Source organism: Struthio camelus, chromosome 2, assembly GCF_040807025.1.
Source record: "Struthio camelus isolate bStrCam1 chromosome 2, bStrCam1.hap1, whole genome shotgun sequence".
NCBI lineage: Eukaryota > Metazoa > Chordata > Aves > Struthioniformes > Struthionidae > Struthio > Struthio camelus.
Window position 1 is genome coordinate 21,104,036 of NC_090943.1, and position 121,896 is coordinate 21,225,931.

Sequence of the window (121,896 nt, forward strand, 5' to 3'; positions counted from 1 at the left end):
GCCCGCGGAGCCAGCTCCCCGAGGATGCTGCGCTGTTCCCGAGGCAGCGAGGCAGAGGCGCGCACAGCACCCCCGCAGGCGCGCACGGCGGGCCGGCTCCGCGGGAAGCGCGGCTCCGCGCTGGCCCCTAGCGGGAAGAGCCAGTCACCTGGGCATGGCCTTACCCTGCTGCCCCCGAATTACCCCGCACGGTGCCCTTTCCAGATGCGCACCCATCTCTACCTGCGAAATACACCCCATCCATATGTATATCGTCTTGTTTCCACTACATTTGCTCGGGATCAGTTAGGAGGTGGAAAAACAGATATTCTAACTTTTTTGGCACCGCATGATAGGTGGAATTACGCGAGCAGCAATGAAGTCTAAAGTGAAGAATAAAACCACTGTTAGAGATGGCTGGGGAGGAGGTCCATATCCCACACACTGCCTTCTATTTCAGAGTCTTCCAAAGTGGTTTCAGGTTCATGTGCTATGGCAGAACAGTGAAACCTGATTTGTTGATGTTAAGGTAAAACCTCAGGTACCCTAAGAGATTTCTGTGAGGTTTACCATCTAGGCCTAAAATCTAGTTCTTATGCACACATTACCTGCATATTTTTTTAAAAGATATGAAAAAGTAAGCTGGAAGAGTTCGAGTTCCTCCTTCCAGCATGGAGACACCACCTAATTTTCTTACGTAAGTCTTCATCTCCACCCCACCAGTGGTTGGGCCTGCTTAAACCAGAGGTCTGGAGTCTGTAAAGGTCACAATAGGGCAAATACAGAGTATGACCTTTTCACAAGGTCAGAAAACCCACCAGCTCCTATTGTGATTCCCTGGTGGGCTGGGCTCTTTCAGAGATGCAATTTTTGATGCAGAAGGGAAGCAGAAGTCTTGTCCTGAGTTGGCCCGATATGTATGCAACAGATATTTTAGCTGAAAGGATAAACAAACCCTACTGCAATTCCCGATTTCATATACCACTTTAATTAATAGAAAAATACAGTATTTTCTCAGCCAATTTTATTATTAAAAATAAGAATTTAGAATTTATCCAACGCATAACGTTGGGAGATTGTTTGTTTCCTGCAAATACATTTTTACACTCCTGCTCTGCAGGTAAGGAGAGGACACGCTCATGGGAAGCTGCTGCGGTTAGCTGTGCAGCACTGTTTCACACCCAGACACCTGAGGGCAGGCAAATCTGCATGCTGCTAGACCCTGGAGCAAGCACGAAGCTTGTGGCTGACAGCCACTTCATGGAGAAGTCTAGAGGAGCCTTACACACCCCAGCGAGCAGCTCAGCAGTGGGTACCATACCCAGTATTATGAGGATAACTAGAGATGGGTTTTACCCTGCATCTCCCCCTAGACCACCCTAGACACCGGGACCGTCACTGAGGAAGGACAGGGCCGAATTTCTCAGGCCCCTTTGTTTCCCCAGGGCCAGGAAGGACACATCAGGCCTCACACTCCATTACCACCTCCCAGCTATGCCCTGCAGGAAACCTCTTATGCATTTACCTTCCTTTTTGGGTAACGCGAGCACCCCTACGCGCCGCAGCAGGTCTGAAGCGGCCCGCGGCCCCCTGCCCCTCAGGCAGGTGCCTGAGCCCGGGCTGCCCCGGGGGGCTCTGCAGGCAGCTGCCCTCAGAGCGGGCAGGGCCGGACAGGCCCGCGGGGAGGCGGAGTGGTGGGGCACCAACCACCGCAGGATGCCAGCCCCCGCGGGACCCAGCCGCAGCAGGATGCCATCCCGGGAGGGCGCTGTGCCGCTGCAGCCGCTGCCGAGAGCCGAGGGCGCCGGGCCCTTCCCCCGGCGCGGCGTGAGGCCCATAAATAACGCGGGCAGTGCGGCTCCCCCCTCCGCGCCGCTAATGGGGCGAGTGCGGCGCCGTGGGGGGGGTGGGGGGGCGGCGGCCCCACAAAGGCAGCGCGCTGGCGGCGGGGCGGCCCCGGGCCCCGCGCACGCCCGGCTCAGGAGGCACCTGCAGCCGGGGTCGGCCCGGCTGCGCGCCCTCCCCTCCGAGCTGGTACCTGGGCGCCCGGCTGGTAATGCACCATAAAGAGCCTCCTTTCAGGCTCTTTCAAGCCGAGATCGCGGAGGTCACCGTGTCTACAAACCCCCCTCTGTCGGCCGCTCGGGCCGGGGTGCCAGCGCGGCAAGCTGGAGAGCAGGCACAGCCCATGGGAATCCCAACACTTGTGCCGCTGGCGGGCGGGGGACGGAGGGAGGGCTCCCCCGGCCCGCCTTTCTCCCCCGCTCCCCCGCCCCAAGGAGCCGCTGAATGTAACAAATGAGCTGCAATCGATCTGCGGGCACGGAGGAAAATCAAATTATATGGTGCGGCTGGGCGGCCGCGGCCGGCAAGGTGTGGGCGAGCGGCGGGCGGGCGGCGCGGGGCGCAGCTGGACCGGGGCCGCTCGGCAGCGCTCCCGGCGGCGCGGCGCTGCCCGGCTCGCTGCCGCCGGGCGAGGGCTTTCCCTCGGCCCGGGCCCCGCCAGGGCACTCTGCTCGAAGCAGAAAGATTGCCAGCCCCAGCCCGAATGAACGCCAATTCATTCGCCGGCCCTACCCTTCTCCATCCCTCCCCCCCCCCCCCCCCACTGCATGGAGGGGCAACTCTGCTTGAACTGTGCTGCGAGGCAACAGGTCGCTGGCTACGAGGGACTCATGCAAGCCCCGAGGCGGTTCGTCCCCTCGGGGCAGCTCAGGCTGCCGGTGCTGCCCCGCCGTGAGACGCCCTGCAGCCGCCGACCCGGCTGCCGGCCCGCGGGCAGGTTGCGGGGCGGGCAGAGGCGTGACTCGCCGCCGCCGAGCAGCTCGGGCAAACGGGCACGGGGCGGGGGGGGGGTCCAGCCAGGTCGTTTCCGAGGCGGGGAAAGCACATCCCCTTCTGGTGCCGCTTCCCCGGCCCCGCACCGCCTGCCAGGCAGGGCAGTTAGGAGCTGGCGAACGAAGCAGCCTCGTCCCGGCTGCGGCCGGGCGGGTCGGGGGCGGCTGGGCACCCCCGGGACGCACCGACCGCCGGGGAGCCGCCGTGCCCCGGCGCCGCCGCGGCGGGAGAGTCTTCCCGAGAAACGAGCATCCGTGGGTCCACGGGCCGCCGGGCAAGGCAGCACCTGCCGAGGTCGTGAATAGAGCGGGTTCAACCAGCGAGCTCGTACCTGGGACCTTTTCTCAGCCCCAGACGGGCATGTGCGGATCGCGCCGGTCGTTCCGCTTGGGAAAAAACTCGCGCGAGCCCAGCGTCTGTCTGCGGCAAAGCTGCCGGCCGCGCCGTCCATGGGAATCTCGCCACTTGTGCAGCCCGCAGCCGGGAGGGGGCTGTGCTTCCTTTACAAAAAGAGACACAATTAAGCAAAATGCTCAATGAACATTATAAATGATGTGCAATCGCCTCGCAGATTGCTTAGCAAATCAAATTATATGGTTGCTCACGGATGATTTCCATGCGCTTTAAAACGCAAACAGGTACTTTCTGATTTTGTTTTTTGTTCTTAGCTTTTTTTTTTTTTAAGCAAAAAAGAAAAAAGTTCTCCAAACATTGCGGAGAAATGCCACACGCTGAAAGGCGGCTGTGTGAATATTCACGTTCTCCTTTGTTCACTCCTGAATTTCACAATAGCCTGGGGAGGGCACGTTCACTGCACTCTTGTAAATTTACCAATCCTTGACTAAAACCGCCAGGCACCTGCTTGGCAGAGCACAAAGCTGCCTACGTTTCCACTAACAATTTACTGTTTCATCAGCTTCTAAATTGGCCCGACAATAGAAGGGTTCAAAGCTAATATCATTTAAATCAACGGGGATAGCCGAGTTCAAGGACCACGAGCAAAAGCGCAGGCTGCGGAGGCAGGCACAGCCCTGCGGCTGCGGTCTGGCTTCTTTGTCGGCAGCGTTCAGGTGTGAGCGGGGCTGGCTGCGGCGGGCGGCCCCCCCCGGCCGGGAGGGCCGGCAACGTGGGCCGACCGGCAGCGTGGGCCGGCCGGCAGCGTGGGCAGCCTCCCGCCCGGCCCCGGCGCGGTGCCCCGCTGCAGGGCGGGCGCGGTGCCCTGGCGGGCCGGGGCAGGGAGCAGTGCTCGCCGTGCGGCCGTCCCCGTGTCGCTTTCACGGCGGCTTCGGTGCCTGGAAGCGCCCTCCCGCCGCGTGCGTGGGGCGGCGCGGTGGGAGACGCGGGCGCGGAAGCGAGTCCCGCCAGCGGTGAGCCGGCCGGAGCGCTGCTGCCGGGTGAGGCCGCGCAAGCCGAGCCCCGCCAACGGGCTCCTGAACGGGCGGTAGTGCCGCCGCCCCGAGGCCGCGCCGGCGGGCTGCGCGGGGGAGGACCGGCCCTCGGCGCCGCGGCCGCCCGGGCCACGCACCCCAGCCTGGCCTCGGCCCCGGCGGCCCGCGCCCGGGGGGCTCCCCGGGGCCGCGGAGGACGACGTGCACAGCGAGCCCTGCCGAGCATTTCACATCCTTCGCAGAGAGCGACAGTGGGACATCTCTTCCCGTTCCCCTTGTCGGGGATTTGTAAGTCAGCAGAAAGCAGTATTTAAAAAGCACATTTTGACAAGGAGTCTCTTACGTTCCAATTCGAGGAGGAGGGATGATTCCTTCATACCAGATCCTCACAACCCTCTACTCCCTCCTGGAGGATCACTCATTTGGAAAACTATAAAAAACTGTCGTCATGACTGCAGAAGGGTTTATAGACAACAAAGCAGGTGGCAATTGATAAAAATGTTAGATAACATTTTAAAAAATGATAATAAGGCTCCCTAGCATCAGCCGGAAGGAGGCTCTTTAATTTTTGATTCCTGACAATTTCTCATGAGTGAGAGCGCTGTCCCACTGGGATAATAGGGCATTTTTCCACTCCTGTAGACAACCATGTTACACTCTCCCTTCCATAAATATATCAAGCTCTAAATTATATAAAAATAAGAAGCTTTTCTTCTCATCACTTCTCTTCGTGTATTAGAGACTCCCCGTTTTCTTATTTCCTCCCTTTATTTATTCCTTCCTGGTTTATTCCCGTTTGTTCGTGTGCAAGTATTGTCCCATTAAAGATCTCTACCTCCATGTGATTTTCCCTTAGACTTAAATACAGTAGCAATGCTCCTTCTCAGCTCTCATTTTGCTAGGCTAGACAAAGTAAGTTCAGGATTAGACTCCCTGTTTCTTTATCCCTCAAGTCACCTTCCCCTAGCCTTTTCTCAGTATATGTTAATTTTCTGGAACAACTAGAATTGTAATTGTACACAGTCATCCAGGAGAGCACTCACAGCTCCTTGGAGAATGCTATTAACACCCGCCTATCTGCCAAAACCCTTCATTTGGTACTGTGAAGGTTATATTTACCCTTTTCATGGCCGTGTTCCTTCAATGGCTCATAATCACTTTGTCCTTAACTAGAACCCTAAGTGTTTTTCCTCCTCTGTCTGGCAAGGACTACTGATACCGCAGTCACAGTACACATTTGCACAGTATGTCACAAATACATGACTTTTTATTATTGCACTTCACGCCTTCTTTGTCATTCTGGTGTTCACAGTCCTTGGGCTGCTCCTGATGAGTTTTCAAGCCTCGTCAGTACCGAGATGCCCTTCCTACTCCTCTCGACAGCAGATATCCTACGTAGTTCTGAAATGGTTCACTAAAATTTCCCATTGAATCCATAAGAACAAAGACATGGCTATACTAGGCTCATGTATTTGAGGGATGGCATAGGTCCATCTAGTTCCCCCACTTGTTTGTGGCAGTGGACAAGAGCTCAGACTGCTTGTGCCAGAGGCTGTTTCTGTGCCTCTAATAGTTCTTGATAGATTTCTCTTCTCTTCTATGAATCTGTATAATGGTTTTTAGAACTCAAGCAGCAAGTAGTTTTATTAAAATTAGTATATACTATCAGTAAGACCTGAGTCAAGTGAATGATTACTGTCTTGGAAATAGGTGCAACACTTACAAATGCAGGTAAAACCAGGTGCAGAAAAGCAACCTAGATGTCTAAGTTGCTCAAAAATCTCTCCTCAGCTACTGTTTAATCCCAAAGGGTTTCTGCTGAGGAGACGTAGTACATAGTTCATGTTTTGCTGAACAGTCTTGGCTGTAATATGATGGGAAAAATACCCTGATGACTCTTAGTAAGGAAGGGCTTGCCTTGGGTGTTCAGTTCTAGGAAAGTATCTCCAGTGAAGATCCCCAGATCTCCATTTCCAAGTGCAGTTAACTTCTCCTCCCGCCCAGAGCCAGTTGTCTTACATTTGTTGGCTCCTTGCTGAGCTTGCTGGCTCAGTTCTGCACTGTTTGTTGATCACCTGCCTCTCACTATACCAGGAGCCTTGGGGTTGGTGCCCAGCACCTACAATTTAGGCATTGCAAAACCACATCTCTGCATCCATTTAGCCCTGAGCCTTTTATCTTTGTGGCTAATTATTAACCATGTCAGGGACATGAAAAACATCTATATAAGGAGATGCTGCAGTTTCTTTGGAACCTGTCCACATGAGTTGTACTGCTTTACCTCTCTTGGTACCTAGTCTCCTATGCTCACCTTCCTAGTAGACATGGGAGAATATTGTTCATTCTCCTCTAAAAGAACCTTTCTTACACTGAAGATTGTTGTCATATCTCCTCCGAATATCTCTTTGTGAAACTAAACAAATCTACTCCCCTTCAGTGTGCTCTTTTTTAAACCTCTTTTGTTGCTCCCTACTAATTTCCCCCAGTGTGCCTGTATTTTTCTTCAAGTGTGGCGTCCAGAACTGGACACTGTACTTCAGCTAAGCCGCACCAGTGCCAAGTAGAGCAGAATAATTACCTCAGTGTTCTACCCAAAACATTGCTGCCAATATATCCCCAAAAGAGATTTGTTTTTCTGCATAAGTTTGATCCAGTTTTATCTAATGTGTGGTTCACAATAGCCAGTCAATCCATTCCTGCAGTATTGCTGCCTTATCAGTTATTCTCCATTTTAAAACTGTACATTTGATTTTTCTTTTGTCCTAAGTCTGCGTTTTACACTTGTCTTTATTACAGTGCAGCTTATTGATTTCAGACAAAGTCTCCAATCTGTGAAGATCAATTTGAGTTCTGATTCTGTTCTCCAAAGCAACCTCTCCCAGCCTCTCCCAGCCAGTGCTATCAGGAGCTTTATTAACTACTCTGTTTTCCAGTAGCTAATCTACTGTTGAAAAGATTGAGATGAACTGGCGCCATGACAGATGCCTGCAGGACCCCAAAGCAGGAATGTCCAGCTTTGAGAGTGAGCCGCTGATAAGTGCTTCAGTGTGATTTCAATCATCGTGCACTCATTCTATGCTGATTTCATTTATCCAGTTTGGTTTACATGAAGAGTAAGGCTTTTGGCACTAACAAAGGTAACGTATATTTCACATCTATCCCCTTTATTCACTTGGCTAGTTAGTCCTTCAAATAAGGACACTGAATAATTTGAAGTGATATGTTCTCGATTAATCCATATCAATATGTTCTATTGCCTTATCACTTACGTACTTACAGATTGATTAATAATTGACTCTCATTATCATGGTTACGCTGATGGATTTGTAATTCCCAGGATCCTCTTTTTTGCTCTTTTTTTGAGCGTGTAAACACATGCTTCTGGCACAGATATCTTGTACAACCTCAAGCAAATCACTTAGGTTGGGACTCACTGCCTCTAACTTCAGCCAGTTGAAAGCTGAACGTTAGTTAGGAGACGGATTCAGTTCCTGGCACACAGATGTCTAGAGCCATATTAAGTGTGCATGAACAGTATCCAAGACATTTCTTGGGGTTCACAGACGTGATACAGGACTCATGAGACACCTGCATCTTTCCGGAAGCACAGCTGAGGCCTTAGGGAACACTTGAGAGCATCTCAAATGGGACAGGACATCTGTGTTTAGACAGCTGAATCCCTAAATGTAAGTTAGTCATTAACAGCCAAAGGAGAAGGTGGGTATAACAAACCGCCCTCAGGAAGAATCTTTCTTAAGATGGAGTCACTTGGCCTTTGGAGATGCCAGTCACTTTTCACTGGCAATAGAAGGAACCAAAATTTTTTACCTTCAATTTAAAGGCCTAATATTTAGGCAGCTACATGTTTTTCAAGGCATTCTGACATCTAAAGGTCTGGATACCTAAGTAGAGTTTTGAAGCATCTAGGAGCCTAGGTCCCAGACCGGCCCATGCTTGTTCTGTCTGACTGTTGGTACTACCTGAGGTGCCCAGGGTAGGAAGCTAATTATTCCAAAGCCTCCTAAAATCTGGAGTACTCTCACAAGGCACTTACAGCTCTCCAGTTACCAAGAGAAACTGCACCGATTAAACCTTAATTCGGGTGCTTCTGTTCAGCGAGAGGAATCTAAGCTTTTCTAGTTCAGTCCTATCTGTTAAGTACAGACAACAACCTTTCACTAACTCATAGTAGTTGTGAGGAAGACCGTATGAAAGCTTGTGACAGACAGCGACCCGTGGTTAGCAGAGCCGCATCTACACAAGACAGAAGGCTGTGATGCACCACTTTGTGCATAATGCAGTCCTGGAAGCTTATCTGGACTGCCCCCAGTCCTGAGCTGTATTAAGCCCTTCCCCTAGACTGGCAGACAGGAGATTGATGGCAGGACACGTCTAATGCAAAAAACACAAATGCAGTAATGTCAGAAAACATCAAGATCAAATCGCAGGACGATTGCTCCTTTTTTGGTACTGAAAAGTTCAAGATCTCTGCCAGACATAGCAAGTCCTAAAGGTAGATAAGCACTATAAATCCAAAGGTTTGGGCTGCATGCATGTTCATGCGTAAAGATATAAGTCTTTCTCATCAATTATAGCTAAACAAGTGAATGACAAACATACAGAACTGGCAATGAAGAGATAGCTGGAGAAAGTAATGTCCCCCTAGTCTGTGCCTGCATTTGCAAGCTGTTAGAAATTTGTAGGAACAATTCCATACCGGTAACATACAGGCTGCTGGATTTAATCCATGCCTCCATCAGCTTCCACAGCGATAAAGCCCACAAAGAGTTACCATATAATACATAAACGTGGATCCCAACGAGCTGCTGCAGTTTCCCGCCCCAGCATGAGGACTGAAGCCGAATTACCCTGGGCCACCTGTCCCGGCTCACCACTGCAATGTGCCGTGGAGGGATTTAGCCCTATTTGCTCTCTGCTGTCTGCCAGCGTTGTTGTTTGGGTGGGGCTGCACCTGTTCCCGGGCAGTGGGAATCCCTTAATTAACGCTTTAACACTGCCGAGCCGGGCAGCAAGAGCTGGCCCTGCACGGGCGCACAAAGCCTTGGGGGAGCGCGTGTGAATTCAGTGCCCTCTTTATGCCATGCCACCATTTGTTTCAAATCCTCTGCAGGACCTTGCGGCGCAGCTCCTGCATTCCCAGGGCTTCTGCCTGGTATTTCACACCCTGGATTTCCTTCTCTTCCAAGGGCAGAGGTGCTGCCTCCCTGTATTTCTAATTCTCGGGTCTGCCGTTATGAGAAGAGCCCTTGAGGGGCAATAATAGATTTCAAGGGGTACATTTGGTCACGGCACTGCCAGTGCTTTCCTGCCATCAAATGCAATTTGAGTTTAATTGGTGAACATATCCCCAGTGCTTTGAAGTTTAAGATTAGCAAAGGCAGCCTGAGCCATAAAATTGGATCCAAGTTATATATTCTACTGAAGGCTCAGAGACGTTGAATCTCTTTTCTCACTAATCCCAGTTACCTACTAAAACCCCTTATCCATATCCTCACCCTAGTGAGTTCCTCATTCCCTCCCCTGTCCTACGGCCCTCCCTGTTCTTGACACCAAGGCTCCCAGCGCCACCTCCTTTCACTAACCACCCCGCTCCCTCTTCTCCCTCCCCACTCAAGCCCTGCTTGTCCACATTTCAAGTCAAATGTTACTGTCTTCCAACCAAATGCCAGCAGACAAAGTACAGACAGCATGGTAGGTCTCTGCCTTTAACTCCAGAGGCCAATGCCATGGAGACCTTTGAAGATGAGAACATTAACTGCAAATAAATTTGTGCCTAGACTTTGTGCTTCTAGGCTTAAGTGTGCTGTGTTCAGATGGAAACTTTGGAATATATGGTTGTCAAACTCCGGTAAGCTTCTGTTAAGTGTGAACAGAGACATCCCAAAAATTCACAGCATGCCAGTTTATTCTAACCATCGTATTCAATTTACTCTTCTCCAGGATAGCTCCCCTCCTGCCAGTTACGGTGATATCTCATTTTGCTTTTAAGGTGAAGGGCAAAGGGGAGCCTACCAATTTGCAGGTGGTCAGCACAGTATCACATCACAATTGGGAGAACTTTAGCCATTTAGCTTTCAGTTACCTCCTTTGAGGTACTGAACCCAAAACCGCAAGCAGGATTTTGCAGCTGGTGCTGAAGTCTACAAAGCCCTGCGTATTTTCCCTAATGTTACAGGGCACAGTATGAGCAGCAGATTTGTGATGAACAGTTATTTAGTTGCGGGGAAAGAGAAGAATTCTGTTGCAAAAGATGAATTTGATCCAGGAAAAGCTACATGTGCCATGTTGTTGTCTCGGACGATAGCTCAAGAGAAGCAGTGACATTAGCACGCCGCCATGCAGCCGAGGTGGACGCAGCTCCCCACCCGCCCTGGCGTGGAGCATTTCTGTGCATTGTGCTTTTGCCCAGAGATTGCTCTGTCTGCGCAGTGCCTACGAGGGCTCGCACTGGCTCGCACTGGCCACCCTGTGGGAGGGGAGGCTGGTGTGGGCCCACTGGGATGCCCACGCGCCCAAGCCTCCCGTGGGACGCTGGCACGGAGCAGGCAGGCAGGGCCAGCCCTCCCTGCTGCTCTGGCAGAGCCACGGACGGCAACCGGGGCTCTCTGTGAATCCCCAAAACAGGTGTCGCCAGGAACACGTTTCACACAGTGTTTCAGCCCCCGTCAGTCGCGCCCTCTGATTTCGCACAGCCCTCTCCCCTTTGCTTTGCTGGTCGCCTTTCGGAAATGAGGCATTTCTCGTGGGTGGCAACATAGCTCCGCAGTGTCATTTTCCTCCCTGCGTGGGTAGCAGCACTGCTGCATCACGGTGGCGCAAGGCAGCGCAGAAGCGGAGAGGATCTGAGGACAGAGGCAGCGCCTTTCAAGGGACTAACTAGACAAGCCCGGAAAAAGGTGATGAACTTTGGGGCAAAAAACCCCTTATTTTGGTCGCTGAACATATAACAGCACCGGGTCTCATTTAAAAACGCTTGCCTCTTTACCAAACGTGACAAGAGCACCGGCAGGGTGCGGGGCCTCGCCTCGGCCCTGCTGCAAACCCGTTCTCTGCCGCCATCTTGTGGCGCAGCGCGGAAGGGCGGCGGCGGCCCGTCATGGCGGGCGGCGGCCCGTCATGGCGGGCGGCGCGTCATGGCGCCCTTCCCGCTGCTGCGCGCCTCGACCCGCACCCGCGCCCGCGCCGCCGCGCCGGGGCCGGGGCCGGGGCCGGGTCAGCCTTCGCCGAGGAAGCCGGCGCCCGGTCTGACAAGTGACAGGCGGTGCGACGTTATCGCCTGCTCAGCGTCCCTCGTGTCAGCGGCCACCACGGCCGGGAAAGCGAGCTTGAAGGGCGGCGCCGTGTACCGCCCGGCAGGGAGCTGCCCCCAGCCCGGCCGGTCTGCGGGGTGCTGCGGGAAGAAAGGAGAGCTCGCTATGACAAAACAGCGTGTTGAAATGAAGTGCTGTTGCGACTGTCACTAAAGCAGCCCTGAAATGCGTTGGAATTCGCTTCGTTGCTCTTGCTAATGGAAAAAGCAGGAGCTCAGCGCTTGCCGTTTGCTGTGCTGCTGCCTCAACTGCTTGCTGGTGTCCGAGGCCTGTGGAGGGATATAACCCACATTAACCCGCCCTTCAGTCACTCTTAGGCTGAAGACTCAAGCTGGTACCAGCCAGCCTCATCAGATGCTGCATACCGAGCCCCGCAGCGAGCAGCTCCCTGCGAGCAGCCTGACAAGGGCACTTGGCCGGTGCGGTGGGGAGCTCACCTCAGGCTGCCTGCTGCGGGTCGCGGCACCCGGACGCCTCGCTCCTCCCTTACTCCCAGCCACCGGCCGCCTCCAAACCACCCTGGCAGCCTGCAGGTGCGGCCCCCGCGTCCGTACCTTCTTTGAACCTGTTGTAATAGCCCTGAGGATAAACAAGGTTGAGAGCCAGCTGTAGTGAGCTGATATGACAAATGAGAGGTTCGGATATAAGACTGATAGCAATTAGATTGCCACCTGCTATCGCTTTAATCTGTGTCCCGGATTTTTAATTGTTAAGGGGGGGGGGGGGGCATTGGCACATGAATACATAAGGACTATCTTAAAACGTATAAAGCATTAGGATTGCATCCCAGTCATTACAAATAGGCCTGCACTGTTTTTTAGTGTTAGCCTCTACTGTGAATTTTGGTCTCATTTTTGAACAGTTTTGCCCTGAGGTTTTCGGGACTTTTGTGCTCGATACTTCCATCCGTGTTTTTTTTTTTTTTTTTTTTGCAAATGCAGATGATTTAATTTTAGGCTTGGACCGCTCTTTCCAGTTTGGCTTCCTGACAACCTTCTGCTGTCAAGTGGCCTACATTTATTTGCATTGTGTCTGATTTTCAGCAGGTCCCTATGCAAGGCCTACTCCTGGCTGTGACCCAGGTGAGCAGTCCTACTGCAGTCAGTTGATAATACTTTTCAGTAATTGGTACTTCCACCAGTTTGCACGGTCAGGGCTTGCTTCTTCTCCCCCCACCTTTGGATGTCTTTAATCTGTTTTCAACTCATGCTTCATCAAAAAAAGAATGCCAAGAATTTTGAAAGGTTTGGTATCAGGTTCCACAAAGGGATAAGAGTCGGAGAAACATGTTGATTTTGTTGGAAAGACACACAAAATAGACTATGATTTGCATAAGGAGCTCTGAGAGGGGGACAGAATGAGAGGTCAACGGAAGGGTTTTCATTGACTTCAAAGAGTATTGGATGAGATCCGCGTTGAGCATCTGCAACTTCCTTTGATGCAACAGCAAAATGTAGATAACAAGCCTCTCCTCTCTCTGCATGCCCTACTTAAGGCATTATGTGGAGAAAAACTGTGCGACTGGCAATAGCATATGCCACTCTTAGAAGAGAAAGCAGATCCATCTAATCTGTTTGGGAGAAGCTGTCTTTTCTAGGTGATCTAAGGTTGCAGCAGAGCTGAAAGCAAACATATCCTAGAGGTCACTGCAGAGCAGCCATGTGAGCTATAAAGATTATTCTGGAATATTAAAACAGATTTTTTTTAAAGCGTATTTTGAAGTAACCTTGAATAGTCACTGCCCATCTGTCTTCAAAAGCATCTGCCCTACCTCTGTAGAGCCAATCCCAAATCTGTAGTCCATTATCTTTCTCAACCGGAACAACACTTCCATCATACTCTACCGTCCGCTCTTCCACTCTATATTCCCACCTACTCCCTATACCAAGAGCACACCCCATGAGGTCTTCCTGCTGCAATAGCAGCCCAGCCTCATAATCCTGTCCCCGTCACATCTCCCCAGCACCCACAAGTTAAACCACCCACTATGCTCCCAACAAATATTTTCCTTTTTCTTTCTCCAGCCAGTATGACAGTTAGCTTCCTATCAGATAGCTTCCTGCAGCCACTACTGTGGTAACAGCAGGCTGGGAAGTCACTAGCACATCTAACCAAAACGGATCGGGGTAATTACCTGGAGGGAGGTATTCAATGGCTTAGCTAAATACCTCTGCATTGGCAGAATGGGGAAGTTTTACTGTGTGTCAGCTTTGGAGCAGTTCATGAGCTGTTCTAGGCAACATTTTTTTATTGGCAGTTTTTGCCTATTCTTGAGGCAGGAGCAAGAAGGTGCAATCTTGCAGAAGGAAACTAAATTGGGAATGGGTAATGGAAATAAGAATAGCAACAGGACCAAAATAGTAAGCCATCGTAAACATTTCTACAACCCTTTTCACCTGTGGATGTCAAATAATCTGCAAGAGCTGAAAAATTAAGCCTCTTAGCAGTGCTCATGAGTCAGAAATACACACAGTTTCTTTCACCTGTTGCTTAGCTGCTGTCATCCCTGAATTAGGACACAGAAGCTGTTCATTGCTCAGGGCATGACACCTAGCAATTTAGGGTGTGAGAGGCTAACTCAAACTGAAACTGTAAGACAAGGCAGCATTTAGAGACTAGCATTGGCCAGACCACAGCCTTACAAAAAGAGCCATGGATCTTTAACACCAAGTGGTCAGGCCCTCAGTTTGACGTCTTAGCTGATAAAACAGGAAAGGTGAAAGTAGGGGCAGAACCAATCTTTTAACAGCTGGCTGTAGGAGAAGACAAATTTGTAAACTGAAAGAGGGACAAAGAAAATAGATTTACCCCCTGCTTTTAATAGAGATTCATTCATAAAAGTAAAGCAAGGGCTACAAGGTCACAGAAAGTTATATGTGATCAGTTTTTGGAAAATGCCATTACAAACCAAGCCCAAAGGCAAAGGCTATTTGGACTATTGGAGAAGTGTCATGGAGGCTTTTTTTTTTTTTTTTTCCTTCTCTGGGGGCCTAAGGAAACTCTGGCTAGACATATTGTACATTACAAGGTTTAATGACCTTTGTTCATAATGGTCCCAAGCATGAATACCCAAGTGCATTAAGGAGAGGCCCAGGACTAAGAGGTAATGTAAAGCCTAAAATAGGGAGTGAAGATTTTCTGGATTGGGAATAGGGTCATTCCTCGGGCAGTGGTGTGTGAGGGTTCACTTTGCACCTGGTATACTGATTAACAGCACGGTCAAGCTCCTAAACTTCCCAGGCATGAACACCTGCTTCTAGCTCTGCTCAGATCTTAGCTCTTCACAAGGCTTTCTCCTTCAGTAATCCAAGAAAATGCACAAGCATCCTGTGGCTCTATCAGAACTGTCCCCAAGAGCCTCTTGCGTCAGTGAGGATTGATCTCAGCAGCTCCGTTCCTGAGAGCTCACTCTGAGCTCTCTAGCTGCCATCCTCTACAGGCGTTCAGTCTACCTGACCTCAGCTGTATACTGATGCTTCAGTGCTGACTCCTGGAGGGGAAAACACTGGAGCTCATTATCCCTCTTTGACTCCAGCACCTTCCTTCGTGCTGCCTTTGACCTTTTCCTACCAGTTATGCAAAATATTTTGTTATCCTTTCCTGTTCCTCTCCTATCATAAAACATCTTGCTCCATCTTCTGATCTTCCAAAAAATACACGTGGGAAAAAATGACCTGATTCTGGTCCACGTTCCTGCTCCCATACTTCAGTAACGCAGCAGGGCAGCTCAGTCTATTTACAGAACTAAGCCGGATACTGAAGCATCCCTGATGACTGTTTTTTTTTTTTTTCTTTTCTGATTTCTGTGGCTGCTTCTCTATCTCTGATCTCTATCCCTGACAGTTTTTCAGGAAGCCGCTTTGTAAATGCTGACAAACTGCATGTGCAAAGGCAGTGAGCTGGGTGACCGTGGCTCTGCCAAGCTCCCTAGAGCCTTCAGGCAAGATCCCCCCACTCCTCTCCAGCACGTGCAGGTAGCTGACAACTCAGATGTGGGTATGTGGCTGTGTGATCATCTCTCTGGCACCTAGGGAAGCAGGCTGAGTGTGTGGAAGTAAGAGAGTTCAGGCCCAAGGTGAGGGTGGGTACAGTCGAGCAAGCTAGAGCCAGGGGGGATATTACAAAGGGATTTCTGAGAAGGAAAGAGGAAGGAATCCACAGAGCAAAAAAAACCCCAAACAAACAAACATAAAAACAAACGAACAAAAACAAAAAAAGAGAAGACAGTACAAGAGAGCATAATAATGGGCATGGATTTCTCTTTCTTCTGCCATGTGGCAAGCTGCCAATCCCTTCCACACACATTCCTCAGCGCTGCTGAAACCAGTCCCCATGGACACACCTGCCTTGAGACAAATTCTTTCAGTCTTGAAAAAATCTGGGCACTTCTTCAATAAAGAGCTTTACTTTTAAACTACTTTGCCTTTGTGAATTTCGGCAGCAGCTCACACTTGGAGAGCTTTTGAGAACCCTTTCTGTAATCAGATTTCCCTGCCTTGCCCTGGGGGACTGTGGGTGAGCCACTTCCCACAGCTGTCCCTCAGCTTCCTACACTGTGACATGTGGCTCACCACTGCCTTAAAGGGCTGGGGCTAGGCATCATTTATGTGTAAAAAGCTGTGAAATCCATGAGGTTGATGGGTGCTGAGCATTACATTACATGCTGTGAGTGTCGCATTTCTGCAGCTCATCACTTGGGTAAAGCAGGAGGTGAAACAGGTGCAGGAGTTTGGTTTTAAAACACTTTGATGCCCAGTGCAAAAAGTTCTTAAGTGAATGGAATAAAAGGCAGTTCAGTCATGTAGTGGCAGGACTCATCCGTTCAACACAACAGGTCCAAGTCTGAAGACCAGAAAATACAAATACACTTGGGTGCATTAGCTACGCCCTCATCATACTATTCATTACCAGACAAAAACCCAAAACCCCATTTGAGACTTTTTCAGTTCCTTCTCAAGCACCACATGCATACTGCCTCCAAAACCAGGTCAGGTTGACGATGGTCTGGTATGGCAAAACCCTGCTTTTGCTTCAAGAAAAATCTTTTATTCTTGTTCTGACCAGAATTAGACTAGGTTTCAATAATCTTGAAAGAGAAACCTAATGATGGGGAGCGTGGTGCTCGAGAGAAAAGCCTCACTACAGTTCTGTGGACACACAGCCAAAGCAATGTACGTTAAGATTTCTGGTGGTGTTACTACGGGCTTATTCTCAGAAAGGGGGGTGAAGCTGCTGGTAGTACAAGAGTAACTTAACTTGTAGCTTCTCCCCTGATCTCTCTGTGCCCATGAAGAAGCTGTGCTGCCTCCCAAGTAAACAAACTCCTATCAGCGAGTTGCATTGTGCCACTTTCACCTACAGTTGTCTTGGAACGTAAAGAACATCAGTTCATTTTAGAGTGCGCGGCAATAGTCAGCACTGCCAGACAGCTGCCTATTTCCCAACCAAGCCTGTATTACTTTGCTCTGAAGAGGTCAAGTATTGCTCTTTGTGCACCAGCATTGTCCGAGTTGGCCTAGCTTTGGTTTTAATATCATAGCTAGAAAAGTGTGTGCTAATTTTACCCCCTCTCTTTTGATAATTAAACCCCTAAACCCTATTAAGTACCAACTAAAGGTTTAGAAAAAGTAAGGTGGGAAGATCTGGACACTATTAGGAGCCATGCAGAGTCTAATTTTGGCTTGGCTGGAAATTTATAGTCTTGAACAAGTCAAATTTTCCTTGTAAGTTTTTCCCCTGCTAAAATTCAGAATAACTGCTGGCCCTGTAGAGATCCTGTAAAGACTACGAAAAGCTTGAAATAGTTTATTTAAGATGTTAAAATCTCTTAGGAGTTGTGTAGAAATCTAAATTAGTATTAAAATAAGGTTATTTAAAAACACGATGAGAGAAAACAAAGTATTATCACTGAAACTAAATATTTAATGACATAGCAATGTTAAAAAGACTTTTCACAGGTAAAGGATGGAACATTAATTTACAATTGCCTGGCAGAACATTTTCAGCTCAGAGGAACAACTGCTCTGTATTTGCCACGGAGGAACAAAGTTACTGCAGGTACACGGAGGAACTCTTGTAGCCCGTAACACTCTTGAATAGTGGCGTCCATTATTATCAACATTTCATTATGATTCATTTCATATTATCATAATTTCATGAATTTCATGAATTCATGCTATTATAATGCCTTGGTCCTTTGGTTGGGATGTGTCCTACTGTGGTTGGTACCATAGACACAGAAGATAATGAAGTTTCCTGCCCCCCCAGAGCTTAAAATCAAAGCTCCTGAATGTCCAACAGTTTATGATACATGGGGATTGGACCATTAATGTCAACAGGCCTGTTTGTTTTCATAAAACTAGTCTGGGTAAATACATCTTCATGGGAGATAAGTTGAAATACACGATGAGAAGTGTCACATGCATACCCTAAACAGATAAATGAAACACAAAGTAAGAGTGAGACCATTATGGCAGGTATGATCAGAGTACACCAGTTGCTTAGATATGCTGTACATGCCTACTGACAGATGTAAATTTTAGGGAAGAGACTGGAAAGAATCAGGGTAAGTACATGCTCTTGCAGATTCTTAAATGAATCTCCTCTTTGATTTCAGCACAGGCCAAGATAAAACACAAAGGTATTTGAAGAAAAATTGCCCTTAGAAATTACAAAGGCGGAGATTACTGGCAGAGTGTAGGCCAGTATCTTAAGCATGTATGAGCCAATACACAGGGTGGGTCCAAGCTGTGACAGATCTTAAAAGTTGAAAACAGAAGTCTGAGCTGATATATGGAGAATAAAAAGCCAGTAGAGGAAGGCGGTCAAAGTAAAGACACAGATGACTTGCATTTTCATACCTGCAGATCTTGCCACAGCCTCAAAATTAATAAGTATCCTAATAATAATGCTCTGCTTGAGAGAAAATCATTTTGTACCCAAATGACCATGATCCTTCTCCCCCATCTTGCAAAAAGCAATAAAAACAAAGCTGTCAAATAGGCTATTTCATAAAGGACTACTGAAGAGTAACCCATCATTTTTTATAAGTGATAACAAGAAAAAGACAAATCAGTAAAGAGGCCCTTGCCTTATCCCCACCACCCTACTGGAGACTTCTGTCTGACCAGTCAAGCTCCGAGTATCTGGTGCAGCAGACAGCGTAACAGAGGAGCTAAAAATTGGCAAAAAAAAGCATCAGCCCAGCTAAATGAGGAAGTTTGTACCCACTTCCTCCACTCATGTCTGCCTTACCTACCACCTCCATTTACTTCTGCTAAATCCTGCATTATTTATTTGTATGGTTGTGTTTTAATAGAAAGGGGGCAAATGGCTGCCATCAATGGAGAAGGCTGGGAATGATAAGAGGCTTCTGTTGATTTTGCTTTTTTTATTCCAGATTGATTACTGGCCATGCTTACAAAGCAAAATTAGTGCCCCTATTCTTCTAATGATATATACACATCTGCATACCTGCAGACATCTAAGAATGCAGCACAAGCACCAGGATACTCAAATACCTCTCAGTACAGCTATTCCAAACTGCAGGATACACAGCCACACTGAAAGCTCACGTGCCATTACTCCAATTTTACACAGCCAGTGAAAACAAAACTTCCTCTTTTTCCTATTTTTATTTCAAAACAGTTTCCCTAAACAAAGTAAGATTGCTCTTGTTTGAGTGCCTGGTTTCTCTGGGCAGTACGGTTAAGCTTTATGTTGTTAGTTCAGGGACATGCCAGTATGCTGCAGGTCAGGTATTGTCCCTGAAGATACGGGTCTGTTTACATATTTATGTATCTGTAATTAACACTGGACAAGCTAAACCTGACACTTACAGGACTCTTTCCTCAGGCCATTCTGTATGAGCGAGCAGGCACCACTGCTTCTTTAGCTCAGTCAAATGTCCAGTTGGGTACCATGATGTTTATACATGTAGAATAAATGCTCTTTGCTCACAGAGCCCTCAGTCACAAGCTTGCCAGTTCACTGAAGACTGGTGTCCAACAACCATTTACATCCAAGGAATTAAACTGAGTGCAGTTTGAACACAAGTCTGTGTGTGGATATTTGTTTTTCAGCTCCACAGTCCATTTCCTTTGAACGGCATTCAGTCTCTTATCCTCAGAAGGTGTCACTGAGAGATCTGGACTGCATTGACAGATGTTTATTCTGGCAGTTCCCTTCCTACTTATGCTGTTCTAAAAGAGGGCACTTTTCTTCACAAAAAGGCTGTGCATGTCATAAAGAAAACTTAGGCAACTTGGGCACAGTTTAAAACCAGCCATTACCCTGGTGTAAACCTGGCCAGATTAAATCCAACTCCATGTTAACGAGTCACAGGACCCGGCCTGCTCCAGTTCAGGCTGAAGTTTGCAGAACTAGGAGCATTTCAGTTTGGTGTCCTAGCCAAAATGCATTGCACTCAGGCAGGCGTTGTCTTGCCTGTCAGCACCTTGCTGAATGCAGCAGCCCAACTGTGGCGTACTCAGTCACATGCTGGCCACTGTCCTTTCTGTGACAAACCTCTCCTGATGGGAGCACGGAGAAAACGGGAAGGTTTGCCTGACTGAACAATACCTGTAAGGACCCCTCAAAACCTTTCTAACAGCTGTGCAATAGAGCATCAAGGGAAGAAGCCCAACAGCCTGTGAATGAAATTAAAATCAGGGTGCAGGTTACATGAATTCAGAGCACATGAGGACTTAATCCTGCAAAGACTCTGGGGCCCAGAGACCTGAGCAAGGTGGGCACTCATATCCTGGCTGCAGGAAGCAGGCAATAGTGGCAGATGATGCAATGGCATCATGCGTGACAAAGCACAGAGTCAACAAGCAGCACACTATTTCCATTAGCACATCTGATGACACAACATGACTGTCACCATTTATGACACACATAAGAGCAGTAGCAGCAACTGTTTATTCATGCTGCTTCCTGCCTCTGATGGCCTTCATGCCATGCTGTTTGAGGTTGGCTGTGGCCATCACCGTATTGGTGTGATGTTTTTTCAAAGTTAGGAAATTGTACAGTTCTCCATTTGAAAGTACAGGAGAAAGAAACGCTGCAGACCTCCAAGACACACAGATTAAGAGCAAAAGTAAACTCAGTGCACTAAAAGTCCACTTTCTAAAGACATTGAACAGTTTTAAGACTAACTTAGGCCACAGAAGGTCAAGTAAATGAACACACCCTTTTTATTACTTAGGCAACCAGAAGAGGGAGAATGGAAACAGCCTGTTATAGGTGAAACCAAATGAGATGTTGCCTAGTAACTCTCAGCAGGGAAGCATTTAAACCCAGCCCATTTAGTGAAGCTGATGCTCTGGCTCAAAGATTATTTTATGTGAAAAAAAATCCAAAAGCAGGAAAGCTCAATTTAACACATGTATGATTTATTTTCCTGTTACAGTAAACCAGGGTGACAAAAGTATTCACAAACTTGTACAAGGAAGAACAAGCCAGGCACGTTTTCAACAAAAGGATCATTTTATTGAATATTTTTTAATGTTTTTACCCCCAAATACAGAAAACTTCACATTCATTTTTCCTTTCAGATTCTGAAGTACGCAAGTGATAACAGAAGGCTGGAGATATTACACAGATCGTTACATTGTTAGAGTAATATTTCTCTGACAGGAAGTTCGTGGAACAAACCCTACTTCAGCTCTCTATTGGACACGGAATCAAAGTCATTGATTTAAAAGAAAGACTCCATATCTCCACTGGTTCTGTTTCCTGGAATAGTTTTAGCTAGGCCCTACTTCAGAACTTTGCTTTTATGGGTTCACAGAAAAGTCACTGATGTGGCTAAATGTCTCTCACATCAGAGAGGAAAAAAAAAAAAAAAGAAAAAAGCTCTCAAACCTTATTTGGAGACTCCTGTTATTTTTGCTTTCCTTTAGGATATGATGAGCTCAATATATTGAAGTAAAAGCTCTGGCATGATCAGCAGCGTGTAACTGTCTTCCTGGGTGTCACAACTAGAATATCTTTTAACATTTTAAGTTCAGCATAGGCAAAGTCAGTTTCAGGAAAGCATTTCATTTCAACATTCTCAACGCAGTTAATGATGAGAGTTATGACTCTATCACACAGATTTTTTTAATTAAAAATACTGTAAACATCAACACTTACATCACACTAACCATGAAAAGGCAGACTGCCCAACATGCATCACGAAAATACACATTTGATCAACACTGACAATAGCTGGAAAGAAAACTGCAACAGCATAAGGAACTCAAATTTGAGTTCTATTTAACAATGTGATCGTTTTTCACAAGCTTGTTGTATGAATGGCAAAAGAAAGTTCTGTAGGCCACAAAAATCCATTTCTTACTGACTGGAGTCTGGTTTGAAATTTAATGAAACACTGTTGATACAGAATCTCTGCCCAGAAGGTGCAGGACCATCATCAAACACATGGCCTAGATGGGCGTCACACTGCAAGAGAAAGAACTGCCTTCAGCATTAGCCTCTCAGGCACACATCTCTCTCCAGACAACAGCATTGCATTTTCTGCAGTGTTGGTCCACTGTTAAGTTAAGGCTGACCACTGAAAGTGAAAGGGAAAGAGAGAGCAATCTCTCTCACCTTTCCTCATGGGCTATCAAACATACCCCAAAAGGACTTCTTTCAGAGGACAAACTTTAGGACCAGAATAAAACTCACAGGAAAAATGGTCAGTTCACAGATCTTAACAACAGGCCAATCTTCTAAGAATGACAGCTGAGCAGATATGGAGTGTGTCTAAAGATGCTTCTCTGCGAGATGGACATTTGAGTAGTGCTTTAAAAAAAATGACTGAAAAGGACTCGAAACATAAACCCATTAAGAGGTGGGTTAGTTTGAGAGTTCACTCAGTTTAGAGATCTGTATACTGTTAACTAAAAAAATGCTGTGAAGGCCTAAAAACATATATTTAGTTTAATATTTGTATCTGAACACCCGAAGGAGGTGGAGAGTATGGCTGAGTAACAGCACAGATAATGAAGACCTACACAAATAGCAGTGATGCTGTTACGCAGGAAGCATATAGAGCAGGAATGTTCAGGAGTGCATTCAAAGACATGGTATGAACTACACATGGGATATTATTGACTGGAGCTAGATCACGGAGTTAGCATACAATAAAGAGGTTAACACATTAGAAGATACACGGCAGATACATACTGCAGAAGACAACACATAGGAGAATGCACAATACAGTGCAAGGAACTGATGACATGTTTATAAAGGAGACCCACAGTTAGGATACGATTTGTGACGTTTAGGAACAACTCTACTCAATCTGGTCACCTGCACAGCATCAGGTTATGTGCTGTCCTGAATAAAGAAACTTGGATGATGAATCCAATGTTGAATTGCATGGGTAGGTGACTCCTTGGCAGAGGTAAGACTAGAAATACATTCTGGAGCAATTACTCGTGGCCAGGGCATAAATATCAGCCCCCAAACAAGCAGACAAGAGGAAGTCAAAATTTAGGCTTTCCCCCCACCCCCAATAGCTAACCTTTCCAATAGTAAGAACACATGAGCATTAGAACAGATTATCTAGTGAGGCTGTGGAGTCTCCGTCACTGGTATTTTAAGAATAGTTTAAGCAAACATTTAGTAGGACTGTATCAGGATGGGGCAGATGGGTGGACTAAATTTTGGAGCGCCTCCTATTGTTTGTTGTCACATACTGCAATTCACTTGAGGTCCTCTGAATAAATTTTCTGTCCAAATTCCAACCCTTGGCTATACTTAAACAAAGATGCTCTCCTCAGTCACATCAATTTCTTGATCCAAAACCACTGTCTACATTTGATACTTAGAGCTTTACTCATATACTTGATGCCAAGAAGTGAAACAAAATAATTGCAATGGAATCATAATTCTGACTACTATATTTGGGTGGATTCACTCATGGATACAAAGAAAATATATCTGTTAAGATTTGGATCCTTGGTGATCTTGGGCATCATCTCCAAAATAAACATACCTGTTTGCAGATGACTTCAGTCCTTGTGGATCCCAATGAGTTATCTAGTCGTCTCATGACATTGCTATTACTTTCATCTCTGCCACAAGTACCATAAGCTTCAGAAAACGAAGGCCATCCAGTCCCAGAATTGTACTTCTTTTCTGAACTATATGGGAAAGAGAGATGTTCTTGTTAATTAAGACCAAAGATGTAATAAAAACATCTGCTTTTAACAATAACATGGGCTTCTTTCTTCATCCCTATCTTGTACAACTTTTAATAATATTTGGCCCAACAGAAAATTTCTCACTGGCAAACTGTGCTGGAACCTGTTTTCCAAATGGAATTCCTGATGAGCCCACAATAGGAGCTTTTGCCTCATCATTTCTATTTCACTGACATTTCAGCATTTTATAGAGTGTGAAAAAAGGTCTTTCCAGTATCCAAGCACATTAGTAGCTGAGTTACATCCGTAAAGTTGCCGTTCAGAGCCTGACACAACACAGCAGAACCTCAGAGAGCAGAGTTTACAGGAAGAAACAAAATATAACATAAAACCAGGAGGAGTGTGGAGAATCATCAGGTTGGCCCACTGAGCCTGCTTCATGTATGATGATGGCTTCTGCTTGCAGGCTGCAAAGTGACGCAGTCATCAAAATAGTTTGGTAAATCAAACAGAGCTTTGCTCAAAACTTCAATCTGACAACACAGAGATCTACTTTTCCCAAGAGATAACCACAGCCACTAGATAAAAGACACTACAGACTCTCAGCTTCTGGGTACCTCCTGTTAATTAACAGGCTTACCAATCCAGTTTAGTTGCCTATTAAAACTTAGAGGGCATTGTAAGTTACGATCAGAGGATATTTCCAGGCTGCACCACACAGAAATGTAAAAATCTCTCTTCTTTAAAATTTTCATAGTGAGAAGTCCTCTTTTCTAGAAAACAGTGACTTACTGTTACTTTAAAGACAAGACATGAAGATAGACTTGCATACCAGTAAGTTCACATACCATTATGATAAATGGCCTGAAGAAAAAACACAACAGATTCCCTCAGATTTCCAATGTTTTAGCTTAAGTCCTTCGGTTTACAAAACCAATGCTCTTACTGGCACCTAGTGGTAGATGGAGACATCAACACCACTGATAGCCCCTTTTATAACAAAAAGTTATTACATGATCCAACATATAACTTGAAGCAAAACATTTAGTGAAGAGAACCATGTATACTTTGGTGGGATATTAACACAGTGGGGAAAAAAAAAAACTGAAAATCTTACTTGCAATACCTTTTAGAAAGACAAGACAAACAAGCTAGTCAAAAAGCTTAAAAACAAACGTAATACTCTAAACCAGACCAGTACTATAGATTTGGCACGCATTTAATAATTAATTGTATATGACTTTCTATGAGCAATATAACTGTGGAAATACAAGAGGAGCTGCAAACAACAGAATGTCCAAGGGATAATTTGCAGATGGGCTTTTGTCCAATCCATTAAGACACATTAGAAACGCTCTCCTACCTCTACCCCATACATAAAACTAGGAAGAAATAAGACACAGTAGAGAGGCAGGCCACAGCAAAGAAAATGCAGTTTGCAGATTCTCCATTTGCATAAGACAAGACCTGGGGAGCCAGTCCTATTTCTTTCCAGGCAAAGAGGGCTCTCCACCATCCATGCTATTGTGTCTACTGGGCACAGATTCCCAAGGAATAACCTGGGTGAACATAAATGTCCACATACCACTTCTGAACTTCCCTAACCTATATTTCTGTTATTTTACTTTAAGAACATTTCAATTTGAATTCTTCCTTTACTGACCCCAGGATCCTTCTCTTCATTCAAATACAGAGAAACCATATAAAAATCCTCTCTGAAATGCAACGGAGTTAACAAAAGTCTTTCTACTGTAACAGTGTGGGTTTTGCATCTGTCCCTGACTGACTCCGTCCCTTACATGCAGCTCACAACGCTCAGGTTTATTGGAGATGTTTTCCACTGCTAAAGAATCAATCTTTTGGGCTGTTAAACTAGCTCTCAGCAGAAATTGTTTCTGTGAGGTTTTACTAACAGGAATATCATTTAGATTCCCTAATAGAAACATTTTAGTACCCAAAAATATTGCTGTTCAAGATCATATTTGTCCTTTGAAGTATTTCACCACTTAATTTATGGATAGATGGACTTTCCCTAGACATATGTATTAGATTAGCCTTCGACACACCATTCCTCTTGCACATGTCATTTACTTTGATCCCTATTTCAGTCGTCCTGGATGGAATCCAGATAATTCTAAAAAGTGCTTTCTGCTGTATGAATCTCAGCTGTAGGTTTATGGTTTGCTGAATATTTGAGATTTCATTACAGTACACAATTTGCTATCTATAAAGGTTAGCTTTTTGTTCCATGTATTTTTAACCCTTTCAAATTAATATACCATAATAAATTATGGTATAAATATATAAACACACACGTATACTTAGAGAGAAAGGAGAAAATGCTCCATGCTTACCTGTAGCTAATGTTCTAATGCATTTGAAAAAAGAAAGAACATTTTTAATGCACTAGGAGATAAACATGATGAATGAATCTCTTATCAAATGCCTTTTTTTCTGATTGCTAATGTCCTTTATAACATAATGTATTCATGGAAAAAATATTTTCAGCCCATTTTTGAACATTTAATAATTTTCAATTTTCTTAATAGATTTTTTTATATAATGTTATTTTTCCCCTGTATCAATCTTTGATGTTTAGTATGATTTTACGCTTCAAACAAAAGTATGTATATTCTCCTACAGGAGGATACTGCAAAATGCAGCATGCATGATTATATTGTTATTTTGTCATTCGTTTAGTAGCTGAAGTAATCTTCTTCAGTTCAGTACTCATTGTCTTCATGTTGGCCTAACTATAGCTATGTCCAATACAAAGAATGCCTAAATTGAGGGAACATCAAGTCTTCCACAGCTTGGCAATTTAAAATTTCTCTAATTTATCTGAATTTCCAAGAGTTTTTTTTAGGTTTTGTATTTGTCTTCAGAGTATTCTGCAATGCCACACTACCTTCTGAAATTATTTTATTTAAAAATGCTTATTAACAAACCTCTACAGAAATACCTAACTTTAGGCAAGTGTTTTTGTAACATGGTTCTCCACACTTGACCAAAGGAAAATTGTCTATTTACAATTATCAGGCTCCAATTTCATCATCTAATTGCTTAGTTTGTGGTTTTTTTTTTTTTTTTTTTTAAATACAGACAATGCCCCTCTTACTCTCCATGTATATTGTTCTTCAGCTTCCCATTCAAAGTTCTGATCCATGATACATCCTTTAAAGCACTCACAGAAATGAGCATATTAGCCATATTCCATTGAACTCTGAGTTGGAAATACATAAAGGCTATTTTCTAGATCAAAAATATGAGGAACTGTCTTTTCTGATTCAGTTACAGAGAACAGAACACCATCTGCATATCCTACTCTGAGGCACTCTATTTCCTTTTACTTAGACTTTAATGAAGTTGCAAAATATATAGTATTGTAAAGAGCACAGCAGTTAATAGCACACTTTCACAAACAGGTTTTTAAAAGCACATATAACTGAAGAAGCAAAAAGTGGAATTTAATTTAGGGCACAAGAAAGAGGTGGGGGTGAAGAGGAGGTCTTAGCTCCAAATCAGCAGAGGACCCAGCAAATAAGAACATAATAGCAGCTATAGTAAGGCAGACCAGAGCACTCTCTAGCCCAGCATCCTGAACAACGGCAGATGACTATGGAAGAGTACAACACAGCAAACATACAGTGATACTCACCCATAAACACATATTTTGTGGCAGCCTGCGGCTTAGGGACCTCCTAAACAAGAGACTTATTATCAACCAAAAAGGAGACTGTGTGCAGCAGGAGAAAAATGCAGAATCACTAGTGTAACAACTGTCACTGGGTCACTGGAGACCCTTTTCTGCTCAAAAAAAAAAGGCTACCATGTGCCCGTACTGCCACAAGTATCTTGGAAGACTCCTACACAGCACATAGCACTCTGGAACCAAAAGACTGTATTTCTGACCTAAGCTTTCTATTCTTCTAAGGAAAAGAAATTGCACCTCCTGCCACAGTTATGGCATTTTAAGGATGCTGTGAAATCTAAAGGATGTTACCTGAACAGTGGGGCATCGCAGCACACGCAGTAGTATATTCCTGGTTCTGTGTTATTCAGATAGATTCCACTGAAAGGCTTTTAAAAAAACGGAAGAGAAAAGGGAAGTTAATAATGTAGGTCTTTAAAAGCTCACCATCTGGAACAAGCATGCAGGAATCAGATTCAAAACAGGAGAAAAAAAAAACATAAAAAGAAGGCTTCACAGGGGGGCTTTGAAGAACAAACATTAGCAGCCTAAAGAAATGTAGGGGAGGATGCCTTTGGATTAATAGTGAAAACTACCTCCCGCCCTCAGAAACCTTGAGACTAGTCAGATGCATAAATCATCCAAGTACTAGGGCTAGAGTCATGACCTCTCAGGAACTTGTGAAATGTGCAGGATCCCAGAGATCAAGTCTCTTATACAGAGTTCCACAACTTCAAAGTGCTCCGCAAAGGAACTCTCCTCTTGCCTGGATAGTCTGGAATTAAGATCCTTATTTTACAGATAAAGTTTTGGGCACAGCCCACATGGTTGTATCCCATGGTACGTATTCAACCTCACAGATCCCGATTCCTCGCTAGAGAACTCCAGTGCTCAACCCACAAAGTTACACGGCCTCAGTTAGAGAAGAAAAGAAAGCACGGGGACAAGGTGAGTAGGTGAGCTGGCACATGTGGCATAACTGGGCTCCTGAATATTATATGACTAATCTACATAAGGTTAAAAACAGAAAAAGGAGACTGGAAAGATACAGTCCTCTTCCTTTCCATTTAAAGGCCTTCATTATTCCTACAGAGAAGTCAAGAGTTGACTTGCTTAGGTTTTGAACTCTTTTTCTGGCAATAAAGTAATCGCAATAAAAAGGTGAAAAGAACGAAGAATGCCTTTTCATCTGCAAACCAGTCTGGGTCAGAACAAATTCCAGCCAGTTCCATACACTGAGCCTAGCTTTCATCCACAGGAAGGTAGGGGAAAAAAAATCTGTGAAACAATTGAGTGATGACAACTCCCCAAAGAAAGTTTTTCTCTGAACTTTCTCTGCCAGCAGAGAATGAGGATGGCTTAAACTTGGAAAGCATTAGCTCTTTTGCTTACCGGTTCAGTTCCTTTTTCTCTTGTAACATAGAATTGCTCTGGAGTCAATTTTTTTTTCCAGTCTGCAGCAACAGTTCTTTCAGCCTGTTTAGTCAGAGGGCCTGCATCTTCAATTGGATATAAAAATACAATGTGTATAATTTTTAACACTACTTTAACTTAGAATCTGTTCACCACCTTCCATTGTCGCTTTGATTCTCCCAAAGTTTCTATGGCTACAGGCAGAGCACAGTTGGGCAGTTTGGGGACATAAGAGTAAGGACTAGTTAAGTACTGCAATGCAAGACTTTGCATCTGCTTTCCAGTCTACACGCTACCAAAGGAGAGCTGCTCCTGCACACCACTTGCAAAGGCTCTGCAAGAAATTGTGTATTTACAATTGAAGGTACCATCTGCTCTCCAAGCTCAGCCTACTGCCGGCTCAGGAAAACTGCTGGCCTGCTGGTGTTCCTTCCTCATCCCTGTGTATCACTGAAGGGTTAGGGATGGTTTGCCTCTTGGAAACCCTCATAAACCAGAACTAGAGCTAACATAGATGTTAATACTCATTTATGGGCTATCAAAGACTAGCAGAACTTTCACCTGCCTCAGCCAAAATTGGTGGTAAGGAGGAGCATCGGCAGAAAGCAGCACCTACAGCCCAAGAGAAAAGTTAAGTGGGGGGACAGAGTAGAACAGCGTAAGTCACACATTGCAGTGCAAACGTCTGCTACTGCCTACTGAGTCTGTATATGCTGTGAAAGTGATTTTTGATCATATGGGCTTGGCCAACATAGCTGAAAAACAAGGAGAATGGAATATGCAGCTTCATTCCTTCTTAAGGGAATATATCAAAAAGTTTGAGGTGAAAAACAACTTCCACACTCATCTCCATCAACACAATCTAACCCTTGAAAAGAAAAATTCAGTTCCTTAATGAGGAACATCTGACTGGGCTTGTCTCTTACAAAGCAGAGATGATACTGGGGGAGAAAAAAAAAGCATTCTGAAAACGATAATGTCATCTCTACCAGTTACATAGATACACCTATCTCCCAAATTCCCTACAGAGATCAATTTTTCACACACTACCATCTAAAAGTAATGCTTCCTGCCCTTTTTAATTTGCTCGAAATCACATGGGGTACACAAAATGGGCCACGGACTGTGGCAGGCCATGACCTGGCTTTGATGACATATGGAGGTATCACTTCTAGTCACCTCTCCTGTTGCAGATTGGCTCCTATTCCCTTTCTCCGCCCTGCTCAGTACACCGCTTCCCTCTGCCCTTCCCATCCAGCGCTAGACACCTTCACCCCTTCCCACTTCCTCCACCCCAGTCCTCCATGTCATCTCACGTGCTGGGATTATCCTTGCCTCAGTGTGCTTTCTCCGCTCCTCCAGTATGCTTTCTTGTCCCAGGAGGAGACTTTGAACCCTCAAGTGCAACATCTTCTATTTGGAGAAATATGCGATCTATTCAATTTTAAAACAGGTATTGTTTAGATGATGAGAGGCTCAGATAGTGGTTAATGAGCTGAGCCTGGAACTGCAGCATACCAGTACTATATTCCCCTCAGCAACACAGCCTACCATCAGCATTTTATCCTGGGCCTCTACCCACCACAGCAGTTCCCATCAAATAAATACCAAGTGCTGTGCCTTAGTCCTTTCTGGCTCCACAGCCTGTGCCCATTACTACAGGCGGCCCAAGGCCACAGAACGAGGTCTGCAGCTCACGGGGCTGCTCTCTTCCACGGGGGCAGAGTACAGCTCGTGTCCGTCATGTAACCCAACATGCTATTACAAGGTGCTTGCAAACGCTAAGAGTGAAGTCAGAATTATTTCCTAGAATAGAAGCCCATGTCACATACCAGGCCCTCACTGTACTGAGCACTGAAGAAAGGACAGGATAGAGAGGAGCACACAGCCTGGCCGGTAGTTACCGCTGCTGAGGACGACAGTGTCTGTGCTTCAGTGGCAAGACCAGGCTCTGCCATTCCAGTTTACATCCACCAGCTTTTATTCTCTGATTCGGCTGGACCAGTCAAAATCCCACCCTTCGAGGCACCCCCCCCACTTCCCCCAGCTAAGAAAACGCTGGAAGGGTGGCAGATAACAGCAAAACACACGTGAGCACAGCACAGCACAGCCCTTCACCACCAGGACAGAGAGGAACAAGAGACCCGAGTCGCAAACCCCTGAAGGGCCAGGCCTGCTACGCAGCAGCAGCACGGAGCAGGGGGCTAACGTGCAGCTCAGCCGAGGGAGCGCACGCTGTGCACAGACACTGGATTTCTAGCTGCGCACGTACCCCGTTCTACGTCACTGCAGACAAATACAAACTTTTAAAACATCCTGGAGCCGCGAGGACAGACGCTGGGGCACGGACCCCCCTCACCCAGGCCAATCAGGGTGAAAAGGCGATCTCACAGGAGGAGACCGCCGAGACACCGCTACCCGTGTGCGGTCAGCGCTGTTTCTCCTGCCTGGCCAGCACCGGCCCGCAACCGGCGGCGGAGGCGACTGCCTGACCCACCCGGGAGCCCCCAGCGGCCGCCCGGCCCCGGCGCCACCTCCGAGCCCGCGCCCGGCCCGCTGCCGCCCTCCCCCCCACCCCCGCCGCGGCGGGGCGGCCGCGGGCTACCTGAGCGGCCGCCGGCAGGGCGGCCCCGGCTAGGCGGCAGCGGCGGGCGGCGGAGGCACCTCGCCAGCAGCGCGCGCAGCCCGCCGGCCGCCATGTCGCAGCGCCCCGCCCCACCGGCGGGGGAGGGGTGTCCCCGGCCCGCGGAGGCCGCGCCGCCGCGCGCAGGCGCAGAGAGCCGCCCGCGGCGAGTCCGCGCGGCTGCGGCCGGCTCGGGTGGCCGGGAGGCGGGCGGGCGGCCGAGGCGAGGCGGGCCGGGCCGGGCCTGCTCTGCCGGCCTGGCTGCCCTGCCTGGGCCTTAGGAGCTGGGCGGACCTGAGGTCCGTTTTATTGCAGTCACTCATGGTTAGAATCGTGGAGTACAGGCCTGAAATAAATGGGGGGAGTCACAGTTCCATCCGTCTGCCTCAAAGCGTGGTAATTCATTCAGGAGGAAAACTGTGGAGGCTCGGGGCTGCTCTAAGCGCAGGGTGATGCAGTACAAATCATACACAGTCTTTTTTTATACTGTGTCATTCATGCGGCCTTTTGGTTAAATCCTGAGCTGCAGATCTTTCCACTGATTTATGCTGCACCGCAAGAGCCACCCAGGATTTGGGCGTAGGTGCCCGATCCTGTGGTCCCTAATGCCCGGCAGCTGCTCTCCCGCTTTTGATTCTGTTTCAGGCTCATCACTTGCACCATTAACGCTTGCTTCCCACGTCACATAGCTCTTCCCTTCCCAGGTCTTCATCTGGGAAACAGTACCGTCAGGAGGACAGATCCGTACCGCAGCGGCGGTCTATTCCCAGTTAGTTGTTGCTCAATTAAAAAGACTTAACGGACCTAAGTAGTCATACTTCACTGTGCAAAGGTGATACGTAGCTAAATAGTCATGCTTTACTGTATAAAAATAGTGTATAAAGTGTCCAGTTACATGGTGATGAAGAATTTGCAGGTAGAGGAATTCTCAAGTTTGCACCAGGAAAGGAAACCAGGAAAGAAAGCCATTACAACTTGTCAGGTCCCTTGACTCTTCTGTCGTCGGAATATGAAAACATAAAACTCTGCTCTGTGTTCTGTTAAAGATAGCACTAAAATTAGCAGTGCACAGAGGGGGTCATAAAAAGACAAGCCTGGCAGATTTCAATCACTTCTCACTGAGAGACAAAGAGATCAGCTTAAAATTGAATTATCACTGCAGCCATAAGCCATAACACATACACTAATTTGTTCAAGGAAAAAAATCCTGTCAAGTCATTTACTTGCAGCCATTATAGATTGATTTTAAGGAAAATAACTCCAGTATTTGCACGCAAAAACACTTGCGTTCTTGCTTTCCTAAATGCGCATAGGTAGGCATTTCTCTCAGTGGTACTGATGGAGCATTTGCAAAGGTGATGTGCTACCTAAACATCTAATTGGCTACTTGTTTACACTGTGATTTGCAGTCACAGCTGATTTGGCTTTGCCTATAAATATGTCTCTAACATTACCTGTAATTCACTTTGGCAGTCTTAAAAGGTAGAACTAAATCCAAGTCATTTTCCCAGTTTAAACCTTAATGCTGTTGTCTTTATTTCTGATTGCTCTGTTTCTGATTTGGAATTAGTTAATCATTACTGAATGATATGGAAACAACTATTTTGATTGGATTTGAACTGTTTTGCATTGGATAACAAAGCTAATGACAGTGTTTAATAAAAAATAACATTCTTTTTAGGCTAATCCTTCTAGAGTAAAGTTTAAATCAAGGCTAGAAGACATTGTTATGTGTTCGGTCCTGTTCATACAAACCTTTATCATTGAACCCCCCTTCTTGCCTAAGATGGTAAGTTCAGTGACAGCTGAGGACGTCCAGCACATCATATTATCAGTGCCATGGCTGTAATCGAATCCTCCGCTCAGATTCATGAAGCCATGGGCGGAAAGACAGATAGCAGTAGGGCTCGTGCATGATCACATTCGCTGTCTGCAGCAGCAGGGGAGAGGGGGGCACACAGTTGATTAATGACTTTGTTCTATATAATAAAACATAGTGGAGTGAAGCCAGAGTACCGCAATAAAAATCCTGGAGATGCGATGCCCTGGAGTCTTTAGGACGACCGTTTCACATTGGCAGGAAGGCAGCGCTGCCGGACGGTAAGGAGAGGGCTCGTGGTGCTGGCAGAGGGCAGCAGTTATGTTCTGGGCAGAAGGACACAACTTTTCCATCTTCAACCATTTGAGGAAATGTAGACTGAAGACAGATCTTTCCCATATCCTCTGGTTTACCGCTATAGCTACGTCATGTAACAATAATTTAGCCATAGTTTAGGAGGGAACTGGAACATGTTAGCTGGCCTTTGGAGATGAGATACCCAGTTGGACGCTCCTCCAGTTCTGGCGAATGGCTTGGAGCTGAAAAGCTTTGGCCGGAGATGGAGCTCACTGCCACTAGCTCCGGTTTAACCACAGCAGTGAGGCATTTCCATGCTGTTGCTGGTCTTGTTCTCAGGCGGCATTTGTCCCTAAGGTAGATCAGGCAATCGATGGAGTTCTCCCTTAAGTCTGCTGGAAATGAAGGAGGGTAAGACAGAGTGATTAGTCCTGAAACTTGTATGTTTTAATGTAATTGACATTGATTTAACCGCTGTTTTTTTAAAGACAAAATTCAATAAAAAATGAACTGTCAATATCTTCCTTACAGCTTTCTGTCATTGGTACTATTCCAGAATGCAGCAATATCTCAGCAGTAGGAAATTAAACAGCAAAGATCAATTGCTTTGCCATCTTCCTCATGCTCTGGAGGAATAGTCCGGCATGCTGGCTGTGCAGAGCAGGGAAGGGAGAGGAGAAAGCGCTGGGTGCCTCAGCCTTGACTTCGTTGCTCTGTTGTCCAGTTTTCTGCAGGCTGCTCCTTGATTAAAATGATCACACTGGTATCGCAGACAAATCTGGTTCATGCCAACATCCGTGACCCACGTCTGAGGGCCTACACTCAACGCTCTGTTACGCTGCATGGCATGAAGATACTCACGTCTTAGCAAAATTGCTGTAGAATGCTATCATGGCAAAATGGCACCATTTCACACCTCTTTGGCTCACTAGTATTTTTGAAAGTGCCCAGAGTGCAGGTAAGTGGAGGCAGTGGAAGATGAGATGCTCCATTTTTCCGTCAGGCAGATTCTTCCCAGCAAAGGGCTGACCTGTAGTCCTCTGAACTGGCATGACAAGTCTTCCTGAAGCAGAAAACAAAACCCCTCAGTTGGAGGTATTCATTTTTCAGATCTTTAATGCTGAAAAACAAAATCATTGTCCTCTCATGCCTGTAATATTGCCTCCCATGGTTACAGCACATACCAAGCTTCGTAGCTAGGCAGAGAACAGGCCTGCATTTCTCCCCATAGACTGTTATAAAAGCCAATTAGGCTGTTACTTAATTTTCCTCTTTCTCCCCCCGCTCCCCCGGTGCACAAGAGGAAGCAGTTAAAAGTCTCCCCTAGCTACATTATGTAAATTTTAAAGTAAATTCTGTCTGAATTGTAATTCAGCTGGTTTATTGTTAAAATGTCATCTGACTTCAGCACACATACAAGCTGCATCCAGGGAAGGGTCACTCATCAAAAGCACAATGTCTTATTAAATATGTGTATATGGGGGGAGAAGCTCCTAAGCTTTTCCTGTAGTGTTACTTTGCACTGAAGCAGAAGCAGCAGCATGTGTGTAGGCGGGTGAAGGCGAGAGTAGGAGGGAAGCGGTCACGGTCCAAACTATTCTGCTAATATTTATTCGGGCTCTAACCATTTCCCAGCCCAGGCTCTGACTTGACTGACAGCTTTAGGGACAAGCAGAGCATCACATAATGCCTACGCTGGCAGATACTGAGCAGTCAGCCAGGAAGAGGTGAGGTGCGGAAATCAAATGAACCCTTTTCAAATTCAAACCACTGCTTAAGCAGCTTTTGTAAACAAAATCTCTCACCATTACTACATATGGAAAAATATTGAAATAGTAGTGTTTTTATTTCAGATGCATTTCTGTGTAACCAGTTTTCCTCTGCTCATTTTGTGATACCTAATGTATGTCCCTCTTATTGGAAGTTCCCATTGAAACTTATGGGAGCTCAGCATGTATGAATTTGGACTGGACCTGTCATATGCAGTGATAGTTTGTGCCCAGGTCCCCAGAGAAGGAAGAAGGGGGACCAGCATAGTGGTGAGTTCATCCACTCACCTTGGTAGGCAGGGTGTATCTGGCTAGCTCCATTTTTCCCACAGCAATCCTCACTGCTTTTGTGGAAGATCGTCACAGGAATCAGTAGAAAGCGTTCCCGCCTCACCAGCCGTCTTGATATAACTCCACAGCTAGTTTCCAACCTTCAGACATCCTGAAAATCCAAGCTCCTGATATATGGAGATGCTGTTCCCACACGAAAATGCTATCCAAAGACGTGCAGTAATGTTCCAGCACTGAATTCCCATGCTGGCAAGGGATTTCAGTGAAAAATATTTTGGAAATGCTGTTGTGCTTCTTTATCCTGGGCTATAGCTGGGACCAGAAGCAGAAGTGCTAAAGGATCACGGGAAAGGGTATTGCTGATTTTCAGAGACACTGAGAGACTTAGGTGGATCCAAAACTCCCTGAAACTGGCCCACAGAATCTGCCGAGATTAATTTGTGGAGTAGGCCAATGTGTTTCAGGTCAAAAATACCATTAGAATTAACAACAACACAGCCTTTTCCACTGTGTTTGGTTTGTGGCTTAATATCTCTTTTTGCTAATCATAAGCTAAGGATACAAAATTATCCTAACCTGTGTTTTTTAAAAAATGAGGTCAAATCTGTCGACTAGCTTAAGCAGGAGACCTCTGCTGGAATCAAGGGCTGGAATTTGGTCCATTGTGATGAGGGCTTTGAGCTGCTTTAAGCAAGGGGCTTGGCTCAGCCACCTTCCTAGGGGCCTGTCTAGCCTAAGTTATTCCAGCTTTCTAACTGCTTTGAGAAATTTCTTGCAAAATATGTCAAGACAGGAGTTCAAAGTACAGTGGGTATTTTGCAATCACTCCTTGATAGATGGTCTTACACTGCAATAAGACGACTTGTGCAGGTGAATTTCATCCACTTTGAGAAGAAGCAAGCGTGCTCTCTGGTATGAGATGGGTGTATCTGCACAGGCAACTAGTGTGAAGTGGCAATTCCAGGCTATCTGCCTGGGTTGCCCCGTGTATACCGTATCTTGTGTAATGCAAGTTTCGTGAACCACATGGATAGTAATAATGCACTCCTCAAACTTCTGTGGGAGTTCTTACCCCTGGTACCTCCAGGTAGTGAAGAACTGTGATGGTTCTTCTTCCACCCAGTGTCCAAACCCTGAGCAAAGCATTGAATGAACAGTTATTGGCAGCAACTGCAGTAGCAGCAGCTTCCAGTAGGTTATTTTAATGGATTTATCACCCTGAACTAAGCCCTGGCCATCTGTTCTATCCTCTAATTACAAATGCAGAAAGAGCTAATTCACGATTGCATCATAAAAAAGTAAAATATAAATGATTTAAGAGTGGGGTATGTCATGCTTCACACACTGATTGGGGGAAATTGCCCTCCCCTCAATAGACTGATTTGCCTGATAACAGAGTTTGCCTCTTCTCTGGCAAACAGGAATTCCTGAGGAACAGGGCTCACCGGAACAGGTTTTATTCCTGCTCATTTATCTTAGATGTATTTTTAAATAGGTAATTGGGATTCACATAAGTGCAGTTAATACCCTTTTTAATTGTCTCTTAGATGAGTCCAAAAAGATGGACTGTGGTATTTTTAGTGCATCTTCTGATCAGGAGAAGCATAAAACCATAATGCTTAAAAATCCACTAAAACTCTGCATGTCCTCCATCTCACTGCAAAACTGCCCTTGTGCTCTGGTGAAGCCATGTGTAGTGTTGCTGCTGACTTAAATCAAAGTTGTCCCCTGATGTTGTGCTGCTAGCTGGTCTTCATGGTTACGCTCTTAGTTTGGACGACAGGCAGAAAGCGTGTGTGTGGGGGGGTGGTGAGTATGTATGCCCAGCTACTCAGGAACTACTTTAAATTCTTTTTTAGGACTCCCGTGGCAGTATCTGTCCTTTCTGTCCTCTGGAAATCTTATACCAAAAATGGATGCAACTGAACAAGTTAAGTTGAGGGACCATGAAGTAGTACCTCAGTCCTCCGTATCTCTTACAGGCTAAATTCTTGTGGCCCGAGTCCCTCTTCCTGGCAGGACCTTCCTGCCCTGGCTCGGCACCAGCTTCAGCAGAGCTGTTGATCGGCCTTAAAGATTGTGATCTGGGTCACAAGGAAACTTCGATGGAGCACTCAGACACACCGCAGGCTCTCCGCACCCAAATGCCTGTCTTGTGTGGCTGGGAAAGAGAGGCTAGATTCTCCCTGCTGAGCTCACTTGAGTAAGAATTACAGAGAAATAAACAGGACAGGTAAAGTAGATGGATAGTATATGGGTCAAATAACTTCAAAAGAGAATAATTTGGCATCTGGGTTTCTGGAGGGTTTTTGTTTGTTTGTTTCTTTGTTTTTTTTTTTTTTTTGCAGTTATGTAGAAACAGATTGTGATTTCCTCAACTGCATATGTTATTTGAAAAATTAAAAAAACATGTAGTAGGGTGGAAGCAGTGCAAGAGATCACTCTAATTAGAAAACTTGCCTGAGGGATTCACAGAAGGACAGTGGGCAGCTCTGCTTTGCCATATATAGATTGCCTTCCTTAAACTTATTCTTTTAGCAGTAGTTTGTGATTTCGTTATAATCCTTGGTCTTTAGGGTTCTCGCAAGCTATTTATTGGGAATACTGCATTACACATTAGTTATTGGCAATACTAGCGTTCTGTCCTTAAGGTATGAGCTGTTTCTGACGGGGCGTGTGAGATGCACAGTTTCCATTCCATGACCCTTTGAATGAAATTTTGGGGTGTAAATTGTTGTTATTTATTCACAGGTTGCCTTGCACAATCACTCTGCAAATTTGATGCTTTCATGGCAAACAGCACAAAGGAAAGGGAACTCGATGAAAAGGGAAGGTGTTAAACAAAGCAGAATATTTGTGGAGTTTTATTGAAATACTTCCTCAGGTCTAATCACCATTATGAAAAACAAAATAAGCATACTTCATGATAACTTGTTTTCCCCAAAAGTAATGGGCACAACGCCTCCCCACTTCCAGCAGTTACATTTGCTGGTGTGGAGTCTGGTTTCGAGGTGCTGGCTCCAGCTCAGTAAGAACGAGACCATGATTCCAGCTTCAGAGGCATGCAAGGGAGCCAGAGGGCTCTCTATAAGGCTACAAAAAGCCACAAAGGACTTCTTGAGTCTTGGTCTTGAGCATAAGCTGTAGAAAACAGGGGCACCATTTCAAATGCCACTCCCAGAAGCACATAGCCAAGGAGGAACCGTAACGCTGCAACTCGCCCGCCTCCACGCCAGACCCAGGGCAGCCGGATGGGGCTGTTGCTGGTGCTGGCCTGGCCCTGTGCGCTGCCGGTTCCCATGGACAGGGGAACTGCGGTGGCCCCTCCAGAGACAGCCCAAGCAAGGGCAGGGCTGAGCAAAAGCTTTGCTGAAGCCTTATGGGATACTAGGACTAGACAGCTTCGTAGGGCCAACTACCCCCATGGGACCTTTAGGTTAGGATTCTTTTAAAAGAAAGAGTGTACTGGGACGATGTTTTCTCTGTAAGTGTTTTAGTCTGTATTCGCCATGTTAAGACGGGATAGGAAGGGCCATAGCAGGCTCTAGGAGGTTTGGACACAGACCTCTTGTTTCCATTAACCTAACAGCACGGTTCAGGGAAGAGTACTGGTAGATGAGGCATTGCTTGCAATGTTCATTAGCGTGCATTGATTTAATCTATGAGTGGTAAACAAGGACCCCTTTGCAGCATACCTTCATGTTCAGTGGTATTTCAGTACCAAAAATGAGCATGGACCTGACTGGAATCTGTGCTGAGGTTTGCTGTTTTATTTCCATAGTCAGCAAATTCACAGCAAGTGGCAATAACATGCTATATGGATGGCAGCTCCTTTCTTATTCCTCCTCCATCCCACAGAACAAAAGCCATAGACTGAGCAAAGCACCGCAAATCTCCAAGACAGAGGTTTTGCTCTGAAGAAAGCACCTATGCAATACAGCAACTATTCTTGGGGAGTTCTTCTTGGCACATGTAATACTGCATCCTGAACTCACTCTTTATTTTGTGTTTTTTGTATTTTAGGCAATACAAATTTGTGGAGGATACCACCTGCTCCACGAGCATTTGGCTTGTGGAAACTGCCACAAAATACACCCAATATAACACTCGGTCCAGTGCTGCAAAGCCCCAGGCCTGGTTCAGTCCTGGTACTTAGCTGTCTGTCATTGAGAATTTCTACAGGAATGTAATACCTGAATATTTCTAAGGACATTTAATGCTTAGTGTTACGGTCCCTAACTTTTCTTGTATACTTTGACCTAAGGGCCAGCTCTACAAAAGCATTTAGTCACCTAAGTACTGCATGTGCCATTAATAGCAGGTGGAGCTAGGTTTCAACTCACTTATATTAGAGCTCTACGGCATAGATAGAGTGTAATGAAAAGAAACCGGCACTTTAAGCAGGTGAGTCTTCTGTACTGTAGTAGCAATCTACCATAGATAAACTGCGTCTTGAAAGTGCCCGTTTGTCAGAGAATACTCCTCTAAGTTGCCAGTTTTGAAAATTAGAATTCATTATCTAAATCTCTTACACTTGGGACGTTGAGCAGAACTTCATCTAAATGCCTTTCATAATTTGTTCCCTAATGCCAATTAAAATTAATGACTTGGCATTTCGAAAATCCTTTTGACTCTTGAATATCCTTTTGACACCTGCCCTTTAAGGAATTTTCTATCAAAATGCTCTCTCTCTAAAAGCATTTTCTTTAGAGAAGTTTAAATTAAAAAATGAATTAAAAACATACTGTGGCTATTATAACTGTAAATTTCTGTTTTTCATATCCTTCTTATAAGCAAGAAGCGTTGCCGATCTGTTGAAGGATGTAAGGTGATCTGTAGATGTCTGTATGGGCATCTGCAAACAGCAAGAAGAAGAAAGAAGATATCGACAGGTAACCCTGAGCCTCGGAGCCGGAGGTTAAATGTGGGGCCAACCCGTGCCGAGATGTCGGATGGGGTGGTTAGCTCAATCTCTGCTGTAATAGAAGGGGGAACTGTTTCCGAAGCAGTTTCTGGCACCACGAGAGGGAAAGACATTGCACATTATGGAGTCCACACCGGCATTTGTTATTTTTGGCAGTTTTATACGGCACAGGCAAGGGAGAGACAGACATCAGTGGACAGCTCTAAAGCTTTATGTGGGCTAGAAAAGGTTTGCTCACAGGTAGAGCTCCGCAGCAAGCCCTCCTGGCACTGCTCTGTCTAGAAAATGAACAAGCAGTGTCACTGAAGGGTCATTTTTTTGTTTCGTAGTCTGGAATAGGCTTTCATGGCTGTCCAGTTTAGGGGGATATGATTTTGGCTTAAACACACTAGCAAAGCAACTCAGCATAGGCCCAGCCTGAGGACCACTGGGAGGCGGCAGGGCCAAGGAAAGCCCTCCAGGGGTGCTCACTTGCCAAGGACTGACAGTGGGACTGGACTGCTGGTGGCTACCAGCAGTAGCCGGGTAGGCACATAGCGCCTGGGCAAAGCGGCTGCGCAAGCACAGGTAAGGTAAGATCAAGGAGAGGATCAGTTGCATATTTTGGTACGATTGCTTTTTTCATCTGGCTATATTTACCCCCAGTGTTTATCCAACTTTAAGCAAGAGCTGGCTTCAATTATGCTTCGCACATGGTTTCCATAGATGACATCTCAGCATGTCAGTGAAACATCAATGAGCTGGAAGAGCAAGCTGGTTAATTAGCATGCAAATAAGTATACTCCTTAATGAGAGAAAAGCTTTTACTAGCTCACTGTGTCTCCGATGCACTGGCTTCTGCCATGTCCTACAGATAACGTTTTTATAGGTCAAAGACACATACGTGTGTGTGTCTTTCTTCCTACGGTTTTGGCATTTTTGTGTATGCTCTACCTATGTCTGAAATGTAAATTCTGCCTGGCTAACAGTGGACAAGGAAGGCTAGATAACGGCGTTCCAATATTCCTGATATCGTTCAGTGTCAGAGCCAGCGTTTGCTTAATAGAAAAATAATCAGCTCATTAAGAGGGCTAAAGAGCTTTTAATTTGTCTGCAAAGTTGTGCAGTAATAGCTGTACTGGTTAGGAGCATGAAAGAACAATGCCCCCAAGTCCACACGGCCACTGCAAAGCCTGCAGCAAAACGCCGGGGCAGAGCCCGTTGGTCATTTCCCCGTGTGCCGTTCGGGGTGAGATGCAGCGGGACTGGCGGCTCGCTGGGAGCGGGGAGCGACGCCGGCACAGCTGCGCGGGAGCAGCTCTGCCTCGAGATGTGCCGCTGTGTGCCTGTACATGTGCTTCTGTGCTGGATTGTGTGCTTTCATCTGGATGTAGTGCTTCCCGGGGCTGTGGATGTGCTGATTAGCACTCAGCAGCTAACACATTTGAGCAAACCGCTGATTTCCCTGGGGGAGAAGCCCCCCAGAACTGGGAGCACAGTCCTGCCTTTAGGAGCTCGCCGCATGGCCTGCCCCAGCTCTCGGTGCTTGCAGCCTGCCTTTCGGGGCTGGAGATGGCAAATGCCTCACGCAGATACAATGCACAGTGTTAAGAGAGCTCTTTTTTAGCTACCGTTGTTCAAGGAAATAGTGTAACTACACAGGTAGAAAGAGGTGTTTTGTCGAAGTGCGGCAAGGGTTTTCCATTGCTGCAGTATATCAGGAGTGTTTCTTGAGGAGAGACTGGCTGTAGATTTTGGAGGTTTTTTTTCTGCAAAGCCATGCCTGTGGTTTACAACTTCCTTGGCCCTCAAACAAACGAATGTTAACCAGTATATTTTTTTTCCCTGCTATGAAAAGATGAAACTACAGAATTAAGTCAACTTGACTCTGTTTCAGAAAAACCAAGTCACATCAGTGGTGGCACAGATGTGTTCCCATCCAGCAGGCCTGAGCTCACGCTCCTTCCCTCGCCACTGCCCCGTGCAGCGGGACGTCAGCCCAGGCTTGGCCTCGCGACTGCCGGCCGGCCAGCCCCGGAGCACCCCAGGCGCCGTCTGAACGCCGGCAGCGCAGTCACCTCCTGGCCCAGCTGCTGGAGAGGAGGCGAAACCCTCCACGCGGCGCCTCTAGCCTGGGGAGGCTGGGACGCAGCGTGGGCAAAGAGGCACCCGGACACATCGATGGTCTCGGAGGAAGGACCTGGGAGACTGAATCTGCCCTCCCATCCGCTCTCCTGTCCCTCCAGCCCCAGTGGGATCCCAGAGCCGGCCTGGACGCTCTGCGGAGCAGTGTGACCCCGGGCGCAGTGCTTGGCACCCCGACACGTCCCCACAGATGTTTCATCGAATGACGTGCCTCGAAAGCACAGTATAACCGCACGCAAGAGCGACGCGCGCGCAGTCAGCACAGCCCTCGGGCCACGTGCTGTGATGCACGCCGCCGCGTTCAGCCTCCACCTGTGAGAAAGCCCTCAAAGGAAGATGCATCAAGAGAGTTAAAACAAAGAGTGACAATGAAGGAATGGAAGGACAAACCCAGTTAACAGCCAGATAATACTGTTACAAAGGCCGATATCATGCATATTTATTGGTCATCTTTGACAGCACTTTTATTCTATAAATAATAACTGCTTGAAGGCATCTTGGCTGTCTCAGAACTACGGTTTTCAGCCAACATGAAGCTTTTCTGTTTCCACTGCTGGTCTGGTTTGTGCTGTCTGACAGCTGGCGATGTAGCAGGCACGTGCGCTTCATGCTGCAGCAGGCACAGGGCATGGGGAACTGCACGGCCTGGCACATCATGCCAGGAAGACCCAGCTTTTTGCCACCAAGCATTAATTTTTTTTTTTCAGGAAAATGAAACATATCAAACCCTTTTACTAGTTCTACTCAACTGTCAAAAAGAAACTGCCCATGACATGCGGCATCATCATTCACATTATCAGGATAAATAATAATGGGTACATAAAATAGATATGAGAATGCTTTTTTCCACTACCTGTGGCTTGAAACAAGTAACGTTTCACCTTGCATGAAGGCTGTCACTTTGGTTTGTGCCCTGCTCTTCTGTGACAGCTGTCACCAAAGAGGACATGCCTGTTCCTTGTTTAACTCACAGCAGAGCCTTGCATACACTCCCAGCCTGTGGTTCCTGCCGCTGACCCGCTTCTTGCCGTACGGTTGTGCCCAGCAATCAAAGCTTGCAATAAAGGAAATATCCCGTGCCCTTTCGAAGAACCGTATCAACCACACTCAGTGCTGTCCTCCCACAACAGCAAACAGCTTAAAAACACCTCTGACAGATGAATTGCCTTTAAACTATTCTAAGTAATAATTTTAAATGTCAGTTCTGTCGTAGCTTCAATGATGTCAGGGTGCCGCCCGGGCTGGGGGCTCCCTGTCCCCCCTGCCCCCAGGGAGCGGGGCAGCGGGGCAGTCGCGGCAGCCCCAGCCCCGGGGGTCGCCCATGGAGCGGGTGGCGATGAGCCCGTGGTCGGGCAGGGGCAGGGTCACGGCGGGCTGGAGCCAGCCGGCACCGCTGCAGCATCGCAGGGCAGCGACTGACGCTCCCAGATTGGGCTGGGCTGGGGGCTTGCGGCCGGGGGAGGCCCGAGGCAGGGGCAGGGACAGCGAGGCCTGATGGTGCCCTGACAATTGATCATTACAACAGAAGTTTTTAGCCAGCATTTCAGCCTATAATTAAAAAGAGCCCAGGGGCCAAAACCCTCTCTCTCTGCCTAAACCATCGCCTCCCCGCTGGCTATAGCTGTTATGCAGCTGCACATCGTTACAGAAAAAACTGTACCACTTTTTAAGAATGAAAACATTAGTAGGATAAAATAAATGGATCTGAATGACTAAATCAATACTAGTTAGTCTGCTGACTGCTCATTTGCATTATCGATGAAATCCTTGAATTTTTAAACAAAGCTGTCACTAAATTTCCGTTCTGCCGTAAAAAGCTCGGTGCAGGATTAGAAAAGCCTTTGTCACAGTCGTTCCTCCAGGAGAGAGGAGGAGGAGTGTCTGGAGAACGCCTACTGGAGCTTGTGGGACCCTATAAACCAAAACAGTCACGAGTACTCTGGAGCAGCCTCTTCCCCAGTTTGCTAGGTGGACACTCCTCACACCATGGGAACGAAGACAAGGCTTGGCAGATGTGTTCCGATTAACCGAGGAAAATATCAGACATAAAAGAGCTGTGTATTTATTATTCTTGCCTATGTCTTGAATTTTGGGCTTACCTTTATTAAATACATGCTGTTGCTCAAGCCTCTTTTTCTGGTGTGTCTTCTTTGATCTTTCTGTAAGATCAAAAGCAACAGAGGATATACATGAAATCAGCTAAACCACAGAGTCCAAAAGGCATCTGAACCTGGAAATCTGGACCTTCTGCTTAGTGGAGCATAAGAGCTGTCCTTTACTGTTGTGTTTGGCAGCTCAGGATGGCACAAGGGCATAATGACCAAATCCTTTATTGTATAGGGAAAACACTGTGAGAAAAGCCTGCTAAGACAATCCACCAGTGTATGTTGAAGATCTGGAGGATGAACCACAATGCCACACTGAGGTTTCCAGAGACAAACCTCTTTTGCACAATGATGAATCAGTTTGGTACCTCCTGCTTAGTCATGTAGCGTATGGCAACGGCATTACATCATAGAGGTATAAGGGACAGTTGCCTCCTGTTGGTGCTGGACACGCGCCATTAGGACCGTGGAGCTGGACAGAGCATTCTGAGCTCTGGATATTGATCCTAGAGGGTCAACAGGCTGGGCTTCCCACGGTAACCACTGACTTTGCAGTAGTTTGAAGAACATTTCAAGACATATTAAACCTTGCATAGTAAGATTCTGAAAATGAGCTGCCATCCCCGCTCCTTCATTTCCCTTCATTCTAGGGATGTAGTTATATGTTCAGTAATTGTCAATTATAAATGGATTACTAGGAACTATTAGAAAAAGAATAGAGAATACAACACAAACTCTTGAATACTGTAGCAGGTCTAGTCTCATCTCTAAAAGTACACAGGAGAACTAAAAGAGGTACAAGTAAGAAACAGCACAATGACCAAAGGTATGGGTGGGGAGTCCATACAAAGAGTGATTAAATACACTTTGCAGTCAAAATAGTATACTGAGGGAAGATACGATGGAGAACCATCAGATCACAAGTCTTATGGTGAAGCTAAGTTAAGAAATGAACGTCCACTGTCTCTTCTGGTAGAAAAATGAGGAGGCATTAGATGAAACCAGCAGGTGACAAGTTCAGATTAAATGAAGGAGTTGCTTCTTTGCAGAACTGTAGTAAAGGCAGAAAACTTGAAGAGCTATTAAACACATAGACACACAGAAAATCCCTGAACTGCAAGCTGTTGGCCTTAGCAGAGTATCCTGGAGATGTACGTGTGCCATGTTCTTAACATTTGTTGTATTGGCCACTGTTGGAGACAGGTTATTTGGTTAGACAGACCCTTGGCCTCAGCCCGTATGGCCATTCTTATGCTATATTCTTCTACCTCACTGTGATGGAGTGTAAAAAGGTTTCAATATATGCTGTCTTTGGGCTTCAAGTACATGGGGCTGCTTTTGTTTATTTTCAGTTTACTGAAGGAAAAGAGATACTGCCCATGACTTGTTGGTGAGAAGACCTGTACAAACTAGAGAGAGAGCTATGAATATAATGAATATATTAATGCACTTTTCTATCTTAATTAAGTTGCTATGTTAGCTGGTGAAAGTCTACTGCCTCTGCCCAGCCTACATTTGGACACACTGCACTGACAGGGTGCTCAATTTATGGAGAAATGAATTATGTCATAGAAGAGGTGCAAACTCGAGCAGAGGAGCTATGGATGAAATACGTCACCATTCAGAACTTGCATTCACTTACAAAAAAGGTTTTGTTTGTCTGTTTTTCCCTGAAGTCCAACTTGGATGTCAAAAATAATAGAACAAAGTTCCTCTTGGATCTGAAAGGAAACATTTGCTTGCTTTAAGACTCTGGCTTCTTCTCAGAATTATCAGTACTATTGTTATCAGCGATATAGAAATTTACTGGAGAAAGTTCATTTCAATTTCTACTCTGCAAGGGAGCACATAGTTTGAGGGAGTGACATCCTAGCAGTTTTCTGCCATTGCAGTAGTTTAGCTAGGATAATCAGAAAGTATTTGAAATGTATCAGCTCTATAGATTACGCAGTAGTTGTTCCCTACTAAAGTAAAGACAAAATAAGTGTGAGTGAATCTGAATGCTCATACAGACCAGGGATCACAGGCAATGCAGGGGAAGTGCAGAAACGCTGGTACTGCTGCTGCCAGCAATCTGTAGTCTCTGCACCTGCTCCGGGGAAAAACAGAGGATGCCATTTCCATCATACAGCTGAAATGCATCATAATGACCATCAAAGAAATAAAAAAGGAGTGTGTGCTAACATTTCTGCAGCTAGCTATTGTGCCTCTGCTTACTAAAAGCACTCCTTAGAAATGGTCTCAGCCAGAAAACTGGTCTGAAAAGCCTGAAATTACCCATTATGAACCCCGTGTGCCATAATGGGTCTCTGCACGCACAGAACAAGCAAATACAGTGATGTGTGCAGCGCCAAAGCATTAGACTCTTTCATACCCAAAGCTTTCTTGCAGCATGAAATCACATTGACAGCACCACCAGTTTTAGAGTACTGCTTTGCCAGTTCACATTGATTAGAAAGGTAGAAATTATGTCTGACCTTTCATAAACACAGCCCAATTTTGTATTTCTTGATATGCAAATTTGCTATATATTAAACATTGTGTTTTTCCATGTTAAATCAAAAACAATATTCATTTCTATGAAGATGAATTGCAGGTGTGTGGTGCATGCTTGTGTGTTTGTGTGTGTGTGAGACTCTTTTGCATTGCAGAACACCATTTGTCCCCTCTCACTTTCTCTTGGCTCTTTTGTGATATGAAATCAAATATTTAGGGATATATCCAATAACAGATTTAAACAAAACAGGCAGGTGGACCCCGCAGTAGAATGCAGTCCCTTTGTAAGGTGTCTGTACCCTGTATTTCAAGAAACTGAGTAAATCTTATTTGGTTTTTATTCTGCACAGCTGCTGGACATGATGCCTACTTTCATATAATTGCCCAGTGGTTAGCGCTAGGGGGAAAGAACCTCATTTCAGTTCCTGTTTAGCCTAAGGGAGCCTTTCTCCTCCCAGGAGAAAGCCTAACCAGGAAGGTGTTTTAGGTAGGGCACCGTTTCTACTTTTTACAGTAGACACTCAGTAAACTACAAGAACACTTCTGGCAGCACGCATTGGAGACCAGGACTCTCTTCCCCAAAGGAAAAGCCTAATTGTTATCCCTAACATTAGGTTGAGGAGGTTGTTCTGCTTTTCTTTTTCTGTAGTCTGTTAATCCTGTAGTATATATTTCTATATGATAGCAGAGCTTCAGCAAGAGGGAAGAAGAGAGTGCCTAGTGGCTAGAATACAACCTGGCAATTAGGCAGCTGCAGTTAGATTTGCTCCTGCTCAGGAGGTCACCAAACCTGAGTCCTCCTATTTCCCGAATGACTCACCTGCCCAGTGAATTATTATATAAAAGGAAATAGGAGACCCTTCTCCATCTACTTTTTAATAGAAGGTGGGCAATCTCCTTACTTAGGCATAGCCCAAGCTAAATGGTGCATGCCGGGCATTTTCTGGAAATATTTACCCAGCTAAGCCCTGCAAAACCTTTAGAACATCTTGTTTTTCAATCCAGACCTTGAATGAACATGAGCTGGGCTGCTCTTGTGAAGGCTGAGGGAACTCTGGACTAGGGCAGGGGCACAGCTGCAAGTGCCTGGGAAGCATCAAATACATAAGTACGGTGTCTCTTCAGTTATTTGGCAATTGAACTGCAGTTTTCAAAACAACAACTTGGGATTACAGTGTTTAAATTCTATCTAGATCTCATTTCTTGCACCTAAGTCCATGACAATTTTGAAGTGGAAGGACTCAATTAATACAAAGCTAAAAATCATGAAAGACAAAACTATCCCCATCCAACATTTTGGATCATCAAAGTCTGCATTATACAAGGCTGTGTACTATTTTTTCATTTGTTTAGCTAATCATTTTATGTTAAATCAGCTTTTATGTCTACAATGGCATTTTCCATGTTTTATTTTGAAAAAAATTATATTCTGTCTTTTTTTGCCTTGTCTTCTATTAGAAACAACTGAAATAGCTTTGTTTTTCAAGACCTCCTCAAATAAAAAGACTAAGTCACACCTCATCACTATGGTTCCAATACAAAATAATGAAATTCTTAGGTAGGAAAACTGTACAAAATGATAACGAGTAGGAAATAAATTCATATTTTATTTCCATTTACTGCACTTTCAAAGTTGCAAGTTTCTATATCCTATTATACCTGTCAATGAGAACATATCTCGTTTCATCAGTCCCCTACCAGCTATATAACAATGATAAGAAACACACCCTCAGCCTTCCACTTACTTCTGCCACTGTCTTGTGTATTTGGTTTCCAGAGTTCTTTCCCATTCTGATGTCTGGAGTACTGCTGGACACAAGGTTAAAAATTGAATGTGAGGCCATACAAGTCAATTTACAACATAAGAAGATAACGTGTTCTCCAAAGGGCTACTAGGAAATCATGCTGCTTGCCAATGGAGGAAGGAAGGGAAGTGGTGGGATCTTGCTCTTAACCAGTAATGAATATAACAGATACAAACTTCCTGAAACCAAAGCAGTATATACAAGCGAACTTGATTATATAAACATTAAAAACTAAATGAACATAGACCCCAAACTTCTTTATCACATTTTTGGTGGGCAGGAAGTAAATGTAATGTTGTTGTCATTCTGGTCATCTGAAATTCACTTATGCACAATGTTGCCTGCATTGCCCTAACAGGACTTTTTGTCAGTTTTCTATATTCAACTCACTTGATAGTGATATTCCCTGAAATACTTTGCTTTTTCAGTACCTCCCTGACTCTTTCACAAGAAAACATTTACTAGAGTGTTCTCTTAGAGTTGCCATACTGGCAACACCACGTCACCAAAGGCTCTCAGAAACACATACACCTTGTAGGAAACTGCTTCCTTCTCAGACTCCATTTATCTTCAAGTGAAAAGTGAAGAATTTAAAGGGAACTAGCAAGCAAAAACTTAACAGGCACCTGTCTTCTCTGAGCCAGAACAAAAAATAGTTACCTTCACCCAGACTACATTATTATCCATAATTATCAATTTCATCAAGTTCTAAGAAATATAAGTGAGATGTTTCTACAGAGGCTGCAAGTACACTGTTATCTTAGTTCTGATTCTCAGTTCTTGGGTTATTTCACACAAAAAAGATGTGCAATTGCTTTTAGGTGACTTACTATTTTACAAGGTGTCACACTCTCTTTCTTCCTGGACATGTAATTCCCATAAATGTGAGTTGAAGGAACATGAGAAAAACAGAATAAACTGTATTTTGGAAATAATTCAAACCTATTTAATAAGTATTATGTTAATACATACTAAATATTCTTGATCTACCGATCTTTAATCTATAGTTTTACAGTTTAATGTTAATGCAGTATCTCTCATAAAATGAACAAAACTTCTAAAGTGTTGAAGTTGGAGACCTAAAATATGATGTTTAATTCAACATTTAGGACCACATACCAGATGGAGATACCTAAAGGGAGTTCTCAGAAACTGAAGAACATCTTTTAGCAAGTGAATATAAGAAATATATGCTTCTTTTTGACAGCTGTACCCAAAAAACCCCATGTGTTTCATAAATATTAGCTCTGAAATCTTATTTCAAAGAAACTGGCATGATGATTAAATACATTTGTAGCGATCTGCCTCTGCACTTCCTTGTTTCATCAAATAGCCTGGCTCAAACATTAGATCTACAATATACTCTTGAGGAGGAAGCAGAAGTCCAGCTACTCCTTGAGGAGAGTCATCGACCAATTTAACTTCATTCCAAGCTCTGTTATACTCGCCACGAACTAAACTGCAGCCAATGCCAATTCTGTCTGCTATCACCTACAAAGGAAAGAAGAAGAAGTTAATCAGTTAATACACTCCACCTGTATAATATACAGCAAGGTCAAGAGATGCTTAAAAAGAACATAAATACCTGAAAGGCCAAGAGCTTTCTTGTAAGACACTTTGTAAATCTCTAAGGTGTCCCAAACTGCAAATCGTTACTGTTAGTTCCGCTTATAAATTGTAGGCTTTTAAATATTATTTCTACCTTATGTGACGTACAGCATAAAAAAATATTCATTTTAACTCTTTCCAGAAACGGACCCATTTGTATATCAGCCACTTCTTCAGATCTCAAATAAACTGCAGCACCCACAGAACCCAACAATGATTTTTCTAGTTGGAAGATTCATTTCTGAATAATGTTCTAAAGAACTGTCTATACAGCAACAAGGTATAGGTACATTGCACACGTATACTGAATATGAAATATTAAGTGCTAGAATGTAACATTTTTATCAGTATAAGTTTAGGGTTGCTGCTTCACTCTGAAGCATACTGCTTGCTTTTCAGCTCTGCTGATGTGTGAAGCAATGAAATGCATTGCAAATGTCTGCTAGACGGAACACCTGCACTTCCTGCGTGCTGCACGATCACTGACACAATTGTAATGGTTTCCAGCTACAAAATCACTTTCTCTGAATGCTTCTGTTGTGAAGGAATGAAATCAGCTTTTCAACATGTTACAAACGCGCAAGGATATCCCCTGCTTAGATTGCAGTGGCTTCAGAGAGCCAATCCGTACAAAGGCTTTTTGAGAAACATTATGGCAACAGGGCAGTGGAGGGTAAGGGAATACTGGGGTTGCTTCAGTAAAATTAATTAATTCCCTCAGACCTCTACAAAGAAAGTCAGAAAATTTATCTCCCCATGGATACCATAAATTTAGGATTGTGCTTTTTTCCTGAGCTCCTGTGTACTGTTTCCTAGGTCCATGCTGCTTTATGCCCTAGGCCCTTCTCTTTTCCTTTCTATCCAAGAAGGGGAAAAAAAATCGAGCTACCCAAGAGCCAAGGAAAAAGGATGGGACAGATAAGCAGCTTGCATCAGTACATCTACACATGAAGACAGAAGGAGGAGTGGAGCTTCCCAGTCTATGAAACTAGTGAATGAAAGCTGTTACATACTCTCATAGAATACTAGATAGATATTGACTAGAAATTCTCCCAGCAAGTTTACATTTGCAGCATGAAAAGAACGAAACTGCATAATTCAATATTTTACAGTTTACAGAAAATGTAAAATGTTTTGACTCCCAATCAAATATTTTGGCTTTTTGCCATTTATCAAGTATTCCGCTGATATCACTTAAGACAATCTAATGACAACAAGGATGTTTACAGAAAGCAGCAATGCTGGCTTTCATTCACTGGGAAATCAATTTTGCTAGTGAAAAACTACTTACATGTATACAAAAGACTTTACATGAATATAAATATTATATTGTAGTGATGCAAGTGTACTTTAGTTTATACTATCCATTTAACAAAAATAAAGTAATGTTATGTTGCAAAAAAAATGTTAATATACCTTGAAAAGCAAAGCCCTATGGCAGAATGTTCCTTTTTTGACTTTCCCAATAGGCACAGCATTGCATTTCAGTTCAAATTCTATTTCACTTATGTGAAGTTCCCAGCTGAAGTCATGTAGTCTGTCTCTTTCAATTGGGCCACCCATCTTGTCTGCAACAAACCTGTTCCAGTTTATACCAAGATCAATTAAATCTATAATTCCTCTTGTATTTATCACAAAAACATATCAGCAAAATGAAACATATAGAATCAGTAAGTGACTGACCCATAAAACCATAATACTTTTGTTATGTGTGCTTTAATTTTTTTTTGTTTAATAACTGGTACTTTAAATATGCTCACTATTAAATACAGATAGCCATGATTCAGGTCGTTCAAATTTGTCACAGTCTTAAGGTGCACCAGCTCTTAGCAGAAACTCTGGAGAGGAGCAATACAGGTACCAAGTACTCACAGATTGTCAATAAAAGGTCAGCTTAATGAGGAAGTAGTTCAGAAGCTAATATTCATCTTTACAGCTAACAGATTACGTGAGATATTTATTACAATCTGAAGCCCTACCAGCTATTTGAAATAATAATAAAGCCCATGAAAATATAGATGACAAAAATAAAGCCACAGGTAATGATTTCAACTCATGGAAGCAACCGCATCCAAAAAAGGTACTTCAATTTCTGCATGTGCTTTCTCAAATCAAAGCCAATACTTTACATCACCCCTATACGTCCCCTTGGTCCCTCCTCACAGCGTCCTCAGCCAAAAGCGTAAGTATTATTGAGGGCTCTAAGTCTGCACAGAGAGCGTGGCAGGGCTGATGTAGGAGACAAACTACTGCCTCGGGCTGGGAGTGATATTCTGCATCACCTCTCTGCATCACTCTCTACAAACAGGTTCTGCCTTCACAGTACCTGCAAGGCAATTTCAGGGGCCTTATTTCTCAGTATCTAGCGTCTAAGGAGTTACTGGTAGCAACAGCACGGACACAGGGAGTTATTCTAGAGCAGGTGAGGCATGGTATCTTGTAGCTGGGTACTACTGGGTGAGCCTGAAGAAGTGGGGGGCTCCAAGCACTCACTTGTGCTGCTTGTGCCCACAGCCAGCCCTCAACAAAGAGAGCAAAGTCTCTTGAGCCAACACACATACCACTCCAGTATGTGAACAGAGATCGTGCTGCATTTGTTTAAAAGGAGACGCAGCCGGCGCTATTGCATGCTCCTTAATCTGTGCAGGCTCCCTCCCCTGGGATCACAGCAGCAATGCTGTTTAAGCCGCCAGGCTCCATGGGACTCCTGCAGCTGACTCTTCCTTCTCTTCCTATTCAACACACACTATTCAGGCAGCAGCTTAAGATGGAACATACATATGAAATCCCCACAGAAAGCATTCCTACTCAAGTTTTGTATGATTGTTTCACTGGGTTATGTATTTGCAAAGACTTCATTAGTGTGTTAGCAGAGTGGATTTGAAATAGTATTTATTTGATGGAGTCCACCTTGAGGAAGGTGGCATGATTTATAAGCAGCTGAACAGTTAAGGATGAAGACCTGTCTTGTCAAATTTTGCAATCAACAGAAAAGTCCTACCTCACAGTGAAGCAGACCACTTCATTAAAAATAAGGTTAGCAGAACAAACAAGTTTTGTAAGACTCAGCAGGATCTGACACCAAACTCCCCAGATAGAAGAGCCAACCAGGAAGCTGCTAAAATAGTAAGTAAAGTTTGAACTAAGGAGATGAGGAAAGCAGACCCACTGCTTGGAGATGACAGTGACTGGTGCCCAGGCTGAGCAGTCAGTGTAACTAATCAATCCTACCCTGTTTATAACAATAGTCTGTACACATATCACATTACACCACACTTCAATTTGATGTTCTGGTACTACTAAAATGTTAATTATAGTAGCACCTGAAAACTAAATTAGAAGAATGTCTCATGCTTTTGGTACTGTATAAAACTAAAATACAAGAGAGTTCTAGTCCTGAGGGGTTTTCACACCAACCAGGCAAGAAAGATCATAAGAGAAGGAACGGATATAATACACAAAAGCTGTAACAGCATCAAGTACTGGGCTCGGGTTTCATCTCGTGCATTTAGGCTCTGCAGTACCCGGGCCTCTCCTGTCCCTTGACTATATACATATCGCATGCAGCTGATCAGCGGTCAGGTACACACGGTATGCAGGGTCATGTGGTGAAGGAAGGTCTATGGCTTTGTGCCTCAGCTGGAGCTCATCACCTCCCTACAGGGGAGTCCTATGCTCAAAAGAAATCTGTGGGGTGCCAGAGCCCTGCCTGGGGCTTAGCCCTCCAGCTGCTTCCCCACCAAGGGGCCCAGCATGCCAGCCACATCCCCCCAGGCCTGTGCTGCCTCAGCTACTCGAAAGGTCTACCTGCACTGCAGCAACCAACACACCGGCAGGTTTAAGTAAGGGGAGAAAAGCTTAAAGAAAGGGAAGGAGTGGAGACCTTGAGGGAGAACGAATGTGAAGGGGCTGCAGAGCAGGAGGGACAGGTGCTGCATGAAGCTGAAGAGAAATGCCTGTGAAGGTACAAGAAGGAGGAGGTGGAGAGGAAACAAGGCACCTGCACAAGGCAGGAAAGGTCCAGTCAGAAGGTCACAAAATTCTCTCAACACCTGAAGATCACGTTGCTGACTACAAACAAACACATACTACCTTAACTGTTTGAATTCTATTATCTTCTAATACAGCACTTTTTCTTCACTGACAATGTTTGGTTTTTTATAGCTTGCTTTATTTCACTTACTACATCACACAACTGGGCACATGCACAGCCAGCGACAAACCGTACAAAATTCCATGTGCATGGAATTAAGAAGGCATCTCCTGGGAATCTGGACTTTCTACCCAGCAGAGAATTTTAGCATTTGGGGTCATTTTTTAGATTCTCATCCAAAACCTGCCAAAGTCAACAGAAAGATTGACTCACAGCACCCATTTTCTGACTGACACATACACCAGTAGTAGCGACAAAACAATGGCTTTACTTCTTTCCCCCTAGTCATTTGTTTTAAATTCCAGAGAGGAAAAAAGAATAAAAAAACTATTTTCCTAAAGTCTGACTGCTGTTCAGCAATATTCAGGGCATTATCACCACCAAGATCACAAGCAAGAATAAAAGCAAACTGTATTATCACAAAACAGATGGAACATGAGCAGGAATGGGAGGAGGCGTGTTTCATGAAACAATTGCTCTAAAAAAAAAAAACACACACAACAAAAATATTTAAAATACTTTAAGGATAGTCTTCACTATGCGCTCACTAGTAGAAATAACAAGGGATTTTACAAGAAAAATGCCAGAAAATCTGATTTATCAGAAATGTTAATTGAAAAGGATCAGCACAGATAAATCTCTCATTCTGAAAATGTCAAAAAGCCTGAAATTGTCCATAAGAATATTTTCAATATAGGAAATTCACACTCTGTTGTCAAAAGTGATGTTTTGTTTAAATATTGAAACTAATTACAATCAAATCAGAAACACCAAGCTTAAAATCTAAAATGATCTCAAAATTCTGGACTGAATCTGGTTTGGATTCCAACTGAAGAAGAGAAAAATAACAAATCTGAAAACGTTGTCCCGGGATGAGAATATTGTTCTTTTATCAACTCAACTTATTTGCCTTATTTATGAAAATACAATTCAGTACTCACTGTGCAAGAGCCACAACCTGTTCCCTGGTAGTAGTTAGTGGTAGAATTGTTTTGGAAGCATCATTAATGTAATCCAGTAAAACGAGGTCAGGTGGCAGCAACCCATGTGAATTTTCAAGATTTACTTCCTCTTGGACTTCAGATGTAATCTGAACATCATCTTCTTTCATTTTTTCCTCTTCTTTTTTCCCCTTCCCTTTTCTTACATAGAAAACAATATACCCTTTTTAGAATACTGTAATCTCTAAAGTCTGGATTCTAACAGAGTAGTTCTCCACCAGGACAATTTAGACAAATCGATTTTGGAGGGAAAGGTATGGGAAATCTTTTCTCCTGATATTGAATACTCCAAAATCTACAAACCTTTAGAAAAAACTTATGGAACAGATGGTTAGGAACCACTTAACACTATCTCCATATTAATACTCCTGTAAATCTTCATTTGACATTTTTCCATAGCTCTGATACGCCTTTCCCATATATGCATTATCTAGGCTAGAAGACACAGACCTAAGTATAGCTACATAATAACAACAGTAAGCTTTTAGAGAGCATATAGGAAACATTTTTAAACTGTTACAGTTTGCATACAGTCATGAGTTAAAAATAAATTTCCATGAGTTTTTACTTGATAGAAATCTCAACTTCAAATAAAGCAACAAATAGTATCAACATTACGGCTAAAATACTGACAAGACATACCAAGCAGTAGCCCATGTAGTTTTAAGCCCATGTATTTCAAGCATTTTACAAACTACAGCATGGTTTGTTGGATAGAGATTTTATAAGAAACCTATGTTTTTGCTGACTTTTTTTCACTGTATATACTACATTTTCCACTAATGCTAAGGATTCGAAAGATGACTGCGATCCTGAACAGATATCATAAGCAACTGACAGAAGTATGACTTTTTTTGCTTAGACAGAATAGCGTGCATTTCACAAGTTATGTAAGAACTACAAAAATCAGTATCTCACAAGAGGCATCATTAAGATCTGCACAGCCAAATAGTTTAAGATTTTCTGAGTTGTGGCAGCACACAGAACCTGTGTTTTTTAGAGTATCACGTCTTTTTAGTATAGGTCCTAAAAAATTCTCCTGTGAAATACGACAAAATATCTTCTTTCCTAGCAGTTCTGCCTTATTTTTTTAAATCCATAATACTTCTGGCATTCTTGGAAGGGGAAAAAAAAGAAAAAGGACCACCAGAGAACATAGCTTCAGGGCATATTATCATTATTTTATGCTCTTCAATTTATTCTTAAAATTTTTTACAATTAACACATTTCAGCACTCTGAAGACAGAAAGCGTTGTACAGAGCAGACGGACATATGGCATTATCAGTAGTTTAATTCAAGCAATTTGTCTTCAGAATACTTTGCAAACTTTTCTTTTACCTTATTGAGATTTATCACATCCACCAAAAGCCTTTTCCATAGATTTCATAAAGCATATTTTAGGAGATCAACCCATTTAGATGTAATCTTCAAATTACAGAAAACTCACCTCCCTCTTAAATAAACTGTTGCAGTTATTAATTACACATACTTAAAACAGCAGACAAATAATTTTCTTTATCTAATTTGACCGTCTCTAACTATAGCTTTCAACTAGGGAACCTTATAACGCTAGTTTAAACAGTTACCTGCTTCCACATTTATACTCTTATACATCATGGTTGAGAATAATCTGTTAAAAAAATGAACTCTTTCTGCATCTCTGGTGTCTCACGTAACATGTTTTCAAAACAACAGACTACTGCAAATGTTCTAACTCCTATTCTTTGACCATTTTCCCTCTTTCTCTGCTACTATTCCCTTTTATCCTCCTAATACTTTCTTTTCCCTGTGAAAAGCACATTGTTCAATTATTGTGCTACATCAGGAAAATGTGTTCTCTAATTCTGTCCACTCAAATTACTCTTCAATCATTCTTATTCTACTGCTTTGCAGTATTTAGGAAGAGAAAAACTTGAGAACAGTAGGTCTGAACTGTGATTGTTTGTTTTTAGCTTCTTATTCCTCTGAGGTATGATTTCCTATTTCTCTGCTCAACCCTTCTGTCCATCATTTCTGTCTCATATTTATCTCATAAGGAACCATAGACTTGCTGTCATACTGCCAGCTATGACACCTATTTTATTTCTCTTATGCATAACTTAATAGCTTGGTCATCTTTAGAAAAGGAGTAAATGACCATTGGAAAGTATTTCCTTAAATGCTCTATTAGAACATAGCACGGAAGGAATGCATATTTATTAGTCCACATTAAAGATCATCTTTTAGCCCAGTCAACGTATATATCAGATATGCAACTGTCTGATCACAAATATTGCTATCTGTCTATGCAAATATACGTCAGATTATCTACTAGGCACTTCCTCTACATCTACTTCAAACTTTTCCAGCAGACAATTATAACTGCCCTTTCTCTTAGCTTTCAACTTCAGTTTACATAAACTAGTATCACTTTTCAAAAACAATGGTTTTAAACTGCGTGTTCAATGGTACTTTGCAAAACAGTGATAAACAGAAATATACGATCAAAGGAAAAAAGCATGTAGGAAAAAGTCTGAGCATGTTTGAGACTTGGAGCCAGCTACTGACCTTCAAGTAACTCCCATATATCTCACAAATTAATAGCAATAATGATATATGAATTATGGATTCAAAATGAATGACAATGGGGTTATAAATCATACAACTTGATCATGACATTCAAAAGCAATTATTTCACACTTGAAGAAAGAAGTCTTTGTATCCCTGCAAATTTGCTATGGGGGAATTGAGCCAGGTGTTTGTTTTTTCTTAAATACAATTTTTTTTTTTTTTGCTTTCTAAAAGTTATGGTTGCTAACAGCGCAGTCATTTACTGTGTAATTGACATAAATTACATTAAAAAGCAACTATTCAAGGGTAGCTTCACCTCACACTGTAATAAACAATACGATTTGTATGATCCATTTCAGGCATCTACTATAAAATGTTTTAAGCTGAATTCCAGAAGAGCTTGCAGCCTAAATAATTAGCCAGATGTAAACGTCTGCCTTGTAAATTTACAACTTTTGGAGAGAGTAACCTTGCAATTTGGGTCCTGAATTAAGTCAGAAACTCAAATCTTCACAGTCAGTAGCTATCATCTGTCAACAATTTGCATTTCAGTTCCAAATTAACCCATAGGTACATAATTCACAGAATCACAGAATCACAGAATCGTTTAGGTTGGAAGGGACCTCTGGAGATCATCTCGTCCAACCTCCCTGTTCAAGCAGGGTCACCTAGAGCATATTGCCCAGGATCACATCCAGGCGGGTTTTGAATATCTCCAGCGAAGGAGACTCCACCACCTCTCTGGGCAACCTGTTCCAATGCTCTGTCACCCTCACAGTGAAGAAGTTTTTTCTCAGGTTCAGATGGAACTTCCTGTGGTTCAGTTTCTGCCCGTTGCCTCTTGTCCTGTTGCTGGGCACCACGGAGAAGAGGCTGGCCTCATCCTCTTGACACTCCCCCTTCAGATACTTGTACACGTTGATGAGATCCCCTCTCAATCTTCTCTTCTCCAGGCTGAACAGGCCCAGCTCTTGCAGTCTTTCTTCATAGGAGAGATGCTCCAGCCCTCTAATCATCTTGGTAGCCCTCCGCTGGACTCTCTCCAGCAGTGCCATGTCTCTCTTGTACTGGGGAGCCCAGAACTGGACACAGTACTCCAGGGGAGGCCTCACCAGGGCTGAGTAGAGGGGCAGGATCACCTCCCTCGACCTCCTGCCAACACTCTGCCTAATGCACCCCAGGATCCCATTGGCCTTCTTGGCCACAAGGGCACACTGCTGGCTCATGTTTAACTTGTTGTCCACCAGCACTCCCAGGTCCTTCTCGGCAGAGCTACTTTCCAACAGGTCAACCCCCAGCCTGTACTGGTGCATGGGATTATTCCTGCCTAGGTGCAGGACCTTGCACTTGCCTTTGTTGAACTTCATGAGGTTCCTCTCCGCCCACCTCTCCAGCCTGTCCAGGTCCCTCTGAAGGGCAGCACAGTCTTCTGGTGTGTTAGCCTCTCCCCCCAGTTTAGTATCATCAGCAAACTTGCTGAGGGTGCACTCTGTCCCTTCCTCCAGGTCATCGAGGAATACGATGAACAAGATTGGACCCAGGACTGACCCCTGGGGGACACTGCTACCTACAGGCTTCCAACTTGACTCTGCGCCATTCACCACAACCCTCTGAGCTCGGCCATCCAGCCAGTTCTCAAGCCACCTCACTGTCCACTCATCCAGCCCACACTTCCTGAGTTTAACCTATGAGGATGTGATGGGAGACAGTGTCAAAAGCCTTGCTGAAGTCCAGAAAGACAACATCCACTGCTCTGCCCTCATCTACCCAGCCAGTCCTTCCGTCATAGAAGGCTATCAGATTGGTCAAGCATGATTTCCCTGTGGTGAATCCGTGCTGACTACTCCTGATCACCTTCTTGTCCTCCAGATGCTTAGTGAGGACCTCCAGGAGGAGCTGTTCCATCCCCTTTCCCGGGATGGAGGTGAGGCTGACAGGCCTGTAGTTTCCTGGCTCCTCCTTCTTGCCCTTTTTGAAGACTGGCGTGACATTGGCTTTCTTCCAGTCCTCAGGCACCTCTCCTGATCTCCAGGACCTTTCCAAGATGATGGAGAGTGGCCTAGCGATAACATCCGCCAGCTCCCTCAGCACTCGGGGGTGCATCCCCTCGGGGCCCATGGATTTATGGATGTCAAGTTTGGACAAAAGATCTCTAACCCGATCCTCCTCCACCAAGGGAGAGTCTTCCTTTCTCCAGCCTTCCTCTCTTGTCTCCAAGGTCTGGAATTCCTCAGGACTGGCCTTAGCAGTGAAGACGGAAGCAAAGAAGGCATTCAATAACTCTGCCTTCTCTGTATCCTTTGTCACCAGGGCACCTGCCCCATTCAGCAGCAGGCCCACGTTTTCCCTAGTCTTCCTTTTGCTATTGATGTATTTGAAGAAGGCCTTCTTGTTGTCCTTGACATCCCTTGCCAGATTTAATTCCAGCTGGGCCTTAGCCTTCCTTGTCGCATCCCTGCACGCTCTGACAACGTCCCTGTATTCCTCCCAAGCGGCCTGTCCCCTTTTCCACATTCTGTAGACTTCCTTCTTCTGCTGGAGTTTGGCCAGGAGTTCCTTGCTCATCCATGCAGGTCTCCTGCCCACTTTGCTGGACTTCTTACTCAGAGGGATGCACTGCTCTTGAGCCTGGAGGAAGTGATGCTTGAATATTAACCAGCTTTCTTGGACCCCTCTTCCTTCTAGGGCCCTATCCCAGGAGATTCCCCTAAGTAGGTCCCTGAAGAGGCCAAAGTCAGCTCTCCTGAAGTCCAGCGTTGCAATCCTACTCATTGCCTTGCTCCCTCCTCGCAGGATCCTGAACTCCACCATCTCATGGTCACTGCAGCCAAGGCTGCCCCCAACCTTCACCTCTCCAACTAGACCTTCTTTGTTCGTTAGTACAAGGTCTAGCAGCACACCTCTCCTCGTTGGCGTCTCCACCACCTGGGTCAAGAAATTATCATCAATGCTTTGCAGGAACCTCTTTGACTGTTTGTGCCTAGCTTTGCTGTCTTCCCCGCAGATGTCAGGGTGGTTGAAGTCTCCCATGAGAACCAGGGCCTGTGATCGTGAGGCTTCTTCCAGCTGTCTGTAGAAGGCCTCATTGATGACTTCCTCCTGGTCAGGTGGTCTGTAGTAGACCCCCACAACAGTGTCACCCATGTTCCCCTGCCCTTTAATCCTTACCCATAGGCTCTCAGCTTGCTCTTCATCCACCCTGAGGCAGAGCTCCATACATTCTAGTTGCTCCCTCACATGAAGAGCAACTCCACCACCTCGCCTTCCTGGCCTGTCTTTCCTAAAAAGCACATAGCCATCCATGACAGCATCCCAGTCATGTGAACTATCCCACCATGTCTCTGTCACTGCAATGAGATCATGGCCCTGCGACCGCACACAGATCTCTCACTCTTCCTGCTTATTCCCCATGCTGCGTGCATTGGTATACAGGCATTTCAGAGAGCCAGTCAAGCACGCAGGCTTCCCAGAAGAGGTGCAAGAAGATCCTCCATAGCCATGTCCCATGCTGTCTCCCCTGGTTGTATGCACCCGCTGGAGGCATCCTGACTTGAGCGGTGTTTTACTGAATACCCTGCCACTATACCACTCCCCTTCCCCCATCTTGCCTAGTTTAAAGCCCTCCTCACCAGGCTGGCCAATCTGTTGGCAAAGACACGAGTGCCCCGCTTGGTAAGGTGGATCCCATCACTCCCCATCAGCTGTTGATCTTCAAACAGGGTCCCATGGTCATAGAAACCAAAGCCCTGTTGCTAACACCAGCGGCGCAGCCAGCTGTTAACTTGGAAAACTCGTCTACTCCTCCTCCTGTCCTTTCCCCTCACAGGCAAGATTGAGGAGAAAACCACCTGGGCTCCCAGACCCTTGACCACCATTCCCAGAGCTCTGAAGTCCCGTTTGATGGTTTCCAGTTTGCCTTTCGTGTCATTAGCACCCACATGGAAGATCAGCAGAGGGTAGTAGTCCGACGCGTGGACAAGCCTTGGCAGTCTTTCCACGACATCTCTTATTCGAGCCCCTGGCAGGCAGCAGACCTCTCTGGACAAGAGGTCAGGTCGGCAGATAGGTGCCTCTGTCCCCTGCAGCAGGGAGTCACCCACAACAATCACTCGCCGTTTCTTCCGGGGGTTCCTGCACGGCACAGGGTCTGCCAGGCCAGTTGCCTCTCTTGGAGCCATGCCCAGCTCCTCCTCGACTTGGAGGGTGCTAAACTTGTTCTTCAAGGGTAAGTCTTGAGGAGGAGCAAGAGCCTTTCTCCTTCTACGAGAGGTCACCAGCTTTCAGCCCTCTTCAACAGCGTTATGATGCACCTTTACACACGGTGCTGAGCCCTCTGACACCTCCACTGCAGTGGGGGCAGGGGACTCCCGGAGCTGAACAGTCTCCGAGAACGCCCTGTCAATCTCCCGCTCATCCTCTCGGATGCTACGCAGCCTACTAACCTCCTCCTGTAACTCCTTTATCTGGTGACGCAACTGGTCAACCACAGCACACCTCACACAGGAGAGCTGTCTGTCAGTCCAGGCCTCACGGAGAGGCCCCAGACACTCCCTGCAGCCTGACACCTGCAGAGCTGCATCTGCTGTCTGAGGGTCTGTCTGGGTTGAGGCCTCAGACACAGCCAATGCAGCACCTCCCGCAGCCATTGGGGAACGTGCTCTGCGGCGTGTCATGACCATGCCCCGGGGAAGGACACACCACTGCGCAAAATGTGCAAAATGGAGAAATGCCTTCTTTGCCTTCTGGCGCCCTTCTGCGCAAACTGCTGCGCAAACTGCTGCGTCTGTTTGCTGCGCTCTGGGAGCTGTGCTCTAGGCCTGGCTCTTATATAGGCCTCTGCCTAGCAGTGACTCACAAGGGTGCTTGACCCACCCAATCAGGAGCCACCTGAAACAAAAGCCCCAACTCCCTCTGACCAGGGCAGCCCAGAGAGCTCGCTAGCAGCAGCCCCACCTAGCTAGAACTTCCCAGGAGAAGTTAAGTCAAGGTCCCCTGCAGGAGTCCTTGCCCAGCTCTCCCTTCCTGCTAGCAGCAAGCACCGTCTAGTTCCTCTGGGGTCCCCAGAAATAATTTATATATTATGAAATATATAAATTCATAATATAATACCTTGAAACTTTCTCTCTAGCACTGCCTTTGTTGAGTGAAGACCTTCGTCCAGATAATTCCTGTTTTTCTTCCACTGGAGATGCCATTAAACTATTGAGATCACAAAACAGGTTCCAATTTTCTCTTTTCTTTCTTACTGCAAATTTCATCTCTCAAGCACACACACACACAAATACACACAAAAATATAAAAGCAGTGTAAGAAATCAACTGCTACCTCTATCAATAGCACACCTGTACAGGGGGTAGCGTATCATAGTTCATGGACGAGCTCCAAGCTAAAAACTGAAAACATAGTACCTCAGTCCCTACAACAAGGACCCAATCTCTTCCCTTTTCAAGTCCTGCAGCACTTAGCACTTTATAACACCCATCACTGACTAGAATTCACAGCTCTGAGGTATGGCCGAGGCACCCTACACTTTAAAACAAGAAAAATTAGGAAGCCAAGACGGGGATCCACAGAAACCAGCACGACTAATGGTAAACTCTGTAAATCAGCTAACACAGATACTGAGTAGAGGCTGTAGGTTACATCATGTTCCTATCAAGCATTAGGCACGATCCCATTGATTGCAAGAAGGCTCTGTTTGGGCTCGATTCAGAATCCTGAATGTTTCCCCTGGAATCAGGCATGTATTCCAGTCTTCTCTGAAAGGCCCAGTTGCGGTCATGATTGTAGCACTGTTTTACACGAAGACTTGCTGGTTCAGTTGGGAGACCACGGTTCAGTTTAACAAACTAAGGTTTAAGTATTTCATATTAACGGTCATCATGGCCAGGACTAGAACTCAGGTTTCCAGTCTCTCAGAGAAGTGCCCTAGCAGCCAAAGTAGAAAGCTCTGTTCCTTCTATCTCATCATTAGCGAACAGCTACAACAGAACGGAGTAAGACAGCTGCACGCCGAATACCGCGAGATCAGCTACGTTCAGGTGAGAGGGGCACCTCTTTCTGTAAAAGAAGGAAATGAACTTCCCACAGCCTTAGAGATTCTGATATATGTGGTATGAGCAAACATGTCCATGAGATCAGTTCCATGAAAAGGACAAGTAGGATTGTATCTAGTGTATGGATCAGAGTGAGCCCCTCATGAGCTAGGCATTTGTAGGCTGAGCATTGTCAAAACTGAGAGAGTTCTGGGCATACCCTTCTCAGCTTTTAGTCACAGAATTTTACTGTCATTTTAATCTAGAAATAAGGATGCATGCAGGCAGCATAGGAACTTTTTGTGGACCTAGGTTCTAAACTGAGAGAGAAATTCTACCCTTATTTCCCTGTATCTTGGTTTTCAAGCTGTGCAATAACAAGATTTCCCTGGTTCCGAGTGGTACGGACAGAAGAAACAGCTGAATAACTGTGAGATGATCAAATACAGCATGGGGAGGGAGAACAAATAACTATTTAGATAGACAGAGGAAGATTACTGCAATCAGGGGGTGAAAGACTCTGAAAATCTGCTTAACACTATATTTGAGCATTTTTACTCAGTTAGGAAACTGCCTATCAATATTTTCAATCAGAATTCTATTTCTGATGTTAACACAAAAATAGAGCATTGACATCCAGTATAACCTCAAGACCATACCTTGCTTTTTCTCTACTGCCTCTTCTTAAAGTAGAAGACGACGAGTTAGTCTGTTCGTAAGATGCATCTTGTGGCTTTTCCTCTACTACAGGGACACTGAAATGGAACAAGATATTTTTATGTAGCATTTGTAGAAATAGTATTTTCATATTAAGCTCAGCAAATAGGCTTCTAATTTTAAAGGACAGTAAATATATTTGTTTGAAAGAAGGAAGTGTAAGAAATAACATAACAACTAGTAAACTTGATATTCATTCCGGGGTCAAAAATGAGGTACGAGCTACCAATGATGAAAACATAAGTAACTGGGCAGTAAGACTGCTGACAAGGTACAAAGGCAAGAAGCCATATCAAAGTAAAATAAAGAAAACTTGATAGTTAAAGACAACTTTAGGAACCAGCAAAGAGTGTGGATGGTTAATTTGTCATAGATGTTCTCAGACATCTTTATAGTGTCATGTACAATCTTAAAAGGCAAGCTAATGATACTGTAAACCAAATATGTGATGTGTTGACAGAGAAGAAGGTTTTGGACTTGCAAAATACTGGTAGAGTATTCTTTGATCTGTATGACTGTTTAGAGGAAATGACTTCTAGTTAAACAAGCCAAATACCAACTTCCTGCATTCAAATCTAAGATTTGTTAGGCTGGCTTCAACTTAAATAGAGAAGAAATGCACTTAGGTTCTTTATGTTATTGCACTACAAATACTGAAAGCAGTTTGAAATTTCGATGCTTGGCTTTGTCCTGCTTCTTGGGATGATCTGCTTAAAACTCCATGTATTTGTTGACACAAGAGGATCATCAAATCATAGGTTTCATTGTCATTCATATTGACATTGAGCTTAGATGAACCTTTGTTAACTTCTGCTATAACTAACAAAACACTGGATGTCCCACCATCCACAATAAAAAGTTTGCTAAATGAATGAGTCTTAATGGGTAAGTTTTCCAAGAAAACCAACTCAATCGAATAAATCTTTTCTGTCTAGACAAAAAAAGTAATTATCAAAATTCTTATTTTATAAAATACAAATCTCTTGTCTCCTAGGACATAAAGCACTGTGCTAGGATTAAAATGTATCTCTCACAGTACAAACATCACAGCAGTTTTGTGTTATTTGAAAGGTGGAAAAAGTGGAAAAGATGAAAAAGGTAAGCTATTGCAATGAAAATTGCCAGATCAAATGTGGCTCACATGTCCTGTGGTTTAGCATTAATGAAGATTATGGCCCGACGATCAGTAAGCTCTTGTGTACTCAGTTCCTCCAAAGATAAAAATTTCACTCCAGGTTGTACCTATAACAAAATCATAATAAAAGTTCAGTGGTTCTGTTCATCTAAAGTTGAATAGAAAATATAGTTTTAAAAATATATTTAAAGAGTCATTTAAAATTCCAAATCTTTAAGAGAAGAGTATATATGAGAACTTATTAAAAACATTCAAAATATATGAAATCAGTTACTTCATTAATCCTCCTAGGAAAGATAGTTTACAAATAATTTAATTTTTAATTATTGTTATTATATCATCTTAGATCTCGAATAAAGAAATGTTCCTGCCTCTGAAGACTCTACAATCTAGAATGCAATTTTCAAAAGCAGCCAAACGCTTTAGCAGCACGCATTTTACTAATTTTCAATAAGACTGGCATTTCTCATTCATTTGGGCATTTTGAAAATCCCTTCTCCAATTTAAATCAAACACAGCACTAAGTGGTGATACACAATGGAGTCAGTCTTTAAAGAGAGAAAGGGTCATAATAAAGGTAAAAATATGAGCTCTTTACTTCCTTAAGTAAAAATAAAAAAACAAAAAGTCCATGGGTCATTAAGTGTCAGGTTAGCCTTAGGTATACTGCAGTGAAAGACACCAAAAGAGCGTAATGTCTGAGGAAGGATCCAAAATGGAACAAGAGTTGCACAGCTTACATAGGACTGGGAAGAAGATCCCAACTATGGGATGGCATGAAGATGATGAGGTTTCACCCTCATGGAAAAGATAATCAAAAGAAGTCAGTATAAAAGCTAGGAAACTGCAGGACAGGAAAAGATGCAAAGGTATTTTTGGCAGCCAGATTCTGGCTTTTGCGATATCCCTCTTTCTCCCTTTTTGTAAACTGAGAAGAAAATTTTACTCCTCCAAAGAAAAGTAATTTATTGAAAGTAGCTTACCTGACCACAGTCATAGAATCCATTAGTAATAATATTACTTGATGATAAATATCCCATCTGGCTGTACTTTTGGGAGAGATTATTATCAAGTAGCTTTTCCAGAGCTCCTTCACTAAAGTTATTTTTGTGCCCCGTTGACAGATTGATTTCTTCTAGGATCTCTAAAGCCCTGTTCAACAAAACACAAAGGCTAATTCATCATTAAGTACCAGCTAATTGTTATTACACAGTTCAGAGTTGGTTTTCAGCGTTACCGAGCCCAAGACACAGATTCATTCCCAAGTCCTAGCCTCTTGCCCTGTGGGCCAGCAAAGAGCTGACTGTGCTACCTACAATTCTTTCACTAGAGGAGAAAAAAATGCCTTGCAGCGCGCAAAACCAAAAGCAATTCCTTTAGACAGTTAAACAGTTACATAAAGAAATGCTGACCAGATGCCACAGCCAACCTTTTTTCAGAAAGATATTAGCTACCACAGAGAACCTGAGAATAAGACTATACAAGCAGAGTAAAGGAATAATGTGCAGAGCTGACCCTATGGTATAATTCAGGAAATCTCTCTTTCTCCAACTTGTAATGCAACTTATCAGTTCCAATTTGGTACTATGAAATGTGTGAATCTTCTTGTTTTACGACTGTTACTGGCTGTTGGGGAGGGGCAGTTGGCAGAGGTTTGCTAACCTTGGATTAGCACGGCCACATGAACAGTTGTGTCAGCAAGATCAAAACCGCAACACTTTTGCAGCATGGAGGGCGAAGCAGATATGTGGGGACATGAGAGGACAGGAATTCCTCAAGCCATTCCTAGTGCTGAAACCCGTGATAACTTCTGAGCTGAGAAATGTGGAGAAGCTCACTAAGAAGATAATGGAAACTCAATCAGGAGGAAAGAGCACTGAGGCACTGCCTGCTGCCGCTTTGAAGCTGTTTAGGAATTGAAAGACAGAAAAAAGAGGGAGATATGTACCTATTATATACGTGTATATATGTGTGTGCATGCGCACGTGTGTATGTGTACAAAGCAAATGTGTGTGTGTGTGTGTACACATATGCAAAAACTCACTCCACCCATGAAAGGACTATATAGTCAGTAGTGGTTTAGTCATGGAATCTAAGGCACGATTCTTCACATCCTAAGGAACTATTTTTATATATATTCACACACACACATACACACATATACACACATACATATATATACACATACTTTTACACTTACACTTACATTTGTATAAATGTATATATATATAACATAAACATAAAATTACATAAAATGTGTCAATATGTGTGTGTACTGGTTATAATATATATGTTTATAAAATACACACACACACACACATATACATACACATACTATATATATACACTGTGCCTTTAGAGTGCCCTTTCTCTCTATGAACTACACGAGGAACCTCAGCTGTGGACATTTATGATGCAGACCTCTGAAGACAGGTCAAGTGAATTCCGGAGAACAAGTTTTTCAGATAGGCAAGTCACAACCTTCTTTTTAAGAAGATAGCATGGGAGAAAATAGTGGAATAGGTTATTCCAGGTCATATTCAGGTTATACGGGTTATTTGTCAGGAAGCATACTTCAACAAACTCAGGAAATTAGCTAGTAAGATGATAAGTGGAAGAATTTTAATGGGGAAAATGAGTGCAAGCAAGTCTAACGAGTACACTAAAAAAGATAACACTGGAGGCACGACGGCACATTATCCTAATGTCAAGAAAAGACAGGCAGAAAAGTAAGGGACAAATTAGGCTGCATCAAAAGTTCTCTAGGACCAAAAACCAAAAAAGCAATCATATAGAAATGGGAACATGGACACGCTTCGGTCTGGGAAGACCCAAAAGACCATAGACAAAGTGAGATACAACTAATCAGGGATTGAAAAGAAAAAAATGAAATGTATCCTATACCACAAGTAGGAGAGGAAAACATAAGCATATAACTCAGTGTGGGAGAAAAAGCTCATAGCAAACAGCACAGAAAAGACTTAAATGTTTGGTGCCTTTTTTCCTTCAATTTTCATAAAAAGGCTGAAAGCAGATGCCTAACTAATATTAACAAGGAAGTAGACACAGTAGGCTTAATAAATCTAGAATAAATCTGAGGAGACAAAGTTGGCAGTGCTTGAGGAAACTTACCCCAGAGTACTCTACAAATGGGCAAAAGCAACCTCTGAACTACTTATAATTACCTTTGAAAATTCAGGGAGGACAGACTAGGTCCCAGAAGAGTGGAGAAGGACAAATATAGTATCTACATTTAAAAAGGAAAAACCAGGAAATAACAGAGATCATTCAGCCAAATGTCAGTGTCCAAAGGACGCTGGATCAAATTATGAAACAATCAGTTTGTAAGCATGCAAGAGATAAGATGGTAAGAAATAGCCATTATGTATTTGTCAAAAATAAATCATGTAAAGCCAATCTAATCCTTTCCATGATAGGGTAACCGATGTAATGTATAGGCAGAAGCAGAAGATGTGAGATATGTCTTGACTTTGAGATATGTTTTGACTTTAATATGTCTTTTCACATATTCCTACTTGAATACTCATGAGCTAGTCAGGGAAATATGATCTACATGAAAATAACATGAAGTAGTGCCTGACTGGTTGAAAAACTGTGCTTAATGCATTATTATCAATAATATGCTGTCAAACTGGAAGGATACATAAATTAGAGTCCTACTTTGATATTGTCACAAAGAAAGGATTAAATATGAACAGCGCTATATGCAAGATATGGAAAATAACTACAGAGCTGTATTTGATGGCGGTATGAGCTCAAATGAAGTATCTCATCCAGGTTGGGAGACTGCACTTAAAATGGCATAAATAAATGAAAGAAATTCAGAGACCATGACAAAACTATACAAGAGTTCAAAACAATGAAAAGTTTAACAATGCTTTTACTTTATCATGAAAGAGAAAATGAGAAATATGGACCATGAAAAAATTCAATAGCTTAAAAAACTTAAACTGTTATAAAAAGGTGGTTATTCAATCCCACTGAAGGTAGCACAAGATGTAATTGGATTGATTTACTATAAGGGACATCTAGAACCCAAAAACCCTTCTAACTTCTGCTTAAGCACTGGAACAGGTTACCTCAGCGAGTTGTGAAATCTGCTCAGAATTAGTATTTACAAACACACTCAACAAATATAAATGTGTCAGCAAAGCTGATTCAGTCTTATGATGGGCAGGTGGACAGCATCACCTCTGAGGTCCTGTCCAGACCTACCTTTCTAAGGATCTGACCCTGCAGAATCCTGCTGCAGATAGATTACATGTGCGTATGCAGTAACCGGAGAAGTGTCCAGCAGAGGGAGTAGGGCAATTACACATATTTAACAATAACTCAAAGAATCACCCTGTGCAAGAGCCCTGTGTCATAATTCTTAAGCTTTCTTAATTCAGATATTAATATGTGCAGCTTGGAGTTTCTAAGAAATAATAAAATAAAGTCTCCTCTGTGTGACACTTCAACGGTTTACCTGCAGTTAACTAGAGCCTGTAGACCAAATTCAGCCCCTGTGTAATAAGCACAATTCACTGTATGTTGAACTTAAAAAACTGAAATTAAAGTTTCAGTGTATGTCTATGGCATTGTAGTCCCTAATTTTGACTGATAAGCACGTTTTCAACATAAAATCTAGTTCAATCACAGAAACAATACATGTTCCTATAATTCCAAACAGATACCTCTCTCTTCAGGCTAGCATTTTTTCTTCATACTTCTGTTACTTAAAACCAATACCATTTTATCTGTTTAGTGTAAAAGTAATTTTTGCTTACAAAAAAAACATGTCTTAACTTTGTTATTCTCCAATAAATATGTAAAGATTGAGTTTGAAAGAGTCCTTTCATCAAAATCTTTCCTCTGCCCCTTGATACTGTATCTACTCACCCTAGCCTACATAGCTCAACAGCTGTTAGCTCATCACTTGCACAAACTGTAACAGCCCAACAGGCATTTCTTCTGACTTCTTCATTCTTAGAATGTAGCAATTTGACGAGTGGTCCCAGCCCACTTGCATTTCTTAACTATTAAAAAAAGAAGAAGAAAAAAAGGCAACATTACTGCTAACAGATTTCCTTTACCCTGAGAAGCTCAGTCTATGAAATTCTCCTTCTGAAACATTTAAGCCCTGTAGACAAGCTACGCTGTCTAGCATATGGCAGAATGGCCATTTATGGGCATTTTCTCCTTCTGTGAACTCTAAAGAGGCTGGAGCCGAAGACAGCTTCAGAGCAGTCCAGTGCACCCCTCTCTTCTGGTTCTTGGTTGCTTTTCAGTTATTTGATTGCGGTGTAGAAACCGAACAGACTATCCATCCTGTGGCTGCCGTGGAGAAGCACGCAGCTTTCTTCTCTGTGTTCTGTTGCCTCCTAGTAGCTAATTTATATCACAATATATCTGAATTTGTACTGTACTGTATGTATGACAATCTTATGAACATCCTTTCTCTCGTATCCTACAACATCTTTCCTAAAGACTAGAGGAAATACTGCTCATTTGGATTTTTGAAGAGAAATACTTTTTAACGACACTGAAAAAGGTAAACTATCTATTCATGTCCTAATTAACAGCCTTGACACTTGAGTAATCCTCAGATTATCATCTATGAATGTACATGGCACCATCCTTAGTTGTGAAAATATCATGACCATCAATAAACAGGTATAAGTTCAACTTGCTAGATGCTACCGACCAAGGGATTAATTACATTTTCAGTTTTATTTGAATTACATTTATCCAGTCACATCCAGTATCTCATAAATCAGTCAGATATTGCCACTCAGGCCTTGAAAATGGACAGTAAAACAACACTGAGGGAGGGTGAACAAGCTAGAACCGTTGATCTTCAAAATACAATTGATGGTCCCTGTTGAAGGAAACACTAATGTCCAACATTCAGAAACATGGGGATTCTGATATAGCCCTGATTAAAGCTCACCAAAGCCACCGAAAAGCCATAAAAGGTGAACTGGGTGAAAGCAAACACAGCAGTAAAAGCAAAAAATTAAAGAAAATCCTTTCCAGTCTCATGCCAAATTTAGCTAAGTTCAGCTGAACAAGCCTATGATGAAAGCACAAAATTAGTTACTATCTAGAAACAAAATGACTTTTAAAGATAGACATACAAAATACAAATAACCTAGGTAAGTATAATGCAGACCTTAGGATTTATAAATGTTATAAATAATCATAACCTTGTAGAGTAGTTTTACCTCCGTTCTTGCATCAGCATCACAACCAAATGCAGCCACAGTGAACGCTGCTTTGCTCTGCACTTGGCTGTTGGTAGAGCGCAGTGGTCCTACAAGTGCACTCATAATCCCGTGACTAAGAATTTTTAGACGGAATGGCTCTTGCATGGCCATGTTTGTTAGTACTGTAGCAGCATTAGCAATGGCTCCATCTCTCTGAGCACTCAAAGTATTTATTAATGGCTCAATTCCTTCAGCCTCAGCAATAGCACTAGTAAAATGAAGGAGAGGGAAAAAAATCTCAGTTATTTTAGAACCATTTTTTTTCCTTAATGTGTTATATTTACCAACTAAATCAGTATTACATTTCAAGAACACTCATAAAATATTGCTTAAAATATTGCTTATCTGCAGTAAGTTACGAGGCTGATGTGTATACTCTAAATTACAATATGACATTGAAACTAAAAATTGAAATGTGAAAACCCTTCTTTTGGATGCCATAAATGGGTTGGTTTGACTCACAGTGTGAAGCTCAGGAGATCAAACCTAAGCAGATGAAACAATTCACAAGCTTCTGGACTCTTTAACCTGCTGGAACATCGATTCTTTCTGAGATTTTTGAACAAGTGAATTATATTTTGCATATTTTCAAAGATGCAGAACTTCTGCATCTTTAGTTCCAGCCACACACCTCTGCAGAAGCTCATCACCTCTCTCCAAAATCATTCTAACATTGTCAGAGGAGGATTATAGTGCAGAGAGCATCACACTTTTGCTCTTTGTGCTGTCTCCTTAAATTTCTGTGTCAGGAAACCTGGGTGGCATAAAGCTAACGCAGCAACTTTTGCCATTCTTACCAAGCAGGTCTGCGTGGTGCACTTCACTGCAGTGCAGGGACTCTGGAGCTAGCTCCATATGAGCTGATGTAGACAGCAGGAGTACAGCAGACACATTAGCGCACAGCTCTGGGCTGCTTATGGCTGTGGTTCCACATTACTAGGCTATCAGCAGCAGATCCAGTTTAAATATTCCCTCTGCTCCCAGCTGGTCATTGCAGCCCACTGCTGAAGGCTGCTGCTCCTCAGCAGCGCTGAGCCAACCCTCAGTGTGGGCCCGGTCTAAGCCTGACTTGCAAACCACCTGTCTGCAAACAAAACTGAGGGAAGATCACTGTGTGTGTGTGGGGGGGGGGGGTATCAAGGATCTCCTCATAGATCTAGGTTAGAGAACAGACAAACAAAAGAGCTGAAGCACCAGTGCTGAGGAAACAGTAACTTCAGGTAGGAGGTACCTCAGCAGGAGGTACAGACAGCTGTACTAACAGGGACATTTGGAAATGACTTAAATCAGACGTGCTAACAAACTAATAGTAATGTGGGTCCTCATCTCAGTCACAGCAGAGGGAAGTGGCCCATGCGCGCTCCATCCTAACACTGCTATTCTGCTTCCTGCACTCAGCTGAACAGTGCCTTAAAAAAAATCAACTTCCTATTTAATATCTGGGATAAAGAACATATTTGAAAGCAGCTGGTAACAATGCTTATAATAATAGTAAACCCTCGACTATAGCTGATGCAGACCCTAAAGAGAGAACTTGGATTGGCTGAAGGGACTCTACAATGCTCTAACAAACCTGAATCTCACGTTTTGGAAAAGCATACAGTTCTGGGTTACCAGCTCCTCGCACATTCTTTGCCATAGGCAAAAAAGACAACTGATACAAATGTAGTTTACATTGTTCAAATACCATAAGGTATTCCAAAACTTAATATTTTTGTTTGCCTTCTTGCCAAGACTTTGCTTTCTACTAAACAATGGGAGCTAATTTCTTTGTCTAATATATATTTGCCATTGTCTTAGCTTTCATTTCAGTGTTACTTTTTCCAACATTGTTATACCCCACAACATAATAAAAATTGAATTCTTTTCCTTATGAGTTTGTGCATAATATTTGATGAAATGATTTGAGGCATATGTCCAACTTACTATCTGTTCTTAGTAATTTTATATTGGGCTCATCTGTTTGTTAAACAAAAGCTGGCAATACTGTTAGCAAAGGAAAAGTGCAGATGGCAATTTGAATTATCCTTGCAACTGCTTTTTTATATCTTAACTTTAGTACATTTTCTATATCAAAAGCATAGTAAACTCTCTCAGCTCTGTAGAAGCATAACTAAGCACTTCAGCAATAGAAGAGCATACAGTTTTTATAAGTTTTGATAACTTTCTGTCAACACATTAATAACAGAAATCTTGATGTGCAAATCTTACTTTTTATAGCTTCTTACCAAAAATCTAATTACTCTTATGGTAACTTTTACAATTACAAGATAACCACAAGCTTACAAGTACTACATAAACAGGAAACAGTTATGCTATGAAAGACTGTCAAGGCATCCATAAAAGCATGAAACCTCAGGAATGCTTTTGATCATTCTCTGGTGCAAATAGGATACAAAGCAGCAGGATACATGCGAACCCATAGCATATAATCACAGTGCATGTGTAATATGGTGCAGAGCTTACTGCAGAGTTAGAGTGAGTGTTTCTGAACCGTATTTTCAGAAGGGGGGAATGCAGATATACCTGAACAGACCTGGAATGAATCAGCAAAGACTGACTAGGTTTGTAGCCTCATCTCTATCCCTTGACTATAAGGTGATGGCAGCTCACAAGTAGTGCTCGGCCTTGGGTGTAATGAAGGCTGTTGGGCAGGCCGCAGTCCTCAGTTTGGAAAACTGGGGAGAAGGCAGCAATCTAGGTATTGAAAATGATTCGGTTTATTAGCTTGGGTGCAGCATAAAGGTATAGGGGCCTGTTGGGTGTTGTTCTGCACCTAAAATAATTAATACTCCTGAAGCGCTAATAACTTTAATGCAAGCATTTCGGTATCTGCACAGAAGTGAATTCCATGCTTTCAGATGTCCCTCTGCAATGCACTCCTCAGAGTGCCCCTGATTAGCTGCATTTCCCCTTACCTGAGTGTCCTCCCTCCCCTGTCCTCCTTGACCAGATAAAGGAGAACAGCTGAAAATTTAACTTTTGTGTGTGAGACCACTGTATTTCTAGGTTCTCTGGCTCGTATTGTCTCTCCCCCCACCACGAATTTTAACCAGATTTCCAGCTCCAGGAAGGCTGTAGCTCTATCCAGGCTGCTCTGTATAAAGACATCCTGGACACATTGGCTGCACATGTAAGGATCAGCCATACAGCATCTGTACCACAGGTTTTCAGGAAAACATCAGATTCACAGCACATATGTAACAATGATATGATGTACCTCCTGACAAAGTGTGGGAAAGTCTCACCGCACCTGCACACAGCCATGTACAGTAAGCCATGTCCATAAGGCATCAGATTCACACTATATACACACATAGCTTAACTGAGGGGAAAAAAAACACAACCGTTTTCCCTGTACAGTGGATATAGAGGAATGAATTCCAGTTCTTCCAGGATTTATGGGACAGACCCGCACACATGAATTGCATCACTGCACCTCACAGGTGTAGCATATCTAACACTTCTGCAAAGACTGGACTTACTACTCCTATGCTACACCTGGTAACACATGTATGCCTCCTTAGGCTATCCTTACAAGCATATAGCTCTTAATAGAATGATTCCGGGATGATACACGGAACTGAAAGATGTAGCCAATCACATTATAAGCAGAATGACTATAATTTGCATCATATCCAGCAAGTATACAAATACTTAACAAAAGAACAAGGTTCCAGCTCCTCATGTTCAGAGCCGACCTCAGCAAGGAACAGAGCACAGCCAATTTTGTCAAGTGCCACTGAGCCTCTAAAAGGGTGAGAACCATTGATTTAGAAGATCATACATATTTATTTCAATCCTGTGCTCTATTTTAGTGCAGATTCATATTGAATCGTGGTTTCACTACTATAGCTTCATCAAGTAACACAACGAATCACAAACCTAAAAGAATTCATGTTGAGAGTCATAAAACCAGGTAATGACAGTTGAAGGTAATCAATATATTGGAGAATTGGATTTTAAAAGGGGCTAGGACACCTAAGGGCAACACTGTATGCTGCTAACAGAAATACGTACAGAAGAGGTTATGAGAGAAAAAGGAAGAATGGGCAATCCATAGCTCAGTTCATTCCTATCCCATAGCCTCCCTGGGCCACAGAGCTCCAGCTACTACAAAGACACAGTAGTGCTCAATCACAGAAGGGAGTTAAAAGAAGGAATATATTTAAGATATTAAGGTGTTAGAATACTACAGCATTAAGACCCACGTATGGTGGTCCTTGTCCCCTTCAATCTTACACAGAGATCACACAACTATACAGTAACTGTGCAGTTTTTTAGTACAAAGAAACAGCAGTCGAAGGAAGATGGCACTGACCAGCACTGACTTTGCCTAACATAGATCAGCACTAGCCTCTCTCCAGCCTCCAGGATGTACTCTTTCCACTTCAGACACCTCCTACAGGGATGATGCACTTCATTATTGCTCCCAGTCAGGGCTACATCCTCAAGGAACAAGAGAGCCTTGGTTTGGCTGGAAAAGGTATACTCCTCCTTATGTGGAAAAGGAGTAAATTATATAAATCCACAGCTGTTTTTTCCTTCATGTTGTGTACAGCTCCAAAACACACAAACAAGTTCCCTAATCATGGAGGGAAAAGATTAAGCAAAAGGAAAGGACATAGAATAAAAAGGATATTACATTTGCAAAACATCACTATGTTCCTTTGAAAAATGGAGGCTGACTATCTCAATCACAAATAAGAAACCCCAAGCAACATAGGTCTAGAAAATAAAGAGCTCAAATGAAAGTTAAAATAATTCAAACACGCAACAATATAGATGTACATGGTTAAGGCAGCCTAATGACCTTAACCATTCCTTGTAGTGAAACAGTACAATTCTTCTGATTACATTTCAATTGCTTTAACTGCCTGTAATTCAAGAATATATAAAATATTTTTCTCATGTGTCACTGGAAAGGCAAGCATTACATGGCCTGATATTAAATAAATTTAAAGGTTTAATTTTAAACATACATTTTAACTTAGAAGTCATTAAGATATTTACCTGAAAATTCTGTAAGAGATTGTTCAGCACTCAAAGAATACATGCTGAAATTTGGGGAAAACAAATGTTTTCTTCATCCGTAGCAAGGAGTCACTGTCTTTGCCGCAAAATTATACTCAAAGTTGACAGTAAGACTGTTACCAAAAGTTTCACAAGAAGAACATTTTTTAAGTGGTTAAGCTGGAGATGCATATGCATTTCATTTAACTGAATATTTGATGACTTTAATTGCCCAGGGTGCAATAGGGAAGCTCAAACACAGGTTGAGAGTGTTGTGAAAACAATCATCAGTAAAAGTCAGATAAAAACTCCTCTTACTGAGTGCAAGCTCTCTGGGACAAGAACCACATCTTTGTTGGCATTACACCAAGCTTAATAGCTCTGGTCCTTGACAAAGCCTCCCCTAGCCTTGGCAAGAGAGATAATGAATTATTTACTTTCTTAGATAGTGCATAGGGAATGGTCCAGCTAGCTTTTTTTCCTGAAAGGAAGGTTCAGCATAATGGAGGAAGCAAGTATTACTGTTCAAAGATCTGACAGAAACCATTGAGACTGCTCCTCAAAAACCTTTTTAACCTGCTTAGATTAAGTCTAAGCAAATTCAAATGGAGGGGAAGTCAGAGGGGAAGAGGAGCGGTGCAGCTTCACACTACTGTTTATGCTGGATTCTGCTTAATTAACCCTTGCAGGATTGACACTCCATACAAATGATAAAGTATGTTCTTTTGTGCTCCCTCCAACACTACTGAATGTAAATTGATTTATATTAAATTCTATTTCTGATCCTATTCTATGCTGTTTATTTTCCCTTCCTCATTGAGAAGAATTTAACACAATTTCTTCCCCCGCCAAAAAAATCAAATTCTACCTCCTCACAAATGGACTCCTTATGGACTTCATTTTCCAAATGTATTTGCAACTGCATGTTTAATTTGTGTGAAAATTACTGCGATTGTGTGTGAGGTGCTTAGCTAGCCATTTATGCATGTGCATATCTCATTTTCATACATAATTGCATGTAAATTATGCATAAGAATTATGCATCTAATTACACACACTTTTTTTTTTTTAAAATCAAGCTTTATCTGTGTTAAATCGCATGACTTCATTTTCACACAAGGCACTTTTGATCCTGCTCAATTACATAATTTCTGACTGTAAACAACTTCAAAGACCAAAACCAGAACATTATAACCAGAAGTTTGAAAACCTCATGAAGTATATTCCTTTCTTATCCCTTAAATGTATTAGTTTGTTAATTCTTCATTTACCTTGTTATACCATCAGAATAATCACATTCAATAAATGTCTTCTGCATTTACTAAAAAATTTCACTTTGGGATTTAATTATTTTCAAAAGCAACTGACTGCTGTATATAGCCACTTGCATTTTAGTTAATGACTCACATTATTTCCATTTTCTTCACTATAGCTGGGAAATTAATGTTAATTTGATTATTTTGAGTAACAGAATCTAGCACAAGGGACTCTGATCTACAGTTTGGGGCCCCTTTGTGCTACAGTAAAAATACTGATTATACCAACAAACCATTTCATTCTTCATTTCAAGAGCAGAACCGTCTACTCCTATTTTTTAAAGACAAGTACCCTGTTAAAACAACAACAAACCCCAAACTCAATAAACTTCATGGTCTGGAAGCAATCAGACGTTAAACTGTCTGGATTGGCAGAGACTGTAATAGCAGACTCTCGTTTAGAAATATGCTGATATTTTCTAATGTCATCATTGAATTTATCTGACAGTTACAAAGATCTCAGTTATAAAACTGTAGTTTACCTAATTTAAAATATTACAGGGGCATTGGTAATGAACTATATATTCATGATATCTAAGTCTTTCAATTACAAAATTATTTGCAGTCTTTATGAAGAAGTTCTGACACTTTCACTGTCAACAGAAAGGCTTTAAATTCATCAAGAAGAAAGATTTTTCCCCCTTAAAATCCCATTTAGTTTCAGCCAAGATAAGCTCATGAAAAAAACACTATCCCCTTCTCTCTTTTCTACTGATCCAAAAAATAGCACCCGCAAAAAATCAACAATGCAGCACAAACTGAGATCTGGAATCCACATTGTTACAAAAGCAAAATAACAGAGAACATTCGGGAAGCTGGAAGAGCTTTCGTGGAGGTGTAACGAAAGGAAGGAAAGGGCCAACGTGAGGTCCCTGCAATAACTCCTCTGAACACAGGGATTTCTCCAGCGGCTCCGCTTCTGCTTTGGAAGAACCAGATGAGAAAGGACAGCTAAACTGTCCTGAGCCAGTCCCTCTGCAATACTGCTCAGACTGTGAAGCTGGACCCCATCTTTCACTTTCGGATGAGTCTTCTCCTGACAACCATTAACTTATCTCAAATGGCGGTAATCTTTTGCCCTGCTAAAGATTCAGGCTCTTACAATGATTCAGAGTGGTGAAACTGTTCCATAATTTTATCCCCTAAAAATTAATCTCTAAGGAAGTTCACACACAATACTACATTAAGGTAACATTACTGATGTTGCAAGTCTAAAGGTTTAAAGTTACTTGTGAAAGCCTAATTTTATTCCCTTGTGTGTATGACAGCCTCTAATTAGATAACGTGTGCAGGTCAGTGTGTCTAACCTGTCAGTGCACAGATCACATTCACAGCAGCACCGCATTCAGCTTGTATGAACAACCATAAACCTGCCATTTCCTTACATATATTCAGAATACATAACTTGCACTATACCGTAATAAGTTCAAACATATACTTAAATAACATATATTTAATTATATTCATAATAAAAATGTGCTACAAAGGAAATGTACATGTAAAAGCAGTAATAAATTTTCCTGAAATCTCCTGAAATGTAAAATGACTGTTGCCACCTTTAATTCATGAAAACATATAATTCGCCTCAGTGTATACCAGTGAATGTCATCCTAGGGGGACACAGCCAAGAGAAATCGGGGTACTTGCACCACTATGTAAAATACAGCTTTCTTTCCTAGGCTTAACAGTTCCTATCCAAGAGGGGAAACGTCTCATCTCATCCCACAGAAATCCACCCTAGGAAGTTACAGGTGACAACACACATGCTCTGAATGAAATTCCAGACTTCCACAGCTCAGAAAAATAGTGATCATACTGCAAGAGCTGGAGAGCGCAACAAGTAAGAGGGTGCAACAACCCAAAAGATTTTGCTATATTTCACTGAGTAGGACTTCTATACAATTAACATTATCCCCAGTTTAGAAGTATTCCATTTTTTGTCTAAAACTATTTTGGATACATTTAGGTCTTCATGCACCTGAGGATGCTGTGACATGAAATCTGTGTTAAACAGATAGGGATGAATACATTATATTGGTCTCTGTCTTCAATACACCTCTTGATAAGCATCACAGTTAAAAAAACCACAGGAAAATCCATAAATAATTTGTTTGGGTAAAAGAAAAGCTGTACTGGCAACAAAATGCAGTTACAATGACTGAGTCTAAAGAAGGAGCCATACAGCCACACCTTCCATATAGCCACACCTTCACAAATCAAGGACCAGAGAACAGCAGCTGGTTGAGTGAAGTATTTTGCACCTGCCGGCAGGGGATGATTTAGGATACTGTCCATAAATTGTATCAGTCTTCTGATGTGATGTTAAAGTCATAGCGCTGACCCATTTCTGAACAACATCACAATATTAGACCTTGATTCAGCTTTACTGACATTTTTCAAGGGAGAAATTTATTGTAACACATTTTGCAGTTTTCAATGGAAGTTATTATGTAACTTACAGTTTACTGTGGCTGTTTTTATAGTTTTATTGTTCAAAAATAAACAAAATGTAAACTGTAAACTACTATCATGGTGTTAAGAAAAAAGCTTGTGGCTCTTCAGTAATGACTGTGTTGCCTTCTCTCTTTGGAAAGCACCTATCATGCTACAGATACACAGTAAGTGAAAGTCACAACAGGAATCTATCTATTCATGGCAGGAATTAACTGTTTGTATTTGTACAGGGCTTTGCAGAATGGGTGCTGATGTAAAAGTAACGACACAAACCACGAAAAGCAACACAATTGCTTCACCTCGCAGAACAGTAGCTCAAAAACATAATTAATTCTGTCACTAGGGGTCAGTATTAAGACACATTACCTTTACACAACACTGCTAGTGGAAGTCTATTGCTGATTCCCTCCTTCAGCGACACAAACTTCTGTTAAAAAGAGGAACTATTAAATTAGAAAAAAGATAAAATCTACACTACAAATTATTACCTATTTTCGTTTTTAAATTTAGCACTCGCACACATTTTTGTATCTATTCTCATATACTCATATATATATTCACACAAACATCTTATGCAGTGCTGGCTCTTTAATGTTGATACATCCATATGAATTAGATCCCCACTTAAGTCTTAAAAGGGAAGAGCTATGTTTAAGTTTTCCTCTTTCTGACAGATTCTGTCACTGGGCGTAACAGCAGGCACTTTAACAAAACACTGAAGTAAAACTGACCCAGTTTTATCTGGTACCGATCGTAGGGCCAGGCTGTTACTGCCTAGTGAAAATAACAAAATCCAAAATGCAAGAAAATAGGACGTTCTTTAAAATTTATCCCTTGACAGCAGAACCTTCCTTAAAAATAATAAAAACATCTGCTGGGTGGTGAAAATCTCTGTTCAAGAAGGAGAGTCAGACTCTCACTAAAGGTGAGCATTACCCACACAGAATAGACTGAGCAGGTATTCTGGATCATTAGGTCAGTACATGAATTTCAGTTTGGAACAGATGCGACACTCACTGAGCTCAGTGGAATAACTCACTTTCTCCTCACTGGGCACTGCCCATAAGCAATGAGGTCCAATCCCAAAAAGTCCAGATCTTGCAAATCTTTATATACAAGAGCAGATGCAAACACACATTCAGGTGTTGTGATGATGCCTAGGACTACCTACGTGGACACAATTTTGCTGATGTGCATAGGTCCACTGAGTCCTGTGAAAAATTCAAGAACTAGAAAATTATAAACCATCAAGCTTGCTAACTTTATACTTTTTGGGGATGATATTTTACTGTCTTGAGTCCTGATATGTTACTTAGAAATAAGTAACATGACACTAATTATAATCCCCAGGAGAAAAATTCTGCCCAGATCATCAGTTCATCAGGTACCACAATTTCCTGCAGTGCTGGGTACAGCTGAACAAAACCATCCCTTTTTGTCTTCCCCTAGACCAAACTCTACGTGCATGCTACAAATTTTGTACTTAAAATAAAGGTATTACAGAGGCTTATTACATGGTTTTCATGTCCAGTACAAAGCTCTAAATTTCAGAGTGCATGTTTTTCTTTAGTGGTAACTCCAAGGGATGCCCAGAATTCACACATTGCCAGATTTATGAAGATAGCCATTAGAAATAGCATTCATACTAATACAACACTAAAGAAAAGAACTGGTCAAATCAGCTAATGTCTGACTAACTTGTACATTACAGCTCTTATTTCTATATGTTACTTCAAATTAATATAATTTATAATTATATTTAACTTGATCAGCTTATCCTAAATAAATGAAAGGCAACAATAATTGCTTATACTTTAAAAGGAAAACAAGCAAAGGCCAAAGTAGATTGTTCTGTAGCTAGCTGTATAACATAAAATAATTTCTTTTTCTGGCCAATAGATGGCACTGCTGTTTCTTTATTTGTGCATAATTTTTCAATTCGTGCATCATGTACATTACTGAAGTGATTGTGCCTACATTTCCTGATGCTTGGACACATCAAAAGATGACAGATTCTACAGACTCTTTAAAATGGCATTCTGCTGTCCAAATAACTATATACAGTTTTCAATAAGACAAGTTAGTCTTGAGGATTAAAAAAATGCTATATGGATGCAAATTCCCAGTTGAACTTAATTCTTTTTTTTCCCCAGATACAGACATACAGAAATAAATTCTGATACACATATCAAGAACGGCTTAGGAGCTATACGTACTCATAGTAACATCACAAAATCATTTCCTTATAATCAGAATATGTTAGAATGAGTACAGGGGACTCTAAACAGCAGTATAGTTTGCAATTTTATTTTGATTTAACCCAATTATTTCCAAGTTTATACTGACTTTGTCATCAGCACAGAACACCACTAAAATACTAGCACTACTTTATGATAAAATTCTGATAAAAGCATCACTTGAGAGTGTGAATCTTTAAATTAATACGGCATTTGACTGCTATATTCTTCCTATGCTACTCCATTGCTGTGAATGGAAAGTATTGTGTTACTGAAGCATCACACAACTTCAGGCATGCAGCACATGCTTAAAAGCTGGAATCTCTTTATTTACAATAATTTTTGTATATTCTGGTAGAGATCAGATTGCAAATCTGTGTTTCACAGTAAACCCCAAAACTCAGAGCAATGGTGCTGGAATCATTACTTCTTAACACTCAAGATTTTTGGCCAAAATTCTACAGAGGCCGAAGCGTTTGATTTATTTATTTTTGCCAAATAACGGTTGTTTGGGGACCTGTGTGAAATGACTAGCTGGTCTCTGTCCAGGTCATCGCGAACAGGTGCTCTAATTACAAAGCCTCCACTATGTTTGACACCTTTATTAGCTGTCTCAGCTGAGAAACAAAGGATTGCTGGGGTAGGGACAGGGAACCGGCCTGCCATTGTTGCGGGGAGGTCCCTAAAGGTCAAGGTTAATACACATTAGCGGGGGGCAGTATTGCCCATTGCCTGGGCTGTTCTTGTGTTATAAATCAATGGAAGACTTCATCCTTCTGAGTAAGCTATTGTGGGAGCCTGAATTACACAGTATGTTTTAACTTGTATGTTTTTTAACATCAAGCAATATTTCTTGATCAAATATCTCTAATAAGAACAACGACCTCCAGCAAATGCACAATGTCTTGCCCTATGTTTACATTCAGTAATATATACTGTACACACTGAAAGGGCGAGCTACACTTCCCTCAATCAATATAATACATGCAAAAATACACAAAATGAAATATGGCAGAATGCAGGTATGACAGTCCAACAAGATCCAGTTTTGGCTGGCCAGTAAATAGTGAAAATATATATTTGTAGCAGCTATAGTCCTCCCCCTTTAATGCAGTCATTTTGCTGTTCTTGCCACATTAGGTTTAGATGCTACTGCTAGCTTTATGATTTAATATTCTGGAATAGCTTATATCAAGAATCTAATACATAGCCAATAAAATGGTTCTAGTCTCCTTAGTCCCATCTGGGACTAGAATATTGTCAACGTAATTACACAGCAAGGTCACACCATTAGAAAAGTGTATCAGTGTCTTCATTATACACACACTTATTTTCAGTGGTTTACAAGACACATACAGAAAATTTTCCAAAATTAAATATGATTATGGTAACTCACCCTGGAATGCATTTTCTCCAAACTATTTTTTTCTCAATTATGTGAACGTAAAATAAATACGGCCCAGATACTCAGCCAGTGAGCCGGAACTACACCAATTTATATCAGCTGAGCGTTCTACTCCATATATTCATTTATAGATCTGAGTTACACTTAGACTCATCTATGACTTAGTAACAGTTTTGATTTAGAAATGAAGCTTTGAAGTAATTATATAGTCACGTGGCATTCATCCAATATACATATTTAATGTAAATTATTGCTTCCTGACCTTCACAGAAGACCTGTGATTAGATTATCTGGTACATTCATATTGTACTTCAACCAGGATTGCAAAGAGAGAGAAGTATATGTAAGCTACCTTTACAATTTCCCGACTCCTTGCCTAGCAAGGAACAAATACAGCCTCCATTATAATTCAGAGGGACGGAGACAGCTATTTCCCTGCCTGAGGTCGCAGAGAATTGTTCTAGCAGTGAGCTAAACAATGTCCCGACTATCTCCTTGGCAAAAGAAGCTGAATGAGTTGGCATAAGCTGCTATACCAACTCAAAACTCTCCAGAGATTCCCTTTTCACAACGCAAAACCTCAAAGGGCTGCACTACAAAAAACAGCTGTAGCAGAGCTGAAAGTTTGACCCCTAGACTCCAGTACTGCTCTCTTTTTATGTGTGTATAACTCCCACTGACACCAACTGGAGAGTCATGCACATGAGGAGAGCAGAATATCAGACAAAAACCCTACTATTTGAATCTGAGAGCAGAATATCATTCTCTTCCGTCAAATTCTGGCTCCATCTGGTAACACCAAGTGAATACTGGTGACTATTAGAGCTGAACCAATGCATTGAAACAAATAATTTATTTGGTGAGTTATTTTACTTCCTCACTTCCAAAAATGCCTGTGAATGGATTACAACTTCCTTGAGAATATTCCAGGAAACTTTTAAGGAATTTTATTTTATGGTTTGTTAGTTACATGTGATTGCTCATATATGTCAGACTGCTCTGTTTCTTTTCCCTGAACAGAACTTTTAGTAGAGTTGAGATAACAGAACTCTGCAATTGAAAGCAGAATTCAGTTGATACAATTATTTTAGAACTTATAGTCAAATAACCTTCCTTTTTAAATTATTTTGGATACTGAAATTATGCTCTTTTGTTTTTAGGGAATGCACTATGAGCACTCTCTATTACCTGGAAAATAATAAAAAAGAGAAAGAGAAGGACAGTGCCGACATTCAGAACATTTGAGAGTTATCGTGACCAAAGAATGCGTTTAAATCAATCCAGAAAGTTGCATGAAACACCAAATTTTAAAGAACATCTTACTGATTTTGGATTTTTAAAAAATATCCACATTGAAAGATTTAGATTATGAAACGTAATTTCCTCATGTGTTCTCTTCAAATCATGACTTATATCTCTGCTTCCATCACATCAGCTTCATACCTTTCCCTAATAAAGCACGCGTTAGTAGAGATTAACTGTTGTAACACTGATGAGAAGCAACCTATTCCAGATGACTCACAAGTGCCAAAATGGGCCTTACAGACAAATTCAAATAGACCTGACCATAGAATGAGGATAACATGGGGTATTTTTTAAAAAATAGAATATTATTGTATGTGTTCAGATTAGTGTTTGAAATAATCATTTAATTATTAGAGACTCACCTGGCATTACTAGGACTGGCTGCTGTCAAATTAGCTAAAGCTATGACTGCAGCTTCTTTTACCTCTTCACTGTCACTGCTTAGCAACTGTACCAGCTGGGGAATCCCTTTGAACAAAAAATTGTATACATGAAGCTTTACATAAACCATGACAATCTGCAAAATTATAATATGCTTCCTTACAAAAGGAAAAGCACAAATTCTCAGTTCATCCCTTCCCACCTTACTTACCCTGGGGTCCAAATGCTCGTTTGCTAGCTAAATTCTCACACATGGCAGAAATTGCTTGTGAAGCAGCAGCTTTAACTCCATCATTATCGTTTCCCAAAAGGTTTATGAGACACTTCTCAACCTCTTGCTCATTTAAGATTTTTCTATTTTCAGCTTTAAACAAAAAAGAACAATTGCATTAATCTTCATTCATTTTCCAAATCAGTCAGTAGAGATAGTGCAACTGTTGTAACACTGATGAGAAGCAACCTATTCCAGATGACTCATAAGCACCAAAATGAGCCCTACAGACAATTGGACAAAAAGACATGAATTTGATATCATATCTGTTTCCATCATAACACTTGCTTTTGATACCATGGAAATGAAAATATTTTGGTAATAGAGGCACCAGTAATTAAGAAACATGCACAAAGGACCTGATCCAAAACCTATTAGACTTCACTGCACTCTGAATCAAGCCCAAAAGACGCCTACTAAATACAGCTTTAAATATACATAGCCCAATATAATGCAAAGTTTGCTCTCCATGAGACTTGAAAGGACATAATGCCTACAGGCTTGATGAAAACAGTTTTTTCCATTCAGAATCTTACTTACTTAGGGATGTATCCTTCCTTCAATTTACACTAACAAAAAAACAAGCATATAAAATGTAAAACTGAACTTAGCGGAGCACCAGTTAAAATACTACAAGAATCAAAAAAGGCAAGGTGAATTAAAAATTGCATTTTAAGTCCTGTACAACTTGCACTTCTTCATTAGTGCATGCTTTGCAGAAGATCTCAGTTTCATATTTTAGCCTGGGGAAACAGGGGTCACTGCTGACCTTGCACTGCAATGGTATACAGCAGCTAGGAAAGGACACAGATGTTCCTCTCCTTTGCACAAGGAACAACACAGAGTCTCTCCCCAGAACCTACGGGTGTCTGACAACTGTACTAACAGCCTCACTCATCCCCAGAGGGGTGAGATCAAAAGTCTAGAGGGCATGTCCAAACTCCCTTCTCTCCCAAAGTATTTGTTACAGATAGCCCTGTCTAAGTCGTGTTTTTAGACAGAAGGGCACTGGACAGCATATAAGCTCTACAGTTACTAGGTTCAAAAAGCATATAACCACATGCATAATTTTAAAAGGACTAGTTATGTGTTCAAAGTTATATCTGTGTGGCAAAATTTTCCAATGTATCAAAGAAATTCAGGAACAGTCAGCAGAACTTTGACACATTTAGAAATTTTGCCAGTGCTTACTAATGCTTTGAGGGATTTAAACGGAGGGCTTTAAACTAGGCAAGATGAGGGAAGGGGAGTGGTATAGTGGCAGGGGAATCAGTAAAACACCGCTCAAGTCAGGATGCCTCCAGCGGGTGCATACAACCAGGGGAGACAGCATGGGACATGGCTATGGAGGATCTTCTTGCACCTCTTCTGGGAAGCCTGCGTGCTTGACTGGCTCTCTGAAATGCCTGTATACCAATGCACGCAGCATGGGGAATAAGCAGGAAGAGTTAGAGATCTGTGTGCGGTCGCAGGGCCATGATCTCATTGCAGTGACAGAGACATGGTGGGATAGTTCACATGACTGGGATGCTGTCATGGATGGCTATGTGCTTTTTAGGAAAGACAGGCCAGGAAGGCGAGGTGGTGGAGTTGCTCTTCATGTGAGGGAGCAGCTAGAATGTATGGAGCTCTGCCTCAGGGTGGATGAAGAGCAAGCTGAGAGCCTATGGGTAAGGATTAAAGGGCAGGGGAACATGGGTGACACTGTTGTGGGGGTCTACTACAGGCCACCTGATCAGGAGGAAGTCATCGATGAGGCCTTCTACAGACAGCTGGAAGTAGCCTCACGATCACAGGCCCTGGTTCTCATGGGAGACTTCAACCACCCTGACATCTGCGGGGAAGACAGCAAAGCTAGGCACAAACAGTCAAAGAGGTTCCTGCAAAGCATTGATGATAATTTCTTGACCCAGGTGGTGGAGACGCCAACGAGGAAAGGTGCAATGCTAGACCTTGTACTAACGAACAAAGGAGGTCTAGTTGGAGAGGTGAAGGTTGGGGGCAGCCTTGGCTGCAGTGACCATGAGATGGTGGAGTTCAGGATCCTACGAGGAGGGAGCAAGGCAATGAGTAGGATTGCAACGCTGGACTTCAGGAGAGCTGACTTTGGCCTCTTCAGGGACCTACTTAGGGGAATCTCCTGGGGTAGGGCCCTAGAAGGAAGAGGGGTCCAAGAAAGCTGGTTAATATTCAAGCATCACTTCCTCCAGGCTCAGGATCAGTGCATCCCTCTGAGGAAGAAGTCCAGCAAAGTGGGCAGGAGACCTGCATGGATGAGCAAGGAACTCCTGGCCAAACTCCAGCAGAAGAAGGAAGTCTACAGAATGTGGAAAAGGGGACAGGCCACTTGGGAGGAATACAGGGACGTTGTCAGAGCGTGCAGGGATGCGACAAGGAAGGCTAAGGCCCAGTTGGAATTAAATCTGGCAAGGGATGTCAAGGACAACAAGAAGGCCTTCTTCAAATACATCAATAGCAAAAGGAAGACTAGGGAAAACGTGGGCCCGCTGCTGAATGGGGCAGGTGCCCTGGTGACAAAGGATACAGAGAAGGCAGAGTTATTGAATGCCTTCTTTGCTTCCGTCTTCACTGCTAAGGCCAGTCCTGAGGAATTCCAGACCTTGGAGACAAGAGAGGAAGGCTGGAGAAAGGAAGACTCTCCCTTGGTGGAGGAGGATCGGGTTAGAGATCTTTTGTCCAAACTTGACATCCATAAATCCATGGGCCCCGAGGGGATGCACCCCCGAGTGCTGAGGGAGCTGGCGGATGTTATCGCTAGGCCACTCTCCATCATCTTGGAAAGGTCCTGGAGATCAGGAGAGGTGCCTGAGGACTGGAAGAAAGCCAATGTCACGCCAGTCTTCAAAAAGGGCAAGAAGGAGGAGCCAGGAAACTACAGGCCTGTCAGCCTCACCTCCATCCCGGGAAAGGGGATGGAACAGCTCCTCCTGGAGGTCCTCACTAAGCATCTGGAGGACAAGAAGGTGATCAGGAGTAGTCAGCACGGATTCACCACAGGGAAATCATGCTTGACCAATCTGATAGCCTTCTATGACGGAAGGACTGGCTGGGTAGATGAGGGCAGAGCAGTGGATGTTGTCTTTCTGGACTTCAGCAAGGCTTTGGACACTGTCTCCCATCACATCCTCATAGGTTAAGCTCAGGAAGTGTGGATTGGATGAGTGGACAGTGAGGTGGCTTGAGAACTGGCTGGATGGCCGAGCTCAGAGGGTTGTGGTGAATGGCGCAGAGTCAAGTTGGAAGCCTGTAGGTAGCAGTGTCCCCCAGGGGTCAGTCCTGGGTCCAATCTTGTTCATCCTATTCCTCGATGACCTGGAGGAAGGGACAGAGTGCACCCTCAGCAAGTTTGCTGATGATACTAAACTGGGGGGAGAGGCTAACACACCAGAAGACTGTGCTGCCCTTCAGAGGGACCTGGACAGGCTGGAGAGGTGGGCGGAGAGGAACCTCATGAAGTTCAACAAAGGCAAGTGCAAGGTCCTGCACCTAGGCAGGAACAATCCCATGCACCAGTACAGGCTGGGGACTGACCTGCTGGAAAGTAGCTCTGCCGAGAAGGACCTGGGAGTGCTGGTGGATAACAAGTTAAACATGAGCCAGCAGTGTGCCCTTGTGGCCAAGAAGGCCAATGGGATCCTGGGGTGCATTAGGCAGAGTGTTGCCAGCAGGTGGAGGGAGGTGATCCTGCCCCTCTACTCAGCCCTGGTGAGGCCTCCCCTGGAGTACTGTGTCTAGTTCTGGGCTCCCCAGTACAAGAGAGACATGGCACTCCTGGAGAGAGTCCAGCGGAGGGCTACCAAGATGATTAGAGGGCTGGAGCACCTCTCCTATGAAGAAAGACTGCAAGAGCTGGGCCTGTTCAGCCTGGAGAAGAGAAGATTGAGAGGGGATCTCATCAACGTGTACAAGTATCTGAAGGGGGAGTGTCAAGAGGATGAGGCCAGCCTCTTCTCCGTGGTGCCCAGCAACAGGACAAGAGGCAACGGGCAGAAACTGAACCACAGGAAGTTCCATCTGAACCTGAGAAAAAACTTCTTCACTGTGAGGGTGACAGAGCATTGGAACAGGTTGCCCAGAGAGGTAGTGGAGTCTCCTTCCCTGGAGATATTCAAAACCCGCCTGGATGTGATCCTGGGCAATATGCTCTAGGTGACCCTGCTTGAACAGGGAGGTTGGACTAGATGATCTCCAGAGGTCCCATCCAACCTAAACGACTCTGTGATTCTGTGATTCTGTGGATCAAGTCCTTGGCCTGTTGTCTAACGGATAAAAGGGAAAGAAAATATTGTAAGTATTCTTTTACGTAAAATTGAATCTGTAGTGAATAAAACTCAATAAAGCTAATGAAAAGAAGGTTTGACTGAAAATCTAGTTATGACAGAAATGACTCAACACATATACATGGGAAGACTAGACGTTTTCTCCTCTCTAGCTCAGTTTTAAATATTTTTAGAATCATCAGAAATATACAATTGAAATCACAAAGTAAAACATGTAACAAACAGAACAGGGAGGATTTTAAGCAAGAGCAGATCCTTGGCCGCAACACTGATGTATATTAGCCAGCTCTCTGAAGAAGGCCTTAATTGGGATCACAGACTGCTTTGACAAGTAGTCAAATATGGCCTCTGGCCTGTTGCTTGCCAAACTAGTCCATAATCCCTAATAATGATCTACAGAGATTCTTCATGCCTCGTTGATGTGTTTTTGATACAGCAAGATTCAGTGCTTTGTAACAGTAGTAATAAATAACTATACAGATATTTTTTGAAATTATTCTTGGTTTTAACAGCATTTATGATGATGGGTAAACATTCTATTTTAAAGATATTTATGCCTATAAGAAATCTAAATGAAAACAATTATAATATGAGAAAATTCCTTTGAACTGGTGAAAATAGTAATTTAAAATATTTTAAACAAAATAATGAATTTTTCAATAATCTAGAAAAACTGATTCTGGATTTGAGTTTACTGTAAACAGTATGCATCCGTATATAGCTAGTTAGAGAGAGAGATGAAAATTACTAACATTTTAAGATCCAAATGCCAATTCTATTCAAGGGATGAATACCTTCTGCAGATCCTTTCTATGTTGGCATGGGTTGGTCCCTTTAGCCTTATTATAGAGAATAAAGAAGGTACAACTAAGAAGCATCCTGTGCACTTCAGCACTTCTCATATTCAGTGCCAGCACCATATTTATGGGGATGAATTTCTTGACCCCTAAGTCATTTGAATATATTGATTTAACACTAAGCAAAACACTCAGGCACACTCAACCAAGAGGGTCTGGAGTACTAACACTTCTGTGCAGTTTTTCATGCATTGACCCCATCATGAGCTGACCTTTGTTTTTCAATATATTTTCCTATTTCTCCTTCTTGTCCTAAAATCACAGTCAAAGGGTTCTACCCATTATCCATTCAGCTCACTGTCACGACCTTACAGAATTATTTATACTAATTTTGAGTGAAAAAGAAGTTTATGCTAAATGGTATTGTGAACTCCCACTAATCTTGAGTTGAAATACTCCAGAGAGATAAAAAACTTGCATTATAAAAAGTATATGTTAATCAGGCTACCAAGCATTTTAAGATGCTCCCTTTTGAAAAGGATTTGCAATTAGATATATGTAAAGAACTGGGAGAGCTTCAAATCAGAAGTTTGGCAGAGTGGGCCAAACTCGAGTGAGCTTGATCCTCACTTTCTCCATACACACTCCACAGTATTTTATTGTTGTTGTTGTTGCAGCCAGCATTGTCAGGGCAAAGTCAGGCCCTACTTAATCAACACTCCGGATAATCCACTTCCAGACATTCAACAATTGATAGCATTACATTGTATTTTGCATTCTGAAATTACTACATTATTTGCTGGAAAAATAAGGAATCAGAATAAAAGCCATCATCATAATTCTGAGCATATAAAATAAAACTATTGATGAATTAATTCAGAATTATGTTGCAGAATGAAACAATTTTTCCGTGTCAAAGGAATAATGATTATGTATAGAAATATGATCAATTTTACTGTACTTAAACAGAGTAGCATCCTAAAGATGCAGTCAATTTAAAATCGAACGTACTGTTTGTGCCACATAAGATATTCTGATACTGAGAATAGCTCTTAAGGAATAACCTGTTTTCTAACAACAATAATAAAAAGTTACAGGAGTCTTCTAAAGGGCACAAAACAAAATGGCTTGCTACAGTTACACATATCAGGAAAAAAAAATGCCATCTGTTAACTATAAACATTTCGAAAATGGACACTGCTGTATATTCAGCTGTTGGGAGTGAAAAAACAGATACATGTTCCATCATAACAGCAGTTCAGCTTTTCAATTTAATGAAAAGCAGTAATTTTTTTCTCATTTATGCAAGAAATGTTCTTAAAATACAGCTATGTTTATCAAACCTGAAGAGTGCAGGCTTCTGTACGGCCATTGCAAATTTAATGAAAAAGTCATATATGAACTTAGAGCTCTGTTGTATTATATTGGATTCTACATCAAGTCAAGCATTAATTAATACATTTACTAATTAGAGTAACTGCAGCATTGTAGACTGGATAGGCTGTTCAGTATATTTACAACCAGGATCAAAACACACAACAATTGCATACTGTAGCAAGTATTTCTGTCTTCTTGTTGCCCTTATGCTATTCCTTATAATGGCCCCCATGCCACCTTTCTCTTCACTGAAAGCCTGACTTTAGACCAGTAGCTCTGGGTATCTGAAATAAATCTAATATTTCCAGGGGCCACATTGAGCAGCAAGTTTACTGAACTGTGTTTTCCACTGTAGCACTACAATATGTTGCCATTTATCTAACTGCTTGTCATCAAAATTCTACAGCTTTGAAGCAAATATTTTAAATCTTCTTTTTGATCTATTTTCCCAGCTTGTTACATCCATACCAACTGTCACAGGCTGAAGAAGAGAGCAAATCTTTATAATAAAACCACACTGACTCCATTTGTAAAGAAAAGTGACAAGAAGATGCATCATCGCTGATGGTAACATCCAATGATGTAAGATCATATGCAGCACTGTAATATATTACGTTTAGTTCTTGCCACCATATGCTTTAAAAATGTTGTGTTCAGATATGCTTTTACTAACAGCTGCTAAAATACTAGGCCGCCAAAACCAAAAAAGGTGAATCAGAGGGGGAAAGAAGGCTGTGCTTATGTGAAATTAATTTGAAAATGGAGTAACATGCAGTAGGAGCAAATATAATCTACTTAGCGCACTACTTATAAAGTCTGTCACAGGAGTATAAAAATGATACCGACCATCCTAAGTAGCATAATAAAATAACGATACAGGAAAAATACACAAATGAAATATTGGCATAAGCAGGAGCCTTCCAATCTTGGATACCTACACATTAATGCAAATAATTTTTAGTGACAGGTAAAGCTTCCAACAGCTAATGATGAAAGCATGCAGGAACCCACAAAATACTAGGAAAAATAGATTCTGTTCTTTTCATATATCATTTGCAATCCAAATAATTACAAATATTCTGGATGTCAAACTAATGAAAATGAGAAAAGAATTGATAAGATAAGATGAGGAAAGAAGAAAGGAGGTCTGAAATACTGTAGAAAGGAAGAGATTTTTTTAGCCATGTATTCAATTAGATAACATATTTGCAAAATACACACAAATTAAAGCCATGCGATGATGGAAATATGAACAAAATATTTAAGCTCTACTGTCATAGTTACTGTCACTAAAATCCCTCGACAGAATCAAAATCTTCTACAGACATAAGTATACTCGTTCTTACATTGCATTTTGTTATATAGCAGTACAAGGCATATGTTGCAACTCAGAAACCAATGTATGGAAGGAATTTCAAATGTAGATTTATTTAGAGAGCATCCTCGTGGGCAAAAAAGATGAGCGTGTTCTGCCTAATTCAGAATTCCTTGGTGAATTAAAGAAAAGTCTATAAAAAAGAACCATAGGATGAATAATTATAAAAAGATGAAAATGAAACTATTTAACTCCACTGGGAATATTAATCTGCAAGCCATGTGAAAGGCTTTCTCATGTCCCTGTTAAAGGAATTTGTATTTGAAATCGCCTGACATTTAGATGAGTAGTTGTATGCAAAAGAAAGCAAGCTTGCCGTTGAGTCTTAACCAATACCAATGAGAAATAGTGCTGGCAGAGAAGGTTTAAGATGTCGGTTACCTGGCATCACTACATAAAAGGCAAAGACCAGTTTCAGAGGTCCGTTTCCCTTTTTGAGGAGAGCATTTTGCAAGAATACATTACATGTACAAATGAATTGAGGGAAAATCTTAAAATGTTTATATGTATAACCTAGTATCCAGTTGCTGCTCTGATTGCCCAGATTCATCATTGTAATTCACTCTTGCCAATGCTTTCCTCAGCCCAGTTACTACCCTCAGCCAGATAATACGGCCTCACTCTGGACGAAAATTTAGTTCATAAACAAATTCACTAAATAACATGCATAGATTTTTTTAAAGTCACATACAGTCATAAGCTGCTTTGGCAATTGCCTTTGCTGCATTCCTCTGAACATCAGGAACAGTAGAAACTCCTATAAATGACAATAGCCTGCTAAGGCCTCCTGTCTGCTGAATCGATTGCATAATATCCACGTCCTCAAGACAATTTCCCACTACTGCAAGGGCTTCCACATGTAGATCACCGAATTCCTAATAAGGAAAAAAAACCAAACAAATAATCATCAAATCAGCTTTAGAATACCTTTAGCTTTTACCTTTGTGGAATAATTGACATAATTGTCTTTTGGGCAGTTTGTGTGTATTAGAAAGTGCGTCTTTTCATCTTCATGTTGTTTATATAATTTCCTTAATGTGCCTTAAGATGCAACACAACTTGTCTAAAATAGTCGAAAAACAGAAAGGTTCCCTTTTATTTCTGAGTAGGTTAGGCAGCTTTTCAGAATAACATTAAACTTTTCAAAGTATTTCAAATACTTTACCAATTTCATCACGAATCATATTTCCCATGAGATAAAATAAATACTGATAATAAACAGTGGCATCTGAAGGCAGGAAGTACTTAAAGTAAGTCCCATAATAACATAAACAATGACATTTCCAAGGTAAGAAATTATATTTAAAGTCACTTTTATCAAAGTAAATTCAGCTAACAAGACTGGCTTCCAAACTTGGAACGACCACCGAGCAGGGTTCAACATATAACCTGCAATTTTGGCAAAACACTGTAAAGAAAGTTACATGGTGAATTTTTCTGATATTTATAACAGCTTGAAAAACGGACAGTAAATGCACAACAATATTACTAATAGCAATAAGCCAATAAAATATACATTTAGGTGAATCCCTTAGTTCCCTATCTATTGTCAATGCTACACAATTTTATTTGACATACTGCAGTATGGTGAAGTGAAAATCTGAGAAACCAAAACAAATCTGTATGCTTCTTGTAATTGTTTAATACGTAAGTTCTTTCTTTTGTTATCACTCTCCCATAACATGAATAATATTTCTGATCAGTAATACAAACATCAGCAGCAAGAACAAAAACTTCTAAGAAAAGTAAACTGTACCTTGGTTTCTAGTATCTTAAGGAGATAATCTAATCCCTGATGTTCTGTCAGTATTTTCCTGGTTTCTCTGTCATTGCTAATTATTCCTAAGGTTTTGAGGGCTAACAACTGAATAACTGGGTATTCAGATTTCAGTAATTCCAGCAAGGGGGGAATTACATTCAGTTCACGAACTGCAGCACGGCTTTGAAAATCCTGCAGTAAAACATTCAAAGGAACAGTGTAAGCGATAGAGAACATAACAGCACATCAATTCCTGACTTTACAGAAAGAGCAGGAAAAATCTGATTTCAAACACAGAACACTGAGTCAATACTTTGGAACTTCCACTTCTGAGGATTTCTTTCTTTTCAGCTAAGAATCAAACTGAATATATTTTAAAAACTTGCCCCAAAATATAAAATCCAAATATTTTTCATGAGTGACGTATACATTACAGTATCTCATTAAGGCTAAGGGAGCCTATTTATTTTTTGTTTTGCCACGTTTGTCTCAACATACACATGTTTCTTTGAGAAAGTTTTTTAAATTTAGTTTGATCATTTTGGTTTACCTCATTTCGAGGGAAGAGTTTTTGTACTCTACTGTGGTTGCCTGGTTACATCTTTTGTTTCAGTAACCATAAAATGACAATTTAAAATTTAACTTTAAACAGTGTATATACTGCTTAATAAAAAATAGTAGTAGATTATACTAAAATAGAAAAAATATAAATGAATTACAATTTGCTTTTAAATAGCTTATTGCAAATGTGCAGCATGCAATTACCCTTATCAATATAAGCAAGCACCAGGTGCAGTTATCCAGATATACCCTGCAACAAAGACAGTGAGATAGTAAGAAAGGAGAAAGAGTAAAATGTGATTCTGAATAGACATGCTCTGATGCCCCAAAAGAGATAGAGTTATAAACTGAATTCATTATTGAATTGATTCGCTTAAGCCTTGGAAGAGAACTGCCATACAAATGCATCATTCTTTTACTAAGCAGCACATGGATGACATTAGTGCTGAGTGTGAAAGAAGCCAATAACAAACCTATTCCTCCCAATATGGAAAGTAGTTGTTGACAACATTCACCTATCATTAGAAAGATGTTTAAAATCATGACTATGGACTTGTTGGCCAAAACAAGGCAGAATGCAAATTCCAGCTCTTTAATTTACAGGATTATTCCTATCTTTTGGATGGACAGCTTATCTTCTCATTACCGAAAATAACATTTTCCAAATAAGAAAAAAAAATCATATTCAATTAAAAACACATCTGAATCTGATTCTAATCTCACTTACTTTGCTGTACAGCAAGGATAAGTGCATTAAGGACAACAGAATTACAGTTAAATAAACTATATTCATAATTAATGTGACAAAGATTTGGGTATAGTGATTTCAAATACATTACTGTACACTGGAGAGTAAAAGAATGAAATATTTTAAAATGGCTAATCCTACAGGGCAGCGGGGGAGAGCACTTACCTGCCTCTGTAATTAAAAAAAGAAAAAAGAAAAAAAGAAACACTTTACCTGCACTAGAAGGTAGATACATTCAACTGAATTCTTCTTAACATCAGGATCAGGGCTACCTAGCAGTCTGATAAGTGGTTCGAGTCCACCTTGCTCAAATATTTGTACTTTACTAGTATATTCAGCAGCCATATGTGCTAGACATAGAGTAGCAAATTCATGGATGACTACGTCTTCTGTGGAGAAAAAAACCCAAATATTTTAATTAAGTTTTATTCAACACAGTATGTGTTCACTAATCTGGTACTTTAAAGTATTATTTAAAGTCAATAAAAATTCGTGTTAATCATATCTTACTTTTCCATAAACTTGCTGTCTGTCCGGCATAAAATACTACTCAGTGAATAGCTGAGCTGTGCCTATAAAAGCAATTATCTACTTAATATGTATTATGACAAACTATGAGTTATAAGGAAGATTTTATTAAATTGTCTGATCAAATGGCAACAGTAAATTATTACTGACAGTATTTTAGCACAAGGAAGGAATACTACAAATTACCTTCTGGCGCCAGCCGTGATATAAGTGAATTTGTGACATCCAGTTCTCTCAATAATTTCCTAACATCATCTACAATGAAATAAATACAAATATGAAGTCTTTTGTTTAGGTAGCTGAACTGAGTAAAGAAACAAGTCTTCTGCTCCAACTGAAAGCTACTTAGGTTTACTCCCCGAGTGAGAAAAAGATCTGACTGGGAGTGACACAAAGCTCAAGTCATAGTAAGATCACGATGGGCTCAGAAAACATATGCAGGAGATTCTCAAGTACCAGACAACTTATTCTGTGCTGTTTGATATATAGAAAGCTCCCCAGTAGTTCATTAAAATTTAATTCAAAATACTTGCATCTAGCTAGTTCTTATTAAATATTGCACAGTTTTAGTTGTCAGAAAAGTCATGCCTCAATAATTAAAATCATTCGTAGGTATTAAGGGTTTTTACTGAATTGAAACAACCCTTCCATTATTTAATTTTAAAGCCATCGTTTTCTAATTTTCTGCTAACACAGCCCACATTGCAAATTGAAAACATAAATTATATTTATCTTATTAAAACCTCAAAAATGACTTTCAGAAAGCATGTTTACTGTTGTCAATAGCAAACTAGCAAAAACATGATAACTGGATAAAAAAACTGAAAAACTCTCTTTGGGACAGATTTCATGTGATCTTAACGGCAGCGTTGTTACTATCAACGCACCACAGTGTTAAAATGCAGGAAGAAAAGTATGAAGTGAATATACTTTTAAAGGGAGAAAAGATCAAGTTGTGAATATAAATGGAAGATCTGTTCAGACCCATAACTGTGCAGTAGCAGAGGATGCCAAGGTCTGAAGGGAATAACTGTATGCTAGCACTGAGCTGAAGGCAGAGTAAAGGATATAAGGTCCAACGCAACCAGAAAAGCAGGCAGCAGCTGGTGAGAAAGATTTAAATAGGGATTAGGACATCACTATGGAAAACAGTTGGGCAGATCATCTACCAAAATAAGATGTGATTAGCTAGGTGCAAGTTTATAGAGCAATGTTAAAGTAACAGCCACTGAAACTCAAGCTTATTTTCCTTATTTCTTAATCTTTTTCAGGTATGTCTTCGCACCAGCTTGATCATCTGGTACTCTCACTCACCTAGCATGGTTTTACCTACCTTCTCACCTTATTAAAAGGTACAGGAAAATCTGCATATACTATGGTTAAATCATCTAATAATGTTAGGGCTACATTAGATACACTACACTGCTGTGAATGCAATGTCTCCAGGAGATACTCAAGACAGGCTGAATTTCAGTAGCTCAGATACTGATAAAACATCTACATTAATGCTTGATATTTCAGTGCTTAGACAGCTATCAATACCTGAGTTAGCTTCTCTAAATCTAACACATCTTTTCTCCCTTATCACTGTAGTTATACAGCGTCTGTAGTATAACGCCTCATAACAACTGATATTTAACAATTTCTGTAGATGATAAATACTATTTTTTTCCTTTTCTTCTAACTTTTGTAAAAGAAGAGAGCGTGTTATGTCCACTTATGTAGTTAGGCTTTTCCAGACAGACAGAATTCCAGATTTAAACTGTTTCAGTTTGGCCCTGTCATATCAAAAATAAGGGCTGGAGGGAAATTTACTTTCCCTGTAATTTTTTTTGCAAAATCAGTGGACTTCACTAGAGGTAAACTTGTTCCTTTGTTTTGGGCAGTTAATTTAGGAGTTTTTCACATGGGCCGCCTATTCTTTTAACAATTACCCTCTTACACACCGAAAAATATTAAGAAATGGAGACTCTTACGATTAGAAGCCATGATCCCAAATACCATCACAGCATTTCTGCGTACAATTGGATCTTCATGTGAGATGAGTTTACGTAGAGGTTCCACTGCTCCAAGACCAAGCAGTGTCACTTTGTTTTCATCACCTGAATAGTAATTAGGTTAAAAGTCCTGTATAAATGCAACAACAAGCCAACAGTTCTAATGTAACAAAGTTATCAGTAGCTATCAATCTTTTATTGGACTACAGAATCAAAGAACAAAAGCCTAGACAGGACCTTGGGAGATCATCCTACATCTCAAATAAACATGTGTTAAATAGCATCAAAATGATCTAAAATATAAGGGGTAGAACACAGGGATACATCAATATATATCAATAATAGCTTAATACAGGTACCCAAGACACATCAATACTGAATCAAATACATTATATGCTCATTTTTAAAATGCAGTTCACAGACCTGATGTCACTTCCACAGCCATATTAAAGTACAGTACTACAGACCCATCTCTATGATCTCCTTCCTGGATCATAACATTATAACAGAATCTTTGTCTCCAATGGAAAAAAATAATTTTTTAGGTCTCAAAGTTGTAACAAAAAGTTTGAAAGCACATTTCAGGGCTTGAAACCCACTCTGCCCTTCTAGGATTTGAGCTGCCTGTGCTCAGGGGCCAGCTTGTTGACAGCAAACAGTCCAGATGTCCTTGAAGCTGTTCAAGGAAGAGATGGAAGAAGCCTCACTGGGACTCCCACTTCTCTCAGGAGCTACATTTAAGCTGAACCCTCACCCTTGGTTCCATTCCTAACCATGTCCCTGTTGATCCAGACTCTGCCCCTGCCCCACAAACTGCACTTCCTGGCTTGACCTCAGACCTGCCTCATTACTACAGACTTGCTTGGCAATCAGTGGACTGCCGACTGTTGGCCAAGCCTGGGTACCATCAGCTTGCCTTGCTCAGATAACATGGGACTGTGCCCTTACCAGGGAGCTCATTGCTCCACGCCAGCCTTGTCGTCATCTTTAGCTCCTGGTTCCCCTTCCTCTGTAGAGCAGCCTGCCCTTGCTGCTACCTGACAACCTGGACTATCTCAAATAGTTGCAGTGATGCCTGCTATTAACGGAATTTACAGATAATCCAGAACAATTGCTCTGAAAGCTGGTCATTTCAGTGAGATTATAACTAGATGGGCCACATTATAACACAAGAGATCACCAGGGGAAAGGATGACCCTTCGGCAGATTTGAACAGAAGTTAGGAAGAACCTGACCTTACCTTGTGATGGTAATGAAGAACCATCACAAGCTGTGGGAAAAGTTACAGTTTGGCTCTGCACCATGAGGTATCTAACTAAGGCCATTGATTCCTTTAATCTATCTCGGGATACATCTTTAAAAATCTACCAGTTACAAGAGAGCTCACCTCAACCTGGACATTTCAAATATATATGATATAATGAAAGAAAAGTCAAGCACTCGAAAGCCAAAAATTCCAGTACTAGAGCTAACTATTTAAATTAAAATATGCTCTTCTTAATGTGTATAATGGATAGTCTTTAAAAACACCATCACATACTAATATTTCCTTGGGATGTAGCATAGGAACAGTGCTCTAGGATTAATACACATTTGTCTAATGAAAGGATGCTTCTGCCTGTTGGACACCCACCTCATTTGCTGGAGACTGCAGGAGTAGTACAAAGGATAGCTTCCTTTTTAGGGAAGTACAGGTAAATGCTACTATAAAGAACCCCATTTTATTTTCCTCTTTTCTTACCTGCCTATTTTATTTTCCTGAAAAAAAAAAAACCAAAACAGATAATCTGTTCTGTGAATCTGCACTGCCCCTTAACTGAAGCAATTTCCAGGATTTGGATCATTAAATCCCAGGTTTTCTACCACTCGAGAATAGTGAACTTCATAGCTGAATAGGCTCTGGGTAAGCAATAAACAGGAGTGTTTTGTATAATTAGAGCCTCTAATCCTGCTCACTTAAAAAAACCCACCACATGAAACAAAATCCAAAACTTGCTCCTTCCCTCTGTTCCCACACTAGCTTTATTATTTATTCTCTAGTGAACAGTGGGAAAAGCTGCCTGCCCTTTCTGGGTAACAAGGGGGCAATGTGAGAAGAAATCAGAGAACTATGCTCATTCTCAGGCTAAAATCCAGTCAATTAAGAGACAAGAAATAATTTTTATTGAGGAGTGGGACTTAAATTACTAGCAATATCCAAGAAATGAATTAATTTTGATGTGAAAACAACCTCCTCCCATGTACAGTATAGCAAGGTTATAGTCTAGTCTTCTGGAAGATTACAAGAATACCTATATTAATAATTTACAGGATTTTCATTTAGTAGAAAAAGCAAAATAAAATGTTTGTCATCTTGCTGTGTTCCGTATGTTATTGTGAACAGCAGGCAAGGAGTCAGAAGAGTGAATAGTGCACAATTCATAGAGGTCTACCAAAATTTCAAGTTCTGTCTTCTCATACTCAGAAATTGTTTGCATGTCCCCAGGCAAAATTGCCTTTGTAAACTGAACTTAAACATTTTTCAGAACCCAAATGATCCCTAGACAACTGTCAAAGCCTTCAGCTTTTCTCTCATAACTTCAGCAGTGCTGATAATTACTATCAGTAAAATAATCAGCAATGAAACCATAATATTTTAAGGGAACATAAATTAAATGGCAATTAATATACAAATAGACGAATTATACCAAGAATGCTACTAGCGTACGTCAATTTGACTGAAGTGGGTGGTGTGGAATGAGTAGGAGACAACTTAGGAAATTACGAGCTACATAATTTTGAGCCTTTGTTATACAGTTGTCTAATGCGCATCCAGGACATGATGCTTAATTGTATGTAATTTATAGAGGGACCTTGGAGGATTTGTATCTTACAGACTTGTTAGATTCCCTATACATGTAGAAATAAGCTAGATAATGGAGGCTAACAGATCTCCAGTAAATTATCCATCACAGAAGTACTGACATAGAAAAATATGAAAAACTAACATAAACAGATTAAAAAGTAATTTGCCCTTGAAATAACTTTTCCCATTTTCAACTATTTACTAGTACAGGTTTCAAACTTTAACGTAATGAGAATCTTACCCAAGATGCTAGTGTATTGCTCATGACAAAACAGATCTAGATTGTATTTAAACTAAGCTACATTAAAAACAGAATATTTGTAAAACTGTACAACAAAACTTTAAAAATTTACTTCATGTAACTCACAGGATTTCTTTATAGCTGCAACTATAGGCGTAACAGATATTTCAAAAAAATCCCAAAATGTTGACGGAAACCGTTGATAATAAACAAAGATGTTAGTGCTAATATACTAAGAAATTCTGAACGACTATCAAAATGTAAGCAAGGCAGAGGAAAGCTTATCAAAAAAAAGACTAACCTTTTGACGCAAATTTATATATAGCATCACATGCTTTGGCCAAAACTTCCTCTTCAGGAGAACTAAGCATTAGCACAACTGTTGCTGCTGTTTTGCTTTCAATTAATAAAGGATCAAACTACAAATAAAAAAAGGAAAGAAGAGTCTGAGTTTATACTGAGCCTTACTGTCTGCTGCGGTAGAATCTCACATTTCATTTAAAAAAAAAAACTTTGAGATCTACAGTGAATTAGAAATGCTAGCATGGGTTTCTATTTGCCTGGAGAAATTCATTTTTTAACAACAATTTGAGGTGTTGCTGAAAAATAAGAAAGAATGACTTCAAAATTGAATCATGATTTCCTCTTGTACGAAAATTTTGGGAAAACCCTGGCAGTTCCCTGAACATGGAGGGAGTTGTGAAGGCAAGAGACTATGAAATTCTGCTGCATATGAAAGAGAAACATCCTGAGGCATCAGAACCAAGCATGGAGCGACCTGTGGAAAGAAATGTGACAAGCAGCCATGCACAGAACCTATGAACTTAGATTCTGCATGAGAAAAAGGATGTGGTTGCTCAGTGTCATTACCATTTTGTGATAGTCTCCAGAACATATAGAGAGACCTTTCCTGGGCCTTATTCAACTCAGTTCACCTGTCAAACACTAGCTTACCATGACCCTGTACTAGCTGAAATATTTCGATGACGTGATCCCAGCGTAGCCAGCTGGAAGTGATACAAAGTGTTCATTGCCATTTCTGACCTCTCATACAGAAAAAAATCTTCCAGCAAATCCAGCTGCTCTGACCCTCTTAATAGACTCTTTGGGACTAACATAGTTTGAGAGAGGGCACTCTTTTAAAAAAGTCTTTTGTTCTTTAATAAAACTCAAGAATTTCTGAAAACTTTACCCATGACAAAGCTTCAATCTTATTTAGATTTAAAATAAAATTTTTACATGTGAAAACTCTCTTCTGTCCCACCCTTGTCACACTCAATGCCCCCAGAGTACCTGTGTTACATACAGGAGCTACTAAATTACTGGAGTCATACACAGTCTCTCAATATCAATGTATTTATCCTTAAAATAGAGCAGATTAACCATTTAAGATAGTATATAATAATAATTTACATTGCTGTTACAATATATATTTATACTGTATATACCTTAAAGTATCTATTTGTTTCACTTCATTTTAAAACCCTCTAATAGCTACTTCAGAGGCACACATTACCAAACACAAGGGCACGGAGATTGACATATGTCCCTTGACAATCAAGGAAATTATTCGGAGCAAATCTTCATCAAAGTTATGAGTGTGCTAGAAGGAAAATGAAGGAACAGGGAGCTTTTTCTCCTCCCTCACTTGTTCAAAAATAAGGCAAAATATGATGCTAATGCCCAGTCTTCTCAATGCATATTTTTGATGAGTTCTCACATCAAAGTAATTTCACCATTTTCCATGAGGCATATCACACAAATTAGAGTCTGCAAGATCCGTCTGCATAATAGTTAAAAGGTTGCCTGGCTAACGTGACTAACTGGTCTCTGCACCTTCAAGCAGTCTGAAAGCCTGAAGACCCCATCCAAGCTTGATGCTTGCTGTGACAAGTAGGAGACATGGGACAACTTGGGGAACAAAGCTTATTTTTAAAAAAACTATAAGTAGCTTATTGTACTATAGGTCATTTTGCTCAATAACAACCTGGCAACAAGAATTAAACCAAACAGTGGCACAGCGGTCCAACTTACCTCCAAGTGATGGGCCTACAATGCTGGAATCCTTTTTGGGAATCCTCTCTTTAGATCATAAGGAGGCAAAAAATTCAGGTCACAGCCTGTACTTACAGCTTACCACGGCAACAGCCCTTTTTGTTGGTTCATTCTACCCATATGAGAGGAATATACAAGAATTACTGCTTGCCTGAACGTTCCTTTAGCCACATTCACACTTCTGCACCTTGCAGGAACAGAAGAAGATCCTCCAGGTAAATGCTATGATGTAAGCAGAGACATAATGTTTCCCTGGGAAAAAAACTATCCTAGTCCCCTCTAGCCTGTTACTGGATCAGTTCCTCGGAGGCAATGGCAGATAGAAGTAAGAGATACAATATGACATTATTCAAAATATGTATTTAAATTTCAGCTTGTAAAATGTTCATGATCCTTCACATAACAAGTTCAGAGTCCTACACACTGTAAATTTAAATTATTATCGTTAGTATTACATGAATACTAAACAGATATGAGAGTCACTAACCAAACCCAGATGTATACATGCTACCTTCCAAATATCTTGCAGATTGAGAACTTTTAGCATATAGCTCACAGCAAGAGGGGGAAAAAGGTTTTGCAAAGGAGAAAAGGAAATCACTTCTGACAATTCTCCCTTTGTGACTAAGTAGCTCTGCTCTGCAGCACAAAAGAGGAAGAGTGCACCCTCCTATGTAGAATTATTTTGTTGCACTTAGCTTTTTAATTAGTAAAGAACACTAGGACTATGTTTAAATTCTGACTGCTTTATCAGTACGGGTACACTGCACCTGTGGTTTGTACCTAATGTGGATATACTTAAACCTGTGAAAGCACACTTTATTCCGATATAGGAAAACAACTGAAAGAGGCAAAAGAAATCATACCACTTTGACACCACAATTATGTCTGTTGTAGGATGTTTTGCACTCAGTGGAACACAGATTACTTCTCTATGACCAGTGTAGCTATACTGTTAAAAATCTTTATGGAGGTATGAAGTATGGGCTTGTCAGGGCACTTTTTATTCCAGCAAAAGGAATTTTTTTCCTAAATATGATCCTCCAGTTCCTTGCAGCTGCTCCTCAAGGGCACCTCTGGTGCAGCACCTCACCTGCTGAGGCTGCCATGTGCGCATTCCCAAAGGTGGCTGCTGCAGCAGAGCAGAATCCTTACCACAGCTCATACGGCTTTCCTACACCCAGCCCTGAAGATGTTCTCCACCCCAGGTGGCTGTGAGCCTCCATAATAGCACATTCTGCTATAAAATAAGAGTATAAATAATAAAAGAATAAATTACAATCTACATTTTCTCTGCTGAAATTCAAAACGGATTCCTAATAGCTGTCACAAGCTATTGCAGAGATTTTAATTATATTAGGCTTTGAATGAAAGGTGATTTATAGTTAAAGAGGCAGAGTCAAATTCAGCCCTGCAGAAACTCCACTGCCAACAGCAGGGCTGAGTCTGGCCAGACACCTGGTGTTGGGATGAAACTGTAATTTCTAGTAGATGCTCTTAGTCCTTCAGAGAAAAAAAAATTAAACACAAAGATTGACCTCAGATAAAGTTTATTAATAAATGAAATATGAAACAAGTTTTAAATCTCAATTATTTATTTACATTGATTAAATACCAAAGATACTATTATGTTCCTCCATTTCTTTTGCTTCTCTAACACTCACAAGTAATTGTATAAACTACAACTCACTGACGATTCCTAGGCTTTATAACAGGTTGGTGCATGAGCAGAATCAATTGATCTAGTCTTTGACCGTTTATATAGAGATCAGATTCACTGCTACTGTCCGAAATATTTAATGGTCAGCTTCCTATTAGCAGTATCTTTTGACTTAAAACATAATAAGAAGAATCACCAAAATGGACATATGTTTAAAAAGGCCTGAGTAGGGCATTGATTTGCCGGCAAGTAACATTTTCAGTCAAAAATATCACAGAACTGGATGTGACATTTCGTTATCATAATGCCAGCATAGCTAGAGTTCATTTTTTTGTTATCATGATGTGCTCCAAAATCTTCATGAATTTTTGTAGGCTCTCCCCTTGATGGCACATTATAGGCCAGATTAGGTGCTAGAGTAATATGCTTGAAGTCACATATGACCTTGAAATAAACACAGAAATCTGTCTGGTTTAACAAGTAATAACATTCCAATACTTAGTTTGTATTAAGAAAAATAAAATAAATGAAAAAAATGCTATAATTCAAAACTCCTATATGTCTCTGATCATGATTTTTGTGTGCATTTGACTTTGAAGCCATTGGAATCTGCTGAATATCTGTTTTTTTGGCTTCGATCAACCCATTCATTTGAAACGTTAAATCAAAGGTAATACAAAATGTTTTCAGTCAGACCAAAGGTCCATCTAGCCCAGCATCCTATCTCTGATAAAGGACACTAACTGTGGTGGGCAAGCAGACTATTAAACTTTGCTTATATCCCTTCCCAGGCTCCAGCAGCCTGCAACTTAGAGACCTGGTGAGCTAGAGATTTTATCTCTGCGTTTAAAAAGTCCAAGTAAATTTTTTGCCAGTTAATTAGGTACATAATTTTTGAAGCCATCTGTATTTTAGCCATCCTTAATATTCTGAGGCACAAGTATCATAGTTTAACAATGTCTAAGGTAAATAGTAGTGCCTTGTTTTTGTATTAATTTATCACCCAATAATTTTATTTGTCCCCTCCAGTTCTTTCACTGTGAGCAAGGGAAATAAATGATACCTCTTTGCCTTCTCTGTACATGCATAATTTTCTAGGCTTCTATCATATTCCTTTTCACAGTCATCTCCTTTTCAGGATGAAGAATCCTAATCTTTTTAATCTTTCCCAATAAAAAAGCCATTCTTTGATTATTCTTGTTGTCTGTCTTAGTACTTTTCTAGTTCAACTGTATCCTTTTTGAGATGGAAAAATCACAACTGTTAATGGCATTCAACATATGAATGTATAATGGAATTGTTAGTGGTATGCTGTTTTACCTGTTATTTTTTTGTTAATAATCTGAAATGTTGCATTCATTTGTTTGGCTGCTGACTGACTGACATTTTCATGAAGCTACGACATTAATTCTCATAGGCTGGATGACACAGGTTTCAGAATAAATCGCCATGACGTTCCACTGGCAACCTCTTTCCACAATGTAAACTGAACTCTAGTTTGTTTTCTAAGCTTTGCTTTCCATTTTATAACCAGACATTATAGCCATGAGAGGACTTTCTAAACTATTCAGATATTTATAGCCTTCTTTCAGGGCTAATGCCGCAGTACTTTTTCCAGTGGTAAGCTCAGACTTTCATTTTTATATCTATGCCCTAATTGATGGTCAAATAGTAAAAACTTCTAAACCAAACTTAATGAAGATATTATATGAAAAGTTCCTATCAATCTATGCCAAAGCTACCATATCTGATCTGTCTGAAATATAGGCTAAGGTTATCCATATAAAGAAGCAAGCTGAAAGCAGTATTTTTCCTGGAGAAGTCTAGTCCTCAGAAGAATAGATAATAGCAAAAGACAAATTATGAAAGGTAGGGACAACAGAGTCCTCAGGAATACTCCCTGTTACACATAAACAGTGGCTAGGCTGAGATCTGTTTTCCACCTATTCCTAAAAGCCCATAAAAATCAGTGGTCATCTGCAGCACCATATATTCCCAGTGCAATCCACATGCACAAAGGCTCTCTTACAGTCTGTTCACATTATCTCAAGGATTCTTTTCTTGGACTTGACAGTTTTCATAAGCATTTTATCAATCAGAAGATAATAGCTAACATATCTTGTATTTTGTCTGCATCTTATTTCCTGCCACCTGAAATATCCAAGTCAAATTTGGAGGTCTGAAATCTGATTTTACAAGATCACTGTTAACAATATTTATAAGGCTAGAATATTTGTTTGGTTGCTGGTTAGAACTAACCAATAATCTATTTTCATATTTAATAGTTTTACTATGCAACATTCAGTTGTTTTCTTCTGATACGACTGCTAGGGGGAATGTGCTAGTCTGAAGTACAATAATGGTAAGTATTTAAGCCAAAAATTGCAGATGCCACCTGCACTTCACTCTTTCCAATTCTTTATTTTTTAACGGTTCTGCTGACCACTTCTGCAATTTTGTTTAATTTTTCCAATTGTTAAATACCTTTTCTAACATTATTCACAGGTTATTGTAGTAGTTAGTAGGTGGTACCATATTTGTCTCCAGAAACTCTGATGGATCTAGAAACTGCGGTTTTGCTTCTACTGACTTTCTAGATATTTACTGAAATGGTCTCTCTTTACTACTGTGGAAGCAGTTAGTTCATCTCTGTGCCTTAATTCTATTATCATACCTTTCAATTTTTTTTTTAGGCTGCAGAGATATTTTGTTTTAATTCTTCAGGTCTCTTTTACATAGTCTTATGCACAGACATCTTCTTTGTGTTTCCTCCTTGTTTTTTAGGTTATTTCATGCAGAAAGGCTTTCAATTGATTTACCCTCTCACGTTTCTTTAGTGGTTTTATCTCAAGCCTCATTTCATGAGGATTCACTGGTGACTACCACTTATGAATTACATTTTTAATATTTATCTTTACGCAGAACAGTTGGGCAAGAACTGATATCAAGGGCTAAGCCTCAGTGATGTCATGGCTTTGGATATGCAGTTGAACCAGAATGACTGACTTCTGTTACTCTGTCCTGGTCAATATTATTTATGCTACTTAATATTGAAATGGTGATATAGTTTTTACTGTTCAATTTTTCTATGATACGTTGAAAAAGCTCTTGTAGTACCACCTCTCTTTATAGATACAAAACCATTGTTTTTTGGAACAGTGCACTGAACTTTGCATTTAGTTTCCTGCTCTCTTGATGGGCTGGTTAAGATCCTGCTTCCTCAGTAACTCAGACATTATCCGGGGCAGAATTTTTATTACACTCTGTTCAACATTTCAGTCTTATTTTCTCTACTTTTTTCTGAATAAACCAATTAGACTCTAAAAATGTCTATATTTTGAATTGCTTTCATTATTTGGGTTTCCTTCTACCTCATGGCTTTGCAGAAGCTCTCAAAAAGTATGTACAAATTAGTCCTAGACCTTCAACCTCTAGAGTCATATAACACCATTATTTTGTAGTTGGCTTCAGTTTCACTGCTTCTCACTGTGACACTCCCAATGATACCCATAGAACTTGAACTGCTGCTAGTGAATTTATATCTTTGCAAAAGATCCAGAATAATATATAGTACTGTCATTTAAAATATCTGTAAAACTATGCATTCAGCACAAAACTCTGCAGGTCCATCTCGACTCTTATTTTTTTCATCTGAAAAAAGAGAGAATGTCTCCACAGTTCAAAAGACTGGCAGATTTCAGGTCTCTTTTCTCCTTTCTCTCCTTTGATTTTTACAAGTGGAAGGCTAATGCTGTTCGTCAAATAAAGAGAAGCCCGGATTGTTTCATACATTACTACTTGCAAAGCTTGCCAAGGACAACAATCTCCACAAAGAACTACACATGCCCAGTTACTCTGGTTTGCATGCTGTCCAAAAAAAGCAGAAACAGAATCATCTTTAAAAGACATTTTTAGAATTATGTGAGTATGCTAGTGGAGTAAGGAACTATGTAAGGATGGTAGAGCTGGGCCTATAATTGTGTAATGTTTATTTTATAGCATATAGCAGTTTATTAACTTACCACATCCTTGGGTGGAGGCTCTGCTTCCTTCTTCACTTTTTTACCCATTCTAAAAACAAACAAATAAAAATGTAAAAGCAGACAAACAAACTCCCTTCTGTGTTTTAGGAATCAGCTTACCCGTGATTTAGGAAAGCTTGTAAGACAGGCTTTCTCATTCATTTGACCCATCTAATCAGCCTAGACAAATTCGAGAAATTCTTCGGCATAACAGAAGAATTGCAGAAAGTTCAGAAAGTTCTGAACTTGCAGAAAGTTGTTCCTTCTAAACAGTAAGGTTGCATTTGTACCACCAACTTCCTAACACTTGAACACATTTGGTAAAATACATCTACCAACAAAATACAAATCTAATAAGAATATTAAGGCTCAAGCTATACTGTTGTACAAATATATAGGACATGCACTCCTATAAGTTAGTTTTATTTGCATGTATAAATCAGACATGACCTGAAGGTCTGATTAGGGTATTTTGATTCTCAGCTAAGACAATCGTGACAGCCTCCCTGCGATATAAGAGATTATTATTTAGTTAGCTGCAGCCTGAGCAAATACAAAATTCAGGACTACTGTTTGTTATGTTCAATAAAATTTGGAGCTCTTCTTGAGTCCTCTGAATTCCTTCAGGTACTGTTCTCCTGCCCATAATCCTGAGAAACTGGAACGCACAGTAGCAGTGAAACCACTTGGTAAGCTGCCTCATGAAGAAGCATGTAAGGTCTTCCTAAAAATAGATCTGAAGTTCAAAACTTCATAGGCAGGTCACTAGATACTTTAGAGTTTCAAGAGGAAAAACAGAATAAGAAAAGATTCTTCAGCTCCATCTGCTTTACCCTTGCACGTGCACACACACGCGCTACCATTCACTGCTTCAGGAAGCTCAGCTTTGGCCAAGGACCAGCTGACTTTATATAAGAGAAAAAGTAAAGGACAAATTACTGAAGGTGTGGACATAACTACTGTCTTACTTATGCAGTCATTGTACAAAGTAAGCATCAACATTAAATAAATTAAATTTAATAAGGTTTGCTCATTCAAAAGTATTCAGGAAAACCAGACTATTTAAACTGTATTAAATCCTGGTGGGGACACATGCACACTTATTCAGAATTAACATAGCCTCAACTCAGTTCAGCTCAATTCATTTTAGATATGAGTTAAACCAAAACTATTAGAATTTTAATTCTGAACGGGTTTAATAAGGCTTAAATCAAACCATTTTAAAAGTTAATTCAAGTAAAGGTATCCATAATGATGTACATTTAACAGATTCAAATAATTGCACATTTTCCAAGATAACCAGAGTCTTTAATCATAAATGTTTCTTCCCAATATAAATGCATTTAACTTTCGAGAATATTTTCAAGAAACATGCATATTTTTCTACATGTTCAGAAACATTTGGTTCCTTGGTAATAGTAAAAAAAGCAGTGTGATCTGTAACAGCAATCAGAGAACTGTGGACAATTACTTTACTGCGGATTATGCCCCTCGGCCTGCTTTTTTACTGCAGTGACTCTTCTGGATTTCAACACCTTCTGTCATCAAATAGTGTTGTTAGCTTGATCCCTATAAAACTCTCTGTATTCAGCAATCATTCCCTGACTTGAGGCAATGATGCACATGGATCTCTCTGGCTTACTGATAATAAAAATGTGTCTTGTGTATTGAATTTTAATCATGTCAGACAATGCACACAGGTATTGAATGGCTACTGACCCATAAGTGAACTGCTTATTCAAATCCCTATCTCTCCATAACTGTGTGTCATCTTTTTCTCAGTAGGTCGACTTCTTTGATTCTCAGTTCCTACTGTTCTCTGCCATATGTCCACAATAAACTCTTCCATTTTTCAGCCTTATTCTCTCTGATTCCACTCGCTTTCTCTCTGAAGGATAAGCCTAAGAATTCCACATGAACGCAACACTCCTGTTATATTTTGGAAAACTCAGAGTAGAGTCTGTCAGTCTGTCATTTTACTGTATTTTCATTGTTTCTAAAACTATTTCTGACCACACTTTGAACCAGTGTAAATTAGCTGTAAATTACCTAGATTAGTTCCGAGAGGAATCCCTTGCTGAGGAGACAACTTTTACGTAGCGTTGCTTTGCTAGTTGAGGTAAGGCTCTTTTAGGATTAGAATGAATGAAAACTTTTATTATTCTAAATATTTAGAATTCAGACAACATTTTCAGTGGGAATTATATTTTTAAATTTGATTAAATGCTGGGTCTATGTTATCTGAAAAACTTTTAAAAAATAAAACTCTGCTATTTAGTAATTAAGTGTAATTAATTAAATCTTTAAGATCAAATAAAGAATATTCTCATTTTAGGGATATTCTCTCCTTTGTGTTCTGTAAGTTCGTAGAATCACAGGACTGTACTTTTTCACATATATTTTTGATATTAAAGACAATATTTTGATAACTGATTTTAAAAAGTCATTTTAGGGCTAGAGGTAATATAAGACTGACATAACTGATGCAGTCAATACATAGTCAAGCAATCTATGAAGTTATCATCCTGTGCTACTTATGGTCCTTCAGCTGGAATTTGTCACCTTTAGTGGCAGACAAATTAGCCTATTTTATTTTGCTCCAACTCTGTTTCAGGGCAGTGATACGATCAGGTGTTGTTTCTCAGCCAACAGCACAGTCATTACATCTAAATATAACCTTATTCCAAAACTATAATCTCCAAAATTCTCCCTCGGCTCTGGCTAACCTTGCTGCCTCAGATCATTAGGCACTTCCTTATTTCACAGTAAACTTCATTAGGGGCTCCAGCTTTTCCATAAGGACCTCAGTCTGAGTGGTCCGCTCAGCTCAGTTCGATCAGTATACAGAAAATCTAGGTGGGGTCCATTCAACTAAATTAGGTACCAGTATTTAAGTTAGTTGCCCTCCTTTATAATCAGCAGAGATCTGGTCAATACAGTAAATGGCTCTTAAGGCAGATTCATCCGAAAGTAGGTATCTAAAATTAGTCAGGTGAATTGCATGTTAAAAATTACTATTTTTGCCACTAACAAAAAAAGGGAATTTAGAGTAGCTAGCTCATATATTGACATACAAGCTGTTAATATCTAAAGTTAGTGAGATAAATATAACCATGTTTCTGCACATGAATCCACAAGCCAGTCTACATCTGGCAGCTCATAGTAAACTGAATATTAGCAGAACTAGGTAAAAATGATCAGGAAAAAATATGGTCCCTCTGTCTTTTTAAAAGCAGCTGGAGGAATATGTCCCTGTCCCCGGTAATATCTCTGTGACTGCAACGTTTTGCCTCTAAATGCAAAATGACTTTGAGGAAAGTCTTGAACGTGGACCTTTCAGTTCAAGAGTGGATCCCTCTAACCTCTTGGATATTATACCAAAAACAGGCATTTCAAATAAAATAAGCAAAATTGACTTAGTTTTTTGAAAGAATAGTTGCAGAAACGCTGACTCTGAGTACTGGATAGACCTTAAGATAAGGATGCTCATGATCATGGTGCTTACTTCACTTCATCAGCTTTCTCTAGGAACCTCTCTACTCAGGGATTATAGTTTCTTAAACCGCAGATCTGCAATACCCACCTATTTCTAGGCACTGTATAAAGAATGTTTCACTGGTCAGAAGTAGTGAGACATTAGCCATTGCTGCTTTTAACTGCAGACACCCAAAGGCTTGACTGCATTTGCCAGGTATTTGTTTTATATTCTATGACAGCTGACTTCTGATTTTTATTTAGAGAAGTCTGGCACTGGCCAGATACAACAAATTTTTCCCCATATATTTGCTGACTAACAAGTGTGCAGATAGGTTTCCTATTAAAAAACAAAAAAAGAAGATGATGGCTAGCAAGTGATCTTTAATCCAAAAAAAAATCTGTAAATCATACACTGAAATATGAGCAAAGTCTAATGGTGGTTGTACCGCTCAAATATCAACATCTTATGAACAATTCCTTTATAGTACAGGTTGTATATCTGTAACACCAATCTCAGGAGACAGTCCTTTTGCATATACTTAAAAGCAGAAAATATTATGGTCTCCAAGTCAGATAACGCATTTACAAAACATTATTTGTTCCATTCCCACTTTTATTCTTCTAAAATCCTAAATAACAGAACAATCTAAGATTCTGCAAATACTTAATGTTGAGTGAGACATGAGACAAAGTAAAGGGGTAAGTTAAAGGCAGCCAAATGTGGAATTTACCTCTTAGTGACGGAACCAAAGGTTTCTTCTGAGACCAATTACTTCCTATGAAAAAGCAGTGCAAAGAAAAGGATTTAAGAATACCTTCTAATCAGCTATTACATGATCTACTTTGGGAGTTGACGGTATCATGCTTTAAGAAAGTCTTAAGCTGCATGACTACAACCTTGCCTTGATTTTCACGTTCTTCCCAAAAATGACACACAAGTGAGATTCTTTTTCCCTTTCAGGTGATAATTAGGTAATCTTAATTTAGTCTAGCTAGTTTTAGTGAAGTCTTCCTGTTTCTTCCCGTCTCTCAGAAATTCAAAACTTTTTTTGGTGACAACAGCCAAAATGATTGTTTCTAATCTGGTCATCTTTGATATTTCAATGGCTTTCTGTTTGGACACTCTAGTTCTCCCACTGCGGCCTTCCACTGCAATCAAAAGAAAGATGCTAAAATTGTATTTCTAATGTTAGCAAACTTTCTCCTTTCTCAAGTCCATAAACTAGCATGTCCTTTGTATACCAGCTTAAACTTCTCCCTCATCATTGCACGCACATTCTCATGTAGCTTTGTCATAATTAAGAGAACAATGGGGAATAGTCTTGAAAGTCCCTTATTTCTTTCCCCCACACTCCTGTTCGGGCTTTCTTCTTTCCTATTCCTTAAATTGTCTTCTGTGAAACCTCCAAACGTTAACATATTATAAAAACTTGGCTTCACAGGAGAGTTAAAAAAAGAGATATCGGGTCCAAATTAATATTCAGTTCCTGAAGATTTATGCTGTATGAAAATAATGCATTATAAGTGAGACCAATTAAGTCAACACCTTTGAATCTGCCCGCTCATTCTGTTCTATCTGTGCCCTTGTCCATGTAAGGCAAAAAAATGATCAGGATTAAGTCAAGCACTAGCTGTCATGTAACCCATGTTTACTAACGGAACTTGACTAAAATCTGTTCCTAGAGACAACGTAACACCTTCTAGACTAAATACACCCTGATCGGTCTGAGAGCCCACTGAAAGATTCCATTTTCTCAAGGGATCTGCCTATAAATTACACAGACCCCCCAAAAATCACCAAAAAAATTAACAACATTTTGAGATGCACAGAGAAGTATTCTACAGACATATGCCTAAAAATATAATTAATTTGTAGTTAGATGAAATGGTGGGGATTTTAGGTGAGCTAAAAAATAATACAATTATTTATTTAAAATCTCAGATCTTAGAAGACACTGTCTATTTACATTCTGATACATTACATTAACATTCATTTGAGTGTCACTTTCAAAATCCCAAGACTTAGACACTTACATTTTCAACATAAGCTGAGATTCTCAGGGATTTATAAGATTCCAGGACCTAAGGCTATAAAAAAATATGTGAGATTGTAATAAAAATTTTGAAAGATGCAGTGCCAGATTTATAGCAGTGCCTTTTTCATGTGTCCCAAGGACCATACTCAGCTGCTGAAGTTGAATCTCTTAGTATGCCTAGTAAGAGGGTATTTCAGTCTCCGTGCCCTCTGAAGTCCTGTCAACAGAGATGCTGATTTAGATGATTCAGATACCCTGTCTCAATAACTGTTAAATAGAATAAATTAAATCTACTAATTCCTTTCAGAAAAATCATCAAAAGCAACAAGAACTAAAAGTCTGGTTTCTAACGAAGGCCACAAAGACTAGTAGACAAGTTGCTCTCTGTAAATTCTATGCAAAAACATTTAAATCAAGTCCTGTTAAGATTCTAAGCTATAGTGGCACAATGTATTCTTCCAGTTTGTACTGTATGAAAGATGGTATGTGTTTATTAAAAAAATGAAGTAGCGGGAATTAAAGAACATGGTAACATTCTTTCCCAGTCACAGAGCAACTGAGACGCCTCAGCACAAAAAACCTGCTGTACTGAATAAGAACAGTCCCACGGTAGGCCAGTATCCTTCCTCTAGAGTGATAAGAACCAAATGCTTCCGATAAATTTATGAAACCCATCCTTCATCTGTTCCAGGTTTTCTATTTCCCTAAAGTATGAAAGTTTAGGTCTCCTGAAGTTTTTATGTTCTTCGTAACAATAGTAGTTATTTTTACTGTCTACACAAACGCTTAATCCTTCTCTTAGCCTGTGACATGCTATGGCACAGGTCCAAATGTCAAGTGTACTTTATAAACAACTGCTCTTTAGGTTTTAAAAATATGTAAACAGTTTAAATGTTTAATTTCACACCATATTTCCTTGTTCTTGCATTACAAGTTTAGTCAAAAGAAGTCTTGATTTGCTCTTTTCTAGTTTCTTTTATAACTCCCTGTATATTCTGATTTATCACCTTTCCAAACTTAGTTTTTCCATATAGCTTTTGCAGACATGTATGTTTCTTGCTTCAGAGCCTCTCTATGACTCTTAAATCTTTTGGAGAGATGATTAAACTAACCTGGAATACTATATGCAATTCTAGAACGCTTTACTAGTGACATCGTAGCTTTTTGACTATTAATTTTTTACCCAATTTCTTTAGCGAAGATTTTAGCCAGGCTATCCATATACTGTAAACATGTCATTTCCCCGCTTGATTATAGTTGATTTAGGTTCACTACTGAAAAGTATACTGTTCCAAATATTCCTTCCAATGTAAATTACATTCCTTTTGTCAACAGTGAATTTTATCTGTCGTGGTGTTACCAGTGCACCTAACTGCAGAGTGTCTCTCAGGGCTTTCTAATGATCTTGTTTAGTCTTGATTAATCTAAACCACTTTATCTCATCAGCAGATTTTGCTTTCTCTATGTTATTTCTCATTTCCAAATTATTAATGAACATATTAAATAACATCAGACTTAGGCTATATCCTTGGAGAATCCAAGCTGTGACAATCTGAATGAAGAAGATTTTTAGAAATTAGGTGTAAGATTTTAGATGTCTCACTGAGACACAGTGAAATCCTCCATCCCATGAGAGAGAGACTAAGAAAAATTGACTTAATATTAATCTACAATAAGTGAGAGATAGTAGTTATGCAATCATTTTATGTACAATAATAGCCAGATACTTTTCACATAGAAGCCAAAGATGGTCTGCCATAGGAAGATGGACGTTTTAAAGACTAATATAAATTAAAGATACTTCGAAGTTTTTAAGCAGTTTTGTGCCAATTTACGTGTCTTAAAACGAGCGTCCCATATTCCAACTTCACAGGCATATAGGGCTGCAAGTGACATTCTGAACAACCACATCCAATCCCCTCCTATCACATGCAAGACATCACATTATTCCCACCAGAAACCTACCACACCGTATTTTAAAAACCACTAGGTATTTTGTTCCCACTTACCTCACCAAAAAGCTATTCCACAAGCTGATTGCTTAAGTAGCTGGGGACCTTTTTTAATTTTTCAGTCTACATTTATTTGTCACCAATTTGCTGTACCTGTGTCCTGTTCCAACTTTTGTCAATTACTTTCGTACTTCTTTTGCTTTGCTGCCATTCAGTAAAATATATTTAAAGATAAGTCATATCCCCACTCAGCCTTCATTTTGTTAGCTTAGAGAGCTCTTCACTTTCTCCAAGAAAACTGATTCTTTATTCTCCACCTCATCTTCATACTCTTCCTCTTCTAAGTTAATCTCTTGAAAGCACAGATGACCTCAGCCGAACACAGCATCCCAGATGAAGTCTCTCCTGGCTTGTACAAAATTGTACTCATACTTCTCTGTCTACCTTGGAAATACCCCAGTGGTGTCACAATCATGTTTGTGATTTTTATGGTTATGTCATGCTGCAGGGGTAGACCTATCATTTAATCTTAACTCCTCGTTTTTTAGATTTTAATATGCTAATAGTAAAAAACATTGCACTTGCTATTGCTTAGGATAAAAATACAGAGAGTCAGTTTGAAGATACAAGTAGGAACTATAGGTGACATGCCCATCTTGGCATTCATCACAGTAATGGGACACTAGATGATCAGAAAATGACAGCAGTGATAAAAGTCATAAAAATGGAATGAGCTGGTGCTTTTATCAGCAAAGGTGCGAAAGTCAGCTTGCTCACAAACAGCCAGCAAACAACAAACAAGAAATAGTGTTTATCTTACATAGGTTAAGATAATACAATATTAGACTACCTCATACAGATGAAGATCATCTTATATTAGCAATAAGATTATAAAAGTTCTGTTCTACAGGTGATGTTCCTCTGCCAGCAAAGTCATTCTTCGTGCTAAAATTCCTATCTGCAGATGCCCCAAAACCTTTAAAACATCAATAAATTAGGTGAGATTTCTATCCTAATAGACTAGGCACCTGTTAGGGTTCTTTAGGGTAGAACTTTTGTATTTAAATTGGTATTCTCCACCAATTCTAAGCTCACAGCTTCTAGTAGGAAATACTATCCTTAGCCCCTAAGGGCAGAACTTTGCCTTTTGTAGTTTTACATTTTAATTATTTTTGTTCTTATACATTTCCAGTTGTTCCCAGTGTTGTCAAGCCTTGTAATTTTATTATAAATCTTGCCACTGTTGCTGCTTTTCTTAAAGGCGTAGATGCTGCTATCAAGCAGACACTAACCTGGGTGGGGAGAGTGGCTGTGGTTGGAGGAAAAGCTTTATAACGTACCCCTTAAAAACTGGAAAAAACACAGGACTGGTTTTTAGCTTTGGTTGGGGCTTTTGAAAGCCTACAGTTACACAGTTCTCAGTTAACTCATAAACTGATAACCAAAAACGTCAGGAAGAGAGAAAGAAACTGAAAAAGTTGGCCTGACGACAGCGTTAGCCATTAACCAACTAGGGCTCGACAGGCTCGCTCAAGGCAACCGCCGCGTCTGACACCACACCGGGCTGCCAAAACCACGGCTACTTCGGCCCTAGCTTTAAGGTGCTAACTTGCCAGCTACCCAAAACGCCTGGTGTCTGCTCACTGCGGCCGCCGAGCCCTCGGCCCACGCAGGCAGGCCCCAGGCCCTACCGCGAGCGGCGGGACCGGCGCGCGCCCCCACTCACCCGCCGCCGCTGGGCGCCCGCCCGGGGGCGATCACGCTGCAGCCGCCCGCGCCGTTGTTTCCTGGTTGCTAGGAGACGCCGGTGGTGCCTGTTGCGCATGCGCTGGGCGCGGCGCGGGGGCGGGGCGGCGGCGAGCGGCCCCTGCGGCCGCCGGCGAGGGCGGGCTGGGGCCGCCGCCTGTGTTTTGGCCTCTCGGCTGTGCGCGGGCAGCGGCCCCCCGCGTGTCTCCTCGGCGCCCTGCCTTCCCCGAGCTCCCCCGGCATTACCGCGTCGCCTCCGTTTCCCTTCCTTCCCCCCCTCCGTTGCCCAGGGGGAATGCTAATCCCATGCTGAGCCCCCAGCTACGGAAAATGGTATTTATTAGCCAACCGTCCTGGTGGTCAGGGTGCAAGAATTGGGTGAGGACGCTGGTACGGGGAGGGGAGGTACCGCTCACCCTGGCCCAGCGCTGCGCTTCTGTTTCCAGAGTGTTTAGGAGCCTCGTGAACTCCGCAGAATCGCACCCCCAAGACCCCCGCGACGCGGGAGCACTGTTCCCATTTCACACGGCCACCGAGGAAGGGCCTGAACCGAAGCAGTCGCTTCGGCGCTTCCCATCCAGATGTTGCGGCTCAGGAAAGGCGGCTAACCAGGCGGACTCGCTGGACTTCTGAAATGGCTCTTTTGGACATGGCTGAAGACTGCCCCCCACGCACACACATTTACATACCGTAATTGCTTTGGTCATTCCCCCAAAAGCAGGTGATGAGGCTGGAGCCTTCCCCCCAGCCTGTGCCTGGGGGTGCAGGCCCAGTGTGCCGAGCGCGTGCTTCCCGAGGCAGCCGAGCACCCGGGAGCCAACGTGGGGCACAGCTGCCGTTACCTCCGTAGCTAAAAGCTCAGCTGGAGGTGGAGCTGAGATCCTGTTTCTGCTCCCAGGACTGACTTACCCTGCTTCAGACAGTCATGGGCCTAAAAAAAAGAGAAGGACCAAAATCCAGGGCTTTCTGGATTAGTTTTTTGGTTTGGATGCCAGTACAGCACTTCAGTTCTATTTGAGGTATCTAAGCAGGCTTTCTTGATCTCGCTCTGAAGTTGTTTGCCAAGAGCCACCTGGGAAGTTTGTGCAACAGTTTAACACGAATTTCCAGAGTCTTTAGTGAATGATGGCACCATTGCACACACAATAATCCATTTCTTGACAGCTTATCCCAGCTCCAAAGTGTGAGTAGCAAACCTCTTTCAGGGAAGGAATAAGTCATTAATGCAGATAAGCTGGGGTACTGATGATAATTTGAATCAGTAATTTCCCTAACTTAAAGGAAAAGGCTATCTTTTCACTCAAAGAGTAATGAATATTTCTTAAAATTAATAAAGATACAAAGTCTTTTTAAAAATCAGAGGTTGTCCTTATCACTCCTTTCTTTTGTTTTTCTCTTGTTGCTCCTATTCTACTAGCTATTTTCAGTGCATTCAAGAAAAAAAAAGAATAAAGGAAATAGCCATAGGTTCTTCAGAGCAAAGAGAAAAAACAGTTACGCTGCTCAGAGCAAGGGAAGGAAACACAAAACAGACTAAT

At 41.7% G+C, this 121,896-nt stretch overlaps 2 protein-coding genes across 4 annotated transcripts; both read right to left on the minus strand.

Annotated features, from left to right (window-relative positions):
* Positions 1 to 20,910: 20,910 nt before the first annotated feature.
* Positions 20,911 to 31,522, minus strand: MSRB2 (methionine sulfoxide reductase B2). The gene is made up of 5 exons (XM_068934568.1): positions 31,383 to 31,522; positions 28,757 to 28,863; positions 27,677 to 27,753; positions 23,526 to 23,673; positions 20,911 to 21,982 (listed from the first exon to the last, which is right to left on the minus strand). The coding sequence occupies exons 1-5, from the start codon at positions 31,474 to 31,476 to the stop codon at positions 21,875 to 21,877; spliced, it is 534 nt and encodes a 177-aa protein (XP_068790669.1). The 5' UTR covers positions 31,477 to 31,522; the 3' UTR covers positions 20,911 to 21,874.
* An 18,435-nt stretch (positions 31,523 to 49,957) lies between these two features.
* On the minus strand, positions 49,958 to 121,222 carry ARMC3 (armadillo repeat containing 3). 3 transcript variants are annotated; one of them, XM_068934571.1, is made up of 19 exons: positions 121,048 to 121,222; positions 115,356 to 115,400; positions 111,148 to 111,196; positions 103,712 to 103,829; positions 100,304 to 100,429; positions 98,514 to 98,582; positions 98,013 to 98,188; positions 96,488 to 96,682; positions 95,423 to 95,606; positions 86,822 to 86,974; positions 86,592 to 86,697; positions 72,458 to 72,707; positions 71,133 to 71,269; positions 67,214 to 67,382; positions 66,237 to 66,337; positions 65,038 to 65,133; positions 55,733 to 55,933; positions 52,055 to 52,217; positions 49,958 to 50,521 (listed from the first exon to the last, which is right to left on the minus strand). In XM_068934571.1, the coding sequence occupies exons 3-19, from the start codon at positions 111,193 to 111,195 to the stop codon at positions 50,312 to 50,314; spliced, it is 2,502 nt and encodes an 833-aa protein (XP_068790672.1). In that variant the 5' UTR covers position 111,196; positions 115,356 to 115,400; positions 121,048 to 121,222; the 3' UTR covers positions 49,958 to 50,311. The 3 variants fall into 3 exon arrangements, with proteins under 3 accessions (XP_068790672.1, XP_068790671.1, XP_068790670.1); XM_068934570.1 differs by lacking the exon at positions 121,048 to 121,222 and adding an exon at positions 120,339 to 120,424; XM_068934569.1 differs by lacking the exons at positions 115,356 to 115,400; positions 121,048 to 121,222 and adding exons at positions 63,453 to 63,542; positions 120,339 to 120,402.
* Positions 121,223 to 121,896: the final 674 nt, after the last annotated feature.

What these genes read in the sequence shown, in the direction of transcription:
- ARMC3 (XM_068934569.1), bottom strand. Translation starts at nt 111,195, where the DNA reads ATGGGTAAAAAAGTGAAGAAGGAAGCAGAGCCTCCACCCAAGGATGTG. An exon ending in ATGCTGATGCAAGAACGGAG is followed by an intron (nt 71,270 to 72,457) that starts GTAAAACTACTC and finishes TTTTTTTAATAG; the next exon opens with TTAAGAAATGCAAGTGGGCT. An exon ending in GCTAGAGAGAAAGTTTCAAG is followed by an intron (nt 55,934 to 63,452) that starts GTATTATATTAT and finishes TTTCTATGTAAG; the next exon opens with AAAAGGGAAGGGGAAAAAAG.
- MSRB2 (XM_068934568.1), bottom strand. Translation starts at nt 31,476, where the DNA reads ATGGCGGCCGGCGGGCTGCGCGCGCTGCTGGCGAGGTGCCTCCGCCGC. An exon ending in CCCTGCCGGCGGCCGCTCAG is followed by an intron (nt 28,864 to 31,382) that starts GTAGCCCGCGGC and finishes ATCCAATTGAAG; the next exon opens with ATGCAGGCCCTCTGACTAAA. An exon ending in CTGAAGTCATCTGCAAACAG is followed by an intron (nt 21,983 to 23,525) that starts GTATGTTTATTT and finishes TTTCTCTTGCAG; the next exon opens with TGTGACGCCCATCTAGGCCA.